Source organism: Perna viridis, chromosome 3 (assembly GCF_037379345.1).
Source record: "Perna viridis isolate PV_CMFRI_1.1 ecotype Kerala chromosome 3, ASM3737934v1, whole genome shotgun sequence".
In the NCBI taxonomy this organism is placed as follows: Eukaryota; Metazoa; Mollusca; class Bivalvia; order Mytilida; family Mytilidae; genus Perna; species Perna viridis.
Genome location: NC_142447.1, coordinates 57,716,709 through 57,838,604, shown reverse-complemented (window position 1 = coordinate 57,838,604; position 121,896 = coordinate 57,716,709). Strand labels below are relative to the sequence as shown.

The 121,896-nt window shown below is 32.9% G+C and overlaps 3 protein-coding genes and 1 long non-coding RNA gene across 8 annotated transcripts; 2 read left to right on the top strand and 2 right to left on the bottom strand.

Annotated features, from left to right (window-relative positions):
• Positions 1 to 976: 976 nt before the first annotated feature.
• Positions 977 to 17,092, bottom strand: LOC148623067 (protein rolling stone-like). Of its 5 annotated transcripts, none has more exons than XM_088573563.1 (5): positions 16,991 to 17,092; positions 7,322 to 7,541; positions 4,851 to 5,070; positions 3,970 to 4,074; positions 977 to 3,724 (listed from the first exon to the last, which is right to left on the bottom strand). In XM_088573563.1, exons 2-5 carry the CDS (start codon positions 7,517 to 7,519, stop codon positions 3,345 to 3,347), a joined length of 903 nt encoding a protein of 300 aa, XP_088429689.1. In that variant the 5' UTR covers positions 7,520 to 7,541; positions 16,991 to 17,092; the 3' UTR covers positions 977 to 3,344. The 5 variants fall into 5 exon arrangements, with proteins under 5 accessions (XP_088429689.1, XP_088429691.1, XP_088429690.1 ...); XM_088573565.1 differs by having other exon boundaries at positions 16,938 to 17,042; XM_088573564.1 differs by lacking the exon at positions 16,991 to 17,092 and adding an exon at positions 7,821 to 8,193.
• LOC148623065 (uncharacterized) lies at positions 16,633 to 41,166 on the top strand. Its single transcript, XM_088573569.1, has 6 exons — positions 16,633 to 16,815; positions 30,557 to 30,783; positions 35,680 to 35,870; positions 37,117 to 37,214; positions 37,939 to 38,062; positions 39,311 to 41,166. Exons 1-6 carry the CDS (start codon positions 16,652 to 16,654, stop codon positions 39,374 to 39,376), a joined length of 870 nt encoding a protein of 289 aa, XP_088429695.1. The 5' UTR covers positions 16,633 to 16,651; the 3' UTR covers positions 39,377 to 41,166.
• On the bottom strand, positions 17,156 to 18,654 carry LOC148623066 (uncharacterized). Its single transcript, XR_015920758.1, has 3 exons — positions 18,515 to 18,654; positions 18,130 to 18,217; positions 17,156 to 17,739 (listed from the first exon to the last, which is right to left on the bottom strand). It is a non-coding gene; the product is annotated as an uncharacterized LOC148623066 (long non-coding RNA).
• A 5,841-nt stretch (positions 41,167 to 47,007) lies between the features above and the next one.
• Positions 47,008 to 74,130, top strand: LOC148623064 (lon protease homolog, mitochondrial-like). Its single transcript, XM_088573562.1, has 22 exons — positions 47,008 to 47,564; positions 48,100 to 48,188; positions 52,286 to 52,405; positions 53,200 to 53,264; positions 53,747 to 54,012; positions 54,373 to 54,434; positions 55,242 to 55,309; positions 57,228 to 57,289; positions 58,014 to 58,097; positions 59,044 to 59,175; positions 59,993 to 60,081; positions 60,446 to 60,584; positions 61,426 to 61,548; positions 61,980 to 62,035; positions 63,126 to 63,213; positions 63,759 to 63,881; positions 64,585 to 64,701; positions 66,131 to 66,271; positions 66,672 to 66,837; positions 67,746 to 67,957; positions 68,194 to 68,358; positions 71,688 to 74,130. The coding sequence occupies exons 1-22, from the start codon at positions 47,031 to 47,033 to the stop codon at positions 71,838 to 71,840; spliced, it is 3,054 nt and encodes a 1,017-aa protein (XP_088429688.1). The 5' UTR covers positions 47,008 to 47,030; the 3' UTR covers positions 71,841 to 74,130.
• Positions 74,131 to 121,896: the final 47,766 nt, after the last annotated feature.

Below are 121,896 nucleotides of genomic sequence, written 5' to 3'. Positions count from 1 at the left end.
ATAATGGAAACTAAGATTAAAGGATCTAGCTAAACGATGTTTTCTTTCGGATCAGATCAGCTATACAGTTAGCCTCATAAATGTGCAGGAATGTCAGCAAGTAGAATAGCACAATTTGTTCCCATTGGAATACCGACCGTTTGTTGAAAAATACGTACACCAAACTGGACAAATGATTTGGAATTATTTTTTTACCAAGTATGAGGAATCTCTACCAAGAACTATATAATTATATCTAGGTGTACCTCACAGGCCATTCAACCTGGTCCAGTCGAATGGCCACGACAGAAAAAAACAACTACTGGACTATATATATATACATGTTCCTGGCTTGGGACAGGCACATAAAGTATGTAGCAGGGTTTGTGAGTGCTCGACCCTCCTCTACCCTAGAACAGTGGTGTGAAAATACAATAAAATGAACTTTAAAAATATGTTGAGTATGACCCACTCACAGATGGCTCCTAAAATTTCTGAGATTTTATAGAGCTATACATATTGGCCACCAAAATTAAAAGCTGTTGGGTACCAAAATTTTAAATTAAATCCATGTAACCATTAAAATTCATACTTTTACTTACATGTACATGTATGCTATTACTGTAAAACAACAAAATATCTTGTGTTTTTTTTCCTTTAAGCCCCTTATTCCTAAATAGTGAAGGTCACAATTCAAAACTAATCCCATACAGATCTCTACAACATACTGTTAAAACATCAAAGAGATCCTTATGATCACACTTAACTTATCTTAAATTCAGTGGAATACTGAAGACATAAACCAAAAATTTGATACCAATCCTTCAAGGTTTGGAACCTAGTTGGTAATACATATATTCTATAAAGTACAATTAACTAATATTCAAGTTATTGCACGAAAAATTCTGTTTATACAGACAATGACAACAACAGCCTGTTTTGGTGGTCAGATTTAAACATAACACTACTCTTGTGGATGATTAAATAAACAATTACATCAGAAGCACTATTTTTTATTTGATTTTTGCTCATAAGAACCAAAGTACCATATTTGCAGATTTCAGAAATCTTCAAAAAAAGCAAAGAGAAGTCAATAAGTAACTGTTCTCATTAGAAATACATTATTTTGAATGAAATAGCTGAATAATTCAGACTAAAATAGTTAAATGTGAGAAACGAAGACAGTAAAAAACAGCAATGAAACCTTAAATACCAACAATTAAGTCGTAAATTGTGAAGTGATAAATTAGAATTTAATTAAATTTAGATCTCAAAACCTAGATTACAAGATAAACCTTCTATTCCCTGGTGCAGCTCCTGAAGTACAAACAAAACACACACACACACACATATACAAATGTCTCAGAATGTGACGACTCTATTCCCTACACTGCTCCATCGGATCAAATTGATACAGGGAAGATACGTAAACGTAAAGAAAGGTCTGAAAAATTCCCAACGATGTTAGACCTGTCAAATTTATAAATATATAGCCTAGCTGGCCGAGTGGTCTAGGGCGCTGGACTTTGTGCAGGCGGTGTTGCCATAGATGTCACAGCGGTACGAGTTCGAGTCATGGCAAATTTGACAGTTCTAACATCATTGGGAATTTTTCAGACCTTTCTAAATAAATAAATAAATAAATATAATGCTTGATGAGTAAGTGCTTTTGAAACAAAAAAATCCTGATTAGAGTAAGTGTCAATATGTTTTCCTAATAACCATTCAGTTTAATATGAAACTCAAGCAAGGCACATATAAAACGAGTATGAGCAGTTACTTAAAACATTTCATTACTATGGAAGACATACAAATGTATATTAGCATTTTCAAATGAGTAGATTTTCTTACAATAATACACAAAAAAATACATCTTTACATAACAATGGAAACGGCATACTATGATGAAGTGAACTATCAACTTTGGATAAAATCAAAGAGATTCTAAGAAAATGCTTTGCAGGGTGCAGCTTGATATGACCACATAAGTTGAACCCTGAACAGTTGGGGCAAGTATGGACATAACATTCAAACTTAATACAGGTTTAAAATTTGATTGGGATAAGACATTTGACTCAGGATAAGAAAATGACCAGAATCCAGTAGGTCCCTTTTTGGCTGATAATTCCAATGTTTCCAGTCCCAACCTCCAAAATTAATCCAAACCTTCCTTCCTTTTTGGGTATGAAACTTTGTTTTACAATTTCAAAGAAATCCATTCCTTTTTACTCAAATTATCACCCAGAAATCAGAAAAATGCTTGTTTTGGGCCGCTTTGTGGCCCCTAATTCTTGATCCTGCTATTTGCTATATTCTCAACTTAACTTTTAGAGCATGAAAAGGGGGTTGGATCAGTCCACAATTATCTAACACAGCATGACACTTCTTGAGACAAACTTATATACCCCGGAAACTTTGTTTGAACGATTTTAATGAGTTTAAACTAATGACTAGATAAAATAATGCTTACAGATCATATTTATACCAGGTAAAATACACTGGCATATATAAATGAGTTCAAATGCAAGTCTACAAAATATTACCATAAAAAACACCAACAAAAAACAGATGAGTATTCTTGGTTGATTCTTACACAGAATGGTTTGTTCATCTCACATGTAGATGAAAAAATGCTTACAATTCTGTTTAAAACCACAAAAATGTATTAACAACTGATTTCCTTTACTAGATATATTATCCATTTAACTTCAATAGCTTTTTATCTGTGTGATAATGACATTTCATGAAAAAGTACTATACAGCCTAACAGAAAAATTTTAACACCAATCATACAAATTAAAAATGTTTGTTTGATGAGCTGCAAAATTGCAAATCAACAAAGGAATGCATAAATATTACAAAAAGGAAGCATTTCACATAAAGATACAATTATGCATATTTGTACATAGTACTTAAATACAATATCAAATGATTGGACATCATGTACATAAAATATACTACTGCATTGAAAATAATATACTTGGTATGTTGTAAAAAAAAAACATAAATATGCTCCAAGTAGGAGCAAAAATGTCGCTACAATGTGAGCATTACATAGACTATCAAGAAAGATGTAATAAACACCTTACTAGCTTAGACATGACATAAAAGCATTGATGTATGATAAACATGCTAACATTAATAATATAAATGAAAAAATCATAAATTATAGTTGTGCATAATTTTAATGTATATTTTTAATTGGAAAAACATCCAAAGGTGTAAAACTTTTGTTTTGAAAAAAAATATTGATTGTTTTAAACTACTCATGGTTACTTTAAAATTCAAATGATCTAATTTTTTTTTAAAAAGTTACTAGTAGAGACAAAGTCAAACATTTCTTTAATTTCAATATAAGAATGATCTTACTCCCTATTGTGTGCTATAGCCTCCCTTTTATCCATAGTTGTCAAGTATCGATGTATGAATACCCTAAATCTATACATAAAAAAAATACAACTATGGACTAATGGACACACAATGAAGCCAATACACAGAATGTAAATTAATGCTTTCTTAGGAGATTCACCATAATTTAATACTGAATAGATAAATGGTTGTCCAAACTGGTTTGTTCCACCAAAATACCAGTAAAATATAGTGAAAAATATGTATGTAAATCCAAACAATGAACTCTGATAGACATGGAGTAATCGCACAGGCATCCTAGTGAAAAATGTATCCAGTAAAATAAATAAGGCATTTATCCCATGGGTATTAACATTGATGAAATTGTATCCTGAACCTGAAAATATAAAGATACAATATATATACCCAAATATTGTCCAAAAATGGCATTGAACATGAAACAGTAACAAGATTCTGTAGAAATGTATAAAACAACAACCATTATTCAAGGGCTTCAACTGTTGCCTTTACTCTTATAATAATTAATGTAAGGAGATATGAAAAGCAATTAAAAAAATAAAAAAAAAACAAAAAAGAACTACTGCAGAGAATATGGATATGGCCTACAATTTGTCTACTAACCATCATATGCTATACTCCAGTATAAAGCAGCTACTATAGGACCTGTATCACATGATATATTATATAGCACCCACTGTATCTTTAATCGTTTGGTCATCTTAATCTCTTTAAGATAAAAAAAAAACAACAAACAATGAGTTGCAATGAATTTGTTTTTTTTATAACAATGAAGAAAGCTCATTATGATTAGTTGCTTTCTAAATAAAGTGCTCTATAGTGAACAGCTTGATATGTTGAAAACTTTGAACCTAACTGTGGACCAATTCAAAATCAAGTCTCAAAATATATCACTTGATCTAATTAGATTCATCAAATCAAAAAAATCCAAAGGATTCAGTTTTTATCAAAATTAAATAAAGTTTAATTTCTGCCCCAAATTAGGAAAAAAATTAAAAACAGAGTTAGATTGAGGGTCAAAGTCAATCCCTGAAATAAGCTTGTTACTAGTATACACATTACACATATAAAATACTCATTTTTTGACTTTATGAATATATTCCCCAAAATCAATCACTAACTTCCTGTTATAGTAACAACCTTCCAATTAAATGTGATCAGTTATTACATGAAAATCAAGTAGGTTTTACAGATGACAGCACCTTATCCTTATAAGCATGACATTTTTGCAGTCATATCAAAATTGCAGTTTGAATATTTCTCAACAAGAAACTATTGTTTTTATTATTTCCCCTGCTCCCACCAACTTTAATTCAACATTCTGTAGTTGAAATGTTAAAGACTATAACTATAGAATATTACACTATTTGATCAAATGGTTTATACATGGTTTATAACATTAATACTTATTTTTTCACATTAATTTATCCTATTTTACTCCAAATCTCAAGCATTCTTATAAAATATATACTTGTTTGTATTACCTTTCTTTTGTTTCCTTAGAGATATATAGTACCACACATTAACTGCTCTAAGAACTAAACATGCTGTTAATGTGAACAATGACCAGTAAGTCAACATTATAAACATCTTGATCTTTAGGGTTCCAACTATTGAGGCATACATCACCACAAACAGGAAATATATAGCAACTATAGTTCTATATATTGCATAGTTGACAGAATCACTCTGGTGCTTACACCACTGAAAGTTATAAGAAAGTCATTGAACAAATAACTGGCAAGCAAGTTCAATAATAGAGATTTAATTTAAAATTCTTTTTTCCTGAAGTTTATAAGTTGTGGTACCACACCAATGCTTATTACAATCTTTATCATGTACAATCCCTGAACTGATCTGTGCAATATTTCAAATAATTAGAAAGACTGCTGACTGATCACTGACAGATCAATAACCAATGACCAGTGACCGATCTGATTGTGGTTTCAAGCAGTGGTTGGGAAGGAAATATTGATAAGGGGCCATTTTCAGGATTTTTCAAAGATATTGACAATCTGAAGGACCATGTGTTAAGAAACCATATAATTTTTTCTTTAAGATGAAAGGGCCATTCCCAGACAGAAAAGGCAATTGGCCAATGGGACTAATAGCTTGGCAGCAGCTTGCTAAACCCTATTAATTTGGGGATCAATCTGCACATATGATTTAAATTGGACACAATTTTTATAGCAGACTAATCACTTTAGACACACAATTTACAGCCATATCTCCCCATTAAGTTTTATAACAATCGTGCGAGTCACTGAGGAGTTGTTGTGGACAAACCATGAGACCACATTTTTCTGAAATTGCTTAAGTCCAACAGTCATCATTTATTAAAATATTTGCCCAATATGTATAATGTGTAAATCTCCATAAGGTAATCTAATATTTTTGTTATTTTATTTTAAAAAAGCACATATAATAGAAAAGTAATTGAAATAATGTCAAAATAATCTCACTTTGTAAATTTGTGTAAAAGCGAAAAATGAAACTATTCAGGAAAATATATGAACCAATCAGTAGATGGAAGTGATCATTGATCACATGGATTTGGTTTGACATATCAATGACTGATTGGAAACTGATCAATTTAGTTCAACAGATCAGTTCAGGTACTGTAGTTTGAACAGCCTACATACAAAATTATCAGCACAAAACACAAATATCAAATTAATAAGGTAGTTGAAAAAAAGAATACTTGCCTAACTAAATACTTATATGATGCTTCTTAGAGTGCAGCTTTGTATGACATCAGAGGTCAAACCCTGAACAGTTGGGCCAAGTATGGACATGCCATTCAAACTTGATACAGCTTTGAATTTTGATTGTGATTAGATATTTGACGCAGGATAAGAATTTTACCAGAATTGAAGCTGTTACTTTTTTGCCTCCCCCCACCCTTTATGCATGGACTGTATGGGATTCAACAAGCCCGAAACAAAAAAAAATGTACACATCATTTGACTAGCCCCAGGCTTTGGGCTAGTGGCTAAAGGCACTGATTTAATCAACAAAACAAAATACTCGTTTCTGGCCCCTTATTCCTACTTGGCTCAAGTCACTACTCCGAAAATCAATTCCAGTCCTCCTTTGGTGGTATGGCAGCTTGTAATAAAATTCATGTGAGATCCATTCATTTTTACTCAGGTTATTGTGCGAATATATATGCTTGTTTCCTGCCCCTTCTTGGCACCCAAAATTTGTCCCAGCCTTCTTTAGTGATATGGCATCTTGTTACACAATTTCGAATAGATTCACTAATAGTCAAGTAATTGTCTTAACATCATGACAATGCATGTTTCTGGCCCCCTTTTGGCTCCTAATTTCTACAGTGTTAAAGTTTGAACTCTCAAAATCAATGCCAGCCCGGCAATGGAGGTATAAAAAATTGTGGAACAACAGCATAGGCATTGTATAATTATACTGGAGCTATATAGTAAAATTCTATGAAATATTTTTTTTGGGGCCCTTAATTCTAAAACAGTTGGGACCATAACCTCCAAAACCAAAACCAATCCTTGGCGGGTGTTTCTAGAAAAGCAGAGGATGCTTACCCTACCGGTGCACCTGGTCCATGCCCCCGGTTATTAGTGGAGTCCGAGTTGCTCATTTACTTTTGTTACTTTGTATGTATGATTTTAGTTACTTTATGTTCTTTGTTGTGTATGTCTGTTTTCCATGTCTGGTCTTTGTCCCTGGATGACATTCTTTTGATTACCGCTATAACCTTGGTTCCCTTGATTACTCTTCCTTTTGTGGTTTGGTACCTCATTATAAAATTTTATAAAACATATATTCATATTAATGCATGAAAACAAAGTGTCTATGGACAGTGACTATGACAGCAACATACCATTATAATGACCAAAATTTGAGGTTGTATTAAAATATCTGGGACCAATGTAAGTATCAGTTGATGACAGCATTTGATTAATACAAGAGAAAATCATACCTGAGGTTTGACAAAATCTTCTGCTTTATCATATTCTAAGCTGTATCTTGGTTCATATGGCTTCTGTGAAACATCCTGTCTCCCCTTTCTGTCACTCAAGGAATAGTATGCATAGCGTGTGTAAGTTTTTAAACCTTGCTGTAATGTTCGCACACCCCCATGAGTGGCTTGAATTAGCTTTGCTGTTATCTTGAACATTTGTTAATATTTCCTAGTGTGTCTGCAATTAAATGGAAATACTGTTACAACAAAAAACAACATAAAACATAAAGTTAATTCTAAATATAAGTGTATCAAATATGAGAAGCGTGTCAAACAAGGAAAACCCTAAAAAAAGAAATCATAGACTATAGCTAGCAGCTACAAATGATGTGTAATCATGACCTAATGAACCTTAAATCACCCTTGAATAAGGGTGTCAGTGTCCTTAAAACAAATCACTTCACAAGATTAATCTCCATAAAAAGTTCAGTCTAAAATTTATGTGACAGAAGCCTACCTGCTGTAAAACAAGTTTTGTTGTAGGAAATTAATAAGTTTCCTGTGTATTATGTCAGGAAGGTGTACATGTTCTCTGGAGTCTCTCCCTACATAGTGCTTCTTTAATGAAGAAATTACTGTACAATTAAATGTACATTGTTGATTCATAACATTTAAAACAGTAATCTTCAACTATCAAAATAAAAGTGACCTACAAACTTAACATTAAAAAAAGATTATAGTAAAATGAGCCTAATATCACAAAGCAGGTAAATAAGCTTAAATATTTAAATTACTTGGGTTGACATACAATATTAGTTTACCTGTTAGTATGTCACAGACAACATACATGTACATCCCTGTAAGTCTCCCAATTTATGATGCCCCGTGCAGGTCCGGGTGGTAAAAGAATAAGCCTGCAGCAGCGCTAAGCTTGTCGTATAAGGCGACTAAATAGTGCTCAGAAACCTAGCCGGGGGCTAGGCGCTCTGCCCACAGAGCAACTGGGATGTGTGCCCCAGGTGGTGGAATGGGGTACCCCTGGCGTGTTACATGCTGGGGTTGTCAGGCTATAATACGGAAAACCTGACCGCAAACCATAGTGGTGCACCGTGTTGGGAAAGATGCCACATTCCTCGCACGTTAAAGAAACGTGCTGTGGTATTCGATAGGAGTAGGAACCTTTGCGCTCCGCCACAGGAGGCTAAATTGCCCGACCTTACCCATCCCCCCTTTTTCCAGTGGCAATCAAAATTTGTCGACCCTATTATCCTTGTGACCCATCCTTTCTTTTTTTCATTTCATGTTCATTTTATCATCCATTTCATGTTCATTGTCTGAATATAGCTGAAATATTGCTGCTCGGACTTTAAACCCCAACAAACAAACAAACAAACAAATTTATGATATTAAACTTGATGCCACTAAGTACAACAAAGAACAATACAGAGAAGTAATACATAATCTAAACACCAAAATATTAAAGGGTTATTGTATTTATTATCAGTGAATCCCAATCAGATTTGTAAAAGCTTGAAAATGCATAACAACTGAGAAAAGACATTGATTTCTGAAAATCATTGCATTAAAAGGCAAATGAACTGTTTGCAGTTTCAGAAAATTCAAAAACTCTTTTTTGTACTTCTTGGTCATTTTTTGGTCATATTTCTGGCAAAGAAATAGTGTCCACACTCAATAAGAACAGTTTATTTAGAGAATAATTCATTAATGCATAATAATATAAATTTGTTTTTAGGTGGGGACATAAAAAATCTAACACTGCTAAGAACGCAAGTTTGAGAAATCTAAGACACCCAATGGTTAGATTTCAAGAGAAAGCCTTGTTCGAGAACATTGAAATCTTACCGAAGGGGGTGTCATCATCTTAAATTTTCTAGTTCTGCATTTTGGTGTTTGTTTCTTTTTATCAGTTTATATTATTAATTTTGTTATTAAATACCCCAATTTGAACTACTCTGCTTGCAGAAATTCCTTTGTATTTACAGGACATCATAAAATGTCATATTGTGACGTTACAAATGTTGCATGTTTAGTGAGATAAGGATATCTCACATGACTTAAATAGGAATATACATGTATGTAGACTGTAGTGAGAAATAGTTAGATTTAAAGTGTCTGAAAAAACAACAAAAATTACTATTCACATAAGTTTAGTTAAATGAAATATAATTGAGGTACCATTGTGACACCTTTACAATGACCTAAAGCCAAAAGGGATTAATTTCCCTGATATTCATATATACATGTATTGGACTTTTATATGTTTTGAACATTTTTTATGTAATTATGACTGAGTTGATATTTTTGGGCCATAATCATGGCCTTATGCCCCTACAAATTTATTTAATATTGAACCAATTCTAATAAAGCAACCAAAACTTCATAAACATGTATGAACCAGTTCAATATACATCTCACTTCCCATAATTTTTTTAAAATCACTCATACATTCCAAAATAACTGCTAATTGAAATTCATACTATATATTCTATAACCTTTCTGGCAGCTTCAACAACTTTTTTTCTAATGAATAAGCATAATTATATTATAATTCATAGTGTATCTTACAATGTTCGACAGCCCCAGTAAGAGTTTTCCTCTTCAGACCCAGTGATTTGCCAAGTTGTATTGTTTTTAGGATCAAGTTAAACAAAGATGAAGGCTTTGTCATTGCTTTGATTCTGTAGTTATATGTTTCTGATTACCTGCAGTTTGAGGGTATTTATGAACAAATAGTTAGTTCTACTTGTAAGGACATTAGTTTCACAGAAAACCCATGACAATTTCAAGAGATTTCTGCTGTACTTCAGTTTGATCCACTGTATATGACATTTTATTACCAACTTCCTTGTATAGAACCAGAAGGACTTACATCTACAAGGCATGTCAACATAAGTAGGGACACATGGGCAGACAGACAGGTAGGGTGATTCCCATGTACTCCTAAGCAGATAAATGTAGCATTTATATGAAAATTTTGTAAGATATGGGGTATGCTCTGTTACTGTGATGACAATGTCAGGATTAATCAATGTTACTGTCACACTCTTCATATAACATTAGTAATCACTCAAGCAAACAGCTAACTCAGAAATGATAATAGGCATGTACCAGTTCTGTCAAAGTCCTTAAAATAACTTTTCTAAGTGATTAGACCTTAATAGCTAATGGGAAATATGATAGTAAGGGAAGATAATAAGTATCAATCTGTGTACAAATCAGACAATGGGTAGCACATTATTTTTTCTCAACTTGGTCATTTTTGCCTCAAATATATCAAATACATCTAGAAAACAACTGAAAAGTTATTAATCCTGAAGCATTTGTGGTGTAGATACAAATATGTATTTTTGAGTGCTTATACAGGGAAAAAGTTGGGTTAATGTTAACATCACTTTTCCATGTACATAGTACATTTCAACTAAATTTTACTTATCTATATCTTATAAGGGCAAACTTCATAAATACTTGGATAATGCAATATAAAATACAATTTTTTTTCTTCTAGTGCCACACCTCATACACATTTTGCCTGATTCTTAGATAGAGAAGTACTTGAAACATTTTTCAAATTCAGGCTTTCTAACGAAAAACAAAAAGTCTATCATTTAATAAATTATCTAGTCCCAGACATCAAAGTTCACAGATTTTTTAAAACCATATATAGTTTTCGTGATTGTAAAAAATCCAATGTTTTGCCTTTACAGCTTTATTCTTTATTGGTCAGAGATCAATACAGGATTTAAATAACAGAATGTCCAATTATTCTAGCAAAATTTTGACCCTCAAACTAATTGTAATAGAAGATGTTTAAGATTTAATACTCTTCAATGAGTAATGAAGAAAATACTTTGAACAAGAAAAATTTGTTCAGTTTTTTGTAAAAAATTAAATAAACATTCTGACCATATTCTAAATAACTAATCCCACAACTTCATAAGTGATCTATTGAACAAACTTATAAATGACTTTAAAAACCAAGAAAACAAATTAAAAAGTCTGTTTCAGTGTATGGTGAACCTTTCAGTAAGGATTATGATTATCTCTACAAAGTTAAAACCCTTAAAATGAGAAACTAACAGCAAACAACTGTGTTAAAACTATTCAATTTAACATTAGAAGAAGGCCATTTTTTCAAAACTATGGAATGAAAGCTATATTTCTTTAATACATGAAAAGGGAGATAAAACTACTTGCAGCATTTGGTCTCACTAACCACTTCCGGGTCAAATAGCCACCCCCCTATGTAGTACCAAAAAAACACACTGAACCTAGACATATGCATTGTAAGTGCATTATTTGTTTGTATTATGATTAAAAGTAGTCAAAATAAAGCTGAGAATATGTACTTTCAAATCATATTTATGTTCAAAAGCTATATTAATACAGTATTTATCATACTTAACAATTATACTTAAATAAATCCAATATGAGCTTAAGAAAATAATTTCCTTAACACAAAATTTTCAAAAACTTGATATTTTTTATCATTTGAATTTTCCCGCCAATTTTTTCAAATCACTGCTCTTCACCCCCTGTTTATAAATGGTAAAATATTAATGACAGGGTGGATAATTTGACTTATAAGTGTGTTATAGTGAAAGTATTTAATACATTTTACCCTTCCAGACACTTCACTGCAAGAAATAAATTCCCTAAATGTACACTTATTACTAAATATCTTTCAAGGCCAAAAAGGAGTCCCTCAAATCTTGAGTTGATATGAATATGAAGACTAGATCTTAATTTTATTTGCATAAATAATAGAATATTATTGAGCAGATAAATTGCAAGAAACATATTTACTGGTTATAAAAGAGGTATTGAATGACATATATGTAAAAGGAATAACATTTGGACTCTATTTTTGTGTAGTGTTCAGTAATAGTAGGTAAGTTCTCGTGATAGATCGGTGACATAAGGTATTTTGATTCTGAAGTATCAAAAACCCAATTAGTATCATGCTTAATAAAACCCTTGTGCAGATTTATGTCCAACAAGGCTTCAGTACAAATTTTGTCTCAAGATATGGAGTCAAACTGGGGTCTTATGGGTTGTCATTTTATTCAACTGGTATATTAATGATCTTGTTACAAATTTCAATGAAACCCAAACTGAGCCCAGTTGTTTTTGGTGATATACATGTATATAGCTATATTAATCTTGATTTATGTGTTAAATTTAATTTTTGTTGTTTTACTTTATTTTTTTATTATTTGTTTTTTATTATTTGTGCCATAGCCATTTATTGTAAACGTGTTAAAAAAATAAATGATTTGTATTTCTATAGCATTATGCCCTAAAAAAAGAGAAAAAAAGTCTTTTAAAATTAAGTTTGTGGAGACAATTAAGATAAAATGTTCTCTGTTACAGTTTATAGTTAAAGGTTTAAGTTTATTTTGACTGAACTAAGAGCCAGAGGGTATCTAAAATATCTAAGAGTTGGCATGTAAGGTACATTTTTAAAAATGGGTCACACATGCATCAAAACATGATGAGGCACAATTGGGATCACTGCAAAAACAAGCAAAATTTAAAGAATAAAGAGCTTAGTAGCATGATAGGACCTCATGCATATCAAGTGGGGACTTACTATTAGTTTTTGACATCAATGTACTTTGCTTAAGCATTGGGACTTATAGTTCATTACAGATAAACCATTAGTTTGGACACCATATAGCACAAAAATAGACATTCAATTAAAGTTTTCGAAATCTAACCAAAAAAGAACTAGAGGCTTTAGAGAGCATAAATCGCCTGTTCAGCCTTCTAAAGCTGTAACTCAAAACTGGACCCTTACTAATATTCTACTGTCATAAGAAGCCAATCATTTAATCCATAGAGAGCATCTCAGTTTTCGACCAGGTTTTCAATTTATAAAATTAATCTCTTATAGTCATTTTTGGCTCTCTAAGGGCAAAAACTTTGGGCACAGGTTTGTCTCACCATGCTGATCAATTTGACCTGCATCAGAATTTAACTAAACCCATTAGTTTTTGAGTTATTTCCACAAATTTTCAATTTGACCCTTATGGTCTATTTTTAGTACTACATGTACTGGCCATGTTTTTCCCCAGACAACAAAAACCCCACAGAGATCATTTCAGATATCCTCAGGAACATTCAAGCTAAGTTTGGTTACAATTCATCCAGTAGTTTCAGAGGAGACGACTTTCAAAGTTTGAAATTCAGGGGAAAATTCATTTCATGACTCACATTTAATTTACATCGCATCTACCCAAAAGAACTTGAGATAAAGGATACTACAGACACTGTGAAGTCAGCCTCATATCTTGACCTACACTTAGAAATCGATGGTAAGGGAAAACTATTGACCAAACTTTACGACAAACGTGATGACTTTTCATTCAGAATTGTCAACTTTCCTTTCATCTGTGGCAACATCCCTTTCGGCTCCTGCATATGGAGTGTTCATATCACAACTCATACGTTATGCCAGAGCTTGCCGAAACTACGCAGACTTTTTGTATCATGCTAGAACTCTAACAAATAGGCTTCTGGAACAGGGTTATGTTGATACAAGATTGAAGTCATCACTACAGAAGTTTTATGGTCATCATCATGAACTCGTGGATCGTGATGGTGTATCCATCAGCACTATGAAAACTGATTTATTCAACGGGTCATAGTTTTCCTTTCCTTGTTTGTCTACCCCGGACTTGACTTTTTATTAGCAACTCCCCGGGTGTTTCTAGAAAAGCAGAGGATGCTTACCCTACCTGTGCACCTGGTCCATGCTCCCAGTTTTTAGTGGAGTCCGAGTTGCTCATTTACTTTTGTTACTTTGTATGTATGATTTTAGTTACTTTATGTTCTTTGTTGTGTATGTCTGTTTTCCATGTCTGGTCTTTGTCCCTGGATTAAATTTTTTTGATTACTGCTATAACCTTGGTTCCCTTGATTACTCTTTCACAACTCTAACATCTGTCAAGGGATCTTTCTGAAATATTAGCAAAGGTCCATCTCATCATACTGAGCAATTTTACTTCCTGCCAGATCTAGTTAGCTGAACCAACTAATAAGAAATCACCACATAGATTGTCAAGCCTGTTAATCTTTTGAATGCTCAAAGGGGGAGATCTCCCTCTTTTCAGCTTTTTTAAGAGGGAGATTTAGCATGACAACCTTTTTTGTCGATAACAAGGATAGTATTATGGAGAAGGCGTATCTAAGTTGTGAAACTTATACATCATCCATCATTGTTTATGACAATAAAATATGTTTAAACTAACAAGGATAATTTTTGCTAGAAATTTTAGCACAAAGATAAGACAAAGATACAAAATGGTTTAAATCTATGATAATCTTGTTACTTTAGTGAGGGTTTCTTCTCAAAATTTGTGTTTTTAGTACAACAAAAGAGTTAATTTGTTGATTGTTTCTCAATGATTATAATAATCAATTGTCAATTGAAAAAGTTGGTCTAAACCTAACAGTTTTGGAGATATGTACAAAAACTACTGTCTGACCCTATGCTCTATTTTTAGTAATGGCAGCCATACTTTTCAACGGATCAAAAATTCCCATAATAGTTCCATGCAGGATATCCCAAGGAACATTCATACCAAGTTTGGTTCCAATTGGTCAAGTAGTGTCAGAGGAGAAGATTTTTGAAAGAAAAAAATGTTGAAAAAGGGCAAAAACTCCAACATAACTTAACAGATTTAAATGAAAATTTAACCACAGATAGATCTCATCATGGTGAAAACTTTTAACCATGTCAGAATTTGGCTAAACCTAATGGTATTGCCATTGGAGATACCGGTATATGGAAAAAACTATTGTCTGACCCCTATGTTCAATTTTGAGTAACAGCAGCCATCAAAATCCCCACATCAGTTCTATGTACATGTAGGATAAGGAACCAAATTCTGTATGAATGTTTCTTGGGGTATCCTGCATAGAACAGGTAGGGGGATTTTTTTGTTTGTCAACAAACATGGCCACCGTTACTGAAGATAGCTAGCTCTGTCTAACCAAGGACTTTTATAGTTGATTCAATAATTTGTGTATTTTCCCGCCATATTATAGAGAGCTCTTAGACATGATCACAGGAAATCACATGACAGAAAATGGAGATTATTGCAAAGCGTTTGGCAGGCTTCAAAACTTCCTTTCAGCTTCTCTTGGTGAAATCTGTATTGATCATTTTGATAGTGCAATTATGTTCTGTAAAAGTGGACACAGGTCTAAATTGAACATTCCAGTCATTTAAAGTTTTTAACCTGTCACAATGGTAAGTCGTCAAATGGTATTTTTTCAAGTTTCTGCAATGACAAATAAAGCTGAACAATATGACTTCTAGGCTATGCTTGAGTAATTATGATGAGACTAATCAAACATAAATTATCTGTGATAGTACCGTTAGTCCTATATTGTATTTTTTAATGAATATCAACATACCCTTAAATTGTTGTACCGATTTTACAACAACTCTGCTGTGAGATATAATGAACTAAGATCAATGGAGGTGATTATGGAGGATGACTATATGAGAAACCTGACTTTGAAAGAACCTGCTAGCTTTAGAATCAACATACAATTTAATATCAGAAAGTGGCACTTTTAGGCAGGTAAAATTGCTTGATTTGATAAGCAAACATTACGCATGCAATTTCAGAACAATATCACACATTTTGTAATAATTTTATAATATTAAAAAATGATTTTTTAATATTACAAATTCATCTTCTAATATTACAGATTAGATTTCATCACAAAACACTTTTTTAATATTAAAAAATCATTTTTGATATTAAAAATTCAATTGAATTTCTAATATTAAAAAACTATTTTGAATATTAGAAATTGATTTTCTAATATTAGAAAGTGGATTTGTCGTATTCAATGACAATTTTTTTAATATTAGAAAATCATTTTGTAATATTAAAAAATGTGACTGATTTTCTAATATTACAAAATATTGATTTTTGTCCACTTTAGCTTGCCATAAGTCTAATTTATAATATTAGAAACTGAATTTGTAATATTAAGAAAAAAACATTTTAATATTAGAAAATGCTCATTTTTGTCCACTTTGGCTTGCCATAGGCATAGGATATTAAAAGAGCAGCTATAAAAAAAACCAATGTATTGAAGAAATGGCAACATTGATGAGAAATGGTGAGTCAGGCATACATTACAACATATTTCATAAGATTGAAGATAAATTGGCTAATTAACAAGTATCCTATCTCTTTAATTATAGATCTCTGCTATGTTTAATGACTTTTACAGTAGACTTCAACAATTTGTTTTTGTATTTTCCCGCCATATTATACAAGATCACGAGAAATCACATGACAGAAAATGGAGATTATCGCAAAGCGTTTGACTGGCCTCAAAAGTTCCTTTCAGCTCCTCTGGGTGAAATCTATATTGATCATTTTGATGGTGCCATTATGTTGCGTAATAGCGGACACATGTCCGAATCTAACATTCGAGTCATTTAAAGTTGCTAATCTGTCACAATGGTAAGTCGTCAAATGGTATTTTTGTTTCAGCACTGACGTAAAAAGCTGAAAGATTCGACTTCTAGTCTACGCTCGATTTATTATGACGAGACAAATCAAACATGAATTATCCGTAATAGTACCCTTAGAGTGAATATAACTGATTAAGACATTGTCACAGTGATTTGCAGCTCACCCTTATGAACCAAATCCGTTTCATCTGATCCACCATTGCATTGTGACCTCACCAACTTTAGTCACATGATCATTCCAATTCCGTACAAAATGACTTATCTCCCCTCCCCCCCCCAAAAAAAAATGAAAAAGAAGTTAAAACTAAAAATTGATAGCATTTATTTGTTATAACACATTGACATGGTTATGAAACAAACAATGATGTCACTTAAACAATGAGGGAAAAAAAGAGTTACATATATTTATCTGTTTTTAATTTTAAAAACTCACTCATTCATATATATTAATACTAATATGAATTGTCAACAAGAAAAAGAACAAAGGACTTTGAATCTGAGGCTGTGTCTGCCAAACTATTGTAAATTACTGTTATACAAATAACAAATAAGTTAATTGTGTACACAATATCATTCATTCATATATATTAATACTAATATGAATTGTCAACAAGAAAAAGAACAAAGGACTTTGAATCTGAGGCTGTGTCTGCCAAACCATTGTAAATTACTGTTATACAAATAACAAATAAGTTAATTGTATACACAATATCATAATCAATCTAAGTAAAATTTGACCTATCAATTGTTCCACTGCAGTGACTGAATGGAACAATTGATAGGTCTAATTTTAATTATATTGATACAACATGTTCTGTATATGTTGTCCGGTCAGTTCTCCAGGGAGAAATAAACCACATCAAATCGTTAGGTTCCAGTATTTATTGCAGTTATATGGATAAGCAAGAAGACCCTGCAATAACAATACATAAATTCATAAGACTTGGGTAAAGAAAGATAACCCTGATAGCATAGATAAATTCTATCAGTCAATTAATTAAAATAAAATAGTTATAATATAATAACATTACACCTTCTATAGGCAATATGATAGTTCTCATATAATGCATTTTCTTAGAAAAACGTATTTGTCTGTTGTGCATGAATCTCATGTACAATATTCCACATCTATATATGTTTTAAACACAGTGACATGCAAAAATTAATTAGCATGAAATATCTAAATAAGCAACAAAAATCAGTTAAAAATAAGCTTACTAGTGACTGACTGAAAGCCAAATATTACCAAGGAAGCAAATAATATTAGTTAAGCAAATTTCATAAAAATGTAACACTTCCTTACCTCACACTTAGGTGCAAAGGTCAGTTTCCCAGTATATCAACTCATTACAATACTCTGTGCAATAACATCAGCAGTGTCATGGTTACATCTGAATACAAAATTACAATAATAACTATTGTGCAATTACATGTAATGCATAACACAAATAAAACATTTACTAAATCAATTTTCTAAAATTTTTGTTTTATCAAAATAATAATATTTTGATCATTTAGACTTTATATTTATTACTGATTTATATTATCTCATTTATCATTTTATTTAACTTTATTCTTATACTATTTTATATTTTTATAAGTTTATAAGTTAGTCATCCATTCATTCAGCTCAAATCACTCAAAATATTATTTTTGGGACAATTAGCAAGATTATTACCAATAAATACCTTTTAAAGTAGAAGGAGTTAATAATGGTGACATAGGCATAAAGTAGACAATCAGACTTCCATCAAGATTAATATTCCAAGATATTCCAATAATTTTTACTGAGTTACAAAAATGTCTGCCATCTTAGATTTTAAATGTATAGAGAGTGACAACAAGAACAAAAGGATTTCCCTCCAAAAGTGCATGTGACTTTCTACCAATTAAATATCCAATAATCCAAATAGTCAATACTACTGAAATTCCAAATAAGGTAACAATCCAGGGTCATATTCCTGAACTTAGGTCATATACTTAATTTAAATATAAAAATATAAACACAAGGTAATTCACTGATTTTATTTCTGAATGAGTTCTGATTGTTCAATAATTAAAAAGATCAAGTCAAATTATGATTTTCAAATAATATTTTATTAATAAATCTCATCTTAAATCATGGAAATTCTGAAAATAAAATGATCTGTATTTTCTTTATAAAATTCACTCTTCCACCTATATATGTTTTAATAGTCAGTTTTCTTTCAATCATTAACTCTTTTTTCTTATTGTTACCATTTTACATTTGCATTTTCATGTTCATTCTTTACAATGCCCCCACTGGACCACTGATATGTGAATAAAGTATTTTTATTTTTGTATAATTCATAATTTCATGGATGCAGGAAGTGTATATTAGAGGGAGAAGTCACTTGTAATAATCTTTATAGAACACTGCTCTTGCTGTTTGGCTGCTGTTTATAAGCTAATTTTCTCAAAATTGGTGTACATTAAAGATAAAAGATTGGAGAATGGCAACATATATTTTTTATATATTGGAAATTAGAGGAATGTTAAAATTTTACCAGACAAATTACATGTCTGATTTTACTGTTTAAAAAAAATAATTTTTTAAACGTTCATAAAAGTTGATTTGTGATTGAGCGTTAAAACTGTTGCATATATTAACATGATATTCATATCAAATGAAATAGTGTTCATAATTAAGTCACTGTGCTTAAATTTGTCAAAAACTAATATTGAGTCCACACTTTCCCCAACTGTTCAGGGTATGACCACTGCCGTCATATCATGCTGTGCTAATTGAAGCTCTTTATTCTAGAGCCCAATTTGGCCCCTCGAATGGAAATTACATAAAATTGTAGTAAATACTTGTCATTCAGTACATATTTGAGGTTACATGTTTTATTTGGAAAAAAAACCACAAAAATTTCCAGGATAATACTAGCTGCTACTCTAAGCTGTAACTGCAGTTTTAAAAGCTGATGTATTTGATTTATATTTTTATACCACCACAAAAATTTGCAGAAATGCCATATTTTTTTTAATTTGATGGTAAATATGGCAAGCCATTGTGGATTTATTACATATTTATTTATATCAATAAATGAATTATTCACATGAAGGATTACTAATTGATATCAATAAATATAAGATATTTATTCACATGTTAATAAATAAATATTGATATCAATATATGATATATCAACACATTAATAAATATTTAACAACATGTTAATAATCAATTATTGATATCAATAAATATAAGATATTTATTTACACGTTAATAAATAAATATTGATATCAATAAATGATTTATCAACACATTAATAAATATTTTACATGTTAATAATCAGTTATTGATATCAATAAATTACATGATTTATCAACACGTTAATAAATATTTATTAACTTGTTATTAAATCATTTATTGATATCAGAAATAGACTGCGTATGATTCATTTGTGTGCATTTCACATAATGCTTCGAACCGCGCTGTTTCAAAGAGTGGTGTCAATCCTCGCACTAAACCGAATTGGACGAAGGATGTGAAAGATTTTCGAAGAAACAATCTGAAGTATACCCCGAAATCATTTATAATGACAATATGTGCAATACACCAGAAACTATCACGAACGCTTTTGCAGCATATTATGAAGATGTATATAAAGAATGTGATGATGATTCAATTGACTCAAATGTAAAACATGATACTGAATCTACATAATCAGACATTTTACAAACATGTTGTAGGGAAGGCGAAAATTTACCGGGTGGTGTAATAACTGAGGATGAAACTTTTGATGCTATCAGTAAACTGAAACTTAGGAAAGCTTCCGATCACGATCGAATACAGAATGAGCATCTTAAATTTGCGGGAAGGAAATCGTCAGGGTAATATGCAATTTCTTTAACCGCATTGTGCACATTGGTGACATACCAACATGCTGGAAACTGGGATTGATAGTTCCAATTTACAAAGGTGGTGCGAAAAGTAAGACTACTCTAGAGAGTTACAGACTTGTCAGTTTACTCTCTGTGGTATGGAAATTATTTTAATACATACTGAAAACCTGTATCACGTCCTTCATTTTGGACGATAAATGAATAAATCCTCAGCAGGCAAGGATATCAACAACACATTTGGTGCTCAACAGCCTCGTTCAATTTACCACAATATTGAAATGTCAAGTAAAGTGTATGTTGATAACAAACAAGCTTTTGATTCTGTGTGGCAAATAGGGCTTATGTACAAACTTTTTAAGTTACGTATTCGAGATAAAATTTGGTGTATTATTAATGATAAGCATTATGAAACTTTTAGTGCTGTAATTGCTAACCAGTCTACTTGGCGTTTTTCCCCGTGTCTCAAGAGGTAAAAAAGGGGTATTCTGTCGGATTTACTTTATTTAGTATTTGTCAATGTAATGTTGTCTGATGTACAATTGTTCAACAATAATGCTGCTGGTATTTATCATGTTGTTTCCCTGCTTTAGCAGACGATGTTTCCAGCATTAGTTTATTGCCATTCGGGCTACAGGACGTGCGTAACGTGTGCACAAGATATGCGTGTAAATGCGGTTCAACGCACAGAAGTCGACTATTGTACAATTTACTGGAAGCGCTCTGTCGAAAACCAATTTATCCCTGGACTATTAATGGTGCCTTCATCCCAACACAGGATGAATATACTCATCTCGGTAATCTTATGAATTCTTTATTTAGATCATTGGACCGTACATCAAACGCCTGTCGAAAAGGACGCAGTTCCTTCTTTGCTATAAATAAACTTAACTGCAAATCCCTAAACCCATGTGTTCTCATAAAGCAATAATTCTGTAGTGCTGCCATCTGTCCGGTACGGGTGTTTGAGGCTTGGCCTTATTTAAAATCTTGACGTTGATGTATTAAATCGATTCTAACATTTTATAGCGAAACAAATACTCGATTTAAAGATCAGAACCAGATCAGATATGTGTCAAGCAATATTGGGACTACATCCTATTACTGTCGCTATTGAGAAAAAGAAACTCCTCTTCTTACAGAAACTGATTTCTCTAAGTGACAGTCACCTTCAAAGAGTTTTATTCGTCTTTTCTCATTTTTCATCGATACAAAACGTAGCAACCTTGGTTTCATCCCTGACATTTTTTAAATATTATTAACATATGAACTTCATGGATATCTCAAAGAATTCTTACTGACCGGTCTTTTCCCATCGAAACGTGAATGAAAATCCATCATTAATAATTCAATTAACAGTTATCAAGAAAATGAATGGAAAAGACGTACCAACTCAGACAACGACTTTCAGATATTGAACTCAACTATTAAATCAGATAGAAGTTGTTCCGTTTTGGAAACTAGCGAAGAAACACCATTTCCTTAAAAAAAACTATTACTTTGTGACTAACTCCTTACCGACTCCCCGAACAGCACACCAGGTTCGTGTAAACTCTGCAACCGATTTTTTTCTGTCTTAAACGTTCACGCATGTTTTAAATGAATCAACTTTAATACTACAAAACCTGATATGGGATTTAATAATCGAAAGCTTTTTTAATGTGTGCTATTTTCAACGATTATTACTTCGTTCATTTGCCATTTTGATATTTCCCGCAATATTTTATTCCGTGAACTTGTCCGTGTTCCATGACGTTTCATGAGCGTTCCTTGTTTTGCGTAGGAATTTCTCTTGACCTCAGTGCTTTTAATTGTTTATTTTACCGGAAATGGAACTATGCAACTCGCAGAACGAAAACTCTGTATTTCCGTAAATGTACTAATTAGAATCCTGGATCTCAAACCGGCAGTCGATATTTATTTTCACATCATGTATTTACCACTGCACTGTCCAAATTCATACATTTAATCATATTTAATTGTTAAAACTACATTGTTCATTAATTCTCATAATATTTGAAGCTGACAATTAAAGCTTTTTATGACTTTATTCACATTTTATTGAATCTATCTGTTTTGGTGACTTTTGAAGATTTTGTCAAAGAGTTTACAACCAAACTTACAACAGATTGGTGGCAGCGGAAACAATTTAATTTATTACAAATTAAACATTACGCTACATATTTAAAAAAAGGATTTGCACAAAAAATATATTTGAAATTCAAACCAGGAAAGTGATGAGATAGCTAAACTGAAAGCAAGGATACAAGAACTTAAGACAGAAAAACAGAGACATGCTTCTGAGAGCATAAGTAGAAATAAAAACAGTCAAGGATCCCAGATTAGCTCACCACAGCAAGGTTTGAACCAGCCAGGTCATTCATTATCCAGCCAACACCGGGATAAAAACTATCTAAACAATAAACAACATTACGAATACAAAAGCAATCCTATAGAACCGAGGCAGCATCAGGATAGGTATCCAGTAGAAATGTATCATTACCAGGATATTAACAATCCCAGAGAAGGCATGCAATATAAAATTAACAGCTATCGACCAACTCAGATTCATGAAGACCCATCAAATCTTAGATGTAATATGGATTATGTACATCCACCAGAGAGAAGATATCAACAAGATAATAGAAATATGACAGTTACTGGACATTATCCGGATAATGGCTATCCACAGTTGACATGAGGTTATCCAAGACAGTATGCGTCAGTATTAGAAGGTTTCCAGGGAAGTAACTATGCATATTACCGGGAAAATAGCTATCCACAGAGTACAGTATGACCAATGGATATACAAAACAATATTCTTCAGAGTCCAGAAGTTATCCAGCAAATAATCATATAGAAAGAAGACATGATTTGGATCATGAGCCAGCCAAAAACAAGACGATATCAACGACCATATCCTACAAAGACTCCAAGCGGAAATAAGGGATTCTACAGTGACACAGGTACCCAAAACCAATACTATACCAACAACCTAAGACAGAGTCATCTACTAGCCAGGAAACATACAAGTCAAGACTACTATACTATAACGAAAAAGATGACTGAAAGTCTTTCATGGTACAGTTTGAAATCATAGCGGAACGCAATGATTGGGGCCCTAGACAGAAGGCGAATGGGATAATGTTCGTACTTAAAGACGAAGCACTGCAGTTTGCAACAAGGTTCGCCTCAGATGCCAGGACATCTTTTGATGTGCTTAATGCAGAAATGAACAGACGGTTTGGTGATGGCTATTACACTGAAACCTACAGACAAGAACTTCAATCAGTCAAGAAGCAGTATAAGGAGAGCATATATGATTATGCACGAAGAGTTGAAAACATGGCCAGGTAAGCATACCCAGGACCGGAAAGAAGCTTATTTAACAACCTCAGCATAGAATACTTGCTATCCGGTCTACCAGACCAGAGTATTATGTATGATGTCCTCGAAGCGAGAACAACAACAATGGATGAGGCCATTAATTTGGTGACCAGGCATATGACCCGAAAAAAACGGAACTAAAAGTAAATCCGGATCCAACATCAGATCAATTGAGCTTGAGTATGAAAATGAAGATTTTGAATGCAGGAAAGTTGGTCGTAGCGTTGTTAGAGAAGAAAGATTACACCAGTTTGGATGTGACATAAAGGAACCCATGGCAAAAGAAATCGTAAGCTCTGTTGGTGCCATGATCGATAGAAAGATGTCAATCAAAACAGATTTGCAAGGAAAATAATCAAATCCCGAGAAAAATGCCAAGTCCTGGAACCACGAAAAGCCCCAACAAGAGAGAAAACGACTTTATTATACCTGCAATGAAGAAGGATATTTCACTCGGGATTGATTCACTCCAAAGTACGAGAATACCAACCAAAAGAAGCACCAATCTAAGACCAGATCTTTAAACTAGAAGAGTCTGGAACTGTCGGCCAAGTGCCAGCCTTCGTTGTAGATGAGATTCATGTAAAAGTTGATGACACTATAGAAAGTACTTTGGTGAATTTGGGTCTTCTGTTTACGGAAGAGAATACGAGGGATTCCGATTCTTCAAGATTCCCAGAAAAGAATGATCAAAACATCAATACGAAGGATTCCGATTCTTCACGATTCACAGAAAAGAATGATAATAACATCAATGTAACTAAATCATACATACGAAGTAACAAAAGCAAATTAACATTGATTGGATAGAAACCAGATACTCAATGATGCAACCCATTGTTGAAGATGAAAGAAATCTCCTGATGGCACATATCTTTATCGACCAATTTGAGAAAGTAATTCTAGTTAGGATAGCAAATATGGAAGAGCATCCAATTAAATTAAAGAAGAACTATGTACTTGGAGATCTTCATCCAGTCGTAATGTATGTACCAATAGCGGAAACATCACTGAATGCACAGAGAAGTCAGAATGGTGACCTGAGACGACCTGTAAAACACACAGGATTGGACAAGATTAAGAAAAGCTGAACCAATCAGCATCCAAGAAGACTCGATTGATAACATAAAGATATGCAAAGTAGTTTCAGATGAGACACCAAAACCTGGTAGGCAAAGGAATAAGGCCAATATTCCTGAGCTTCCAGAACATCTCAAAGATCTATATGGTAGAGTAATAAAAGATTTAGGACAACAACATTTAGACGAAGCTAGCAGATATTAGCCAACTACAGTGAAGCTTTTGCCAGTTCCAAAGCTGATTTAGGGACATTTTCTCTTATAAAGCACAAGATTGATGCTACCGGAGCTGCTCCCATTAGACATCCATTAAGGAGAAGCCCCATTGGTTTTGAGAAAGAAAAACTCCAATACTTGAAAGACCTACTCAACAGTGGAGTCATACAAACATCAAAGTCTGCGTGGGAATCACCAGTAATTCTAGTCCGGAAGAAGGGTAACTCCGTAAGATTGTGCATCGACGATAGAAAATTGCACGATGTCTGTACCAAAGATACATATCCTTCACTGCGAATAGATATGTGCATTGATTGCCTGTCTTCAGCATCATTATTCAGTTGTTTGGACTGTCAAAGTGGCTACTGGCAGCTAGAGATGGATGAGACAGACAGACAGAAAACGGCATTCATCATGAAATATGGGCTATATGAGAACTCATTTTCAGAGGCCTCCAGTGGTCTATCTTGATGATATCATCATCTTCAGGTCAGATTATGAAGAACATCTTGAGAACAAAAACCCATTTAAAGTTGCTACCATAAGAGAAACAAACCTTAACAAATCGACACCTTGGTTATCAAAATATTCAACCAAGCAGATAAGCCCCTTTCAACGTGAGAACCCAGATTTTTCCTATCTTCATAAATGGATTGATCAAGGAAAAATACCGGACAGAGATAGTTGTGCTTGTTTGAGTACTGCAGTCAGAAGATATTGGTTGCATTGGGATAACTTGATCAGAAAAGATGAAATAATCTATCATAGATGGAGAGAAGTGGATAAAGAACAAGAACACCTTACAACTACTTGTACCAGCTATATTGAGGAAAGAGTTGTTGAACAGTTGCCATAACAGCCCTTGTTCTGGTCACATGGGCATGAGAAAGACAGAACTGAAACTAAAGAACAACTTCACATGGTATATGTGATGACAGAAGATATGAGAATGCACATTAAACAATGCTTTATCTGCAACAAACTGAAGGAGAAAGGTGGAAAAGCAGACATCTATGATAGATTACAGGGTTGGAAATCCTTTAGATTGAATTGCCATTGATGTGATTGGACCCATCCTTCAATCCAGAAGAAAGAACAAGTAGTTCATTTTAGTGATATGAGACTACTTCACAAAGTGGATGGAGGCGTACCCCTTACCTCATCAGAAAGGGTGATGGAATTTATTTCAAGATTTGGTGTTCCACTGGAGGTTCACACAGACTCAAGGAACCAATTTTGAAAGTGATTTACTTAAATCCGTTTGCAATTTACTAGATATAACCAAGACATGAACAATTCCATACCACCCAGCTTCCAACGGTATGATTGAGAGGTTCAATAGAACCCTTGGAGGCATGATAAAAAGTTTTATCAACGAGAATGCTACCGATTGGGATATATACGTAAACCTGCTATTATCAGCCTATCTTAGCACACCACACCCAGCAACAGGATACTCGCCAAATTTTATGATGCTTGGCAGAGAGGTCAGCTTATCTGCAGATTTATTATTCCCACTTCCCGTTCAATCAACAGATGAAGATGAAACTACAGAAATCACAGCCAATACAGAAAAGCTCCGTCAATCTTTTAAGAACGCATATGGTATTGCGAGACACCATCTGAAGAAGAACGCTGAGAGAGCGAAAAAAGACCATGACACTAGACTGACAAAACACCAATATACAACCGGTTCCCTTGTGTACAAGTTTTATCGAAACCATTCAACATAAGTGCAAATCTCCTTGGGTTGGTTGTGTGATTTTAGTTACTTTATGTTCTTTGTTGTTTATGTCAATTTTCTATGTCTGGTCTTTATTCCTGGATTACATTCTTTTGATTACCCCTAAAACCTTGGTTCCCTTGATTACTCTATCAAATATATAAATAGTTTTTCGCATTTGTACTTATTGTGAACGTACCACACTATGAAAAGAAAACCATAAGACTTGTTGAATTTTTCATTTTTACACTATGAGTGATGCTTTGAATTACTATAAAAGTATTTTTGAGTTAACTATTACCAAACTTAAAGGAAGTAATTTTTTTGGAATTAGTACGCGCGTCGTCTGCATTTTGACGCTATAGTCCCAACTTAGCGTCAAACTATTAATTTGTTAAGCTATTTTTCATAGAATTAAAGTAATGATAAGTTTTTTTATAACGCATTACTTTAACTAAATTTACTTGTCAGTCTCTAACTATATTATAAGGGACATCAGGATTTTTGTCAGAATTCCTGAGACTTAAGGATTTTCATGTCATTTATTGTAATTTTTTATTGGCTATCAGGAAGTTTTGGATCCAACTTTTGTTTACTATTGGCTGTCAGGAAATTTCAGAATATATAGATACAGAGAATCTCAGTGTAATGGCGGATAACTCGCAGAGTACTTCTCAGAAGCTGCCAAACCAATACACTTGCCAAAATATTCTGAAAGTTATATAGACAGTGTTCGAATTTGAATGTATCAAAACAACGCACCTTGAAAGGTTAATATCAGTTATATATATAATATGATTTAAGTTATAATAAGAATTATGGGTCATAATTCCCGGCAGTTGTCCCCCAACACACTGAGAATCCAAATGCGTTGTTTACATGTACTTGTTATACATGACTACATATGTTCCCGTATATGGTGCTATGGAAACTTGTGGACCAGAATAAAGTTGTTATTGAGTATTTGCTTATCATAATAATCCTGACAAATGATCATATAAATGTCATATATATTATGAGGACACCGATATCTATATATAGCCATTGACAGTTGTTTAATCTTATTCCGGATGATTGAAAACATTCGGATCATAACAATTACGAAAAAGTACGCAATAATATCAAGGGAATCAAGATTTTAGTGGAAGTCACACGCTTTTAGGGCTTATCGCATTTGTACCATTTCGGATGTTGAAAGTAAGCCAAAATCAGTGACAGTGAATATTTAACGATTAGCGACTTTGAAGACTTCAGTCTTTGATTTTTTTTGGTTGTGAATCTATAGTATAACTGTTTAGGAATTAGGGACCAGAAAGAAGCATTTCCCTGGTGTCCGGACAATAACTTGACTATAAGAGAATGGGTCTTTCTGAAAGTGCTATCGGGGATTACTCCTACAACGTAAGAGGTTTGAATTCCATATCTCCATACCACAACCTCTTACTTCCGAGCGCCATATTAAATATGGCTTGTTCTGTCGTTCTTCGAAATCGGCAGAATTATTGTAAAATATTTACCATTTAAAACATTTTATACAGTTTCTTTACCACAACACGGCCGAAGGTGAATAAACTGAAGAAAAACAAACGACCTATCTGATTAGAAAATACAGCAATCCTGGAAATCCTTTGTAAAAGCAGTTTACATGAACATCACATTCGGCTTTTTGAATGTGTAATTCCGTTTGATAAAATTACGGATTTTAAAATTTGCGAAGCGAACATATTAAATTAACCAATAAATTGCCTTTACCAACTTGCAGTTCGTTTTGTCAAAAATATATTGTATTCCGTAAAATTAGTGACCTTATTTAAAATGGCTGGTCACTCTGATAGCTGTCTTCATTACAAATGTGTTCTGGGTATTTAACAAAAAATAAGGATTTTTATCGCTTGATTTCCAGTAGTTTAAATAAAAGACTAAAGATATTTTAAAACACATGTTTAGCTAATTCACATTTTTGGTGACTCTCAACATGTCAGATGCTAGAGGTTAGGATGGCACCAAGTCAGAAAATAGCTTGCCAGACAACCTCTATCACTGCCGCAGTAGGGGATTACAAGATTTCTCCAATTTCGACAGTTGAATTTTAGATTTAACTCCTTGAAGTTCGTGGATTTAAATCTGATGTTTAACTATCTTGAGTGGAGAAATTATGAAATGACATCGGGACTGAAGGAATATCTAATATATTACTCCCCGTCATACGCAAATTTACTTGATATAGATCCCAACACTTGAAAACAAATGATTCATTTTTTTCTCATATTCGTTACAAAAAAAACGTTACTTGAACGTAGTGCAAAATAGACATTATTGGACTTGTAAAGGGATATTTTTTTTACATAATTATGTTCATATTCACAGAAATGGACGTTAGTAACTTATAATATACGAAGCTGTTCTTAAAGCAGTAATCAATAATTTGAACAAGAGGATTATTATATGAAGCTAGTATTACAGTTATTCATATAAATCTTCAGAAACATATTTCATGATTATATATTGAAAACATGGTATAATCTTGTTTAATTAACTAGCTTGAACACATAGTATTTTGTGTCACATGTAGTTCTCATCAAGTATAAATCTAACCACTGTGCAATTTTTCGGTCGTCCATTTGCCAACGCTTCTTTACCATGAAGAACAACAATAATAATAGCACTGTATCAGAGCTGATATGAGAGTCATCTTTGATCTAGCTTGTCCCTAACATTGTGTATTTCTTTATATAAAAATCTTAATCTTGCATTTAATGAACCTTTGTTAGATATTAGTAACTACACCCAGTAAAAATTCAGTGTGACTTGCTTTTTTGTGTGGAGTAAGCTGCACAAGCGTGGAAACTGACACCGCACCTCACTATATACATGTAATGTAATCATCCAAAGATGTACGTCGCAACAAGTTCGATCTTTGGTTGGTTCTATTCATCATGAGGTACGATGTATGTTTCCAGTCACCTCGTGCAACAATGCATCGGTCATACTGAATTTTTACAGGTTGTATTAATATAAAATATCTTAATTAAAATAATATTTCAGATATCTTTTATACTATATAAGGTATCTCGTATATCTAAAATAATATTTCAGATATCTTTTATACTATATAAGATATCTCATATATCATACAATACCTTATATAGTATATGAGATATCTGACACATATGAGGTATCTGAAATATGGAATAAATGTGGAAATGGCTTGACATGCAGGTGACTTTCTAGGGTTTGGCATAACCATATCTAATGAAACAAACTGTACTATATCAGAAATATAAGTTATGAACCATTTTACAGATCGATCACCCTTCACTCCCAGTTTAGAACATAAAACGTTATGATCAACAGTTTTTCTAATTTAGACTTTATTACCGTTGTCTACTTTGTTGTCTCACTAAATTTTGAGATACAATGAATTTGACTGTATTTTGCAAAATTTATTTATTTTGCAGCTACTGGACATTCAATGCTTCGAATCAGAACTGTGTTGGTCATAGCACTACTCAGACATGTATTATAACTATGGGATTTTGTCGTGCTTTACAGTTAAATACTGGATGTCAACAGTCAAGCCTGTGTGTTAAAACTGTTACTGGGACAGAGAAAAATGAAACAATGTATAATGCTGGAGAATTTCAACGAAATACAAACCCTTATCATACAATACCTAGTAGCCCAAGTAAGTATTTTCATTGTATAAACAATATACGTAAAGTTATATTTTGACAGAGTTTTCACTGTTCTCTGCATATTATTGCTAGTAGAAGTAGACAATGTAGTATCTTCGTTTGACAATAGAATATACCTGGGTACGTCATTGTTGCATGTTTACGCCGTTTTTATGTGCAATGTTTTGCTTTCCTAAAAGTAAACCCTAACTTCGAGTTGTTTGGTTTTTCAAAAATAATCTTAATTTATTTTTGTCGAATTGTAAACTAGTATGTTGTACCGCATTTCGGAGAAGTCAAACACACATGACAGCAACATGTTCATGACGTCATGACTTGCTATGAAAGTTACTTAGTACAAAACTGTTACTGTAAGCCTTTTAATTGGTCTGAATTCCAATTTATTTTGTCAGAAATTTTCGTTCCTGAAATTAATCTTCTGACCGACGGACTTTATCTGTTCTGATCACAAATGTAGAAGTTTTGATATCTATATCAGGGTGGATCCAGGAGTTCAGGTTAGGAGTGTAATCAGATATTGTGCCGAGCGAAGTTAATTATTGGTGCCTAATGCATTTTGGTCAAAAGTGAGAAATTTTTAAAGACTTATACTGGTGAAAAAAAAATTAACAAGATCAATATTGAAAAATGAAGTGTTCATAACTTGATTTAGAAATATACTGTACAGTAAAATTTGTCTAAACCAAACTCTTTTCAGACTGCTGAAGTTGTGGAGGTTTGGTGTGGACAGGTGTAAGAAGTTCTGGTCAAGTGGTGTTTGTTATCATAGAAACACATAACACTTATGGTCATACATTGTTATCACTATGCCATTGCCTTGCTGTCAAGTTAATGTATAATACGTGTTCTTGATTTTTTTAAATAGTACAAGTGTGGACACAGATTGCTATTGCCCGAGGGGCCAGTATGGACGCAGAATGGTATTGCCCGAAGAGCAAATTTGAACATGCATACGTTTTGTCTTGAACGTGTTTGCATTGTCTAGAAAACTCCTTCATTTATTGATATCAATAATTGAATTATGCTCATGTTGGTAAATATCCATTAACATGTGTTACTAAACATCTAAATGGGGAACAAATTCCACTATGGATTGACATTAGACAAGTCATATACATATTACAATGCTTCTTCCTTGAAGGTGTACTTGTATGGATGTGTTGAATTTGCTATGTCATGTTAAGGATTGGCCATTTCACTTTATCTATATAGGTTAGCTAGATAAAATTCTGGACTCAAAGTTTTTTTTAGATTAACAGAAACCTACAGTGTGGTATCTGTCAGTTACATGGATAATCTTTATTTTAAAATGAAATTATGAACGACGGTGACGCCGCTGTCATCACCATACCAATATACAATGTTTTGCGGTGACACTATTATATATATATATATATATATATATATATATATATATATATATATATATATATACATACAATGTAGGCAAATTCGGGGTTTGTGAATGCTCCATTTTTAATTCCCTAAAAAGCCTGTCAATTACTCTTCCTTAGGACCAACTTAGTAATGTGTGATTTGCTAAGAATTCACATCTATAAGGTCTTTGTTTTTACATTAGTCCAAGTTAAACAGTTCTCTAGGAAAAGAGAATAAAACTGCATAATGGAAAAAAAATTCCCACTTACAGTCTTGTACTCAACAGATATCATTCGAAATTATTATGAAACAAAATTACAATACCAGTATAAAGGACTTTAAGGCTAAATCCATCGATACTGGCTCACAGTTAACACTTCAAAATCAATATTTCAACTAAATCTTGTATCAAACAATTTTAATCAACTTCTAAATAGTTATATACATTTGTAGCCTGAAAAATGTTTCCTTGGACAAGAACTGTATAATAGCACATGTTTTGCAGTTGTATAAAATATATCCAGAGGCATTGCCAGTATCGTTTGGTTTCAGATCCAACGTAAGGTGTATGTACAATCAGTATTTCAAAACACTATCATTGACTTTTCTTTAGAATTTCTATTTCATTAAATCCTGTAAATCTTCACAACTTAGTTACTTTTACGTGTGTAGTATTAATGTCTTGATACTAAAGAAAACCCTCATCATTTTAACAGAAAAGCGATTCATTCATATTTGTCTACCTGCAAATATAAGAAAAAGAGTTGACATTTATTTATAATACTTTACCAAAATAATCAAAAATGCTGGTTTTTTTTAACATACATGTAGTTGTATATCAATATCGGCATTTGTTGGTTTGTTACTCAACATCTATAATCATATACAGTAAATCTAACTGTAAATTAAAATCAATGTGTATTGAATATTCTTAGGAAAACATCATCTGACATCACTATGGCTGTAAAACATTTTTGAAAGAAAATTCCATGTGCAATGTATTTTAACTTATATGCACATATGTGTACAGTATCATAATAAAATGAGCTCAGAAAAGGAGATTACAATTACAACCTCCTTTCAATCTCCTAAACTATTTCTCCACATCAAATTTTACCATTCTCAATGGAGAAATTATGCTGAGGGAGAATCTTGAGTAATACAAATGCATGCACATATATACAGAAAGCTGAAAAAATAATCAAAGGTTTGTCAAGTTAAGATTTTGTTCGTGTTCATACATGTATGTAAGTGTGATTTCAAAAGCTAGTTAACCGGGTTACCCTTAATGCACTGTTGTACATGTTTAAAATATACTTGATTTAACAAATGTAGACTTGATGGACCCGTCGTACATGTACAGTTCATAATTTATTTACACAATAACATGTACATAAAATCATAATGTGACGGTTTTCTATAAATCTGAAATTTAACAAAAAATGATAAACTTTAAGTATTAAAAAAGATTTTATGTGGTAAACATCTTTAAAAAGAGTAATATTTACATGTACAATGTATAAGTATGAAGATGATTAAAATTATATTTTATGTACATATACAAATTTTACTTTATTTGCACGAAGTCATAAACAAAACAAAAATGGTTAAATAATAAATCATAATAAGAGTTGTCTGACGCATACATATATAGCCAAACTAAACATCGTTAGAGCTAGCGCCTCGGGAATGTACTTGCATGTACACTGTACGTTTATATGCAAATAAAATCTATATGTATAATGTAGAGTCCCCAAAACTTCATGTTACAGTAATTGGTAGCTAATCGGAATATCCCAACTTAACAAAGTCCTCAATGTCATGTGTTTTGCATGTACATGATATACACGTATGTGTATGGAACATGAACTGTTAAAAGATATGTAAAAGGAAGGTCATATAACCTTGGTACTCACGTTTTTTCTCCAGCAAAATGTGAAAAATTTTGACTATATTCAACTTGTGTTCTTAATAAAATGCAATTTGAAGAATCTATACCTACCTCCTGGGCTGCTTTATGAGCATTTTTCCATTGGAAAAATATTTAACAATTTGAAAAAAAAAATTGATTTCAGAACCGCTTTTGAAAACACAAAAACCCAAACCTCATATTATCTATATATTAATAGACTACTACTACACTGTAAGAGGTTGGAATTCCGTTCCTCCATACCCCAGCCCAAGTCAGAAAATAGCTTGCCAGACAATCTCTAGCACTGCTGGAGTAATAAATAGACCATCCGTTTAGGCCTAAAAATGGATGGTCAGATACCGGCCCTTCTTCACAACCCTTACCCAAAAGTTTTTATTTGTGATATTGAAAAAATAATAATTAAAGAGTCTGCCGATCGTCTTGCAGAAAAAAAAGAAGAAAGTAAAGCGGAAGATGCTTTTTTTCTGTCCAAGATGGAAAAACAAAGAGTTAGAAATAATGGTTGTTTGTATTTGATTCGATTGTAAACACACATGACGTGAGTGTGCTCTTGATCGTGGATATCTCTTTTTGGGATTCGGCATTTGAGATATTTTTTATTTTGATCACCGCCATCAAACCAAAAAATATCTCAAGTGCCGAATCCCAAAAGAGCTTTGGCCGTGGACTAAGACTTTGCATGTTTGGTTTTCATTGAATTCTGAGTTTGGTGTCACTATAGTGACTTATTTCATTTCAAGTTTTAAATAAAAATAATTCCGTACCTACCGATCCTACAAAATTTCAGAATGGTGATCGGAAACATAACATTATTTTTTCGGCCTTGCAGATTTCTCACCAATTGACTGGCACCAATAAGTTGACTTACCTATCTGTCTTGCATGCATTTGAAGTGTTGATTTATCCCAAAAAGTATTTTGCTTGGTCAAAGATTCAGCAAATGATGTATGCTGAACAATATAAGCGCAGAGATCACAAATTGGATCACTAGGTCACGGATCGACAATAAATCACCTGGCTATGCATTTAATGAATGAATGAATGAACGTGGTCACATGACTACTATAATTTCCCCGAATACACCATGACCAACATTCACGAGTATGACTATGCCCGGGGACTGTGTAAACGCTTCGATGCTTTACACCGTCCGTGCGAGACCCCAAATGATAGCCAAAGGCGTTAAGAAACCCTTCAGTCCGCCATGAATGACAAATACCACATGTGAGTGCAAACCGGGTCTAACAGTATTGAGTATATATGTTAGCACGAAAACAAAAATTAAACCAAGTATAGAAATAGTCAGCTGATGGTCAGCATCTCTCATATCGTGCAAATGATTGGCTAAAACTGTGTTACGAAAGAGTTTTGGGGATTTTAGTGGTTTATATCCACAATGACAGTCGAATTATCAACTCTTTCTAGCAATGTCCTAGCTTTATAATGCTCGAAATGAAGGGTGTAACGGATATACGGAAAGTGCTATCGTTTTCAACTGTATCGTTATAGTGTTATTTAAGCACATTTGGGGAATACATTTTTGGGTAATTTTAAAATGTCTTTGAATTTTTTTCAGATCTGAATTTTATTGCTAAGTTCAATGGATCACAATATACAAGAAAAGATGGCACAAAGTGTATGATTACTTCAGAGATACATTTCAATTGTCAATATAATGTCTACTGGGTTCCCTCAAATAATGAAACAGTAGTAGATGTACCATCTAAAGCTAACCCAACTGTTGTGTTTAACCAGACAACATGCAGGGTACAGTTTAATGTTATATTCTAAAAAAATATATATGTGTACACTTCATTATGATTTAATTCTAGAATTCTTAGGTGAGAGTTGTTGATAATGTACTGAAATATCTTCTGTGGACTGTCTTACCTAGGTTTGGTACATGACTTTAGATACTAAGTTGTGTAAGTGTCTAGGCTTACTTCTTTTGTTCATCTTTATCATACTAAAAATAAAATAATTAACACCTCACAAAAATTTTACCTCCAATCTATTTGGACGTGACGTATTCAAACTTTCTACTTATGTTAGATTTATATGCAGTTTTATTACATTGTAATTTGCAACATAAATGCAATGTTTATATTTATGGCACAATATACTTATATTCTTTCCAATTTGTAGATATCTTGTTTAATTTAGTAGTTCAAATATCTATTACTTGGGTTAAGGGTAATATTTTAAACATTTTTAACATTGTTTTGCCAAATACTGATAACTTAGTGGCGTTCGAATAAAACTGTATCAAAAATTGAAATTGCGTGCCATGTGTTAATTTTAGATTGAAATGTAGAAAATTACTTTTACTGCTTCGGTTATTTTTTTTTAAAGATAATACTTGTTTTTTTCATTTTACTCCAAAATCCTAAGTGTTACCATAACTTTCCTGGCATCATTGTGAAGCTGAGACATTGAGCTACATGATATTTAAAGACACGTTACCAATGACAACTGAATTTGTGGAAGACTAATTAGATAAACTACTTTTTAAGTCATCTATGACGAAATAAAATAAAACACTCCTACAAAACATGGACATTTTAATTGACATTTTAGCATAAAGGGTAATGGAAAACTTGTTTATTTCTACATGAAAGTTTTTGGTAAATTCTTTATGAGTTCGTATGATATTGAAAATTTGTTAGCCAAATTATTTTTGAATATTGACAAAAATCTGATTTTTAAAGAATTTTTTATCATAATCCAATGGAAATCAAATGGACTATAGAACAAATAAAAAAACAATTCACAGATTTAATAATGATACGATGAAGATAACCCTTACGGATAAGTTATTCAAATATTTCCCAGACTAAAAGTTACTTGCTAGTTTAACTATGTATTATCCATGTTTACTTACGAGTTTATGCATTATAGTGACATGTGCATAGAGTATACAAATAATATTGAAGAACTTTGTTCACAGGGGTTTATGGGTTTATTAAGTGATGTGTGCAGGATTTTTTTTCTAATTTGATACATTTAATTACAGTTAGTTATTACAGTTTTATATGATGGAGCATGTCAAACCATTTCACCGACTTTACCTACTGACAACAATCCTAGCTTTGGATCCACTCTTATAATAATGTAAGTGTCTGATCAGCAACCAAATCAAGTCCACCTTTTACCTTGTTAGTCTACCATTCAAAGGGGAAATCAGATAAAAACACAACAAATGTTTTGATTTTAAATCAGGCTATTTACTTCAGAATATTTTGGAAAAACTGTTTTTGTTTCATTTTTTTGTTTTATAGAACAGCAAAATATGTATAGACTAATATCACCGTGCTGTTAATGTCATTGGCGTTCCTTAACCCTGTTTTATTCGCGATAACTTGAGTAAAACTTATCCGTTCTTTTTTTTTAAATTTAAACACTTTGTTTCTAGGGACATTACGGAGGGCCCTTTAGTTTTTTGACATTTTGGCCCCACACCCTTTGAATTAGAAATATTTAATAAGCAACTCGGCGGGTGTTGCTAGAAAAGCAGAGGACGCTTACCCTACCGGTGCACCTAGTCCATGCTCCCAGTTTTTAGTGCAGTCCAAGTTGCTCATTTGCTTTTGTTACTTTGTATGTATGATTTTAGTTACTTTATGTTCTTTGTTGTGTATGTTTGTTTTCCATGTCAGATCTGTGTCCCTGGATTACATTCTTTTGATTACTGCTATTACCTTGGTTCTCTTGATTACTCTTTGAAAATTTGGAACGATGTTATCATTCGTATTGATAGAAATCTGATTTGATGATTCTAATGTCAATGTGTTCCTTATGAAGCTGTTACATTAGTATAACAAATGAACCATTTCAGATTTGTAGCAGTGGTGTCCGCATACTTCCTGTTTGGCTGTACATTTAAGTACTGCTATGGTTTCCGTGGTAGAGAAGTCCTTCCACACTCAGATTTCTGGGTTGATCTTCCTTCCTTGATTGTTGTAAGTATAAAATAAAAATATTGTTGCATATACAATATTATGAAATAATAAAAAAATATTTCAGCAAAAAAGGAAAATAATCATGCTTTGAATTTACCTTTGTCCCAACTAACTTTTTTAGGGTTGTTACAGAGTTTTGCCATAGTTAGATTTTACAGGCACAAAATTGGTTTACTTCTAAGAATACAAATCAGTTGGAAACCCATAAGTAACTGTTCCTAATTCAATGTTTCTGTTTTATACATTTATGACACCTCATGTAACTATGTGTCCATTCGTCAGTCATTTTTGTTATTTTAGTTTTCTCAACTCATCTCCAACAACTGAACAAAATTTCACCAAACTTGGCACATGTATATAGTAAGGAGGCAATATGCAGTTGCCTGCATATTAAATTACCAGGGACTATGTTTTGTTAGAGTTACGTCCATTGAACTAAATTACATCACTGGATCATCTTGTCATTGCAAGCCTTCGCAAACTACTGAACAGGATTTCATAAAATTACTAAGTACAATGAAACCTCTCTCTCCCTGAAAGGTTGTCAACCTCTCCCTGAAAAGCTGCCTAAAGGTCTCTCTGAAAAGCTGCCTCAACCTCTCCCTGAAAAGCTGCCTAAACCTCTCCCTGAAAAGCTGTCTCAGCCTCTCCCTGAAAAGCTACCTCAGCCTTTCCCTGAAAAGCTGCCTAAACCTCTCCCTGAAAACCTGTCCCAACCTCTCCATGAAAAGCTGCCTAAACCAGACACTTTAAGAAGTCCCTTGAAAATGGCCTTTAAATAATTTCAAATGGATAGTTAACCTGAATACCTGTCTAAACTGAACCAATTTAAGACTGAAAGAAGTTCAACTTGGAAAGGCTTCATTGTACATGTATGTACTAAGGACAGTTTATATGGTGAACATTTGATATCTTGAATTCTGTTGGAATTATTAGTTTGTTTTAAGAAGTACTGAAACTGAAGCATGTTATCATCCCAATTCATCTCAGACTACGGTACAGAATGTCATACATCTTAGTTTGTAAAGAAATGTCTTTTGAGTGAAACTTCTTCCATCGTGCAGTCAAAGGTTGTCCGACTCTTTTTATTTGCATTACAAATTTATGAAAATAGCTGCTCCTTCAATGTTTGGAGGATCCTGTGTATGTTATTGTGCTCATTGTTTATTTTAAAATAATAAGTATAAACAAAGAACTTCTACATGACAAATAAACATCAGAGTTTATCATATGTTTGTTTTTTTATAGGATGGAATGGTTTTTACAATCAAATGTGGAAAGTCAGATATGACCAGAACCTATGATGGCATTTGATTGATATAAGGAATATCTTAATTCTGGTTTGCATAAGTGGAAAGAATCTCGAGATGGTTCTTAATCATTATAACTATTTTAACGTCCTTTTGTCAGGTTATGATATAATTTGGCTTTCATTAATGCCATTTGAATTATATATGGTCAGAGAGTACTATTCATTCTACATCACTAAAATTCTTATTCTTTAGGTAAATAACAAGAATAATAAAATTTTCAGTTACATGTTCCACTCAAAGTAGCAAAAATAAGAAACATTGTAACCATTTAATTTTCTTCCTGACTAAATGATTATGTAAACTTTATCATCTTCTGAATATAAGACACAGACCATTCTCTTCTCGAGGTGGGGGGCAGGGGCATGGTTGTAATTTTTTTCACACAATGATATTTTTTTTCAGCAGCTGCTAGAGTAGAAAAAAATTTGAAAATCTACATTGTTAAGTAATTGGGGGGATGAATCAATATTGAATCACAATTTAACTTCTGTACATGGCTAAATTTTGCTCAAATTTTTCAAAATAATCACACCCCCCCCCCCCCTAGTATAGAAATCATCGCTGTCTTACAAAAATGAAGGTTAGTTTGTTAAGAAAATAAATGAATTCAGAATAATACATGTTTGCTCCCATCCAAAGTTAACCGAATATAGAACCTGTTTATGTCAAGTTAAACAAGCTGACCATAAGTTCTTTCATTTGTTAAACTTCTCGCAATAAATCTAATTGAATAAAGTTTTTCTTTAACTGCTGCTGATTTCAATAAAAAATTGAATTGGGAAGTCTTCTGAAGTTCAACACTTAGGACATTACTGTTTTATTATCTATTTGATATATTTATTTTTATTCATGGTAAATGACATTTTGGTGGGTACATTTAAGTGAATGTTATTTTTGTCCCATTATTTATTGGTCATTCATTGCACCAATGTTTTGCCTGTATAACAAAATACCCTGTATATGTGCTCTATAGCTCTCTTTTTGCTCGAGCAAATGAATACACTTTTTCATTATTTTTTTTTCATTTCGACCTCCCTGTGAAGAAATAAGAATATGCTGTATAAAAATCTTATTGCAACATCTGTTAACAATTTAGTTACCCTTTGAACAGTCAATCTTGAGATCTTGAGGCGCTGACAATTTTTATCCTGAGGGAGGCCCTTGGATTTGATTTGGATAAGATTTTTTATGGAAAAGCATAATTTTTGTTTTATTTCCGCAGCAACCGAAATCAATATTTTCAATTGAAAATCTGCCTTGTTAAAGTAATAGGAAAAATCTAAAATCATTATTTTTATTTTTTGAATGGATAAGTACAATTTTTCCCCCAAAAAATTGAAACCTTTTTTTTTTCAATAACCCAGGCCCCCAACTTTGCTAGTAAAATGGTCAATGCCCAACACATCTAGGTAACTTTTATAAAAAGTATAAAGATTTTGTTGCAAATCCTTTTGAAATTATTAATTGTATTTGTGTAAGTTCAAAAACATTCTCTAAAATTTTGAATCAGCAATAAGTCTGTATACCTGTAAAATGTGTAAACTTTCTAATTTTGTACTCTGGCAGTTTATATTAAATGCCAAATGCATAAATTTCTGTCATTAAACATGCTGAATAAGGAATTTTAAAATGTTTAAAAATCAAGTTCTTTTTATCACACATACATGTTCTAGATAAAAATCTGTTGAAGTAATTCCATCTTAGTTGTATTTTCTTGTTTACTTAAGTTTTCTATAATATTTAAAATATGTTTTGTATATGATTGCTTTATAATAAATTTTTACTTCTGAATTGTTTTAGTTCATAGAGCATAGGAATAGTGTCTTCAAATGCCAAATTTAATGTGCCTAATGTAAAACTTGAAATATCAAAATTATTTCAGTTTTTTTTTCAAGAATCCTGCTTTATTTGTAATATATTAAAGGCTTGTAGTTGTGTCATAGTCTGATTCCTTGCATGAAATTTAATATATTAGAGCTAAGCTGTTAGTTCTTGTATTTTATGAATTTTTGTTCTAGTTCACTAGTACAGGTGAGCTATTGTCATCACTTTCAACTGTATTTGCATTTTGCCATCACTTGGTGTCCATCATCTTCTATTTCCAATTCTTCAAACATCTGCTTCTCTGAAACTACCAGACAGATTTTAATTAAAGTTGGCATGAATGTTCCTTAGGGTTTCCTTCACAAGTTTTGATCTGTTTGAAAAACAGCCACTATGTCTATCAATCTTCTTCAGCTGGAAGTGTTCTTCAAATGTTATTTAGGTCAAACTTTTAGATGACTTTTGTCCTTGAAAGGAAGAAAATGACTTTTTTTTTTAACTTTAAATCAATATCTGTAAAAAGTATAACAATAGATTAACAATATTTGGGTTGATGAAATTATTCTTTTGATAATACCCACAAAAGAATCTACAAGTTATTGCTCAACTAAAACGTCTAAAATTTGGTATCATTCGATAGATAATCTTATTTTCTATATAAATAAACCCCGAAAAACTCATTTTCAAGAAAGAATTTTTCAAAAATGTTAAAAATATTACCTCTACACCTAGAAAACTGGTCTAAGCATCAAATAGAATTCTCATTCAAAGCACACAGTCACTGTAAAACTCATATTTTATGCATTCATAATTATAACCGTGATAAAACTAACGTATCTGGTATATTTAGGCGCTTAGATTTTCTTTTTGGGGTTATAATTACTATAAATCGTAAAAAAGGGAATTTTCCTAACTTCAGAATTTCTTCTATAGGAGAGTTCGCCAAACACATTAGTGATGTCATATTCACTAATTTGCATATCATTAAGTGTCAAATTGGTTTGCAAATAAACAACTAAATAAACAATTAACAATTTGATGATTAGAATACCAATTTTCAAAACTTTATAGCTGTGTTCTTTTACATCCAATTTTGGTTCTGTAAAATGTTTCATTTACATGAAAGAATTTATATTTTACTTGTGAAATTATAACTGTTTTACTTGAAGAATAAATTTGAAACGATATTTATATGTAAACCTCTATTTTCATATAAAATTATAATTAAAATTTTATGCTCATATAGTCTAATTACTGAATACTGATTTCAAAATTCCATGGAAAAAAAGAGTTTCATTGGCAATTTAGGGAACCAAAAGAATTTTACAATTATCTTAAAAAACGAAAAAGTTATGATGATTTAAAGTTGATGCCCTATACCACTCAATGGGTTTTTTGCCGACAAAAACCAAATCACAGGTAAGTGATGACATCACGAAAAACTCCTGTATCACCCGATTTAATCATGTTATTCAAAATGCCATACTGTATGCAGCTTTTGTGCAATACAGTACATTTATGTAGTATCTTAGCTTTTAAATGAGCCCATATGAAATACGAGTTTTACAGTGTCGCTGTGCTTTGAATGAGAATTCTGTTTGATACTAAGACAAGTTTTCTAGGAGTAGGGGTAATATTTAGATTTTTTATAGAAAATTCTTTCTTGAAAATGAGTTTTTCGTGGTTTTTTCCATGTAGAAAATATGATTATCTATCGAATGATACCAAATTTGAGACGTTTTAGTTGAGGAACATGTAGAGTTGAAATTATGCGACTTTATACGGGAAAATCGAAAATTCAATTTTTTGCATTTTTTGATAAATTCTGACTATGAAAATCGCCACAAGTAACCAAAAGAACCCCAGAAGTATCAATTATGATAATATTAAACGGAAAACATAAATACTCTAGGGGTTTTGACATGGAAAAAAATGTCAATTTAAGCGATTTTTCGGTGTGGTAGAGGTACAATTTTCTTTTTACTCCAAAACCCTCAAGTGTTACCGCAATGTTCTTATACCATTGTAAAGCTGGGACATCGGGCTACCTATATATGTCATTTTACTTCGTTTTGTAGAAAGAAGAATTTCGAAGAATAAGAAAATGTGAAAAATGTTTTTTTCCTCATAGAGGTATTAAAGGTAGACAAAAAAAAAATACATTAACTCTTGAGTTTATTTTTGGTGACAAATAGATTCGTAAATGGGAGGTATAAGGGTAGTTGAAAATCATTCTTTGGTTGACGAGTTGGAGAGGGTTGGGTTACATGATAGACTCTCCAAGCCCATGAACTATTATTATAGGCACCAATCACAGCCACCGGGTCCATTCATAGAGAATGGGTTAAACCATATTATCTCAAAGAGTAATAAGGGAACCAAGATTCTAGCGGAAATCAAAAGAATGTAATCCAGGAGCAAGAACCAGACATTGAAAACAGACATACACAACAAAGAACATGAAGCAACTTAAGCAATACATACAAAGTAACAAAAGTAAATGAGTAACTCGGACTCCACTAAAAACTGGGAGCACCAGGTGCACCGGTAGGGTAAGTGTCCTCTGCTTTTCAAGAAACACCCATCGCGTTGCTCATGAAAAGTCATATCCGGGGTAGACGAAACAAGAAAGGAAAACTATGACACGATGAACAAATCCGTTTTCATGTTGCAGATGGATACATCGTAACGATCCGCGAGTTCATCAGGTCGACCATAAAACTTCTGTAGTGATGACTTCAATCTTGTAGCAACAGCCCTGTCCCATACGGCAAGCTCTGGCATACCGTACGATATGAAAACTCAAAATGCAGGTGCTGAAGGGATGTTGCCACAGAAAGATGGCAATCCAGAATGAAAAGTCATCACGTTTGTCGTCAAGTTTGGTCAAAAGCTTTCTTTTACCATTGATCTCTAAGTGTATGTCAGGATATGAGGCTGACTTCACAGTGTCTGTAGTATCCTTTATCCATTATGCCGGTAATTATTATACTTGATATTTGGTATATAACATGGTCTCCTAATTTTGAATGGTGATAATGAAAATGTTGTGTAGCCATGATTTAACTTTTGATCGTTTTAAGTTTTTTTCAGCAAATTACAGCAGGCTAATGAGATAACTGGGCATAGAGGACTCCTGCCGATTTTTTCCCAGAGATTCTAATAACATTTTTAAGGCATTTCCAGTATTTTACAGTGCCTTAGGTACTCAGTTGAACTTACAGCCCTCATTAATATAATTATGCTCTTTTTCAGCATTTATTTTTGTCAATCATATGGTAATAAAGCATGATGTCTTTACTTACTTAGTTAATAGGGCATGGTTTTCCAGGTGAACGATTCGAGAGCCTCTTGTTCTAATTTAAGTCACAACCTCCTTAATAGTAATAACTCTCCCCTTTGTGGTATTGCTTCTTGTGACACAGTTTGATTCAATTGATTGAGACCCATACACTTGTCCGGAAATCAAATTATCTACAGACGTCGGTCGGCAACAACAGCATGATACTAATATACGTCCGCAAACTTCTTGTAGTCTTACAATTAAAGTCACGGCAGTGGTTAAATTTATAATTAAAAAGTGAAATTGTCAGTTGTCAATCAGCTTAATAACAAGGATGTTTATAAACGTGGTCTCGAAAATAACACAAAAAAGGATCAGGTTTTATGTAGTCCACGGGCTAGCTAGAAAATATTACACTCATCTAATGCCCTTTGCTACGGAAAACAACAAAAACAAGATTGGTACGCAAAGTCATGTGTCCAGGCCGCCAAAAAAGCTGAAGTGCAAAAGTTCCATAACTCCTGTAAAATTTGTCAATTCAAAACGGCAGCGCTATACGATCAACTACTTATAGTGACTTCCAATCCTACAAACTTTAAATCTAATCAAAATCAAATCTTTGATTACGCTTCCCTCCATAAAAGACTTGGTCGCCTATTTTAATCAGATTGCAGTCTTTAAACCCCGTAAGCTAGACAAAACCGGATTTTGTCAAATGAGGATACCAACCTTATCAAACAATTAAGTTTGAAACCAGAAAAAAACGCTAATGTTAACTGAAAATAGCGTATTAAATGAAATGGAGTTATCTCTCCTTGCCGGGCTGCTCCCAGTGGGTTAATAATGGGTCAGTGACTGATAATTAATTAGATCAGGATTAAGATTACTGTTGTATGCACAGACTTTCTAACGGATCCCATCATCACAGGATAAAGAACTAGAGTTTAATTTTTATAACATTAGACATTATAGACATTATTTTACTTTACCAATCATGGGTCATTGTCAAGAAAGACACATAGACATCATAATACAATAATTGTTACTAAGATGAAAGTCTGTAATGAAAAATGCACAAAGAAATAAACAAAAATGTGAGCAGTATAGGATATTATTACAGTATAAGGGGACTTGAGGTCACAGAACGTCCCATAATACCAGTCGACGACCCCATGTATCAGAAAACTTCATATGGATAGTATAAGTACACTATTTGCAACACATGTAACACACAAAAAAAAATAAAATAAAATAAAAAAGATAAAAAGGAAAATGAAATTCGACCCCAAGTACATGTGGTTAATACAGTTAAGTGAAGTTTTTCAGCAGGTAATTTAGAGTAAATATGGTCAAATGAAACAATCCCATTTCTAGATTTAGCAGACATTAGGTTAAAGGCACCCCATATTTCACCATTATGTTAAAAGATGCTTTTGATACATCGCATCTACCCAAAAGAACTTGAAATAAAGGATACTACAGACACTGTGAAGTCAGCCTCATATCTTGATCTACACTTAGAAATCGATGGTAAAGGAAAACTATTGACCAAACTTTACGACAAACGTGATGACTTTTCATTCAGAATTGTCAACTTTCCTTTCATCTGTGGCAACATCCCTTCGGCTCCTGCGTATTGTTCATATCACAACTCATACGTTATGCCAGAGCTTGCCAAAACTACGCAAGGATAATAAATCTTTAGACAACTAAAAATAGGCTTTTAGTGTCTTTTTATACAATTTATCATGTGTTATTATAAAAGAGCTGTATTCCCAAAAATTTATATGTATCAACACACACTAGTTTTACACCATTTAATATGATCAAAATCATATCTGCTAGCCTTGATAAAGAACCTTTGTCACAGCACGAAATGATACGTTTGAACATTTTAATTAAATATTGAATTTCTAGTTCCTGGATCCTTAGAGTTTGTTTGTTTGGTTTTTTTTTAAAATATTTTGTCACATTATTGATAAGGATTTTGAAGAGGTTCGTCATAAGGTTATCTCCTTGTCTTAACCCAATTTGTGTTGAAAAGCAGTAAAGGCGAGGTTTTCATTTACTTATACATGTACATGCGATTTGCTTAATTCGTACATGTTTAATTATGTTGTAAAATGAAGATCCAACCCCAATATCTATAGTAGTTTCAGTTTGATTCCAGTGTGAATAACAATATCAAAGGCACCTTTGAAATTAACAAAGCATATAGTCTACTACAAGGAATATTACAATAGTTTGATTACAACTGTGATCAGAGGTCCTAGTTTTCTTTGTGAAGCCAATTTAGCAGCCATCAATTATTGTATGTTCGTTTAGAAATTTGTCACATGTTATAATTCCAAGATTAATACAAAGTTGGTAATTCACAGATTAAAGTGGGAAATTCCAAGATTAAAGTTGACAATTCCACGATTAAAGTCGACGATTTGAAAAAAAGAGGATGGCCCTAATACGTATTGCAAAGTTGTTCAATTACCGGAAAACAGCCAGTCATCCGTTGAGTTTTAAAATCGCCCCAACCGGAAGCTTAATTTTGATCATGGCGACTTTGGTTCGACTTTTCGGCACGTGTGTTACAAAACAGGTTAAATTCCCACTCTGTCTTTTTGCACATAGAAATCAAGGGCACAAGACGTATAGAACATGCTTGGCTTACCATTCATCTTGTTCTGAAGGTTATCAAGGGTGCACGAAGGGCAAAACTGATCAAAACAAGTCATTGCATCATTCTCATTCCTTGAACTTCAGAAGTTGTTCTTACAACATTTTACGCCAAGTAAATGAAAGAAGTTTATATTTACCTAGGAGGACTGTTGGTAGCTGTAATCAAGCTCTTTCAAGAAATTCAGTTGTACAAGTCAGGTATTGCAGTAGCAGTAGTAATGGAAGTGATGATTCTGAAGTTGGGGATGGTATACCCCCAGATGCTACAGCAACTGTCCCAGTTGAAGAAACAATTGCATCTTCAAATTCAATGCTGGCTCCGCTTGGTGTTCCAGATTTTTTTCCAAATGTGCCTGTTCTTGCCATTCATCGGAACATAGTGTTTCCAGGATTTCGTAAAGTTATTACTGTGAGTGACTGACCTAGCTTAAGTCTTAATTTCCCCTGACCCTACTTTCACAGTTCTCTAAATAATTATCTGTAGGGATCTGGGTGGTTTTGAAAGCTGGTAAACAATGGCAATATACTATCTATAATCCTCCATTGTCTAGAAGATTTTACACTTACCCTTCAAATTATTTAGAGACTTGTGATGCATTTTTGTTTTACTACATTTACAGTATGAATTAATGTTAAGTTAGGTAGTTGTATTTTGAGATTCCAGTTTTGTAATAAGGACTTAAATAGGAACTTTGATTAGTATGTGCCATATGTACATGTGGCAATTTTTTTTCAGTAAGACTTTCTTCTTTGGCCATCTTACTCATTGAAGATCAATCAAATGGTTAAAACAGTCAATAACAATACACAATCATGTTTAAAAATACATTGAATGATGATGCATGAGGTTCTAATAAATAAACTCGGTATTTGAGCTGTTTTTAAACTACATGTACATCTACATGCAATAATGAATTTACTCATGAGTAAATGATATTTTTCAGGTAACTGATAAAGAGTTGATGAGGCTACTTATGAGAAAATGTAGTTTAAGGCAGCCTTATGCAGGTGTATTTTTAAAGAAAAATGACAGGTAAGTCTCCTAAGAAAATTCCTTTATTATATGCCTTTCAAAGAAGGGTCATGTTGTCATAGTAATGTCCACCGTATGTCAGTCTGTCGTGATAACATTTCACACAATCGCTAGAGAACTCCTTGTTCAGTAAACTTCAATCTTTTCCCAGTTGTTTGTTATGATGTCTTAAAGTCTGTTTACATTTGGAGAAAATTCAATTTTTAGCTCACCTGGCCAAAGGCCAAGTGAGCTTATGCCATCACTTGGTGTCTGCCGTCGACGTCATCGTGGACAAATTTAAAAAAATCTTCTCCTTCTGAAACTGCTGGACTGACAGGTTTTAAACTTGGCATGATTGTTCCTTAGGGTGTTCTGCACAAAATGACCGTTGGAATTTTTGAGCCATGAAAAAAACATGGCAGCTGTTACTAAAAATAGAACATAGGGGTCAGATTGCAGTTTTTTGCAAATAACTCAAAAACCGTTGCCTTTAGCAAATTTCTGGTAGGGTAAAATTGTTCAGCATCATGAGATGGACCTATGCCAAAATTTTCAAAACGATTGGTCAACTGATGTAGGAGTTACGGCCCCTGAAACAGTTTTTTTTTGCATTTTTTGCATGTGCAACTTTGAAAATCTTCTCAAGATCCATTGCACAGAATTCAATGAATGTTGGCATTATGTTCCTTAGGATATCCCACACAAAATGACTGTTGGGATTGTTGATTCATAAAAAAAACTTTGCCGCCGTTACTAAAAATAGAACATAGGGGTCAGATGGCAGTTTTTTTGCAAATAACTTAAAAATGTTGCTTTTAGCAAATTTCTGGCTGGGTAATATTGTTTAGCATCATGAGACGGACCTATGCCAAAATTTTCAAAACGATTGGTCAATTGATGTAGGAGTTATTCTCTGAAATAGTTTTTTTTGTATTTTCGCATGTGCAGCTTTGAAAATCTTCTTCTCAGAATCCATTGCACAAAATTCAATGAAAGTTAGCATATATGTTCCTTAGGGTCTCCCACACAAATTGACTGTTGGGATCGTTGATTCATGGCCACCATTACTAAAAATAGAACATAGGGGTCAGATGGCAGTTTTTGCAAATAACTCAAAAACCGTTGCCTTTACCAAATTTCTGGCATGGGTAAAATTGTTAAGCGTCATGAGAAGAACCTAAGAACCTATGCCGAAATTTTCAAAACCATTCATTGACTAATGTAGGAGTTACGACCCCTGAAACAGTTTTTTGTTTTGAAACCATTTAAGATCATTCAGTGAAGATAAGCATAATAGTTCTTTTGTGTATTGTGCTTGCAACGACTGTTATGATTTTAATCCGTGAATAGATATGGCTGCCTACACTAAAAATGGAATTGAAATGTTCCTAATGATAAGTCCTATCAAAGTTTTCTTGAGTCAAAATTGTTGGACAACTTCTTGTTTAATTTATTGCCCTCGAAAGGCAAAATTCAATCAGGTGAGCGATTCAGGCTCCTGGGAGTCTCTTGTTTATGTTATTTCTTTCAAAAATCTTCTCCTCTGACACTACTTGACCAATTTGAACTATACTTGTTATGAATGTTCCTTGGGGTATCCTGCATGGAACTGATGTGGGGATTTTTGATCCGTCGAAAAACATGGCTGCGGTTTCTAAAAATAGAACATAGGGATCAGCCAAAAGTTTTTCGCATATATTTCCAAAACGGTTAGGTTAGGCCCAATTCTGACTGAGTAAAAGTGTTCAGCATGATGAGATCTATCTGCGGTCAAATTTTCATTTTAATCTGTTCAGCTATGTTGGTATATAAGTGTTTCTTGGGGTATCCTGCATAGAATTGAAATGAGTTTTTTTTTATCCATCGAAAAACATGGCCACTGTTACTAAAAATAGAACAGGGGTAAGACAGTAGTTTTTCGCATGTATATCCAAAACCGTTAGATTTAGCCAAATTCTTTCAATAGCTGAAATGATCCTTATTTTTAGGACTACAGAAGTCTTCAGGCACAAAATATGTCAGACGCCTTGTTATAAGAGTTATTGCCCTAGACAGGGGAAAATGACAGGTTTTTTTTTTTTTACAGTTTTCAGACAATGTCTTGAAAACTATGATAGATTTAGACTTTCATTTACTGAAATGATCCTTATGATAAGTCCTGTCAAAGTTTTCTTGAGTCAAAATTGTTGGACAACTCTTGTTTAATTTATCGCACTTGAAAGGTGATTCAGGCTCCTGGGAGCCTCTTGTTATTGTAATTTTTTTTCACATTGCATTGTAATGTGATGCCCCCTTGTTCAATAAACTTCAAACATAACACAATAGTTTGTTACATGCATGACTGTCTAAAGACCTGTATACTTTTTGGAGAATATTTAATGTATAGTATTGGAGTTATGAGACTTTATTTGAAAAAAATGGGGAGAGTCAAGATTTACATTACAGTTTGAAGGTGCAAATGTATGTTTATGATTTAGTGAAATTTCTAATTTTCTTCTTCCAGTAGTTGAATTTTTTTCATATTTTTAATTAATATTTTTTCAAATGTTGCATGGTACATGTAACTAAATAACCCTTTGTAATATCATCTTCAACTTCAGATGATCATTCGTTGTAATGGTCTGTATACTCTTTGGAAAAAAAATCAAATTTTAGTTTCAGAGTTATTTTTACATGATTATTTTTTACATGTCACACTAAGATATTGAGAACCCTGTGTTCAGTTCACTTCTTATATCAGTCTAATGGTTTATTTTTTTTGGAGAAAATTTGATTTTCATTTTCAGAGTTACAGGATTTTTCCATATATTTTATGGGATATTTATTTCACTGTTACTTGAAGACAAAAATCCTAATTTGCTATTAGTGATTAGTTTACATGTATGAATACTGCATAGTGCAGGCAAACTAAAAATTAGGTTGTCATTAAGCTTTAATGCATTTGGAAAAAGACGCATGAAATTTGGTTGTCCTTTGGGCAAGTATAAGTGTACTTTAGTTATTTTACTTGTCCCAGGCAATAGGACAGTCTGTGACATTAGACCCTGCAGTCTACAAAGTGATGAACAAATAATTAGAAAAATAATTTTAACAAAAAGGAAACGGTTGAAAATATTCAATATTCTGTGAAGTTGTGGTAGAAAAGACTGTGGAAATGAAAATTTGTCGAAGAGACAAAAATTATACCAGACTGAACAAAAAACAACCATTAGCAATGAATTACCCTGTATTCTGCCTGCAAGTCTCCCCTGAATTACCCACACCTGTAGTCTGCCTTCAAAGTCTTCCCTGAATTACCCTCACCAGTAGTCTGCCTTCAAAGTCTTCCCTGAATTACCCACACCTGTAGTCTGCCTTCAAGTCTCCCCTGAATTACCCACTCCTGTAGTCTGCCTTCAAGTCTTCCCGAAACAATTATACTGGTTCAGTGACATGGGCATCACACTATACAGTAAAGGGTATTCTTTTCAGCTGCCTCACAGTATTTCAGGTTTATAAAGTAGTCCAACAAAATAATGTGTCACCAATTGGAAATTAGCAAATATTTTACTTCATGTATCACAATTAAATGCACAATGAAATACAAGAACCAAAATTGCCTGTTCTAAAGTAAATAAAGATGGCATCATATGATATTACAGACAGACCATCGAGTCATAATGATAACAGTGCTTTACCTGAGAAGGTCTTGTTAGATTTCAGTGCTCACCTTTAGCCACTTGCCCAAAGCCAAGGGCAAGTAAAAATTGATTGGGATTAGTGAAACAATGTGTACTTTTTCTTGTTTCGGGCTAGTTGAATCCTATACAGTCCTCTTTTATTCAGGCTAGTCATTGAGAAATGCAAAGGAAAGGACTGAGATTTCAGCTGTAAGTGTAATCATTGATTTTTCCTCAAAGATACATATATATTGGTGTAAAAAATATACACCTTTACAGCAAAACTGAATTTCGCATGAAAATGAGGATTGTATATGGTAATAAATTGCACCCAAGTTATATAATATAGTTGTGCAGTATGAAATTTTATCCTTTGTCTAAAACATTGAAGAAAGAAGTTTCTGCCATGAACCACGCTTAATGTAGTTTAAGTTGGTTATGTTTCAATTTTTTCAGCAATGTATCTGATGTTGTAGAGAGTTTAGATGAGATATACAATGTGGGAATGTTTGTACAGATAGTCAGTATACAGGATGCTGTTGATAAGATGATTCTGGTTGTACAAGGGGTGAGAAGGTATGTTGAAAGAGATTGCTTTGGACACTTTTATCTCAGACTTCCTGAATATTGTCTGTCTATTATTCTGACTACTAATTTTTTTACAGCACTGGCTTCTGGAAAAAAAACAGATATGTCCAAGTGTCTGGTACATATTTATTTTGGCAATGTCCCAAGGGCATAGTGTTCCTTAATTGACTGACAACATATTTTTACTTTTTTTGCTACATTATGATGTGGAAGGTGCCTAATCTATAACTAAAATATTGAAATATTATTCAATTTTTGCACAGTGTTTATATATGAATTGATGGTGTGAGTCTTCTGTTTTGGACAAATATGACAATATTATATTATTCTACCTCTTTTTCAGCAGTATATGTCATCTTAAGTTTATACTTTGGGTAATTTGTAAATCACACATTCTGTAGTGTTTTAACTTGTCTAGGGTTATAATATTCAAGATATTAATGTGGTGACACACATTTGAAATTGACACAAGTCCAGACATCTTATTGGTCTTATTCAATGAAGCAGAAAAAAAAATAATCAAGTCTGCTGGTTGAAATGTCTGATGTGTCAGCCAGTTTTAACAAGTTTGATTTGATACTTTTCTATCATATTTATTAATTTTCAGGATATATTTAGGTATTTCCTCTAAGTATCATATTGTTGAAAGTTTAGCCACGAAAATTATGGTTGATATGATTAGATAATGTACTATATCATGATTTGATGTATTTATATTTATGTGATTGTTATACACATATATAAGGTATTTTCTGTTCAGAATTTGTTTTTTTTTATTCTAGAATTAAAATAAACAATATCTTACCAGAAGATGCTGGTGAAGAAATGCCTCTGGTGACCAAAACAGGTACCTTTAATGACTATAGACACTTAGTCCTGTTAAAATCTTGGTCTAAACTATGTATATACACACATAAAAAAGTGGATTTTTTACTGCATATATTAAAACCTTGTCCCTTGCCAAAATAAATACACACTATATACTGTATGTGCTGTTTCACTGTTCACATTTTGCAAGTTTGTGTCTACTGATCATACTTAGCCTTTACAGTTGGTTCTGACTTCCAACTATCTTAACAACATACCTATACATTTTGTACATGATATATACAAGGTATGTTTAATATAGATCATTGATATCAGTACAATTTTTATGTACATCTGTATTGAAAGGCCGAACAATTTTAGCAACTGTAATATCTTCCAACTCTTCTTGGTTATACTTGCTTACAACTTTTGTTTATACATGTAAACAAATTTGAGTATTGATACAATTTTTTTGTTATTTTAAATTTGTACTGTATCCAGGTATTAAATGTCATTTTTAAGATGATGCTAGTAAAAAGAAAAGAAGGAAAAGACGGAGAAATAATGGGACTGACAATAATGATAATGCCAAAGATGAAACAGCACCAATACAACCGATTGAAGTGTCAGAGGAATTAGTTGAGGTCCCAGCTCCCCATACTCCTCCTCCTATTGGTACAGAAGATATACCAATCAAAGTGGTAACGTCCAATGAAAAACCTAGAGTTTTAATGGTAGAGACTGAAAATATCAAGGAATTTCAAGGACCTTATGATACTAAAATTAAGGTTGGTATTTAGTAAAAACAATTTGATTCTAGTGAATTCAGATAAACATTTTAAATTAGGTGTAATTTGCAGTATTAATATCTTAGTTTTAAAAAAAAAAATTGTTTTGTCGGTTTAACTGATAACATATGTCAACAAGTTAAATGAAGTATTTCCGACTCCAAATAACAAAGATACCAAAAATTGTTAATAGTCTTTTTCTGTTAAAATTCTTAACATGTTCTTTTTCTTTATTAGAGATTTAAATATACACTCTAAAGGTCATCTATAGATTTGCATGGAAGAAAGTTGACCATGGCATGTAAAGAAACATTTTGGTATAATAAGAGTCTATCATATAAATGATTTGTTATTTTGCAGGCATTAACGCAAGAAGTTGTAAAAACTATACAAGAAATTGTTGTTATGAATACTTTATACAGGTAAATAAATGAAATGTTATTGAACCTGATTTATTTATCATTGTTTTGTTTAATATTAAATATTAAGCAGTTCCATTTGAAATATCACTATTCTCAGTTTAGTAAATGTGTTCAAAATACAAAAAAATACCAGTTTTATGTATTGTAAATTTTGATATGCTGTACACTTGTTTCAAGGAGTAATCTCTCATCAGCAGCATTAAAATCAAATACGTAGGAAGATCATAATCAGAAAATTAGTTGTATATAAGAAGTAAACATAACCAAATATATTGGAAGAAAAAGCCAAATCCATCACCGAAAGGTTCTACCACATGCAATGCAAGGAATAAAGCCTCAGTGTTGTACATAAGTTTACATTTGGAATACTGCAAGATTTCATAAATAGGGTAGATAAAATATGAGACATCAAACAGTTTAAAGTATGCTGGCAATTGTGCCACACATGAGAATCATGTGGTTTGCACCATATGATTATCATATAAATCAAGCAATTATGATAATCATATGATTTGGTTTACATATGATAATCATATGTTTTCACAAACATGATTGTCATATGTTTTCTAGCCAAAATTAACATGTGAGAATCGTATGATAATCATATGACTATCATATGTTAGATATCATATTATTTTCATATGACTATCATATGAATCGAGCACCATATGATTATCATATGTGGCACATTTGGCTGAGTAGGTGTAGCTGGAGTAGAAAGAGTTTGTTTCTTCTATATTTTATTTTTTTTAGTACATGAATAAATAATACCATATAATCATAATGATGTGTGCTGTTTTTTTGTAGAGAACAGTTAATGTTGATTCTCCAGAAAGGCACAGTAATAGATAACCCTATATTTATGTGTGATTTAGGTAAATATAAAAAAATTGACTTTTAGAAATGTAATACTCATGGGTCTTGTTATTGTCCAATAGTCCATAACACTGCATATTTACACAAATAACTGATTTTTTTTATTATCCTGAATCCAAAGTTAAACTCAATAACTATTTTCTATAGTCAACATTAGGTTATATTTGCTCACACTAGGTACAATATAACAAGAATGGATATGTTGAGTATGTCAAAAGAGACAACAACCCCACCAGGATGAAAAATGCAAGCTCATGGCCACTCATGGGTCTTCAAAGAATGACGAGGAAACTCTCAAACCACAGGGCAGGCTGCCGCTGGCCCCAAAATAACATTTACACTGGTACAGTGAAATAGTTGCCTTTATATACTGTGATGTTATTTCTATTTGATTTATCTTTACTGAATGATGTGATATTACCTTGTGATTTATCAAAACAGAATGATATGATAGGACCTTGTGTGAATTGTCTTAGTTCTATGTGATTTATCCTTACTGAATGATGTGATATGACCCTGTGTGAATTGTCTTACTTCCATGTGATTTATCCTTACTGAATGATGTGAAAGACCTTATGTGAATTGTCTTATTTTTATGTGATTTATCCTTACTGAATGATATGATAGAATAGGGCAAAACATAGACATTGTCATTACAGTGTGAATATGAGGATATAGAGAACCCTGTTACTCCTCCTTTACACCACTGAATGAAACTTTTACAGAATCTTTATTACATGTTCCCATTGTGCAACTCCTTTCTATATTTTGATCCAAATCAATTTGCGAGTTTCACAAAGCATAACATGGATTTGTCATTTGTGAATATATATGGGGACCCATCTGTTCTTTTACTCCTCCTACGCTGCTGTATGGAATTGAATGAAACTCTCTTAATTTAGGTTTTGATCGAAATCAGTGTACATGTACATCTGATGCAAAAGGTGCATGTTAAAAAAAGGAGGGTGTCAAGTGAGTGAGCATTGCTCAGTTTTTTTATACCTCTCTCAGGGTTCTCATTAGGATTTTTACATGGTGAGTCCTGGGACACTTTTTGGAAAGGTGAGTCCCACCCTTTTTCCTGGTTTAGAACCAGATTTAGTGCCATATATAATGTGTATTTAGTTACATGTAACTTCATTTATAATACTAATGGTTTTGAAACTTTCCTTTGAAGAAAGACTACAATCATTGTTGACTCGTGTTGAAATTGATACATGTACCAACATTGTAATAACAGGTCATTTTAAAGAACCCTCAAATTTTGGCTAATGTGGAAACAAAAAAACTAAAATATTGTTGGTCATGCACCTCACACTACAGTTATGGCTTCGTAGCCAGTTCATGATCATGTGAATTCTGGTCTTGAGACCTCATAAATTGTTGATTTATATGTATGGCTTCAATTTTTTTTTCTCATTGAATATACATTGTATTTTAATACATGTACATGTTCATTGAAATAGAAGTTAAAAAACTTCATTGAAGACACTTTTGATACTTCAGTACATATAATTAATCTTTTCCTTTTAATATGAAGACAAAAAATGTTTCCACAAAATGTAGCAACTTTCCTTTCCTCAAATAATTCGAAATTGGACTTGAAACATTAGGTTTAATCTAATTGGCTTCTGTCTAATCTCAAGCTGTTACCCCAGGCAGTGCAATTACCATTACTGTGTAAAAATCTATCATCTAGACTTACCCCACTGTGACTAGGTCTAATTCTGATGCAGTATGGGGCCCCACTTGCAAAGCGGGTTTTTTTTTGTCATCATACCACATTTCCTCGATAATAATGACACCTGTGATTTCCATGGGAATAATCAAATACAAGATTTCTTGGGCTGGAAGTGCCAAAGGATTAATGTTAATATGTTCAGCAATATTAATCACATTATGGTCATTTTCTTGTAGCTGCACAGTTATTGGCATCAGCAGAAAGTTATGAACAACAAAAAATAGTTGAAGAAATTGATGTAAGTTGTCTACAGAATTATATTATTGATTTTCACACAGACTGATTGAAAGAATTGTCTTTTTTTGTCACAAACATAAAATTACCTTAACAATTATTTTTTATTGGCAAGTTGAACTTGTCCTTTGTTTTTTAATAATAATTTATCAAGTGGTGGAATACTGAAATATGTTCCCCATTGTCTGTAATTAATTAACTCAATCTTGTCAGACATTATCATCATGTCAAATCCTTCAGGGATTAAAACAATATTGGTAATAGTTTCATTCTTGCCTTTCTGATTATTCATGTTTATTTAGTCTTTGTAGAAAAAATAAGATGTGTAAAATAATCAAATATAACAAGATTTACATGTGTAAATGTGTACAACATCATTCCCTGCATGATATATTTCTACTTTGATATGAAAAAATAACTGAATTGACCATGGGTAGGTATAACTGAATTGGCCTTAGGTAGGTATATTGGGTAATACATTATTAGAACTTTGTAGGACGTCATATTAGAATTATTGACATAAAACATTATTGGTGCATGTACAGATTTGGAGTTAGGAGGGGGCATGTGCCATTTATTACAATCCAGCTGAAAGTTTCCCATTCAATATGGAAATTTTTACAGACTTTGCTAAGTATGGCCCATTGTGGTTCTTATTACATAAAAGATGGTGCATTCTGAACATTTTAATCCCAATCACTACATATACTTTTATAAATATATTACAGATTGCTGAAAGACTATATACAACTTTAGAATTACTGAAGAAGGAATATAATGTGTGTAAGATGCAGAAAGATTTACAAAAAGAGGTTGGTTACTGTTGCCTTGCTACATTATCTTATTAACAAGATTATTTTTGTAATCTTTAGCGGTCTGTAGTTTTGAATAGTCTCATACAACAATAGGAGCAAGATGACTTTAATGAGGAAAGAAAACATGATTTAGTAGAATTAATGGAAACAGACACCTTGGCTGCAAAATGGCTATTCTCATCATTTAGCTTGGAGGATAGGAGATATTTCCCCTGTAATGTACCATTTTTTTTATTAGAACTGAGTTGTCCTCTTAATTTCAACTACATGTAGTAGAAATAATATTAAGACAAATTTTACATATTAGATATGTACCTGTGTTTCCTTCAGAAGAGTATAGTCTTACTTTTAATTTTAGTATGTCTGTTTCATTCCGATGTACCCTTATTGAACAACTTGTATACTACTGTTATAAGAGTATTCAAGGGAACCAAGATTCTAGAGTGGAAATCAAGAGAATGTAATCCAGGGACATTGACCAAATATGGAAATCAGACAAACACATCAAAGAACATAAACTAACTAAAATCTTACATACAAAGTAACGAAAGTAAATGACACTAAAAACTGGGAGCATGGACCAGGTGCACTGGTAGGGTAAGTTTCCTCTTATTCTCTGGGAACACCCGCCGAGTTGCTCATAAAAAGTCAGGTACAGGGTAGACGAAAGAGGAAAGTAATTAATGTACACATTCATATTTTTTTAAAATATAAGACCAACTTCTAGATAGTATTTAATTAACAAGAATAAATAGTTAAGGAATTATATATACCCCTTTTATATTCATGTATTTATGAAGTTATATATACTCCTCTTATATTCATGTATAGCTTTATAGAATACTTATTTACACAGAAAAAATAACAGAGAAGGATGTTTTTTTCTATCATATGTAATATTTGTATATATTTTTTACGCCAATAAATAAATGTATAATTTTAGGTTGAGGAAAAAATACAGAAACAACATAGAGAGTATATATTACGAGAACAACTTAAGATTATAAAAAAGGAACTTGGTATTGAAAAAGATGATAAAGATGCCATTGAAGAAAAATTTAAGAATAGAATTAAGGTAAATATGTAAAGGTGAAAAGACAGGTATTAAAATAGAGAATTAGATTTGGTGTTTACTTGACTTTACATTGAAAAGATTTTATGCCCCAATGACTAACAGGGGAATGACTTAAATTTACCCCTCTCCATCTGTCAGTCCATCCAGGCGTACATGGTTTATCTGGTTATTTTCTTCCATAGCGTTTCAGCTGCAGCTCGAAAATTTTGTAGGATGTTTATACACGTGTGCAGGGCCAAAGGATTTTGATTTTAGTAATACTTTGTGTAGTGATAAATGTAGTGGGACTAAAATTTCAATATTCTATCAGGGTTTATCTGTAATTGTGTGCAGACACTTGGTCTTCATACATTCACTGAAATATAGATGGTGGATCTTCATAATATTTTATTATTACCACAAAAGTGAGTTTGGTAATGATTTTAGGGATAATGGCTCCAACGATTTAGGAATTAGGGACTAAATACAAGCATTTTATAAAACCTAATTTTATAACTTAAGTAAAAGTGTATGAATCTGTATCAAATTGTATCACAAGGTTCCATACCTTGAATCTAAAACTAAGAATGAATTGCTTATTTCTTAAGTCTTATAGCAAATTTTGAATATTTTTCTACTGTTAGTCTGATCAGAAACTTATGTAGTGTATTAATCATTTAACCACTATCCATATTAAGAGTTGTATCAAGCTTGAATGTTGTTTTTAAGTTTATCAACTGTTCTTGATTCAACCTCTACATTTGTATCAAGCTGCACCATGTGAAGTGTTAGATATATTTAAGTCTTTTTTATTTTTTACTTTATTCTCTTTTTTCAGGATCTTGTAATTCCAAAACATGTTAAAGAAGTAATTGATGAAGAAACCAATAAACTAGGATTTCTTGACCAACACTCTTCTGAATTTAAGTAAGTACACTTTCATGCAAATTTATAGAAAGAATAAATCAAGGGAACCAACATTCTAGCTGAAATAAAAAGATAAGGAAGTTTGCAAGAAGATAATTAAGATAAGAAAGTGTAAAAATTCTATTTGATCCATTATAATGAATGCAAGATAAAAAAAAATTGAAGTGTCATTTCTGGTAATTTGTTGTGTTAAGAATTTTTGCATTTATTTTCTTTAGGGATAAATGTAAGTCTGATTTGATAAAGCAACTTTTGAAGAACCACAACAATTAACTTTCTTTAAAGATGGTCATCATAATACATTGTATTGCACCATTTAAATGATGAGGTAAATGTGAAAAACATAATCTGTTTACTTCCTCAGTGTAACTAGAAATTACCTTGATTGGTTAACCAGCTTACCATGGGGTAAATATAGTGAAGAAAACCTTGAGATAGAGAGGGCTAAAGAGGTCTTAGAGGAGGACCATTATGGCATGGAAGATGTTAAGAATAGAATTCTGGTTGGTTTAATTAGAATCACATTAAATTATTGTCATTCGTCATATTCATGAAAATTCCTGCCTGCATTTTTCAGTCCGGTTTCAGATATCTGTAATGATCAAAGGCAAAGTTATTTGTCAGATAAGCACCCTTAAAGTAGAACTTCTTTCATTTTTAATTGAATTTCAAATTTTGTGCAATATTGTTAAAACCAGTCATTGTGTCCATCATGAACTGTATGTCCCTATGCTTAAGTGTGTCAAAAATTAATATGTGTCCTGATCTACCAAAAGTGAAGTTCAGTTTGCCACTGTTGTATAATGCTGCACTTCACAAAGCTCTTTATATCAGTGATGCAGAATGGAAATTTTAGTAATAGATTTGTTAGTGGAGGGAATTCTTAGGTATTGGGTAAAATACTTTTGCAAGATTACTTGCACCATTTCTCCCTCTTTTCAGGTTCCTCTCTACTTCCTCTTTATGGTATGATTTAATTTGACAGATGGGGTTGAGTGGGGTATTATTTGCACAATGTAGTATGCAATATTTTGTTCATTTTGTCATTAAAATGCATGTTTTAAAATTCATTTCCTAAATAATTATGTGTGACCTACTTTGGTGGGAAGACATAGTTTTTGTACTGTCCATCTGTCTGTCTGTCACACTTTAGTAAGCACAACTCCTACTGCACCAAATTTCATGTAACTTTGTAGGTAGTAAGGATATATGTAGTTGTGCATATTTAGTAGAATTTATAATCCACTGGTTTTGTGCGAGTTAATAACCCGTTGCACATGGGAACGGGGGAGACATACATTTTTGAAAACTATAACAAACTATAATTTTATATATTTTTTGCAGGAATTTATAGCAGTTAGTCAACTTAAAAAATCAACACAGGGAAAAATACTCTGTTTTTATGGTCCTCCAGGTGTTGGTAAGACAAGTATAGCCAGGTCTATAGCGAAAGCCTTGAATAGAGAAGTAAGTTTACATTTTAAATGGAGATGTAGAGGAAATGTTTGTGAGACAACTATGACATTGTTAAGTAGACTTACTAATAGAACCATGTTAAAACAATCAATGGAAAAAAAGATGTAATGTTGAAACAGTTGTTGATGTACTTCATATGTAAGTTTAACCTTGTTACTGTATTATCTTCAAAAAAGGGACATGACAACAACAAAACCTTAATTTTACTTTATGTCACATGAACATGTATATCATAAAAGTTTTTGATTTTATGTTTAAAAAAAATCGTTGTGATGCCTGGCTTGATATCACCACTAAGGTAAAATATTAAACATCTGGGTAGATATGGGCACTACCGTTGAAGATTGATACCCCTTTGGGTTGTGATCTAATTTAATTTTGTCTGATGTAAAGTATCAAATCTGTATTTTTTCTTTTAACAGTATTACAGATTTAGTGTTGGAGGTATGACAGATGTGGCAGAAATTAAAGGACATAGGTATATATTATATTAAAGGACATAGGTATATATTATATTGAAGGACATAGGTATATATTATATTGAAGGACGTAGGTATATATTATATTAAAGGACATAGGTATATATTATATTGAAGGACATATGTATATATTATATTGAAGTGTTTATTGTATGGCCACAAACAAATTGGGGTTGTATATTGGTATGGTGCTGTCAGCGTCGTCATTGTGGTTCGTAGACACTTGGTTTTCGCACAATAAATTAAGTGTTGGTTGATCTTTATAACAAGGTTAACAAGGTTCCTAACTACAAAAGGAAGATTGGTTTTGCTGACAGGGTTTGTAGCCCTGTTTTAGAATTTTGGACCAAAAGGGGTCTAAATCAAGCATTTCATAGAATTCAACTATTAAACTCCAGTAAAACAATAGGAATGACTATGATATTGTTCAGAAATATTCTATATCACAATGGTCAGACTTGGATATATTTTGCGGTTAAAGACTTGAACTTTTCAGAAATTAGGGGCCAAAAAAGGGGTCAGAAAGATGCATTTTTCTGATGTCCAGACAATTACTTCACTATTAGTGAATGAATATCTTTGAATTAGTATTATAAGGTGCTATACCACCAAAGGAAAACTGGGATTGATTTTGGGGGTATAGACTTGAGCCAAGACAGAATATTAGGGATTGTAAAGGGGCTAGAAACACTTATTATTTTTCTATGATTTCTGGACTGTAACTTGAGTGAAAGGGAATGAATCGCTTTGAAATTGTACCACATGGTGCCATATCCCCACAGGAAGTTTAGGATTGATTTTGCAGGTTTTAACTTGTTTAGGAATTATGGCCAAAAAGTGACCACTTGGTTCTGGTCAAATTTTTATCCTTTAACAAATATTTAATCTAATCAAAATTCAAAGCTGTGTCAAGTTCGAATGGTGTGCCCATACTTGTCCCAACTATTCAGGGTTCAACCTCTGCTGTTGTATCAAGCTGCACCCTGAAAAGCATTTTATTTTTTAAGATATGGTTTTAATTTTTTGTAATGTGTTAGTCAAGTTAGGGTGTAATGTCAGTATAAACCCACTTTTATGTACTATTTTCAGGAGAACATATGTAGGAGCTATGCCTGGTAAAATGATTCAATGCTTGAAGAAAACTAAAACAGAAAACCCACTGGTTCTTATAGATGAGGTGTGTACTGACAAATTACCTTGATAATAATGTTAGAAATTCTATATCATATTTAGTCTATTATTGTAAATATTTTGACATATTTGTAATTCCAGTAGGTATTATTGTATTTCAATATTTTTACCAGGAATGGCTGAGGATAATACAAGAATAATTGTAGACATAGCAATAACTTATAATTGCATTTTGGTACAAAATTTCAAAAATCACATTAGTTCAAATTTACAATACTGCTTTCTGGAATATATTTTCCCCATCGTATCAACCAATTACCTATATTAATAGCACAATGTATTTTTCATACCTGGCCATGCAAAGTGGTGAGGTATTATGGGATGCTTACATTATCTACCCTGTATCAAACATGATCAGATGGAGCAATGCTGTGCATATAGTCATCATTTTCTGAAAGGTTTATATATTATAGATATTTATTTATTATTTCAACAGCAAAGACAATGTACAGACATAGACACATCTACAAGTTGGATGAATAATAAAGACCAATTTTCCTGTTATCGTTAATAGGTCATGTTGTATTACAGGTAGATAAGATAGGTAAAGGTTACCAAGGAGATCCAGCATCAGCCCTTTTAGAGCTGTTAGATCCAGAACAGAATGCTAACTTCCTTGATCATTATCTAGATGTACCAATTGATTGTTCTAAAGTAAGTTATCTGTATTAGATAACACAGACTTATATATTTTTAAATTATTTGTCAAATGCTACAAGTGGAAAAATGAATTAGCAACAAGTCGATGACCGCATTTGTGACCCAAAATAACAGAGTAATGAGTTTGTCAGTTTCGTTCAACTGTGTGGACACTTTGAAATTGTCTAGATCTAAGTAAAAAAAAATATTGGTTTGTTTAGTACGTGTTAATGAACTTCACAAGTTTTACACGAGTTATGAGACTCTGAAGTTTTTATATTTTTAATCATAAAATACATTTGACTGTAAATTGATGTCTCAGAATGTGACAAAACTGGTCCTAAGTTATGATGTCACAACACATCATTTTCTGTAATGACATCATAACTTAAGACTTACTATAAACATATTGATTCTGTCAAGTGAACTTATCCATGGATATTAATTTTTACTGTTTCCAAAAATATCCACCAAGAAAATAAGTGCAAAAATTTCTACGTTTACAGTATTTTACATTAACAATTTTTTTTGTGAAATTGACTATTGAGTATGAGTATTAATGTGAAGAAGTAAAACAAAATTATGACATGAAGTGTTTTGATATTTTGTTCAGGTATGACGACATAAAGTGTTTGATATTTTGTTCAGGTATTACGACATAAAGTGTTTGATATTTTGTTCAGGTATTACGACATAAAGTGTTTGATATTTTGTTCAGGTATTATTTATTTGTACTGCTAATATAACGGAAACAATACCAGAGCCTCTGAAAGATAGAATGGAAATGATTGATGTTTCAGGATATGTTGCTGAAGAAAAATTAGCCATCGCACAGGTAGCATATGAATATTCTTTTATCAGTTCTCTTTCAATATATTATCACCACACTACTGAGTAAACCAACATGTATATAGATTGTAAAGCTACATAACAAATAAAGCATGTTATTACATATTTAACTGTCTGTCAAGACAATTGAAGATAAATTTAGTTTCTCGTTCCACTTAGTTCTAAAAAATTTTGTCTGCTTTTTCTCTTTAAATTTATAATTAGCTCACCTGGCCAAAGGCCATGTGAGCTATTGCCATCACTTGGGGTCCGTCGTCATCATCGTCCGTCGTCGTCGTTAACAATTATACAAAAGTCTTCTCCTCTGAAACTACTTGACTAATTAGAACCAAACTTGGTATGAATGTTCCTTGGGGTATCCTGCATAGAACTGATGTGGGGATTTTTGATTTGTCGAAAGACATTGCCGCCGTTACTAAAAATAGAACATAGGGGTAGTTTTTCACATATATCTCCTAAACCATTAGGTTTAGGGGAATTCTGACATAGGTAAAACTGTTTAGCATGATGAGATCTATCTGTGGTTAAATTTTGGTTGTAATCTATTAAGCCATGTTGGAGTTATTGCCCTTTTTCAATGATTTTTGCTATTTTTAATGTTATTTCTTTCCAAAATCTTCTCCTCTGACACTACTTGACCAATTGAAACCAAACTTGGTATGAATGTTCCTTGGGGTATACTGCATAGAACTGTTGTGGGGATTTTTGGCTGCCGTTACTAAAATAGAACATAGGGGTCAGACAGTAGTTTTTCACATATATCTCCTGAACCGTTAGGTTTATCCAAATTCTTTCAGTAGCTGAAATGATCTATATTATTAGGACTACAAAATTCTTTAGACTCCTTGTAAGAGTTATTGCCCTTGAAAGGGAAAAATTGACATTATCTTGAAAACTATGATAGATTAAAAGAAACTTTCAATTGTTGAAAAGGTCTTGTGATAGTCATACCAAAGACTTCTTTAGTCAAAATTGTTGGATAACTTCTTGTTTAATTTATTGCCTTTGATAGACAAAATTCAACAAGGTGAGCGATTCAGGCTCCTGGGAGCCTCTTGTTTTTTTAGTCTTGTTTTAGTTCTTAAAGAATTGTTTTATCTCCTGAAGGATTCACTTCAACCATGTAGTACTTTCTATCCCCAGAAGGATTATCACATCAACCATGTAGTTCTTTCTATCCCCTGAAGGATTATCACTTCAACCATGTCGTACTTTCTATGAGGAATAAACATGTTTCACAGTATTCTATAAAATAAACTGTAAATTAAGTAGTTAAAATTCCCCTCAACCATTGAACTTTTGCAACCGTGACAAAAAAAAAAAAAAGCTAAATTTTAGCAAATTGTTGTATGACTCCTGATAATTGAACATTTTTCGTATGTTGATCTTAACAAATCAGATATTTTCTTTTTCAGAAATATTTAGTTCCACAGGCTCAGGAGCACACTGGTATCAGTAGTGAAGGAGTTATAATAACTGATGATGCCATGAATACATTGATAAAACAGTACTGTCGTGAAAGTGGTGTCCGTAACTTACAAAAACAAGTAGAAAAGGTTCAATAAACTTTGTATTACTCATAATAAACACATGTACTATTTTTTGTTGAAATGTTTGTTTTTTTGTTTTTATTTTAAAGTGATTTTGCATAGGTATTACCATGTCTTTATGGTCAAAAAGTTTTTACATTCTAAGGTTAGGAGAATTAATATCTTTCCTTGAATTACTTAAGTTACAAAGTTTTTACATTCTAAGGTTGGGAGAATTCGCATTTATCCTTGAATTACTGAAGTTACAAAGTTTTTACATTCTAAGGTTAGAAGAATTAACATCTAACATTGAATTACTAAAGTTACGAAGTGTTTATACTCTACGGTAAGGATAATTAATTTCAAGTTTAAATTACAAAATTGCTTTTAATTGTTTAACTTTATAATCATACAATATTGTTAATAGATATATAGGAAAGCTGCATTAAAAATGGTAAAAGAAAGCAAAGAGAAGATAGAAGTGTCAAATGATAATTTAATGGATTATGTAGGAAAGCCTCTGTTTACTAAGGAAAGGATGTATGACCAAACACCTCCTGGTGTTGTCACAGGACTGGCTTGGACTGCAATGGGTATGATTTTTCTTTAACATGCCAATGTTTGTCCCTTAACAATTCTAGTTAAACATTTTCTTGAGTTTAACATGACAGTGATTTCATGTTTAGTAGACAGCTTTGTTAAGTTATATCAGAGGGAAGGACTTATGTCTACATCAGATGGGAGTACTTTATTTGTGAGCTTGCCCAAAGTGTTTCTAGTTAGGTATGCAGTGACCTCATGAGTTGTTTGTATTGTTCCTATATAATTTCTGCCTGTCCTCAGTTTATGAATAAAAAGTTAAAGATGATTTGAAGCAAATGGGAATATACCTAGCACAACAAAACCTGCAAGCCCCTTGTTCACTGAACAAATATTGATGTATAAAGCAAAATACATGATAAAATCTGTTTAACTTGTTGTACCAGCATGAGCGCCTCTGGTCCAAGGGCAGATGAATCTGTTTAACTTGTTGCACCAGCATGAGGGCTTATGGTCCAAGGGCAGATAAATCTTATAACTTGTTGTACCAGCATGAGGGCCTCTGGTCCAAGGGCAGATAAATCTTATAACTTGCTGTACCAGCATGAGGGCCTCTGGTCCAAGGGCAGATAAATCTGTTTAACTTGTACCAGCATGAGGGCCTCTGGTCCAAGGGCAGATAAATCTGTTTAACTTGCTGTACCAGCATGAGGGCCTCTGGTCCAAGGGCAAATATTGATGGAAGGTCATTCAGCATGTGATACAGATTTGACACTTTATCTTATACTAAAATAGATGAGTATTTAGTCATAAAAACTGTGAGAAATGATAGGGATTTCCAAGTAAGGTATGATAAAGGTGTGTTGTCATAATGTTTGATACAGGTCATTTAAGGCTGAATCAGATATTCAGAACTGTTGTTTTTCACCACACAATAGATTACCTTTCTTTATATTATCAGGTGGTGCCACTCTGTATATAGAGACTGTATTAAAGAAAGCATTTGACCCAACATCAACAGATCCTGGTTCTTTAGAGACAACTGGTAACCTTGGTACTGTAATGAAAGAGAGTATACAGCTATCATATACCTTTTCTAAATCTTTTCTGGCTGCCATGGAAACAGATAATAGCTTCTTACAAAAAGCACATCTACATTTACATGTACCTGAGGTAAGACAGGTTCTAGTGACTCTTACCATTCTTTTTCGTTGTTGTTGTTGTTTTTTTTTTTTTGGCTTGCTTGAGATATTCCTCCATGCGAATATCGGATTTCATTGTGAAAAGGGTTTTAAGTGGCTTTGTTTAGAATTCTAGTCCTCAAGAATGTAAAAGTATAGTGTTAAAGTACATGTATTTACATATTTTTCACCATTTAAGGAATTTCCTTAGTATATGACTTGTTTCAGGGGGCTACACCTAAAGATGGACCAAGTGCTGGTTGTACCATAGTAACAGCAATATTGTCCTTAGCAACAGGGAAACCATGCCGTCAGAATGTTGCTATGACTGGTGAACTCTCTTTAACTGGCAAAGTTTTACCTGTTGGTGGGATAAAAGAAAAGACAATAGCTGTAAGTCACATATTAACCAGTTCCTATTTTAAAAGAATATAAGCAACATTGGTTGATGTGTTTTTCAAACACCAGTTTCTTTATAGTATTGATTAATTCTGGGATTCAGGTTCAAGAAAAACATTAAAAATCCTAAACTTTTTAATTACAGTGACTTTCCTACAACTGACACTCTTCTGTTATCAATCTGCTGAACATTACAATAGAATGAACAAAGCTACTGGGACGTTTAAACTGACCATTTGCTATTGTAAGAGTTGATGAATAGGTAGCCACTCACCCATGAAAATTTACCTGGACTGGTGTAAAGCAGCCAAAACTCTCTTATGTTTCACATCACATGGAATTTTTCTGCTTATGAATATTACTGAGTTGTTTTGGGGGAATTTTGAGCTTTTCAGCTTTAAACCAACAGGTGTTTAAGTGAATAGCAAATGAAAAACAATAAACTTCTTATAGTAGAATCGTTCCATTTCAAATTTGACTCCATTGAATACTTTAACTACTTCCAATTCTTACAGAATTCTTATAAATTTCTTGCATGTTTTCATTATGCTGTGTTAATAATATACATGTATAGATAGTTCTGATAAAAGTTAATGCACTTAATCCAATGAAAATCTTTCTAATAAAACCGTCAAAACAAAGCTGTAAATCCTAGCACTTCATCATGAAAAAAATTAAAAATGAAAATGAAACTAACAAATTTGATCTATATAATTCCTGTTATATCATTGCTGTAATACCAATGAAAATAACAATACAAGTTTTAATTTTTTTTTAAAAATTATACTACATCCCAAAGTACATATTATGTTAATGAAAGTCATTATACTTTAATAATGCACTAAATCCCAAACTATTATATTTTAATGAAAGTCATTGCACTTACGACTTCTATGCTGTGTGGTTAAGATAAAAAATAAATATTTTATTTTGTACTATTCCAAATCATGTTTTCCAACCTTGTCAACAAAATGCAAAACAAATTTTAATAATTAAATTAGAACTCTTGCCAATGAAATATAGAACAACATAGGTAGCTTCTTCAGATTACAAGGAGCTGGCTATGAAAACATTCAAGGTAAGTTTTCATAAAGGCTAGAAACCACTAATTCCACTTCCCATAGGCTTCTATGCTAATTTCACAATATTCAATGGCTTCTCTGGACTTTACCTTAACTTTAACCTACAGAGGACTATATATCAGCATGATTCTACATATGCCAGCTCACAATCCTCAAAATGGCATGTGGGTTTAGCAGACTTGCAATGCAGTACTGGTAACCGGAGGTGAAGGGTCTATAAATAGCATGGGAAATCCCAGTGTTTTCACGAGATAGGGGTATATTTAGAAACCATTATGGGGATTAGGCTTCACATCACAAGAAGCAAAATGCACCTATGAAATATACAAACATGTTTTTCCTTTCAGAAACTGTTTAAATTTTTTAAAATAAGATGAGAACTTTTTTCACAGCACTATGAGGAACAGGGGTAATTTCTGTGTAGGACTATTTTTGTGTACGTTCCAAATGCTCATTGGTTGAATTGGTGTTCTGTAACCTAAAGAGTCACTTTCTGTCTTAGAAAAAATAAATAACTTTACAAGTATCTCCCTATACATATACTGAATGCATTTGCAATGTTTCAGTGAAATGTGACAAGCACTTTTTTAAATATTTGATTTTTAAATATAGGGTAACCAAGTTGTGCAAGCAAAAAAGTGACAATATTCTACCATACTTAAATGCATTAAATATTTGCAAAGAACTTTTTCAGACTTTTCAAATAAAAAAAATCAATCAATTTTTTTTTAACAATATTAATAAAGAGATAGCCTTTAAAAGTAATCATTTTCTGAAAAATTGGTCTATTTTTGAAAATTTATGTCTGACATGCCTTCCCCTTTTTCTTGATCACATGTCAAATACCCTAAATGTTTAAATTTTCACAAAAGGTGATATCCTTGGCTTTAAATTTGTAAATACAGTGTTTTCACATTAAAACATGACCAGTAAAGGGCACCTAAAGCAAAGAAAGTACTCAAGAATGGATTTTCCATGTTGCCATAAGGAAATGCTTATATGTCCTTAACTGCAGTAATGAAAGTGAGTTTTTCCTCATTTCTAACCAAATTTTTGCTCAAATCTACACAAAACTTGATTTCAAGTGCTTATTACCACCATATTGAGGTAAATATAGCCATCAAAGTTTAATATTTGATATTTTTTATACACTTTTTACAAGATAGGACATAAAAATCAGCCAAAAAGACCAGTTTTCCATAATTTGGACCTATAACTTAAAAAAATGCATATTTTGAAGGACTTTTGTAGTGTATTCCTCTTATGGCAAAGTTTACAAGATCTTCAAGTAGTTTAAAGCTATTCCAAGTAACCTTTCATTTTGCCATGGCTTCAGCTTCAGGCTAGAAACCACTAATTCCATTTCCCATAGGCTTCTATGCTAATTTCACAATATTCAATGGCTTCTCTGGACTTTACCTTAACTTTAACCTACAGAGGACTATATATCAGCATGATTCTACATATGCCAGCTTACAATCCTGAGAATGGCATGTGGGGTTAGCAGACTTGCAGTGCAGTACTGGTCACTGGAAGTGAAGGGTCTATAAATAGCATGGGAAATCCCAGTGTTTTCACAAGATAGGGGTATATTTAGAAACCATTATGGAGATAGGCTTCACATCACAAGAAGCAAAATGCACCTATGAAATATACAGAAATGTTTTTCCTTTCAGAAACTGTTTAAAGTTTTTAAATAAGATGAGAACTTTTTTCACAGCATTATGAGGAACAGGGGTAATTTCTGCGTAGGACTATTTTTACGTACGTTCCAAATGCTCATTGGTTGAATTGGTGTTCTGTAACCTAAACTCCTTCAATAACAACTGGTCAGTTTAAATGTCCCAAAATCTAAGTCAATCAATTGTATGGTTCAGCAGATTGATAACAAAAGTGTGTCATGGTTGTAGGGAAGTCACTGTAAAATTATCATGAATTTTGAGTTTATGTTCTGATACAACTTACAAAAAAATTAATAAACTCAGAGGTACATGTACATGTATATGGAATAGGCTTACATATATAGCTTTACATTGGAAATACTGGACTTCTCAAATTTTTATCAACATCTTATGTGTCTACCATTGATAATATTTTTAACATACATTTTTTAATACATGCATTTTTGAGGCAAAGAGATCCTTATTGCTTAAAATTGACAACATATTTATGTATTGTTCAGGCCAAGAGAGCAGGAATAAACTGTGTCATTTTACCAGAAGATGTTCTTGTATTTTACAGGCCAAGAGAGCAGGAATAAACTGTATCATTTTACCAGAAGATAATAGAAAAGACTATTCAGATCTGCCTGAGTTTATCACTGATGGTTTAGAGGTCCACTTTGTGGAAAATTATCAGCAGGTATATGACATTGTGTTTTCAACAGGGTCATGACGAGAGATCATTACTTTTGTACTAAATATACTCAGTATATGTCATTGTTATCATGTTGTTATAGCAATCAACCCAATGATAGCTGATATCAGATGTCACATGACCAGGATTCAGCCAGTCCTCAGTGTTTTATCAGTATGATGGAGGAATGTTATGATCGTAAACATCCATGGGACCTAGGTGGACATAAAGGTGGGACTTGGAAGATGTCATTAATTTTTTATTATTATTTTATTACAATAATCTTTTGAAATATTTACACATACCTACAGAACAAAGCTACTACTACTTACTTTGTAATTATAACCATGCATGTAAATGGTTGTAGATTAAAAAAAAAGTGATTCTGCTGTTCTTGTTTTACATTGGAATTTTTATTGATCTATGAAGCAAAACAAAAAGTAAAAAACAGATTGGATTTGATTTAATTATTATAGGAATATTGATTATTGTACTGTTTAGGTATTATGTGCTTAACTTCCAATCAAAATAAATCTGCAATTTTATATAATTTTGTGTTTAAATTCAGCCAAATTAGCATACCTGCCAACTTGCACGATTTAATCTTGTTTTCATGATTTTGACCATTGTTCCACAAACACGATTTTTCAAGTCATTCAATTTGACCTAAAACCTGATTTTGTCAACATTACCTAAAAATTCCAAAATCAAACCCGTAAATTTGTGTTTCAATCTCATTTCTTTAATTAGAAGAGTCATAAATCTGACAAAAGGTGTTTATTGCTGTCTAAACAGTAAGGGTACGTTTTTTGACAGGTAATAATTTCCGAGGAGCAATCAGCTAATCAGGGTTTGACAATAAGAAAATGAATCTCGATTGGATGTGCAACTATTTTATGAACGTCCAAACATCAAGAAATTTTCTAAAGACTAATTTCTACTCCACAATTAATTTGACAATACTGTCATTTTAACAGGTCTCAATTTTGTAGTAAACAAATTTTAAAACTGTCATTGTTTATGCAAAGTGAGTTACCTCCCATGTAGTCTTCACATTTCCTGTAATTTCAACAGTGCAGTATTTTTCCCAAAACATTTGTTGGCAACAGTTAAAAAGAAATACTATTCCTTTTAAATAGTGATGATTTTGGAAATTCAGAAGGAAGATTTTGGAATATTTATTACATTTCATCATATATTGTATCTCATGGTATGCATTTAATGAAAAAATAAGATTGTCCAAGTTTCTTACAAACTACTCCCTTGAACTTACATAGAATCATATTGTCACATCATACGAGTTAGGCTTGTTTTGGTCATAAAAACTACCTATGCTTTAAGAGTAATCAAGGGAACCAAGGTTGTAGCGGTAATCAAAAGAATGTTATCCAGGGACAAAGACCAAACATGGAAAATCGACATACACAACAAAGAACATGAAGTAACTAAAATTATACATACAAAGTAGCAAAAGCAAATGAGCAACTTGGACTCCACTAAAAACTGGGAGCATGGACCAGGTGCACTGGTAGTGTAAGCGTCCTCTGCTTTTCAAGAAACACCAACCGAGTTGCTCATTAAGTCAAGTTTGGGGTAGACAAAAGACGAAAGGAAAACTATGACACATTGAACAATTCAGTGATTAATGATCCACGAGTTCATGATGACGACTTAAAACTTCTGTAGTGATGACTTCAATCTTGTAGCAACATAACCCTGCTCCAGAAGCCTATTTGTTTGAATTCTAGTGCGATACAAAAAAAAATCTGCGTAGTTTCGGCAAGCTCTGGCATAACGTATGAGTTATGATTCTTCAAGTTCAAAACTTGAAGACTAACTCCCCTTTAATTGACCATAAAGGAAAGAAGGGAATATGGACTCAATGTATTTTCAAATAGTAGAAATCATTTTCAATGTAAATAAAAGTTTTCTCATTTATTTTTTTTTTAAATTTGATAAAACTTAAGAATTTTAATTAGGTTTTGAGGAATCCAACACAAAAAGGGGGGCCTTACAAACTTCAATCTATTATAGGGCATGCACATGTTTAACTGAAAAAGTCCCTTTAATGCTATAGTGATTGTCTCATTCATGCATTACTACACTGAAACCCATGCGGTATGCAAGAAATGTCTGGAAAATGTCGGTTCACGCATTGTCCCGTATTAAAACTCGCATGGGGATTTTCAGAAGTTGGCAGATATGAATTAGACATTATTTTAGATATTTATTTTCGTTGTTATATAAATTATTTATGTAATTTGTCATTTTTGTTATTTAACCAAGTGAGAAGAAAAATAAAAGTGGCGTTAGCTTTAATTTATACCAACTGGAATGTGGCTAATCCGATACTTTGTTTTCTTCTGTTTAATTTATGTAGCTGTTTGATTTGAATAATTGGATAAGTTGTAGTTGCTCATGTCTTGTAAAAAAGAGAAGAAAAGTAGTTTCATAGTAAAATGGGTCATACTAAATAATATAAATATTGTTGTGTCATTTCATATAATGTCTGGTCAAGTCTCTGCATGCCTATAGTAGATATTTATTGCAAACCTTGTCAAAATAGTTTTTATATAGGTTGTGATAACCAGCAGGTATTATTATACTTTTGAATAAAGTGACCCAGTGTAGAATGTGATAATGCTATTTTATTTCTTTTATGAAAATAAAAATCTACACCTCTGTGTACATGTCAGAGAGCAGATTTCAATGTAAATTTTGATGTACATTTTTTTGCTTTGTGAACATATTCTTGGTAAAATATTAGCTTATAGATATTAGATCCTTCAATCTCAGTTTCCGCTATATAGATGACGTATTATTTTTAAACAATCCTAATTTTGGGGATTTGATACATCGCATCTACTCAAAAGAACTCGAGATAAAGGATACTACAGACACTGTGAAGTCAGCCTCATATCTTGACCTACACTTGGAAATAGATGGTAAAGGAAAACTATAGACCAAATTTGACAACAAACGTGATGACTTTTAATTCAGAATTGTCAACTTTCCTTTCATCTGTGGAAAAATCCCTTCAGCACCTGCGTATGGAGTGTTCATATCACAACTCAAACGTTATGCCAGAGCTTGCCAAAACTACGCAGATTTTTTTTGTATCGCGCTAGAACTCTAACAAATAGGCTTCTGGAACAGGGTTATGTTGCTACAAGATTGAAGTCATCACTACAGAAGTTTTATGGTCGTCATCATGAAATCGTGGATTGTTATTGTGTATCCATCTGCACCATGAAAACTGATTTATTCAACGGGTCATAGTTTTCCTATCCTCGTTTGTCTACCCTGGACTTGACTTTTTATGAGCAACTCGGCGGGAGTTTTTAGAAAAGCAGAGGACGCTTACCCTACCGGTGCACCTGGTCCATGCTCCCAGTTTTTAATGAAGTCCGAGTTGCTCATTTGCTTTTGTTACTTTGTATGTATGATTTTAGTTACTTTATGTTCTTTGTTGTGCATGTCTGTTTTCCATGTCTGGCCTTTGTCCCTGGATTACATTCTTTTGATTACTGTTATAACCTTGGTTCCCTTGATTACTCTTGCATATCGGTGCACTTGGTCCTTGCTCCCACTTTTTAGTGGAGTCCTAGTGTCTCATTTACTGTGTCTGTTCTTTGTCCCTGGATTACTTTTCTTTGATTGCACTTGACTAAAATGTTCTAAAAATAGTTGACAGCAAATGAGTTTCGTTTGTTAAACTGACAGTTAAAATAAGTGATATTCCTGTAATAGGAGGGTCCTGGTTTAGATAAAAAAGGGACCCAAAAAGGTTTGCTAATTATCGATTTGAACACTATTGTATTGGAATCACCTTGATATCAGTCTGTGTATTATATGAAAGTTCCTTATATGTTATAATTTAATTTGATTTGTAACAAGCTTTCTGATTATTTAATTATTTTATATAACTTTCTTTGGTAGTGTGACGTCATTTAGGTCGATCGGTCAGCAATCTTAGATTCAAGTAATTCCAAACAAAATTACAAGAATTGAATCACAAAAAGTGGAAATTTTCCTGTTTTTATCTGCATCATCAACTTTGAAATCACATCTAGTAGCGGCGCCTGTGTATGGGGTTTTCATATTACAACTCATGCGTTATACTAAACTTGCGAAAATACACAAAATGTTTTGTACCGTGCTACACTTATGCTTCTGAAACAGTGTTATGTTGCTTCAAGATAAAAGTCATCACTGTAAGTTTTATGGTCATCATCATGAAATTCCACTGGCTATCAAAATTTGTCGACCCCATTATCCTTGTTTCTTTCCCATCCCATTTTCATGTCATTATCATTTCATGTTCATTTTATCATACATTTCATGTTCATGGCCTGAATATAGCTGAAATATTGCTGCTCGGACGTTGAACTCCAATAATCAATCAATCAATCTTCACCTAATAACCTGGATGTAATATCTTATGAACAATTCGGCCGGTGTTTCTGGAAAAGCATATGGCATTTACCCTACTGGTGCACCTGGTCCATGCTCCCGGTTTTGAGTGATTGCTTATTTTGCTTATTTACTTTTGTTGTTTTTTTATTTTATTTTTGTTATTTTGTGTTCCTTGTTGTGTGTGTCTGTTTTCCATGTCTGGTCTTTGTCCTTGGATTGCATTCTTTTGATTGTTTGCAATATTTATATGATTGGTATTTTTGTATTCTAAAAACTTTAATTTTAAAATTAGTCCTAACAGTGAGCTGGATGAGTAATGATTTTTAACACCAGACATACGATTGAAATTAGGACAAGTTGTAATACTGAAGTCGGCTATCATATTACAAGACAAAATCGGAAACACCGTTATGACGACACACATATCACTATATATTTGCCGTTTTATTTGATGGAAAAGTTGTAAGATTGGACTCTGATAATAAGTTACCGACAAATTAATCAATCTTCAAATTAAAATATATTTTTAAATTGCGAAGTAAAATAAAAGTATTGAGTAGGAGCCTGACGGTTCGTTTATAACCTCTATACTGATATATATATATATATATATATATATATATATATATATATATATATATATATATATATATATATATATATATATATATATATATATATATATATATATATATATATATGCTAAAAACCACTAATTCCACTTCCCATAGGCTTCTATGCTAATTTCACAATATTCAATGGCTTCTCTGGACTTTACCTTAACTTTAACCTACAGAGGACTATATATCAGCATGATTCTACATATGTCAGCTCACAATCCTCAGAATGGCATGTGGGGTTAGCAGACTTGCAGTGCAGTACTGGTCACCGGAGGTGAAGTGTCTATAAATAGCATGGGAAATCCCAGTGTTTTCACAAGATAGGGGTATATTTAGAAATCATTATGGAGATTGGGCTTCACATCACAATATGCAAAATGCACCTATAAAATGTACAGAAATGTTTTTCCTTTCAGAAACTGTTTAAATTTTTTAAATGAGATGAGAACATTTTTCACAGCACTATGAGGAACAGGGGTAATTTCTGCGTAGGACTATTTTTGCGTACGTTCCAAATGCTCATTGGTTGAATTGGTGGTCTGTAACCTATATATATATATATATGTGAAAGACGAAACATGAATAACATGATATTTAAAGGCTAATATTTTTATTATATCGACGCATGTGTACCGTAGCTTTTGTTCTCGATTTTCAAAATTTGTCATGAATTAGTCTCTTTTTTAAAAACAATATAAGAAATTGTCCTGAAATTAGTAACCTAATTTTTAAATTTACAGATAATGTTTTGACTTGACTGGTATTTGTTGCGTCAGACTTCCGTGAGCTTTTTGCTGATAGCTTTAATGCAATGCAGTGGTAGATAAATGCCATATGAGAGAATGGTGTTCTTTGATACGTTTAATTTGTCATTTTGTAAAATTTACCACACTTCTGTTAGACTAAACTTTAGAATTCAATTTTAATTTATTGTTGAAGTAGCATAGTTTAATTGCATTGTTATTGTCTATGTATCACAAGTCTGGTTATCATTCGTTGTATAAAACTGTATAAAAGATACAAAACGAACAGAAAATGTAACGAATACTCAGTTTAAATGTATTACATAGACCATTTATCCCTGTATATTAGTCTGCAACATCAAGTAATTATTATATATCATTAAATGTAGAATTAGTTGATGTTAATGATTTCGTTCTCGGTTGACATTTAAGAGGTGGGAAAGTCTGGTTTTTATTTGTTCCTTATCAGTGATAAATTCGTATCTAGCATTGTTATTAAACTACGACATGATCATGTATGTACCTAACTCTAAGAACTATCTTTTGTGGATTACTGCTAACGTTAGAAACAATTGAAATCTTTATTGATTTTTGAACATGTGTGGACACAGACTAGTATTGCCAAAGGGGCAAGTACGGACTGGTATTGCCCGAAGAGCCAATTTAAACATGCAAACTTTTTGTCTTGGAAGAGTAATAAAAGGAACCAATATGCTAGAGGAAATCAAAAGAATGTGTGCGGAGACAAACACAACAATGAATATAAAGTAACTAAAATAGTACATACAAAGTAACAGAAGTAAATGAGCAACTCGGACTCCACTAAAAATTTGGAGCATGGACCAGGTGCACCGGTATGTTGAATTGGTTTGCATTGTCTAGAAAACTCCATTTCTTGATATCAGTAATTGAATTATGCACATGTTACTTAATATCTACTGATATCAATAAATGGGGTACAAATTCCCCAATGGCTTATAACCATAAGATAAGTCATAAACATATTACAGGGTTTTTTTCTTGAAGGTGTACTTGCATGGATGTGTTGAACTTGCTATGTCATGTTAAGGATTGACCATTTCACTTTATGTAGGTTAGCTTGGTAAAGTTCTTGACTCAGTTTTTTTTAGATGAACAGAAACCAACATTGTGGTATCTTGAAATGGTAAGGGCAATAAACTCAAAATTAAATAAGAGCATTCCTGTAGTAGTTAGAAAAATCATATCGAAATTTCATAACAATTGATCAACAATAACTATAAAGTCATCGCACGAAAACCAAGTGAATATAGAGGACGACACGGACGCCTTAATATGTTTAACATCACCAGAGAATGGTAAAATTTACATTGAATATTTCGGATAACTGAGCCTTCTTCAGCATAAAACTCATAAAACCTTATGAGCATAAAACTCATAAAACTTTATGAGCATAAAACTCATCAAACTTTATGAGCATAAAACTCACAACACCTGACCGCAAACCATAGTGGTGCACCGTGTTGGGAAAGATGCCACGTTCCTCGCACGTTAAAGAACCCTACTGTGGTATTTTTCCGGAGTAGGAACCGTAGGGCTCCGCCACAGGAGGCTAAATTACCCGACCCTACCCACCTCTCCCTATTTCCAGTGGCAATCAACATTTATCGACCTCATTATCCTTGTGTCCCACCCCTTTTTCATTTCATTATCATTTCATGTTCATTTTATCATCAACTTCATGTTCATCGTCTGAATATAGCTGAAATATTGCTGCTCGGACGTTAAACCTCAACAAACAAACAACGTCGCCATCTTAGATCCGCCGGACACACCCAGGAGGATCTCCACAACATTGTTGTTACGATCATAGAACATAATAAAAACTGGTCAAAATGTAAAAGAGTGTCTTGGGAAAGCTTTTGGATGAAGAACTTACAAACAACTTCTCTAGATGGAATGAACGAGAAAAAATAATGTTATACATCAATACGCTGTACTACTATATTTTGACTTTTTTAAATTGTTTTCCAGTCAATTTTTATTTTTAATTTTGATAAAAAGACCCCCTTTGTTATTTACATTCAGGCTCCTTATCATTTGCTTATGTGTGCCCTTGATAAAGGTACAGTCACCCACAGCGTACGTGATTCAGTTTCTGAATCTGTTTTGATCTTGAACTTTGTGAGTTTTATGCTCAAAGTTTTATAAGTTTTATGCTGAAGAAGGCTATCAGTTATCCGAAATGTTCAATGTAAATTTTACCATCTTCTGGTGATGTTAAACAAATAAAACTGCATAATGGAAACATTTCCCACTTACACTCATGAACTAAACAGAAAACATTCGAAATTCTTGTGAAACAAAATTACAATACCGGTATATGAAGGACTTTATGGCTAAACACTTCAAAATCATTTTTTTCAGCAAATCTAATATCAAACAATTTTATCAACTTCCAAATAGTTATATACATATGTATCCTGAAAAATGTTTCATTGGACAAAAACTGTATATTATAGTTCTTGTTTTGCAGCTGTATTTAATTTAAAAAGTTTTGATTTAAAAAGCCAGTTAATCCTTTATTTACTTTTGTACATGTATAAACATACTTGATTTAACAAATGTAGACTTGACGGACCCATCGTACTTGTGCAGGTCGTACACTATTAACACACAACAACATGTGCATAAAGTCCTAATGTGATGGTTTTCTATAAATCGGAAATTAATCAAAAATGGTAAGTAAACTTTAAGTATTATAAAAGATTTTCTATGGTAAACATCTTAAAAAGAGTAATATTTACATGTACAATTTTTACAACAACGTCGCCATCTTAGATCCGCCGGACACACCCAGGAGGATCTCCACAACATTGTTGTTACGATCATAGAACATAATAAAAACTGGTCAAAATGTAAAAGAGTGTCTTGGGAAAGCTTTTGGATGAAGAACTTACAAACAACTTCTCTAGATGGAATGAACGAGAAAAAATAATGCTATACATCAATACGCTGTACTACTATATTTTGACTTTTTTAAATTGTTTTCCAGTCAATTTTTATTTTTAATTTTGATAAAAAGACCCCCTGTGTTATTTACATTCAGGCTCCTTATCATTTGCTTATGTGTGCCCTTGATAAAGGTACAATCACCCACAGCGTACGTGATTCAGTTTCTGAATCTGTTTTGATCTTGAACTTTGTGAGTTTTATGCTCAAAGTTTTATAAGTTTTATGCTGAAGAAGGCTATCAGTTATCCGAAATGTTCAATGTAAATTTTACCATCTTCTGGTGATGTTAAACAAATAAAACTGCATAATGGAAACATTTCCCACTTACACTCATGAACTAAACAGAAAACATTCGAAATTCTTGTGAAACAAAATTACAATACCGGTATATGAAGGACTTTATGGCTAAACACTTCAAAATCATTTTTTTCAGCAAATCTAATAACAAACAATTTTATCAACTTCCAAATAGTTATATACATATGTATCCTGAAAAAGTCCTAATGTGATGGTTTTCTATAAATCGGAAATTAATCAAAAATGGTAAGTAAACTTTAAGTATTATAAAAGATTTTCTATGGTAAACATCTTAAAAAGAGTAATATTTACATGTACAATTTTTAAGTATGAAGGTGACTAAAATTATATTTTTATCTGTACTAACTTTACTTTATTGGCACGAAGTCATAAACAAAAAATGGGTAAATTAAAAATCATATTAAGAGTTGTCAGTACATGCAGTCTGACATATACATATATAGCAAAACTAAAAATCGTTTGAGCTGCTCGGGAATGTACTTGCATGTACACTGTACTTTTATGTGTACATAACCCCTATATGTGTAATGTAGAGTCCCCGAAACTTCATGTTACATTAATGGGCAGCTAATTGGACTACCCCAACTTAACAGATTCCTCAATTCCATGTGTTTTGAAACAAAACGTCGAAAAGTTCATATACATCAATACATGATACACGCGTACGTGTATGGAACATAAACTCCTAAAAGATATGTAAAAGGGAGGTCCTATTTAACCTTGGACCCCAAGTTTTCCTACAGCAAAATGTGAAGAAATATGGACCATATTCAACTTGTGTTCTTAATGAAACGCAATTTAAATAGTCTACCTACCTCCGTGACTGCTTTATGCGCATTTTTCCATTGAAAAATGTTTTACAATTTGAAAAAAAAATCGATTTCAGAACCGCTTTTGAAAATCCAAAACGCGAACCTCATGTTATGTGTATATATATAGACTACTCCTACAATGTAAGAGGTTGGAATTCCGCCCCTCCATACCCCCACCCAATTTAGAAAATATCGTGCCAGACAACCTTTAGCACTGCTGAGTAATAAATAGACCATCCATTTAGGCCTAGAAATGTTTCCTGTAACCCTACCGACCCTCCTTCAAACCCACTACCAACCCTCCTTCAGACCCCCTACACAAAAGTTTGTATTTGTGATTAAAAAAAAAATAAAAAGTCTGCCGATTATCTTTTAGATAAAATAAGAAAATAAAGCCAAAGATGTTTTTTTCTATCCTAGATGGACAAACGAAGAGTGAGAAATACTTGTTGCTTATATTTAAAATCGACCACCACCGTCAAAACAAAATATCTCATGTGCCGAATCCCAAGGGCCAGGAACTAAGTCTATCACATGTTTTTACAAGTCTTTGCATTTTTTGGATTTCATTGTATTTCATCATCCATTTCATGTTCATCGACTGAATATAGCTGAAATACTGCTGCTCGGGCGTTAAACCCCAACAATCAGTCAATCAATACACGCGCTGATAAGTGTTGATTTTACCCCAATAAGTATTTTGCTGGGTCAAAGATTCAGCAAATGCTGTATGCTGTACAACATATAGCGTGCAGATCACAAATTGGATCATCAGGTCACGGATCGACATTACATCACGTGATAATGCATTTAATGAATTTAATGAATGAACGTAGTCACATGACAACTAATTTTCCCGAATACACCATGACCCACAGTCACTGATATGACTATGCATGAGGACTATGTTAACGCTTCGATACTTTACACCGTCCGTGAGAGACCCCAAATGATAGTCAAGGGCGTCAAGAACCCCCCTCCCCCAGTCTGTCATGTGTTACAAATACCACATATCAGTGCAAACCGGGTCTAACAGTATTTAGTATATATGTTCTCATGAAAACGAAATTTAACCAAATATTGGAATAGTCAGCTGATGGTCAGCGTCCCTCATGTCGTGCAAATGATTGGTAAACGCAGTGTTACGAAAGATTTGTGTATTGTAGTGGTTTATATCCACAAAGACAGTCGAATTATCTCCTAGAAGCAACAATGCCCTAGCTTTATAATACACGGAATGAAGGGTGTAATGGATATACGAAAAGTGCTATCTTTTTCATTATTTAACAATGTTCACAAATGTAATATCGGCGGACCTATTGATGGAAAAGAAACGGATGTGGTGAAATGTTGAATATATCAGCGTATAACCTAAATAAAAAAGTATAATACTATCTGAAGTCACCATTAGGTCTTCAACAGTTGAAAACATCGTTTAAGCAAGGTCGACAACAGAAGTAATTAATCCATGGTAACAGAAATATGACAATTCTTCGAAATCAAACTAAAAAGTAATAAAACAACACAAAGACACATTAATGACCAATATCTCCTGACTGACTATTTTAATAAGGCCTTAACAACCCCATTAATGCAAGGCCATCAATAAACTGAATAACAAACAAACACACAATAAAAACCACTCAACGATACATTCAATGCCCTCCATGGAAAACTTCAATTGATCAACATATAACACGTAGACAGAATATATACCCACTCAATGAAGCTTTCTAAACAGTAACAACTACCAGCATAATATATAATCGGTCTCTACAATACCAGCAGATTAGGGTTGGAGCAGCCACGACAAGTGCTAAATAAGTCAGAATTTATGTATCGTAATACCAAAACATATATAAACGGGCCTCGAACATCTCTATTTGCTAAAACAAGGTCCAACTAATTGACATTTATTTGAAAGTCGAATATTCAATTACTCTTTTAATCAGTAAGTAATCTTTTATGTTCATTAAAATCTGACATTTTATTACAAATGCAAGCAAACCGAACCAGCTGTTAAATATAAATACTTCAGAAATATCCTCATCTAGCAACGAAAAATCACCAATAGGAAAATCATATCTTTAATTTTCTAGTGTTATATCGACAAAAGGCATTGGGTATTGTTCTTGTTAGACTTGGCCAGTTTAACCTCTTTATTATTATTATAATTTAATATCTTAAACACGGTTTTCTAAGTTAAGATTATTTAAGGGAAAGATGTCATCAAGATATCTTAAAGTATTATGAAATTCATGGGACATATCATGTTTGGCGAGGATATTTAGAGTTTAGTCAAAAAGATTGGTAACAATAAATAAGCAAATAGGCTAAGAGAAGAACACATTATTGCCCATTGGAATATCAATAACATCAGTATAAAGCATTACGAAAAGTAAAGCCAATTAAAATTCATTGATCATATATCAAATCGTAATATATGTATTTATCGTGTCATTGAATCACTGGAAAATACCTTCTAAAACTTATGAAGTTGACCCCCTGCATAAATAATTTATTCCATTATTATTAACATAATATGTAATGTAATAATTAATGACAAATATGTTTAATAGTAGTTTAAGTAGAAGTTAATGAAATAAAACGTGAGTTTGGACGTCTTTTTGTGCAGAATTTTTATCTATACTCGGCGTCACATAAATAACATACTGTTAAAATTTGAATACAAATATTTTCTACGACTTTATTGACACCTACCGTCGTTTAAATTGTCTTAAATGACTTGCTCATTCGTTTAGCCAAACGGCTTCTCCCTAAACAAGTCGCTTATTAGCTTAAATCATGAGTAACAAATCCTTACGGGAAAATCCCATACTAATATCCGCCATGTTGGTTTCTACGGGACGATTTGTTTACAAACGAAGTTCGTAAGTTCCTGTCGAACTCCGGTGAGAATCGTCTGCTTGGTCAACTTCTCGGTATTGTACGTTGTTCGCGTAAAATAAATCCGAGGTATCCGAAATAACGCCGAAATGCATTCTGGGTTCTTCGGTTTTTGGAGAAACCATTTAAACGTAAACAACATCTCCTAGCAACCCGATCACTGTAAACATGGCCAACTTTTTACAATGTAAATATTGGCACCGAGAATTAAAATCTGACCGGAATTTAACGATTCAATGTTTAGGGAGAAGCCGTTTGGCTAAACGAATGAGCAAGTCATTTAAGACAATTTAAACGACGGTAGGTGTCAATAAAGTCGTAGAAAATATTTTTATTCAAATTTTAACAGTATGTTATTTATGTGACGCCGAGTATAGTATTTAGTCGGAACGGTTGGTCATGTAATCGGTATTAGTATACACCAACGTAACTGATCTATAATGTTCTTAAGTAACCTTACTCGTTTAGACCATGCGAATTGTGAGCAAAGCTGAAGAAAGAATATCAGTGACCCCAATCTCGGTTACCACTTAATCAAACTATAGCTGTCAAACAGTAAGTTGATGCAGCTACATTCTGAAATTGAAGCCCACGACATGGAGTACCTAAACTGTAACAATGGTACACATCCTATCCCAATGTTTAAAAAAAATCATCAAAATCCATATCGCTGTTAACATATCAACTCGATGAAGTGGGATAAATTCCATTACAGGCATCTGATAATAGTAATCGCCCTGCATATGACCCCTAACCTTTCTTTGATATTAAGTAAAATTCTACGAGCAGTTTAGCAGGGTTGTACCTAGAGCTCGGAGCATATCAGACTTTAAACTGTCATCAAAACCCATTTAGCAATTTAGAAGGAGTAAAATTTATGTGATTTAAGGATAGACGAACAAACTGACAGACAGACAGAAGGACAGTAGAATTCCACATACCCTTCCTTTCCTTTTAACGTCCAGACATAAAGCCCGTAATCATAAAATTTACTTACAATTATTCACTTGATCACATTATTTACATCATCCTTTTAACATTTGCCTGAATCGCCCCCATGGAATGTAAATGTAACAATAAAATGCCTAAATCTGGACCAACTCTCATAATCATTACTACACATTTAATCACGTAAAAGCGGTTTTCCGTTTTAATCTTCATGTGCCCAACAGTTACCGGATGCATATGTCCATAAAATACGAAAGGTCTAGACATCATATCAATTAATCTGAACCTTTACATCTAATTATCTCTGCCACTCGTTTCCTAGTCTTCGACATATCAAACTCCATATGAAATCCGGTGTACAATGATATATAGGGAAAATACATGCGTATTTATATTAAAAGCTCAGCAATATACCCTGTAAGTTTTTCCTTGTCGAAGGACTGCGCTCCTGTGCCATAAATATATAAGTATGTTGGTTTTAAATACACTTTTCTGATGTGCCCTATTTTTGATAGTTTTATTTTAAGACAATGCCATGATGGTCTTCTTATTGACCTTTCCTCCACTCCACGCCTTTACTTTACGACAGTACTTCAACGCAATACATATTTGACATTCCATGGATACGATATGTAAAACAAATATTAGATAGCTGTGGTGTCTTAAATATGGATTATAAACCATTTTTATATAATACAATCAATGAGGATAGTCTACAGATTAATTTAGATAAATATGGCAAAAACAAAATTGATAATTCACACTGTGAAATAAATTCGGTAATTTCTCTCTCGCACTTTCTCCTGCCAAAACTTTACAACACGAATATCAATCCTCTTTTCATAAAATATAAAATTCATATTGAAAAATAGCAATGAATAATTGAAGAAATCTAATTAATTAATAGGATAATCAATTGTTTATCGTGAATAACTAAAATATTCGTGCCAAGAACGCATAAAGATTTAATTCGTGTGCGGAACAAGTTATACACTCGTTATATCTAGGCGTGATTCTATTTTGGTTATTCACTCTTTCCAATTAATTATTCTATTATAATTTATTATAAACGTCACCACAACCATGCATTGTAGACTGCTGAAAGAAATAAATGAGCGTGATTATTAACTCGATGTTATAAATAATGAAAAATATCAAAACATTTTGAACATTTAAGATAACACTTCCAATAAGAAAGGTGGGGAAGATAGAAACTGTACTCTTTGTAATTCAGTAAATATTTGGGATGAATTTATTTTATGCTTTTAACAGTTAACATTTTCAATAACATGTATCTCAAAAAGCAGTATATTTAATCACAATTTATGAATAGATATAATGTTATAAAATTTAAGGAGAAACTGCATGAATAACAAAATAATGTCATATCTAAAAAGAAACTATACTTTCTTGAAAATTGTCAGTTGCGCATGCAAGTTAAGCTCTACATGATGATATGTATTTAGTCAGTTTTGTATTTGATGGAGAATCAATATGCGCTAAGACCATATCAATAACTGATATAAGATCGATTAATAGATGTATTTATTGTTTTTCTTACGGTGCATTTTTTCTATGAATCTGTACCTGGTAAACATTTTTAATCGTATTGTCAAATTAAAAAGGTTGGAACTGGAAAAGAAAGTGTTCAATTGTAATTTATGTCATTGTTGTCCATACACTGCATTCTTGACTTTTTGTGTGTGAGTTCCTTTGTTTTGTTGTTCTTGCTCTTGTTGTTAAAGTAAAGACCTATGGTAACAGATGGATTAAATAACCATATACAAGAAAACTATCGACAGAAAAACAAAAAAAAAAACAAAACAAAACAAAACAAAACAAAAACAAAAACAAAACAAAACAACAAAAAAAAAGCAAACAAACAAAACCCCCCCCCCAAAAATAACATCTTATTGACATTTGTGTTTGTGAGCAGGGAAAAGGTCCGCCACCGATACATTGAAAAAAGGTCCCAAAAAGGGGTATGATCCACTGTTTACGTTTACAGTTTCAAATGAATGCTAACTTGAAAGAAAATAAAACAATTTTAATGAATACAATAAAGACATAAGAGAAGCATACAAAACTGATTGTCAGGACTTACTTTGAAAAAGAATGACATGGAATTCAGTCTAATAAAATTAATAACATTTAGCTTATAGGGTGACAAAGAGTTTGTTACCCCTTGAAAATACATTTTCACCTTTGGCTACGCCCCGAGATGACAACGATTTTCTCGGGGTAACTGCCCCGTGCTGGTCCGGGTGTTAAAAGAATAGGCCGGCAGTAGCGCTAAGCTTGTCGTAAAAGGCGACTAAATAGTGCTCAGAAACCTAGCCGGGGGCTAGGCGCTCTGCCCACAGAGCTACTGGGGTGTGTGCCACAGGTGGTGGAATGGGGTAACCCTGACGTGTTACATGCTGGGGTTGTCAGGCTATAATACGGAAAACATGACCGCAAACCATGTTGGGAAAGATGCCACGTTCCTTGCACGTTAAAGAACCCTGATGTGGTAATCGATAGGAATAGGAACCTTAGCGCTCCGCCACAGGAGGCTAAATTGCCCAACCCTACACATCCACCTTTTTCTAGTGGCAACCAAAATTTGTCGACCCTATTGTCCTTGTGTCCCATCCCTTGTTTCATTTCATCATCATTCATGTTCATTTTATCATCAATTTCATGTTCATCGTCTGAATATAGCTGAAATATTGCTGCTCTGACATTAAACCCCAACAATCAATCAATCTCGGGGTAACTTACTGCTCTATCACCCTTTTACCTATATATTATTGTGTATTTCTTCGAATGTACCAGTTCCGGGTGTTAAAAGAATAATCCTGCAGCAGCGCTAAACTTCAAATAGTAAACTAGTCTGTCGGGGTGGAGAGCTACTTCTCTTTGCCCCGTGCAGGTCCGGGTGCACAAAAGAATAGGTCTGCAGCAGTGCTAAGCTTGTCGTAAAAGGCGACTAAATAGTGCTCAGAAACCTAGCAGGGGACTAGGCGCTCTGCCCACAGAGCAACTGGGGTGTGTGCCCTAGGTGGTGGAATGGGGTACCCCTGGCGTGTTACATGCTCGGGTTTTTCGTATTATAGCCCGATAATACAGATCGGTTCGGTACAGTGTCAAATTCGGAGAAATCCTTAAGGGACCCGATCCGTGCATTAAAGTCTCCACATACGATAAATGCATCACAATCATTATTAATATACAAATTTGTCAAGATATTTGCAAAGTAACTCTGCGCGTCTCGAATTTTCCGGGGGTAGGTAACACGAAAAGACGATGAACGTAAAGTCTGTTGTTTTAGATATAAATTTCACACACAAAATTCCATCATATTCTGCATCCACAATTTCAAATCTATAGTCTACCAGAATACCGGTTTTTATCAGTAGTCCTACCTCTCCCGATCCTTTAGGGGCATTTCGATGAATTACTTTTCTATTTAAACCGATCCATTGATAACCATCTACCTCGATTTTATCGTCATTTCTCAAGTGCGTTTCACAAATGCTAAACATGTCCACATCAACGTTTTCGACAATCGCTGTCCGTAACTGAGAATTATTCCAAGTCCAACCACAAACATTTAGCTGAGCTATATTAATTGTCCAATCGTGCCGGGCTCTTTCCTAATCAGAGTCATTTTGCATTTCGGTATTATTGTCAATTGCTATCTGAGGTGCGTCATTCTTTTTCTTTAGAATACGACCGTTTCCTGTGATGTGATTCGGTAGTTGTCTCCGTGGGATAACTCTTTAAGAATCGCCCTAGCATTTGTTTCTAATAATCGTTCTATATGAGACTTTGCACTTTGAATAAACACTCGTTTATAATCATCGGAGTCTTTTAATTTATGTTTATTTCGTAAAAAGCTGATCTTTTGTTCCGGGTTTTCGAAGCTTACTTTAACAAGTCCTGGTTTATTACAAAAAACGCTGACGAAGTCGTGCACATGTTTAAATATTTACAGTACTATTAAGTGGTTCACCTATACAATCGATAATATCCCTAGCCTTTTCCACTATATCTTCATCGACCGTATAAGGAACATTTTTTTTATAACTGATATTTCGTTTTCGTTAAATTGTTCAAATCTACGCCCTCCGGTACCGAGTTGTGCATTTTGTCGCTGACTGTTATCGTAATCATCTACCGTTACATTCTGAACAGCACTCTCAACATTATTAATACGAACACTGAGTGTATCTAGTGATTTAACCAAGGTGTCAATGCGTGACGATTCATGTGCCATATCAATGTCAATATCTGTTTTCAGGGCAATAATTTTGTCATCTATTTTTGACAATACATCCTTCGTTAATTTTTCAATTTTAGATTCAAATATTCTTTTCAAACTATTCTGTCCATCTTTAATTTCTTTTACACTTGATGCAATTGCAAGAACTGTCTGCTTTAAAACATTTAAATCAGTGGTATTTTCACCCATAGTCATTTTCTTTTGTTTATAATCAGGTTTTGGGGTCTCACCTTCAGATGATCGTGTTCCTTTCTTCGCTCTGGGTATCCATCATAATCCAGAAAGGAAAAAATCTTTGATACTTTTATACAATACGTATCATATTTTCAAGACTGTTAATAGCACAAAATGTTCATTTGATCACATATTTTCGGTCTCCAAATAAACATCAGCATAATTACTTCCCCTATGAACTTAAAGAACCCTGCTGTGGTATTCGATAGGAGTAGAAATCTTTGCGCTCCGCCACAGGAGGCTAAATTGCCCGACCTTACCCATCCCTCCCTTTCTCTAGTGGCAATTAAAATTTGTCGACCCCATTATCCTTGTGTCCCATCCCTTTTCTCATTTCATCATCATTTCATGTTCATTTTATTATCCATTTCATGTTCATTTTATCATCCATTTCATGTTCATTGTCTGAATATAGCTGAACTATTGCTGCTCGGATGTCAATCAATCAATCAATCAATCAATCAATCAATCAATCAATCAATCGAATGTAACAGTTTGTCCACATAAATGTATCAATAACTCCAATCCATGAACAATTTTCAGAAACCGCCAATGGTAGATGATAAAAAATGCAGAAACCCACCGAACAACTAAAGCTCTTTCTGTATTCTGTTCCCGATTATTTCAATCAAATGAATAACGATAACTCTTACAGAGAGCCAATTCCATATAAAATACGTATAAACTATTGGCAAACTAAGTGTGGTGTGTCGCTGTTTCTGAATTAGAAATAAAAGAGTATTGAATGTTTTTTTTACATGAGGAATAATCTATTTTTTTAAAGACTGCTTTTTAAATGTTTTGTCCCTGTACCCTTTATTCTAGTTTATGAGAATAAAAAAGAATACATCGTACGATATAAGCATATAAATCTAATTTAATAAATGTAAACTAAAGTATCGTTGACGGCTAAACACAATTTGACTCGTTTTTTAAGTGAACAACAAAACTAGTCTTCTATAAAATGTGTATTAGAAAGACGACATAGGACTCTTGTAATTAATTAAAATAAAATGACTTTCGATTTGTAAAATATGCTATACATCTATTGACAATTAATTTCACAGATGATCCGTTACTGTCGTCCATGATATTTCTACACGAACTTTCATATTAAAGCGATAATTATGGCAAGTCAAAGTGGACAAAAATCAATATTTTGTAATATTAGAAAATGAATTTTTGATATAACGAAAATCATATTTTAATATTAGAAAAGATTTTTAAATATTAGAAAAGATTTTTACATATTAGAAATTCAATTGTAATATTAAAAATTCATTTTCTAAGATTACAATTTTCTGATTTGGTAATATTATAAAATATCACACATTTTGTAATATCACAAATTGAATTTGAAATATTAGAAAATGAATTCGTAATATTAGAAAAGGAATTTATAATGTTAAAAAATCACTTTGTAATATTTCAAAATCATTTTCTAATATTAAAGAGTAATCAAGGGAACCAAGGTTATAACGGTAATCAAAAGAATGTAATCCAGGGACAAAGACCAGACATGGAAAACAGACATACACAACAAAGAACATAAAGTAACTAAAATCATACATACAAAGCAACAAAAGTAAATGAGCAACTTAAAAAATCGTAATTGAATACGACAAATCCATTTTCTAATATTAGAAAATCAATTTCTTATATTAAAAAAATTAGTTTTTTATGTTAGAACTTCAATTAAATTTTTAATATTAAAAAGTGTTTTGTGACATTAGAAAATGAATTTGTAATATTAGAAAATGAATTTCTAATATTAAAAAATCATTTTTTAATATTAGAAAACTTTTTTCTAACATTACTGATTCATTTTCTAATATTAAAAAATCATTTTCTAATATTACAAATTCCTGATTTAGTAATATTATGAAATATCACACATTTTGTAAAATTACAAATTGAATTTGTAATATTAGAAAATAAATTTGTAATATTAGAAAATCACTTTTCAATATTGCAAAATCGGTCACATTTTTTAATATTACAAAATGATTTTCTAATATCAAAATATCGTAATTGAATACGACAAATCCATTTTCTAGTATTAGAAAATCAATTTCTAATATTAAAAATTAGTTTTTTAATATTAGAAATTCAATTGAATTTTTAATATTAAAAAATGATTTTTTAATATTACAAAAGTGCTTTGTGATATAAAAAGCTAATTTTTAATATTAGAAAATGAATTTGTAATATAAAAACCCATTTTTTTAATATTAGAAAATGCTCATTTTTGTCCACTTTGGCTTACCATAAGTAATACCTGTATAAGCCTCGAGAGATTAATCAAGAGAACCAAGATTCTAGCGGAAATCGAAATAATGTAATCCAGGGACCAAGGCCAGACAACCAAAACAAAGAACATAAACAACCAAAATAATACATACAAACTAACAAATTTAAACGGAATCCACTGAAAACTGGGAGCATGGATCAGGTGCACCGGTAGTGTAATCGTCCTCTGCTTTTCAAGAAATATCAATCGAGTTGCTCAAAAAAAGTCAAGTCCGGGGTAGACGAAAGAGGAAAGAAAAACTATGAGACGTTGAAAAAATCAGTTTTCATGGTGCAGATGGATACACTGTACCGACTATAAAACTTCTGTAGTGATGACTTCAATATTGTAGCAACATACCCCTGTTCCAAAAGCATAGTTGCAAGAAGTCTAGCGCGATACGAAAAGTCTTCTTCGTTACGGCAAGCTCTGGCATAACGTATGAGTTGTGATATGAAAACTCCATACGCAGATGTGGGAAGAATGTTGCCACAGATGAAAGGGAAGTTGACAATACGGAATGAAAAGTAATCACTTTTGTCGTATAGTTTGGTCAATAGTTTTCCTTTCCCGTCGATCTCTAAGTGTAGGTCAAGATATAAGGCTGACTTCAAAGGGTCTGTAGTATCGTATATCTCAAATTCTTTTAGGTAGATGCGATGTATCAAATCCCCGAAACTAGGATTGTTTAAAGATAATTCGGCATCTATATCGCGGGAACTGAGGGAAAGGATTTAGCTAAAACGGTATTTTTTTTTCTGTCGGATCAGATCAGCTATAAAGTCAGCCTCATAAGAGTGAAGAAATAGGTCAGCAAGTAGACGAGCGAAATTTGTTCCCATTGGAATGCCAACTGTTGTTGAAAAACGCGTCCGTCACACTGGACAAATATACTGTCAATCAAAAATTCTAGCATTTTGAAAACTTCTTCGGTATATTTGGAAGATGATTTGAAATTATCATTTTACAAAGTATACGAGGAATCTCTCCCAAGAACTATAGATTTTTATCTAGGTGTACCATTATTTTTAGAAACAACTATGTATTATGTTTTAAGTCGGGATTTTAACTGAGCATGAAGAATAGAAGTATACAGTGTCGTAAAATCATAGGTTTTAATGCTATAATATTCTGATAATAATCTTGAATTGGGGGTTTCTAGAAGATCTTTCGATTTTTCAGGATCCACATTGAATTAATACTACTACGGTAGTAACAAGTGTCGTGATGGGACTGGAGACGCTGTGAGTATAGAAGTTTAAAGTTTTGAAAGAGGTTTGGTGGTACAGTTTGCAGATCTAGCTTTGTAGCATTGTTTTTGTAGAGTTTATGAATGATATATTACAATCATCGTCTTAATATGGTAGAGATACCAAAAGAGAATAGCACAGATTTATGATTTTCCACTATCTCCTCTTTGGAGAGTGTGGTAGCAGCATAGGTCTTGTTACTGCTATTATTTTCTACGTTTACCTCTGATAATAAACATTGGATGAAATACGTTTTGCAGACAAAAACAATGTTGTTTTAGGCTTTGTCTACTGGTGCTACAACGTATTTGTCATGTATAGCTATAGTTGACAATGTTTTGCTACATCGGTGTCCTTGAAAACTGATGTAGCATTGACACTCATTGACTACTTAAAACGTTCAAACTTTTCAAAATTAAAAACCAGTCGTTACCAACTCTGACAGAGAATCAATGTCTTCTTTACCCATTTTCTTGTGTTGTCTTCCACAGCATCCATCAGAACTGTGAAGGACCTTACGCAGAAATTTGTTTTTGATGATCTTTAAATCTACCGTAATGTCGTGACCGGAAGGACCATATTAGAATGGAGAGTATTTATAGATCGTCCTTGTGCTAAACTATAGCAGATTTTTGTCATGAAAGTTTTGATATATTTGTACATATATCAACTTTATTAATTCATATTTTTGCAATTATGTTTAATATGGCCTTATGGGCTGATGACTTGTATCAATAAAATATTATATTTTACTCTATACTTACTTATGTAATATTATAAACAAAATATTACAGTGTTACAGATTTGTTCCGAACAAAAAATATTTAAGATAAAAAAAAAGATCAAAACTACACCGACTGACCAGGACATCTATGAATTATTATTTCCATTAGTATTTAAATCGTGCGACGGTGTCACATAAAACGACATATTTTCTAATCATGCCATAAATTACACACAACATAAGTACAATATACGGCGCCTGATATACCTTCATAATTTGTTTCTGACTTGTGTTGTTTGAATTGTTTTTTTTTTCGCAATAGAATATAAATAATTTGTATTTTTTTTTCTAATCTACACTTCTCTAGATATTAAGTACAGGGTTAATATCTCAAATTAACAAAACACAGGAGTTGAGAAGAAAAACGGACAGCCAGTGTATTTCTATTTTATAATTATGGCAAAAAAAGGTAAAAATAAACAAACGATTTAGACACACGCGTATAATTTATCTTATTGAAGAAAAGAATCATTTATCAATGTTGCTTAGTTGCTTCTCCTTAGAGTAATAAAATGTATCTTGCTATTTTGAACAAAGCTAATTGTTTGTCGTGTGAATGTTTGTTTTACATGAATTTAATCGAAAAAAAAGAAGTTCTTGATTATTTCATTCTACCAATAATATAGAAAAACATGACTATTGTGATTCCTATGACAACAGTATTCAGGGAAACTTTCACATTCAAACAAACCAGCCCTACCTCATCAGAACTTATATAAATCTTTAAAAAAAGATAAATTATTTTTTTCTGCTTAGTTCACATTCTTTTCTGCAAACAATTAGACATAATATCAATGGAACATCAATCGACAAAATTCAAATAAATGATTTTCCTTTCAACTTTACAAACACCAACTTCTGAATTAATTTCGTAAATTATATTTATGTGACATTGTTAATATCGAGGAAATATGTTCTATAGCGTTCTTTGGTGAATTTACAATCCAAGATATAAATGAATAACAAAACAAAGGTCATTTTTTATGTACAAATTTAAAATGAATTATATAACCGGCGGAGGCGTGAATATCAGGTCAATCAACAAAGCATCGTCGTGACTTTATAATTCAACGAAAGTAGTTAAATTTTGATGCTATAAACTCTTCTCCTCTATCTTTATATGTAAACGATAATTGGTTTTTACAACCCACCCAAGAACTCTGTCATTTATAAGTTTTCTTGTTTTCCCTTTACTTACAATTTATTACTCTGGACTTATCTTTTAAAGGAAACTAAGGGTCCAATTATTATGTATCTCCAAGGGAGTGGTGAAAGAAAACAACAAAATTATCGAACATATAAAATCCAGGCGATAGTCAAAAAGGAAGTATGTATAACAAACGGCAAAATCGGAAAAGGGGTTCATGAAAAAGTTTATAACTGTGGGGAATCTTTTTATACCTGGAATTTTTACTGTTGTTTTTCTTTTATAGGCTGAAACCTTCTTAGTACTTCTAAATAGCCAAATTTGTATACAAAATGTTTTGCATTTAAAATGAAAATAAATGTACAATAGAAAACATTCTTCAATAAGTCTCACTGATTCAATTATCTCCCTTATTTCAAACCATTTTTAAAGTGTTAAAAAATCTGTTTTATAACCTTTAAATTTTTAAGGATCCTCTATAGTCAAAATGAAGGCACCAACACAATATGTAGTACATGTTCAGCAGGTATTGTTTGAGTTCTTTCTGATGAACAATCATGATTACCCTATTATATTCTATACTTTAAAAGGAGATGAAACATGCTTGCAAAAGTATCCATTCACTGAAACAAAGATTCAAGCCGTTTTACCATACACATTGTAACTGATGTTTGCACTATCATCAATATAAATAACAACTTAATATTACGTTTCGCGAAACGTGGAGCCAGACACGTGAATACATAGCCTCAAAACCTAAAAATTCGGCATTTTTTGGTCCACCAGCAGTTCGAACCAGTGGTTATAAAATACAAAATAAATACAAATATTCTAATAGTCTAAAGGATAGTACAGCGTAACCGATAGATGTTAATACACTATTAAATAAAAAATATAATAAGCAAAATTTTCTGTCAACTAATGATCTTCTTCATTGCCTTAAATAAACTGGGTGTGTATGAAACACATACACTCAGTTTATTTAAGGCAATGAAGAAGGTCATTAGTTGACCGAAAATTTTGCTCATTATATATTTATTATAGTGTATTAATATCTAGGCCGAGTGCAGGCGGTGTTGCCATAGATGTCACATCGGTACGAGTTCGAGTCCCGCGGGGGAAAGGACCAAAAATTTGCTTCGCAAATTTGACAGTTCTAACATCGTTTGGAATTTTTCAGACCCTTATATATATATATATACTGACAGATAACAGAGATATCACTGTCACCACTAATTACTTTAAGACATCACTTCAATGTTTTTTCGTTTGCCTTGGAAACATTATTGGGGTATCTCTAATAACCACGGAAACTGTTCTATATTGCTTTTCAAAAAGAAAAGAAAAAAGAAATTAAAAAAAAAAAAATTCAAAATGAGCGTATACAACATTAAGAGGTCAATTAAGCTGGTGCTTCATGCAAAGTAGCGACCTATGTTTGATTAATTTCAGTAAAAGGACAGTCAAACAAAGCAGATACAAATTAGGTTGAAAATAAATAAAATTTTCAACTTAGGGCTGGTAAGTTAATAATTATATTAGTCCTGCATTTGGCAAGACTGCATGGCACTTTAACACAAGGTTTTTGTATTTGTAGGTCTTAATTAATCAAAATAAATGTCTGTGTTGAGACAGACTCCCAAGATTCAAATTAAATTGTCGTTATTTGATCCTGAATCGCAACTATCAAGAAATTAAAGACATGTCTACTCAATAAATGAAATTTTATTTGTTGACCAGTATATAATTACTCGAGTTAATTAAAATTAACTTCTTTATATGTTTGATACAAAATCGATTTAATTAAGATCTGCTTAAAATTAAAGAAAACATCCAATACACCTTTGTCTGCTTTATGGACAAATGACAAGACGACTTTTAGTTTTGACTTTTCAATTAAATGTAAACTCTTTCTTATTGTACCAACATCTCAAGTCTTAACTTGTCATAGTTTATCAGGGTTTATGGGATTAAATGCCGTAACGTTTTTTGAAAACTTGTTATCTTTATCTTGGGCGTCTAAAATTTATGTCTTGGATATTGAGCATATTATGGAACGAGAATAACAAACGGATGTCCATAAACACATTGCTTAGATAATTTAAGGTAGTTAAAAGTAATGTTTACACACGCCTGCACGAGCTATATTTTTTCCTGTTTCATTACATCCAATGATGTATATCTTGCACAGAAATCAAATTTAACACGAATGTTGTCAACATATTCTTACTATGCTAAGTTTGTTAAAAAGACCAGTGCAGGTCCGTGTGTCAAAAGAATAGGCCTGCAGCAGCCCTAAGCTTGTCGTAAAAGGCGACTAAATAATGCTTAGAACCTTAGCCGGGGGCTATGGCGCTCTGTCCACAGAGCAACTGGGTTGTGTGCCCCAGGTGGTTGAATAGGGTACCTCTGGTGTTTTACATGGTGGGGTTGTCAGGCTATTATAAAACCTGAGCGCAAACCATAGTGGTGCACCGTGTTTGGAAAGATGCCACGTTCCTTGCACGTTAAAAAACCCTACTGTGGTATGTTCCCGGAGTAGGAACTATAGGGCTCCTTCACAGGAGGCTAAATCGCCCGACCCTATCCACCTCTCCCTACTTCCAGTGTCAATCTAAATTTGTCGACCCCATTATCCTTGTGTCCCATCCCATTTTTCATTTCATCATTATTTCATGTTCATTTTAATATCCACTTCATTCGCCTGAATAAAGCTGAAATATTGCTGCTCTGGCGTTAAACCCCAACAGACAAACAAACAAACATTGTTAAAAAACTAATGCAGCGCGAGTGTTGATAACCTGGCAAAAAAAAAACCAAACAAACAAACATAACCAAACAAACAAAATAGAAAAAGAAGAAAGAAAAACATTTAACGTTTTATATATTGATGAGTTGGAAATTGAATTTTGAAGTTCTTTATGCGTACGTCAACTACAAATATTTCAAGTATTTTTCATGTAAGCATGTTAACAATGCACTTTTACACAAAGGACTAAAAAGGGGGAGGGGAAAAAAGGCATGTACAGTTTTAAAGTGTCACATGAACTAAAAGAGTTACCAAGGGAACCAAGGTTATTGCGGTTATCAAAAGAATGTAATCCAGGGACAAAGACCAGACATGGAAAACAGACATACACAAAAAAGAACATAAAGTAACTAAAATCATACATACAAAGTAACAAAAGTAAATGAGCAACTCGGACTCCACTAAAAACTGGGAGCATGGACCAGGTGCACCGGTAGGGTAAGCGTCCTCTGCTTTTCTAGAAACACCCACCGAGTTGCTCATAAAAAGTCCGGGGTAGACAAACGAGGAAAGGAAAACTATGACCCGTTGAATAAATCAGTTTTCACGGTGCAGATGGATACACCATAACGATCCACGAGTTCATAATGACGACCATAAAACTTCTGTAGTGATGACTTCAATCTTGTAGCAACATAACTCTGTTCCAGAAGCCTATTTGTGAGAGTTCTAGCGCGATACAAAAAGTCTGCGTAGTTTCGGCAAGCTCTGGCATAACGTATGAGTTGTGATATGAACACTCCATACACAGGTGCTGAAGGGATGTTGCCACAGATAAAAGGAAAGTTGACAATTCTGAATTAAAAGTCATAAAATCACCAAGAAATTTTTTTCTTTGTTACAAAAATCCTATTTATTGCAAATACTAGATAAAGGATATATAGAAGTAAAAATTCATCTAGAAATTCGGATAGGATTATTCACAGATCAAACAGGACAAAGTCTCTCATTCCTTACATATTTAATTGAAATGAGAGTAGGGTCATATGAAATATTCTAATCATGATAAAAGCAATTTAACTAGATTAAAATCTTTGACAGAAAACTTGATAAGAAACTTCAACTCGGGGAGTGTTAACAAATCACAAAGCTAATGCAAATTGTTTGTCACAATACTGTCTGATTGAATTTTGACAGTAATCAGTTCAATGACAACATCTCATTGTTTTATAAGTATGAAGTAATCAAAAACTAGTTCAATGACAACATCGCATTATTTGTAAGTAGAAAGTAATCAGTAACTAGCTCAATGACAACATCACATTATCTGTAAGTAAAAAAGTACTCAGTAACTAGTTCAATGACAACATTGCATTATCAATAAGTATAAAATAATCAGAAACTTGTTCAATGACAACACCACATTATCTATAAGCAAAAAGTAAACATTAACGAATTCATTGACAACACCACATTATTTGTAAGTATAAGTATGATAACATCCCTTTATTTGTAAGTAGAAAGTAATCAGTAACTAGTTTATTGACAGCATCCCATTATTTATAAGAATAAAGTAATCAGTAACCAGTTTATTGACAACATCACATTATATGTGAGTATAAAGTAATTAGCAACTATTTAAATAACTACGTCACATTATTTGTAAGTAGAAAGTAATCAGTTACTATTTTAATGACAACATCACATTATTTGTAAGTATAAAATAATGAGCAACTATTTTAATGACAACGTCACATTATTTTGTAAGTATAAAGTAAGTAGTAACTAGTTTATTGACAACACCACATTATTTGTAAATATAAACTAATCAGTAACTAGTTTACTGACAACACCACATATTTTGTAAATATAAAGTAAACACACAGACCAGTCAAGGATCATTTATATAGCTTAATAGTAAAAAGGTTAATTTATCGACAGTTTTATTCCTTAGAGTGAAATACATCATAACAATATATAAATAACAATCAGATTCTCAAAGAATTCCGAATTAGTTAGCATATTAATGAACTTTTCTGCAATGATTTATCTAATGACCATAAGAAATGATGCAGTTAATGAGTCCTTAAATCTACACACAATATCAACAAAACGTCTTTCTTTCCAAGTCAAAACTTATAAATCAATTTGGTTTTTAACATTAGTTAAAGTAAGGCACCATTATGTAGATTGTATATATAAACTCCTTATATATGCAGACCCCTAAAATGAAGACCATTTAAGTTCGACTTCTGGACAAAAATACAGTGGAAGCAGTTATGTATAATTACATATTTGGAAATGATTTCGTAAAAGCGTATGTAGTGTACCATTTACGTTTGACCTTGACCTTCAAAATCAATTTTTACGATTAGCGAAGGTATGTCCAAGCCATCTATTCGGTATTTGGCATAAGTCTTATAAAATAAGATAAGTTGGAACGTATTATGATCACATTTGTTCTTATAGGTTGTGTTTTCAAAGTTATAACTATAACACTTGTGGATTTCTTACCACTAGGTGGTGTGTATCGCAATTACTTATACGTGACCTTTGCATTTCACTTAAACGTTAATTACGCTCCCTTTTTCCAAAGAAAGTTTCTGATCCATAATTAATTTGACTATTTGTTAAATTTGTTTTAGCATGTGGTCGTATAACCTTTGTGTTATGCGTCATGTATCATAATGACCTTCTGTGACCTTGACCTACAAATAAATAATGTTCTTTGTCCAGGGAAAAGTTTCTCCAGGCCTTACCTTACATATTTGGCATGTATCCGCGTTCTTCAGAGAAATCCGTCTATAGATCACAGACCCAACAGTATAGGATCAACTATAAAATATCAAAGAGTTGCGCACTGTTTGTTCCAATATGTTTTCCAATGGTCTGCTGGAACTTTGACAAAAATGTTTTGACCAGAAATTGCATTTTAACCACATCAGACTCAGAGTACCTTTTGTTAGAATGAGTATGCTTTTTCCCAAAATAAGCATTTTCTCTGACTTATCCAGGTGAGCATTTCTGTAGTACTTGTTGTAAATTAATCTAACTTCTGTCTCTAAATGTCCACAGGTACAAGTAATAATTCTGACTTAAGTAAAAATACTAGAGATCTGAGGGAGATAACCATAGGGCTCCGCCACAGGAGGCCAAATTGCCCGACCCTACCCACCTCTCCCTATTTCCAGTGGCAATCAAAATTTGTCGACCCCATTGTCCTTGTGTTCCGTCCCTTTTTCATTTCATCATCATTTCATGTTCATTTTATCATCCATTTCATGTTCATCGTCTGAATATAGCTGAAATATTGCTGCTCGGACGTTAAACCCCAACAAACAAAAAAACAAACAAATGACGCAATGACTTGATGACTGAAGGAAAGTTCCTTGATGACGTAGTTGATGTCGGGAGAATTTAGGGTGTTGTTAAATTTGTTTTTTTTTATGGTTTTATTCATTGGAAAAAAGATTCGTTTCTCTTGAGGATTAAAGAATTTCTCCACTCTCGATAGTTAATTTTTAGATTTTAACTATCTCGAGCGGAGATATCCTATTATCCCCTCGAGACTGAAGGAGATCTATATATATCTCCTTCCGATTTGTGATTGTGAGTTCAGTAATTTTGTTTTTATATTTAACCTATTAGGTATACAAATCTATAGAGCAGACCCTTTCTGTCTGTCTAATATATATTAACGGAATGGTTTCATGGAATATCCTTTTAACGGTGATTGGTCATTACTTATTTTAGTTTCTATCTGTATCATGAGAAATGGAAACGTTTTATCAACTCGGCCGCATTAATTAGGATTGAAATTAGTGGACTGAGAATAGTTCTAATGAGTTCGAGTTCTTGATTAAGATAGCTTAGTGATTAGACGGGCCCTAGCTAAAACATCCAATGAAGCTTTCGTTATAATCTTAATCAAACGTACGACAAGATCAAATTATTAAATACCTTCACTGACCGTATTGCAACATTACATAAAAAATACAGAATATGGAGAAATGGATTCACAGAAAAGAAAATAGTTCAGTTATGTGACTTATTTAGGTGAATATTGAATTAAAATTATCAAATCGATAAGATGTGTCAAGTATTATAGCTTGATCGTGAACAGAGCAAATATAGGATGTTAACAAAAAAATGTTACTTTTTGACAATCTAAGCAAATCAAAGATGCTTTTCAAAAACAGTTTTGGTCACTTAAAGGTGTCATTAAATTTCACTTCATTTTACGTTTTGTAATACGTACATTTTAAATGTTAATAGTCTCATCTGAGGTATAATTCTGTGGTTAGTTAAAATTAGAAGATAAATCAGATAATGTTATGTTTCGGTTGTCCTGTTCTGAAATACTTTATTAATGCTTTGTGGGATTGATTGATTGATGTTTAACGCCCAAGCAGTAATATTTCAGCAATGTCCGGGTGATGAACATGATATGAATAACAAAATAAACATGAAATGATGATGAAATGAAAAATGAGATGGGACACAATGACAATAGGGTCGACGAGATTCGATTGCCACTGGGAATTGGAAGAGGTGGGCAGGTTCGTAGCTTCCTGTAGCTAGACTCGTTCTCCTGTTTCTTGACACCAAATATAAATTCTAAGATGATCACATAAGTTTTTATGAAAGAGTAATCAAGGGAACCAAGGTTATAGCGGTAATCAAAAGAATGTAATCCAGGGACAAAGACCAGACATGGAAACAGACATACACAACAAAGAACATAAAGTTACTAAAACTATACATACAAAGTAACAAAAGTAAATGAGCAACTCGGACTCCACTAAAACTGGGAGCAAAGACCAGGTGCACCGGTAGGGTAAGCATCCTCTGCTTTTCTAGAGGTTTCACCGAGTTGCTCATAAAAAGTCAAGTCCGGGGTAGACAAACGAGGAAAGGAAAACTATGACCCGTTGAATAAATCAGTTTTCGTGGTGCTGATGGATACACCATAACGATCCACGAGTTCATAATGACGACCATAAAACTTCTATAGTGATGACTTCAATCTTGAAGCAACATAACCCTGTTCCAGAAGCCTATTTGTTAGAGTTCTAGCGCGATACAAAACGTCTGCGTAGTTTCGGCAAGCTCTGGCATAACGTATGAGTTGTGATATGAACACTCATGAACATACGCCAATTGTTATCTAAATTACTTACAGGTTACTTACAGGTCCTTTTCTGAGCGCTGGTAATTAATTATGGACTTCAATGTTCTGCTTCCGCCGTGATTGGCTGAATATAATCACGGAACGGAACGGTTTATGTCCGGATCTAAATTTAGACGTACAGCGTCAATATTCATATAAATAGAAACATAGCGTCAATAAATTTAAAAGCAGAAACAAGGCTCCATGTACGTGGAATATCCTTTGCATCACGTGATTATAATAAACAATGATCAAAGAAGACTGTTACAACATATGTTATGAATTACTTTACTCAACATATTTGTGCAGTCTGGTGATCGTGTTTTTCAAGTAACACACGGTAACCTGGTTGGCAGTCTCATTTGTGAAGGGAAGAACAGTTAACATTTTTTTAAACCTACACTATTTTAAATTCGGTACATTTTATAACTAAGTCTAGTGCTCCGATCAAATAGTAAATCAGTCTGTCGGGGTGGAGAGCTACTTCTCTTTGCCCCGTACAGGTCCGGGTGCACAAAAGAATAGGCCTGCAGCAGCGCTAAGCTTGTCGTAAAAGGCGACTAAATAGTGCTCAGAAACCTTAGCCGGGGGCTAGGCGCTTTGCCCACAGGTGGTGGAATGGGTACCCATGCCGTGTTATATGCTAGAGTTGTCAGGCTATAATACGGAAAACATGACCGCAAACCATAGTGGTGCACCGTGTTGGGAAAAATGCCACGCTCCTTGCACGTTGAAGAACCCTGCTGTGGTATTCGATAGGAGTAGGAACATTTGCGCTCCGCCACAGGAGGCTAGATTGCCCAACCCTACCCATCCATGCTTTTTTATCTTGTGGCAATCATTGGATTTTGTTCCTTCTGATTATAGTTCAAATTTTGGTTCTCTTGATTTCCATAACTCTAGAATCAAGCAATAAAGATTTGAAAACCGGTAATGTCACTCCTATACATAATCCTAACAAAATGAAATCAGATCTTTATTCATGCAGTCCCATTTCTTCAACATTCAATAAAATCTCGGTAAGTACGGTAAATGAAGTACTTAAGTTTCTCCTCAAGGAAAATAAACAATTATGAAAGATACGTAAAGTAACTTTAAACAGATCGATGAAAACTCAATGGAAATACAAGAAAAAAAAACTAAGATTAAAAACTAATATCTTTTCTATACTAAATAAAATAGTTGATTTAGTGTGGGAGCCTTGCTAATTATATATCTGTAGGTATTGTTTTACATTCATGATAAAATATCAAATTTCATTTCTGATTTCCTGCAACAAAGTTATATTAAAGTAAAAGTAAACCAAAATGAATGACAAAAATATGGTTTTAATACTGGTATTCATCAAAAACCAAATCATTTTCTTTCTTCTTCTGTCTTTCTCCTCCTCTGATACTACTTGACCAATTGGAACCAAACTTAGTATGAATATTTCTTGGGATATATTGCACAAAAGCTATGTTAAGATTTTTGATCCATCAAAAAACATGGTTGCAGTTACTAAAAAATAGATCTAAGGGGTCAGACGGTAGTTTTTCGCATACATCTTTAAACCGTTAGGTTTAGCCAAATTCTAGCAAAGGGGAAAAGTATTCAGCATGATAAGATTTATCTATGGTCAAATTTCCATTTTAATCTGTTCAGCCCTTGAAGTTATTGCCCTTTATCAACGTTATTATTACTATTTTTAATGTTATTTCTTTCAAAAACCTCTTCTCTGACACTACTTGACCAATTTGAATTAAAAGTAGTATGAATATTCCTTGAGGGTATATTTCACAAAAGTAATGTCTAGATTTTTGATCCGTCAAAAACATGGTCGCCGTTTCTAAAAATAGAACTTACGGGTCAGACGAGACGGTAGTTTTTGCATATAAATCCAAACAGGTAGGTTTAGCTAAATTCTGACATGGAGTACACGTGATCAGCATGATGAGATCTATCTGTGGTCAAATTTTCATTTTAATCTGTTAGGCCATGTTAGAGTTATTGCCCTTTTCCGACATTTTTCTTTGTTATTGGTAATGTTATTTCTTTCAAAAATCTTCCCCTCTGACACTACTTGACCAATCGGAATCAAATTTGGTATGAATGTCCCTTGGGATATCCAGCATAGAAATAGTATGGCAAATTGTTAGACATCTACTTTTTAAATTTATTGCCATTGAAAGACAAACTTCAACCAGGTGAATTTTTCAACCAGCTCCTGGGAGCCTCTTTTTAATATCATGATTAGATATCTGGTAATACGTAAAGTTAGAAGAAATTGTAGAATATACATTGATTAAAAGTTACCACGGAAAGAAAACTATCTAGAATTATATACAAACAAGGATATCGTAAAAAGAAAAACAGAGAATGCTATTCGCCGTATCTCAAACAAGAGGCTCCCAGGAGCCTGAATCGCTCACTTGGTTGAATTTTGCCTTTCAAGGGCAATAAATTAAACAGGAAGTTGTCCAACAATTTTGACTCAAGAAAACTTTGATAGGACTTATCATAAGGATCATTTCAGGAAATGAAAGTCTAAATCCATCATAGCTTTCATGACATTGGCTGAAAACTGTAAAAAAAACCCTGTCAAGGGCAATAACTCTGATAAGATGGCGTCTGACAAATTTTATGCCTGAAGACTTTTGTAGTCCTAAAAATAAGGATCATTTCAGCTATTGAAAGAATTTGGCTAAACCTGACCGTTTTGGAGATATATGCAAAAAACTACTGTCTGACCTCTATGTTCCACTTATGTAACGGCGGCAATGTTTTTCGACGGATAAAAAATCCCCACATCAGCTCTATGCAGGATACATCAAGACAAATTCATACCAAGTTTGGTTCCAATTAGTCAAGTAGTTTCAAAGGAGAAGAGTTTTGAAAATTTGTTAACGACGACGGACGACGACGGACGACAAGTGATGGCAATAGCTCACCTGGCCGAAGATTTTCAAAGTGTATGGAATCATTACTAAAGACAACGAAAACACTTTTTATTGAGAAGTGAATGAGGCGAAAGAGACTTCTAAGGAACCAGGATTCTGGCGGAAGCCAAAAGAATGTAATTCAGGGACAAAGACCAGACATGGAACACAGACAACCACAACAAAAGACATTAAGTAATTAAAATTACACATACAAAGTAACAAAAGTAATTGAGCAACACGGACTATGCTAAACACTGGGAACATGGACTAGGTGCACCGTTAGGTTTAGCGTCATCTGCTTTTCTAGAAACACCCGCCGAATTGCTCATACAAAGTCAAGTCCGGGGTAGACGAAAGAGGAAAGGAAAACTATGACACGTTGAACAAATCAGTTTTCATGGTGCAGATGGATACACCGTAACGATCCACGAGTTCATAATGACGACCATAAAACTTCTGTAGTGATGACTTGGAGCGAAACATGCAAATAACCAAGAATCTTGACAACCAAAAAAAAAACACTGGAATCATAAACCGCCCAATTGTGAAGCTGTTTCCGACCTTAGTAACACTTTTTCAATGACACATATTCTGAGGTATTGGAAAAGTGTACTTCGGTATATAATAACCGACGAATGTCTTTTTGATTTTTTTATGCTTGATGGAATTGTTTGAATTACACAAAAATTAATTGTTGATTGAAGGAATCAGATTAATCGCAATAAATGGAACAAGTACCAAAGCCGAGAGATTAAACACATTAAATAGAAAGATCAAATGTATACGTTTGGCGTGAAATTGATGTTTATTTCAAGCGATTTATGTTGATACAAGGAAAGTTCAAGCCTATAAACTAAGACACAATAACCTGACTTAGTCTATGTTATACTTATTTAGACATAGGGTTTGGTATGTGTCATCACAGCTTTAATGAAAACACATAAACATTTATTACTTGATGTAAACAAGTGTGGACGCAGAATGGTATTGCCCAAAGAGCAATTTTGAACATACGTAAGTTTTGTCTTGACCGTGTTTGCATTGTCTAGATAACTTCTTCATTTATTGACATCGATAATTGAATTATGCACATGTTGATAAATATCCATTAACGTGTGTTACTAAACATCTAAATGGGGAACAAATTCCACTATGGATTGACATAAGACAAGTCATATACATATTACAATGCTTCTGCCTTGAAGCTGTACTTGCATGAATGTGTTGAACTTGCTATGTCATGTTAAAGATTGGCCATTTCACTTTATATAGGTTAGCTTGATAAAATTCTGGACTCGCATTTTGTTTTAGATTAACAGAAATCTATAGTGTGGTATCAGTCAGTTACATTTTATCTTAAAATGGTAGGGGCCATAAACTCAAAATCAAATAAGAGCATTTCTTTAGTAGTTAGTAAAATGATATCAAAATTTCATTACAATTGATCAACCATAACTATAGTCATCGACCACGACACGGACGCCGCCGACGGTGACGCCGTTGTCCGCACCATTCTAATATACAATGTTATGCGGTGACACTTTTATAATAAATACATACATATATAAAGGCTAATTCGGGGTTTGGGAATGTTCCATTTTCAATTCCCTAAAAAGCCTGTCAATTACTGACCAACTTGGTAGTGTGTGATTTGCTACGGATTTACATTCATAAGGTCTTTGTATTTACATTAGTCCTAGTTAAACAGTTCTCTAGCAAAAGAGAATAAAACTGCATTATGGAAAAAATTCCCACTTACAGTCATGTACTCAACAGATAACATTCGAAATTCTTATGCCAACAGACCAACTGGGATGTGTGCCCACAGGTGGTGGAATGGGGTACCCCTGGCGTGTTACATGCTAGGGTTGTCAGGCTGACCGCAAACCATAGTGGTGCACCGTGTTGGGAAAGATGCCACGTTCCTCGCACGTTAAAGAACCCAGCTGTGGTATTCGATAGGAGTAGGAATCTTGACATCCCACCTTTTTTTCTAGTGTCAATCAAAATTTGTCGACCCTATTGTCCTTGTGTCGCATCCCTTGTTTCATTTCATTATCATCATTATTTCATGTTCATTGCATCATCCATTATATGTTCATCGCCTGAATATAGCTGAAATATTGCTGCTCGGGCGTTAAACACAAAAATCAATCAATCGAAATTCTTATGAAACAAAATTACAATACCGGTATATGAAGGACTTTAAGGCTAAATCCATCGGTACTGGCTCACAGTTGACACTTCAAAATGATCAATATTTCAACTAAATCTTGTATCAAACAATTTTAATCAACTTCTTCAAAATCGATGTCTATAGATATTCTACGGAAAACATCATCTGACATCACTATGGCTATAAAACATTTAAAAAGAACATTGCATGTGTAATTCATTTTAACTTGCATGCACATATGTGTACAATATCATAATAAAATGAGCTCCGAAAAAGAGATCATAATTACAACCTCCTTTCCTCTTTCGTCTACATTCTTTTGATTACCGCAATAACCTTGGTTCCCTTGATTACTCTTTCAATTTCCTAAACTATTTCTCCACTTATTATGCTAAAGCTCAAGAGTTGAAAATCAAATTTTACCATTCTCAATGGAGAAATAATACTGAGGGAGAATCTTGAGTAATACAAATACATGCACATAGATACAGAAAGCTGAAAAATAATCAAAGGTTTTTCAAGTTAAGATAATACATACATGTATTTAAGTATTTTTTATTTCAAAAGCCAGTTAACCGGGTAACCTTTGATGTACTTTTGTACATGTATAAAACATACTTGATTGAACAAGTGTAGACTTGATGGACCCATCGTACTTGTACAGTTCATAATTTATTTACATACAATAACATGTACATAAAGTCATAATGTGACGGTTTTCTATAAATCGGAATTTTATTTTAAAAATGATAAGTAAAATTTAAAGTTATTAAAACAGATTTTATTTGGTAAACATCTTTAAAAAAAGAGTAATACATGTACATGTACAATGTTTAAATATGAAGGTGATTAAACTTATATCTTATGTACATGTACAAACTTTACTGAAATATACATATACAAACTAACAATCGTTCGAGCTAGGTCCTCGGGAATGAACTTACATGTACACAGTACTTTTATGTGCTCATAACCTCTGTATGTATAATGTAGAGTCCACGAAACTTCATGTTACAGTAATGGATTGTTAATTGGACTACCCCAACTTAACAGATTCCTCAATGCCATGTGTTTTGCAACAAAACGTCGAAAAGTTCATATACATGATATACACGTACGTGTATGGAATATGAACTGTTAAAAGATATGTAGAAGAAAGGTCCTATTTAACCTTGGTACTTAAGTTTTTTTCTCCAGCTAAATGTGAAGAAATATGGACCATATTCAACTTGTGTTCTTAATAATATGCAATTTGAAGAATCTATACCTACCACCTGGACTGCTTTATGAGCATTTTTCCATTGAAAAAATATTTAACAGTTTGAAAAAAAATAGATTTCAGAACCGCGTTTGAAAAAACAAAACCCAAGCCTCGTATTATCTGTATATATATAGACTACTACTACAATGTAAGAGGTTGGAATTCCGTTCCTCCATACCCCAACCCAAGTCAGAAAATAGCTTGCCAGACAATGTTTTTTTTCTCATGACAAATGAAAAGATTCAACTTTTTTTAGGCAAAAACTTTATATAGTATGTTTTATGGTAGAAACTATTGTCTGTTTTAACAAAAATTTATTGATGTATAAAATTATTGTTTTTATCTAAATAAAGTGTTTCATAAGCCATATTTGACTGGGTACCAATATTTTTATGTAGATGTTTATGTTTTATTTAAAATTTTATATTATATGTATACATTTGTGTTTGTATTGGTATGTGACACTACAAGAAGATATTCTGATTGTGATTCTGAGCATTCCTGGAGTAATAAATAGATTATCCGCTTAGGCCTAAAAAATGTTCCCGGTCACCTACCGACCCTCCTTCAGACCTCCTACCCAAACGTTTTATTTGTGATATTGAAGAAATAATAATTAAAAATCAGCCGATTCTCTTTCAGAAAAAAAGAAGAAAATAAAGCCAAAGATGTTTTTTTCTATCCTAGATGGAAAAACGAAGAGTAAGAAATACTGGTTGTTTATATTTAGTTAGCATCGATTGTAAACACACATGACGTGAGTGTGCTCTTGGTCGTGGATAATCCCTTTTGGGATTCGGCACATGAGATTTTTTTGTTTGACCACCGCCATAAAAACAAAAAAGTATCTCAAGCGCCGAATCCCAATAGAGATTTGGCCGTGGACTTAGTATAAAATTAATTTACATATTTGGTTTTCATTGTATTCTGAGTTTGGTGTCACTATAATTACTTATTTCATTTCAAAAGTTTTAAGTAAAAATAAATCCCTACCTACCGACCCTAAAAAAAGTCAGAATGGTGATTGGAAACATGACTTTACTTTTTTCGGCCTTGGAGATTTCTCATCAATCGACTGGCATGCACCAATAAGTTGACTTCCTATTTGTCTTACATGCACTTGAAACTGTTGATTTTATCCCGTTAAAGATTCAGCAAATGCTGAATGCCGTACAATATAAGCGTGCAGATCACAAAGTGGATCACTAGGTCACGGATCGACATTAAATCACCTGGTAGTGCATTAAATGAATCGAATAAATGAACGTGGTCACATGCATATGACTACTATAATTTCCCCGAGTATACCATGACCCACATTCACGTTTATGACTATGCTCGGGACTGTGTAAACGCTTCGATGCCGTGCGCAAGAGACCCCAAATGATAGCCAAGGGCGTTAACAAAATGCACAATTCGTCGTCATGAATTACAAATACCACATATGAGTGCAAACGGGTTTAACAGTATTGAGTAGAAGAGTAGAAATGTTACCACGAAAACAAAAATTAAACTAAGTATAGGAATAGTCAGCTGATGGTCAGCGTCTCTCATATCGTGCAAATGATTAGCTAATACTGTGTTACGAAAGATTTTAGTGGTTTATATCCACAAAGACAGTGGAATTATCAACTCAATTATCTGCTAGAAGCAACGATGTCGTAGCTTTATAATGCACGAAATGAAGGGTGTAACGGAAATACGGAAAGTGCTATCGTTTTCAACTGTATTGTTATAGTGTTATTTAATAATTGACGGCAAGTAATGATCAAATATGATCGCTTTATCATTATTAGTTATCAACAAAAAGGGATCATTAGGTTTCAGTAAGCGGCAAAGCATTCAGTCGGTCACAAATTTCTACCAGGAAGATTGAAAAGTATTTCATAACAATTAATATTGCTATTCTAAACACCAGGAAGATGGAAAGTTACTCTGTAATGTAGAGTTAACTGACCCTTATATGTCGCAGTTACATGATTTATTGTAGGACGTATACATACATATGAACACATTCTTTAACGTAAAAGTGAACTTAACATTATTTTTTAAGTACTTTTCATTAGTTATTGCACCTGTAACATCGGACGTCATGTTTTGATATTTAGTTATTTATATGTTCGTACGTTAAAGTCATTAATCTAAAAAAAATCTCGTTATATTGGTTGGTTTAATTTGGGTTTGGATGGAACGGACATTCAAATTGAGTTTTAAGGCATCAGGAGGGGAACGCTTCGTTCAGGTTCAAAATGCATACAATAGCAACACTTGGAAATTATTTATACCTAAAAATAGACAGGAACGATGTGTCAAACGAACCTGTGACTCAGAAATTAGTTAGAGATATGGTAATTTTTGCTGATTATATAATTAGGTGCTATCACGTTTGTCACGTTGTCATTGGCAAATTTCTGAAGTGCTACACCAAAATATGATTAAGGTTAACAAAGATCTGCAAGTAGAGTTACTATCAAGAAATAATCCCTTAATGGACACACAGTGGATCATGAAAACATACATTTGCTTGATTTGTAAAATGGCGATCAGGTATATTTGAATGTAACTGGTATAAACATATACGCTAAACGTATACACACTGCGGTGGGAAGTTTATTGTGTTATTATGTTTAATTTCATGTGTCATATTCAAGCGCACGTATGAACATGACGGTTTATAATGTAAACGGTTGATATGGTGTATCATTTATCATGCAAGGACCACAATTTCTAACCTAATACTTATAATTATTAAGGGCATTATGGTTTAGACTTGGTTTATCAATGGTTAATAGCAAGCAATGGTTTAGACTTAGTATATCAAGCAATGGTTTAAGCTTGTGTGTAAATTGGTTGTTCTTCTTCTATCAGTACCTTAATGTTACATGTAGTAGGATTCCTTCAAAGATTTTCTTTTATCTTTTTAAATACATATGTGAATTCCTATTTCTTATTTCACTTTTTACATATGTACTGTTAGGATTCTACGAGTATAACAGAATGCCTTTTGGCCAAACTAATTTCCCAGCAACTTTCCAGAGGACGATGGTGGAGTGCCTGTCAGGACAAGCTACGAATCTGTTGCATTTTCATAGATGTTATTGCCATCTTTAGACGATCTTTTGAAGAGTATTCAGAAAATACCAACGTGTGTTCTACCGACTGAAAGAAGCTAATCTCTTGCTCCAGACAAGTGTTCCTTTTTTGAAAAGCAATGTCACATATGTTGGATATGCATCAGCTGAAGGGATAGCGGATAGGGAGATAACTATTTTTCCTGTTAAAATGCAGCTAATTTGAATGACCTGATACTTATCAGTATCAATATTGATACTTCAGGTTTATGTAATTGTGTAATCTATTTTAGGAACAGGTAGCCAGAAATGTTGCAGTCTTGTTTTACTACAGCACATTCGTTCTCATAGTACACAAATTTTTACGATTTGTATTAATTTTTCAGGGATGCCATAGTGTCCCATGAATTTTTACAATGCGTATTAATTTTTCAGGGATGCCATAGTGTCTGATGATTTTTGACAATGCGTATTAATTTTTCAGGTATGTAATAATGTCGTGAATTTTGCAGAGAACTTTTTGATGTACACTGTAGAATGCTTTCTCAAAACAGATGAAGCAGATGTATAAGTTGAAATTCCATTCAACTTCCATTCAATTGCTAAATTATGTTTCTAAGAATTAAGATTTGTACTGTTGTGCCCCGTCCTTCTCTAAATCTAGCTCTTCTTATGCCATTCTTTCGAGGATGATTTTCCAAGAGTTTACGATGTTGTTGGAATCAGTGTTGTACCTCCCCATTTTTCACAGCAAGTGCCGTCCCTCTCTTCGGCAGTTTAACTATCAAGCCTTTCTTCCAGTCAGTTGGAATAATTTCGTCATTCTATATTTTTGTTAGAGCTGGTAAATCTGTTTTGAGGAAGTATTCGGGTTCTCTGGTGATCTTGTTATTTTATATAGCAACAGTAAAAAAATGTGGCTAAATAATTTGATTTCCAGGAAGTTAATTCACATGATGAAAATTCCAGAAAAAGATTTTAAAATGACGATTTTTAATTGGGAGGTTATTATTGATTAGTTGTGGCGTACGGCTGCTTAAAGCAACTCCAATACAGGTAATGGAGCAAAAGGTATAACAATTTCCAAAACTGGCCAAGTTTGTGTTACTCCTTCCAAAAAAGGGCCCAACAGCCATTATCTGCCGGTTACTACTGAACCTTCTGCTGGCCAAGAGTACGAAATGAGTAAGCAATTAGCAAGATCAAACACCATCGCAACACTGCTGTAAAAGACATTGCTCCATGACATGTACAGAGAGTGACCAACCAGTCCATCCCCAAAAACAAAACAAAAACAAAAACAAACAAAAACAAAAGTACTGCCAGCAACAATAACGGCAAGTAAATTAAATGTTTAACATGGCTATGATGTTCAGTTAAGAACACTCTTAGATTCATTTATGAGTTTTTAATTTGACCCTCCTTCAAATATTAGGCAATAACCTTCTCTTCTACTCGCAAGAGTGGCAATGTTCCAACATTTAATAAAAATATTAATTAAAAAAATGAATTGGATAAAAATAGAATAATTGCTCCTTTTGAAAAAAAAAAAAAAAAAACATCTTTCAATTATTTTGTTTGCTCACCTCCTGGCCGGGTTCCTAAAAATGAACATGGATAATTGTGCTATAAAACATTTACCTTATATACTTATTGTATTCCAGCAGTTTTCAGCAGTTCACTTTAAAAAAATTGAAACGGTTATTGATTTGGTTCGGTTTAACGGCCCAATATATCTGATGGCTAAATGTGACATCCAATGCACATTTTTGTTATTACCTTTAATAGAAGACTATCATCATTTGTTAGGTTTCTATTGGGAAGAAAACTTAATTATTCGTCGGTCTTACCATTATTTGGTTTTTTTTATCTGTAAGCTTTTTGAATCATTTTCTTGAATCCTCTTCTACATCACTACAATGCATTTTGAATACATGTACTTAGTTTCATATAAAAAAAAACTTAATATCTTTTGGATGATTTCCTCTTTGTATGGATCTGGATGTCAAAAGAATAGACCGGCAGCAGCGCTAAGTTTGTCCCAGAAGGCCCTTAATAGCGGTCAGAATCCTGGCCGGAGGAAAGGACGCTCTGCCCACAGAGCAACTAGGTTGTGTACCCCAGGTGGTTGAATGGGGTAACTCAGGCATGTTACATGCTGGGTTCGTCAGGTAATAATGCGGAAAACCTGACCAATCCATGTTTCATTTCATCATCATCATCTTATATTCATTTTATCATCAATTCCATGCTATGATTCGATTTGGTAATATTCAATACAGACAGATTGTTGGTATTTCAATCGGCAGTTTTTGTGATCATTTGTTTCTTTTCTACTTTAACGAATTACAGTTCATGACTGAAACTGAAAATGTTTTTTAACATTATCTATCGCATGAATTCAATAATACTTTTTTTTAGTTTAATTTACAACAATTTTGTTTGATAACTTCAAAAAAGGGATAGGACACAAGTTTAACTCACTTAAGAAGTCTTCTCCCGACAATAATATGCAATGTTAAATCATCATGAATCTTTAAAAACCAGTTTTGAACTAGGACAATAAAAAAAGGAAAACAGCAGAAAAAAGAAATCGTAGTTAAGGAAAGATGCTGAACATCTTAACTGGGCAAAACAAACATTTAATTAACGAAGGGCAGTAATTAATATATTGAGGAATCATTATGTATAGTTTATGCAAGGAGTCTTCACTTCGGATTGCACGTTCATATCTTGATACATATTGAATTTAAATTTCGCAACTTTTCACTCAAGTTGTTCCATTCTCTTATAGTAAATGGCATGAATGATTCACTAGTTACTGATAATCTACAGATCCATTACGTAGCTTATAGACTGTTGTACTCGGAACAAGATGGGGATAAGTTCGAGGAGATAGCTTCGAGCATTGCCATTTTGTATGTTGTACTACATTTGTAATTAATTCTTATTTTGATAATGCTTTTAGATATCTTGACAATATTTTGGTCGTAAAGAATCCTAACCTTGAAAACTATGTTTCGGATATCAACCCAAAAGAGCTTCAGTTGACTAAGCCTAATAATTAAAGTACATGGACGCCTTTTTCTACTTACGTGATGATTTTCATTTTCCTATTCTTCATTTTCTATTCCTAGATGATGATTTTTCAAGACGCACCCCCTACGGTATTTACATTTCACAACTGGTCTGTTTTACTCGTGTGTATATGTCGGATTGTGGTTAAGATTCCTTACAGGAAATGTTTTGCACCATTTGTATCTATATCACAAACATTTATAACATGTTTTTCATCGAAACAAAGCTCTGATACATAAATAAAATATCACTTTCAGGTTCTCAATGAAAAATAATATTTCTCACCAAGTCTTTTAAAGAAATATAGTTTATATGGCACATTCTTCCAAACAAAATCCTAATCAACTGCCTTTAATAGATTTATTTGTAAAGATTTTCAAATTATTGTTTATTCTTTTAACTTTGTTTTTGCAAATACAGATATTCAATCCTTAATTGTATACCTACGTAAAAAAATTTAAAACATTTTTAGTATTGCACTACATCAAATTTAACCTTTTTAGTAAATGACGATACAAATCCAGTCCACTGAAATAGTAGTGACTATTTTTGTGCTGATGATTTGATGACATATAACATGTATGCATTTAACATGTATGTTGCACTACAGCGTATCCATTCCGTTTTCCAAAGTCAGTTTGCAAGAGTTACTGAGAAAAAATACCTGAAACAACTGTTAGTTCGACGGAAATTGTTTAAGTGACATTCATTCTGGTTATGGTTATTGTTGTTTGTTAAGAAATAAGAGTATAGAAACAGGCCGACCGCTTGATGAGACATTAAAACGTTTTTGTTAAAGTTTGAATGCGAAGAAAGACCAATCAAGATATCATCAGGTCAAAAATGCAGGCCGAAAAGACCCCCAGAAAATGACATTAAGGTTCCAGTTTTCAACATGTTAGTGGTGCTAGATTTGATGTTGGGAAGAAAATCGGAAGAAATTGTGCAGTGCAACCTGTTTTAACTAGGACAAAAGGTATACACTTTTTCGATTACTAAGTCGTAAAACCCTCTTAGTGAGGAATTTCCTTGAACAAATCATACAAGATATAACGAAAACAATCCAAAGAAAGCATTTTGCTGTGCCTAATTTAAATGATATACACGTGGAAAAAACAAGATCATGTTATTCTTAAAGTGAGATAACAGAAGCTCAGACTTTTAATGAAAAAAGGAAAATCAATTACAAGTAGCAACTACGTTGGAAAAAAAATCTTTTTCAGATAATATCATTTTAAATAGGATCAGAAAGTAGTGATTCCCGAAATGACTGTGCAAGTTGTTTCTCGTTATGCAAACAGACACCAATAAACCACATTAAACAATGAAGAGCTTCCCAAAACTCTACTCCGTGAGGCAAATAAGGGATCATGAAACTAACACGAAACAGAGGAAAGTTATGAACTGTCGACATTACAGGAAGTCGGAGATTAACATCTAAAGGAGAATTGACATACTGAGAAAATTTAAGGCATTTAGAAGTAGTAAGAAGTAGTAGTGATAAAGTGATACATGAGTAAGAGTTATATCGAATACTTGAAGGTTAAAGTAGAACACAATGAGACATGTTATGTGTATTGAAGAGATACCATGCTTTCAGATCCATAATGTATAATGAAGACTTTATACTCTCGAGATTAAAAGTTGGAGAGGGGCACATTGTTTTACACTTGTTTGTTAGTTTTCGCATAAAAAACTCAATAATGCCAATTAACTAAATCTTGAGAAAACGATATTTCCAAAGTAAGAGGCTCCTTTTATTTCGTTTTTAACTCCCATGCTCCCAGTTGTTAATTGAGTCAGACTTGTTCATTTACTTTTGTTGTTTTGTACGTATTATTTTGGATATTTTATGTTCTTTGTTCTGTGTGTATATTTTCATGACTGGTATTGGTCCCTGGATTACATTCTTTTGATTTCCTCTAGAATCTTGATTTCCTTGATTACTCTTCAAAACAATTGATTGATATTCCATTGTAACAAATTGTACCCTTCTATTCATTGACCTATTCCTTCACTCTTATGAGGCTGATTTATAGCTAATCTGATATGAAGGAAGACAAAACATCAGTTAGCCAGATCCATTGAGATCAATTTGCGCTTTATAGATAACGTGTTATCGTTAAACAATCTTTGTTTCGGGGATTTAATAAAGCGCACCTACCGCAAATAACTATAGATAAATTGCACTACAGACACTATGAAGTCAGCCTCATATCTTGACCTACACTTAAAGATCAATGGAAAAGAAAAACAAAACTATCGACTAAACTATACGACAAACGCGATGACTACATTCAGTATTGCCAAATTTTCATTCATCTGTGGCGACATCCATCAATCATTTGAGTATGGAGTTTCCATATCACATGATTGACGTACTATATTTTTCCCTTCCTCTTTTTTCTACTCCTGACTTGACTTTTTATGAGCAAGTCGGTGGGTGTTTATAGAAAAGCCGATAACGGTTACTCTACCGAGTCCATGCTCCCAGTTTTTAGTGACCGATTTGCTCATTTACTTTTGTTTCGGTGTACGTAAAATTTTGGTTATTTTATGCTCTTTACTGTGTGTGTCAGTTTACTCTGTCTGTTCTGTCTCTGGTTTACATTCTTTTTGATTTCTAGAGTCCTGGTTCCCTTGATTACTCTTTCTTTAGTTTGATGCATAGAAGTGATATTCTGAGTTTTTGTTTTTAGTGTGCCATTGTCGTTTTTGTTGCGTGTCTTTTATAATTCATTCTATTATTCAAGGAAACTAGATTGAAAAAGGACAATGTATTTTAAACAAACTATTATTATGATGTATAACTGTTGAGACTGTTTTTGGCTGCCTTTATTATTAGTACTAAGTAACAAGCAACGCTTTCTATGTAGTTTATGTTTAAGGCGTTTACATCATGTAGATATCAACATCCAAAAATACTTCACAGAGATTTCTTGGTTTGTTATTTACTTGAATGATTTTCTTTATATTTTAGACAATACACAATTCTTCTTGCATCAAATACCAGACTTCATTCAAGATGAACTGTGTTATTTAAAATAAATGAACGTCCTAAAATAAATAAAATGAATAAATGAATATTGCAAAATGTAACAGCACAATTAAATAGAAATAACATCTTTTACTTTTTTTCTCCTTGATCATAAAAAGATACCAAAAAAAAAAAAAAAAACAAAGACAATAAAGCATATTGTTAAATGCGCATACCATTACACGCATGCTCATATTACACGAACAGGTAAAGAAACCAAGTTCAATGTAATTGTTTATATTCTGGTCTCTTAACTGTGAAGAAAAGTTTTAAAAAATGCAAAATTTTTACAAATATCATAACATACCCTTATTGAACCCAATACCAGACTGTCGTTATGGATAAAGCGAAGATACTTAGGAGCATGTTGTGATTAATTAATTTCGTATCGTATTTTTGTTTTCACATTTTTGTTTATTTTTGAAATGCGGTTTTGAAATAACTATCTATTTGTATATTAGCTGTATGATATATATTGTCTTGGATATGTTTTTCCTTGTAAATTACTTAGTATTTTAAAACAAAAAACTAAAGTAATTAATGCCACAATTCTCAAAAACTGACCAGTTAACAAAATAACTACAGCTTATCTGCTGTTACAACTTCTATTATAAAAAATGTTGATCATCAAGAAGCATATACTTATTCAGACTCCTAAGTCATTAATGTTTTCTTTTGGAAGATTAACTGGTTTCTTAAGACAAATAACTTTGACTGCAATTTCACTATTATGGTTTTTTAATATTTTACTTAATAGATAGTTTTCGGACGTGACATTTTATGAACAACTCCGTGGAATTCGTGTGTTCATTTACTTTTATTTCGTTGCCGTGTTTTTTATACCCCACGCAACGAAGTCTCGAAGGTTATAATGTTTTTGACCCACCCCTCAGTCCATCAATCTGTCAGTCCGTCCGTCAGTAAAAAAAATTATTTTTTAATATTAGAAACTCAATTGAATTTTTAATATCAAAAAATGATTTTTTAATATCAAAAAAGGGTTTTGTAATATTAGAAATCAAATTTGTTATATTAAAAATGAGTCTGTTATATTAAAATCATTTTTAATATTAGAAAACACTTATTTTTGTCCACTTTGGTTTGCCTAAAGGTAGGATTAATTAATCTTGAACTTTGTGAAAGAACTATTAAACGCCAGCAGAATGCTAGAAATCATGGATCTTAGGCTCTTGAACAGGTTATGTTGCTACAAGATTGAAATCATCACTACAGAAATTTTATGGTCGTCATCATGAACTCGTGGATCGTTACGTTGTATCCATCTGTACTATGAAAACTGATTTGTACAACGTGTCATAGTTTTCCTTTTCTCTTCCGCTTACCCTACTGGTGCACCTGGTCCATGCTCCCAGTTTTTAGTGAAGTCCGAGTTGTTGCTCATTTACTTTTGTTGCTTTTTATATATTATTTTAGTGACTTTATGTGCTTTGTTGTGTTTGTCCGTTTTCCATGCCTGGTCTTTTTCCTTGGATTACATTATTTTTATTTCCGCTAGAATCTTGGTTCCCTTGATTACTCTTTCACAATTTTTAACCTAGTCCACATCTGTCTATCAGACAATGTTGGCTTTGATGGCGGTGAAAAGTAGTTTTGTGTAGTCATTGGGTCTTACATAAAAATCGTTTTAATTTCTAGTTAAGTGTGTAAGTTGTAAAATGAAAACTCCAACTATTAAATGGGTTTGAAACAGATTGGTTTTTACTAACATTCTGGACTACCCACTGTTCAGTCATATGTGTACAAGGACAAAGAAATGTTAGACTCAAGTCATCACTGCCATTACAAGACAAGCCGTATGTCTTTTTGTACTTATTTTTCAATCAGAACGTAATAAAGGCAGTCAACAATTCCATGAAATACTGAAATGTCGACATTTTTTTCTGAAAAAAAAAAGGATTTTCTCATCTTATCTTTTTTCAATTAAATTTGTGTAAAACTGCTGTTCATGGATAATTTGAATAAACCTTGATACAATCAAATATGTGTGAGTCTTTGCCTGACAGTGATGAGTCTAGATATGTTTGTTCTAATGGACAATTGTCAACGTTTAATCAGAGACAATGCTATTGTGAGAAAACGTTATCTTAATTTTGTCTCGTCCTTCTAACCTTAGATAAGCCTATTATTCTAACAGACATAAAAGCTGAAATGGTATAGCAATTGAATATTGTAAAGTCTTACAGTAATTCTTAGATATAACTTAATTAATTAAAACAAACAAACAAAACAAAAGAATGATGCATCGGCGAAGTTGATATCACCGTTAAGCAATGATAATAAAAAACAATCAACAATGCTAAGTACACATGTACTTGGTTTGAAGAAATGTAAGTACAATTAGATATTACTATTCACAAAGTCAATTAATACTGAAGGAACTAAGTAAATGAATTTGAGATTCATCTGACAATAGAAGCTACTGAAAAATATACATTACTTTATTGCATCACAATATCTACTACAGGAACTCAATCATCACCGTGCAATATAGCTTGCAACTAATGATATTGTCGATAACAAAAGGTAATGTGAACAAATTGTTTTAAGCTTTGTCATGTTATTGCATGAATACTAGAGATAGTTGTAGGTCCAATATAGAATACTATTTGGGATAATATTCACCAAACATGCACAATGCATATAAATTCTTCCAAGATTAAATAAGTAATGCTACCCAAAGTGCAAAACAAAGAGAATTCCTATGACGTATCATAGAGAACACAAAAGTAACAACACATAAAGGACAAAACGTACAAAAGAAATGAGCCATAAAGAAGACACAGAAAAGTCACCATGAACCACATTAAACATTGTTGTTGCACTCCGGAAGGGTAGACAATCTTTTCGACACCAGCTCTGCTGTTCAATTAAGTTTAACTCA

Excerpts from the sequence above, each read along its gene's own strand:
- LOC148623067 (XM_088573563.1), bottom strand. The coding sequence starts at position 7,519 with ATGTTCAAGATAACAGCAAAGCTAATTCAAGCCACTCATGGGGGTGTG. Across the intron at positions 5,071-7,321 it reads AAGATTTTGTCAAACCTCAG|TGGTGTAAGCACCAGAGTGA; the intron begins GTATGATTTTCT and ends TATAACTTTCAG. Across the intron at positions 3,725-3,969 it reads CTGGAGTATAGCATATGATG|GTTCAGGATACAATTTCATC; the intron begins GTTAGTAGACAA and ends TTATATTTTCAG.
- LOC148623065 (XM_088573569.1), top strand. The coding sequence starts at position 16,652 with ATGGAGATTATCGCAAAGCGTTTGACTGGCCTCAAAAGTTCCTTTCAG. Across the intron at positions 35,871-37,116 it reads TTAACCAGACAACATGCAGG|TTAGTTATTACAGTTTTATA; the intron begins GTACAGTTTAAT and ends ATTTAATTACAG. Across the intron at positions 38,063-39,310 it reads ATCTTCCTTCCTTGATTGTT|GATGGAATGGTTTTTACAAT; the intron begins GTAAGTATAAAA and ends GTTTTTTTATAG.
- LOC148623064 (XM_088573562.1), top strand. The coding sequence starts at position 47,031 with ATGGCGACTTTGGTTCGACTTTTCGGCACGTGTGTTACAAAACAGGTT. Across the intron at positions 54,013-54,372 it reads CTTATGATACTAAAATTAAG|GCATTAACGCAAGAAGTTGT; the intron begins GTTGGTATTTAG and ends GTTATTTTGCAG. Across the intron at positions 55,310-57,227 it reads TATATTTATGTGTGATTTAG|CTGCACAGTTATTGGCATCA; the intron begins GTAAATATAAAA and ends ATTTTCTTGTAG.